General features: G+C 66.8%; 8 protein-coding genes and 1 long non-coding RNA gene across 30 annotated transcripts; 4 read left to right on the top strand and 5 right to left on the bottom strand.

Annotated features, from left to right (window-relative positions):
- Positions 1-352: 352 nt before the first annotated feature.
- Positions 353-15,748, bottom strand: LOC309450880 (tyrosine-protein kinase receptor UFO-like). The gene is given in 21 exon segments (XM_082074064.1): positions 353-1,317; positions 1,957-1,973; positions 1,976-2,093; positions 2,947-3,178; positions 3,862-3,971; positions 4,944-5,068; positions 5,562-5,651; positions 6,839-6,916; positions 6,999-7,094; positions 7,914-7,996; positions 8,387-8,510; positions 9,289-9,318; positions 9,650-9,806; positions 10,509-10,648; positions 11,002-11,194; positions 11,760-11,875; positions 11,972-12,052; positions 12,601-12,825; positions 13,599-13,699; positions 14,137-14,404; positions 15,544-15,748. Coding segments are annotated over 21 exon segments (3,075 nt in total). The 5' UTR covers positions 15,617-15,748; the 3' UTR covers positions 353-699.
- A 2,810-nt stretch (positions 15,749-18,558) lies between these two features.
- ERCC1 (ERCC excision repair 1, endonuclease non-catalytic subunit) lies at positions 18,559-24,151 on the top strand. The gene is made up of 8 exons (XM_082074062.1): positions 18,559-18,685; positions 19,589-19,692; positions 20,288-20,387; positions 21,650-21,726; positions 22,690-22,789; positions 23,661-23,732; positions 23,821-23,889; positions 23,956-24,151. The coding sequence occupies exons 1-8, from the start codon at positions 18,584-18,586 to the stop codon at positions 24,055-24,057; spliced, it is 726 nt and encodes a 241-aa protein (XP_081930188.1). The 5' UTR covers positions 18,559-18,583; the 3' UTR covers positions 24,058-24,151.
- A 43-nt stretch (positions 24,152-24,194) lies between these two features.
- On the bottom strand, positions 24,195-26,728 carry POLR1G (RNA polymerase I subunit G; the record flags this gene model as incomplete). The annotated part of the gene is made up of 3 exons (XM_082074063.1): positions 26,589-26,728; positions 25,914-26,037; positions 24,195-24,498 (listed from the first exon to the last, which is right to left on the bottom strand). The coding sequence occupies exons 1-3, from the start codon at positions 26,593-26,595 to the stop codon at positions 24,195-24,197; spliced, it is 435 nt and encodes a 144-aa protein (XP_081930189.1). The 5' UTR covers positions 26,596-26,728.
- Positions 26,729-26,757: 29 nt separating this feature from the next.
- On the top strand, positions 26,758-39,438 carry PPP1R13L (protein phosphatase 1 regulatory subunit 13 like). Of its 6 annotated transcripts, none has more exons than XM_082074056.1 (13): positions 26,762-26,901; positions 28,853-28,908; positions 29,000-29,118; positions 29,523-30,195; positions 30,500-30,598; positions 30,815-30,903; positions 31,397-31,715; positions 32,366-32,772; positions 33,582-33,719; positions 34,959-35,092; positions 37,343-37,579; positions 38,643-38,845; positions 39,014-39,438. In XM_082074056.1, exons 2-13 carry the CDS (start codon positions 28,854-28,856, stop codon positions 39,127-39,129), a joined length of 2,589 nt encoding a protein of 862 aa, XP_081930182.1. In that variant the 5' UTR covers positions 26,762-26,901; position 28,853; the 3' UTR covers positions 39,130-39,438. The 6 variants fall into 6 exon arrangements, with proteins under 6 accessions (XP_081930186.1, XP_081930187.1, XP_081930182.1 ...); XM_082074059.1 differs by having other exon boundaries at positions 26,763-26,901; positions 37,413-37,579; XM_082074057.1 differs by lacking the exon at positions 26,762-26,901 and adding an exon at positions 27,043-27,267.
- A 4,663-nt stretch (positions 39,439-44,101) lies between these two features.
- Positions 44,102-57,622, bottom strand: EXOC3L2 (exocyst complex component 3 like 2). The gene is made up of 12 exons (XM_082074052.1): positions 57,528-57,622; positions 56,082-56,505; positions 53,999-54,581; positions 50,977-51,091; positions 49,568-49,678; positions 49,023-49,123; positions 48,093-48,200; positions 47,883-48,018; positions 46,569-46,691; positions 46,342-46,497; positions 46,145-46,266; positions 44,102-44,521 (listed from the first exon to the last, which is right to left on the bottom strand). Exons 2-12 carry the CDS (start codon positions 56,500-56,502, stop codon positions 44,218-44,220), a joined length of 2,280 nt encoding a protein of 759 aa, XP_081930178.1. The 5' UTR covers positions 56,503-56,505; positions 57,528-57,622; the 3' UTR covers positions 44,102-44,217.
- Positions 57,623-59,253: 1,631 nt separating this feature from the next.
- Positions 59,254-77,481, top strand: MARK4 (microtubule affinity regulating kinase 4). Its single transcript, XM_082074053.1, is given in 19 exon segments — positions 59,254-59,473; positions 63,917-64,105; positions 65,211-65,264; positions 65,371-65,419; positions 65,503-65,568; positions 66,145-66,215; positions 66,915-66,971; positions 68,828-69,064; positions 69,637-69,756; positions 70,147-70,246; positions 70,334-70,443; positions 70,759-70,909; positions 71,518-71,738; positions 72,283-72,380; positions 73,589-73,831; positions 74,735-74,790; positions 74,793-74,813; positions 76,226-76,270; positions 77,270-77,481. Coding segments are annotated over 19 exon segments (2,004 nt in total). The 5' UTR covers positions 59,254-59,422; the 3' UTR covers positions 77,335-77,481.
- A 1,771-nt stretch (positions 77,482-79,252) lies between these two features.
- Positions 79,253-91,032, bottom strand: CKM (creatine kinase, M-type). 2 transcript variants are annotated; one of them, XM_082074054.1, is made up of 8 exons: positions 90,872-91,032; positions 88,182-88,381; positions 86,521-86,675; positions 85,686-85,818; positions 84,522-84,693; positions 82,710-82,833; positions 81,700-81,889; positions 79,253-79,596 (listed from the first exon to the last, which is right to left on the bottom strand). In XM_082074054.1, exons 2-8 carry the CDS (start codon positions 88,372-88,374, stop codon positions 79,418-79,420), a joined length of 1,146 nt encoding a protein of 381 aa, XP_081930180.1. In that variant the 5' UTR covers positions 88,375-88,381; positions 90,872-91,032; the 3' UTR covers positions 79,253-79,417. The 2 variants fall into 2 exon arrangements, with proteins under 2 accessions (XP_081930180.1, XP_081930181.1); XM_082074055.1 differs by lacking the exon at positions 79,253-79,596 and adding an exon at positions 80,178-80,314.
- A 1,658-nt stretch (positions 91,033-92,690) lies between these two features.
- On the bottom strand, positions 92,691-110,994 carry ERCC2 (ERCC excision repair 2, TFIIH core complex helicase subunit). 14 transcript variants are annotated; one of them, XM_082074048.1, is made up of 23 exons: positions 110,948-110,994; positions 110,018-110,117; positions 109,873-109,950; positions 109,746-109,808; positions 108,054-108,167; positions 107,865-107,981; positions 106,732-106,848; positions 106,525-106,648; positions 106,346-106,442; positions 105,002-105,135; positions 103,932-104,100; positions 102,535-102,653; positions 102,388-102,457; positions 101,556-101,625; positions 100,706-100,807; positions 100,555-100,618; positions 99,125-99,246; positions 98,949-99,041; positions 97,758-97,830; positions 96,888-96,958; positions 95,422-95,565; positions 93,252-93,395; positions 92,691-93,166 (listed from the first exon to the last, which is right to left on the bottom strand). In XM_082074048.1, exons 1-23 carry the CDS (start codon positions 110,950-110,952, stop codon positions 93,074-93,076), a joined length of 2,283 nt encoding a protein of 760 aa, XP_081930174.1. In that variant the 5' UTR covers positions 110,953-110,994; the 3' UTR covers positions 92,691-93,073. The 14 variants fall into 14 exon arrangements, 6 of the variants coding, with proteins under 6 accessions (XP_081930174.1, XP_081930173.1, XP_081930172.1 ...); XM_082074047.1 differs by having other exon boundaries at positions 100,555-100,807; XM_082074046.1 differs by lacking the exons at positions 92,691-93,166; positions 93,252-93,395 and adding exons at positions 94,217-94,431; positions 94,582-95,262 and having other exon boundaries at positions 100,555-100,807.
- Positions 106,468-109,909, top strand: LOC309450876. Of its 3 annotated transcripts, none has more exons than XR_014186132.1 (4): positions 106,468-106,609; positions 107,968-108,356; positions 108,724-108,769; positions 109,777-109,909. It is a non-coding gene; the product is annotated as an uncharacterized lncRNA (long non-coding RNA). The 3 variants fall into 3 exon arrangements; XR_014186133.1 differs by having other exon boundaries at positions 108,721-108,769; XR_014186134.1 differs by having other exon boundaries at positions 107,968-108,552; positions 108,721-108,769.
- Positions 110,995-111,754: the final 760 nt, after the last annotated feature.

Genomic DNA, 111,754 nt, shown 5'->3' with positions numbered 1-111,754 from the left:
GGGAGAGGGCGGGCGCAGACGGCCTTCTAGCCAATAGCGACGAGAGCCGTGCCGCGCCCTTCCTGGCCTCCCATTGGCTGCTTCCCTGCCTGTCAGGGCGAGGGCGGGCCCTCGGGGAAGGGACTCACTTCCCACTGGCTGCTTTCTCAGGAGGGCGGGGCGAGCCTAGCGCGGCTCTCATTGGCCACCCGGCGGCGTCTGCGCGTGCTACCGCCCCCCGCGTCGCCTAGCAACAAGAGCCGGCCCCCGATTGGTTGGCCGGCGGGCAGCGCCGCGCTCCCATTGGCCGAACCCCAAACCCTCGAGCGCCCCCCAAAAAAAACCCGCGAAGTCTCGTGCGGGACAAGGCGCTTTATGGCGGTTTTTTGGGGGGGGGCGGGTCATGGGGTCACACACCCCCCCCGGGGGGTCCCAAAGCGGCGTAAAGTGCGGGCGGGGGAGGGGAATGGGGGGGGTCCGGGTGGGGGGGCGTCTGGCCTTTGGGGGGTCCCAGTCTTTGGGGGGGGGGTCTGCACGATGCTCCAGTACCTGGGGGGGGGTCCCCACCTTGGGGGGGTCCCCACTATGCCCTTATACCTGGGGGGGGGTCCCCAACCTCGTGGAGGTCCCCAAGATGCTCCAGTACCTGGGGGGGGGTCCCACCTTCGGGGGGGGGTCCCGTGTACCTGGGGGGGGTCCCAACCTTTGGGGGGGTCCCCACTATGCCCTTATAACTGGGGGGGAGTCCCAACCTTTGGAGGGGTCCCCAAAATGCTCCAGTACCTGGGGGGGGGTCCCAACCTTTGGGGGGGTCCCCACTATGCCCTTATAACTGGGGGGGGTCCCCAACTTTCGAGGGGGGGGTCCCTGCCCTTGGGGGGGGGCCCCGGGATACCCCAATACCCGTGGGGGGTCCCAACTGTTGGGGGGGGTCCCCGGGTTACCCCAGTACCTGGGGGGGGGTCCCGCCCCCGGGGGGGTGACCCCGCCTCCATGGAGCTGGGGGGGGTCCCTGGCAGTGGTGCGGCTGGGGGGGGGGTCCCCACTCAAGCCCCCTCCTCGGAGGGCGCGGGGGGGTCCCCGGGGGGGTCCCCGGGGGGGGGCGGGCAGAGCACGTAGCGCCCGGGCCCCCCCTCGGGAGGGGGCGGGGCCGGGGGGGGCGGTTTGTGGGCGGGGGGGCCCCCGGCCGCCCCCCCCCGCTCCATGTTGACGTAGAGGGGGTCGGGGGGCGCGGGGGGGGGCAGCCCCCGCAGCGCCGCCCCTAGGGCCCCCCCCAGCTCCTCGAACGTGGGGCGCTCCCGGGGGTCCTCGGCCCAGCAGCGCCGCATCAGCTCGTACCTGGGGGGGCCAAAATGGGGGGGGTCCCAAAATGGGGGGGGTCCCCAAAATGGGGGGGGCCCGGTAATGGGGGGTCAGGAACAGGGGGGTTTGGGCATCCCGGGGGTCCTGGGCTCAGCAGCATCGGCTTGTAGCTGGGGGGGGGCCCAAAATGGGAGGGGCCAAAATGGGGGGGTTCCCAAAAATGGGGGTGTCAGGAACAGGGGGGTTTAGGGGTTTGGGGGGTCCGGGGTCCTGGTCCCAGCAGCAGCGTGTAGCAGGGGGGGGCCCCAAATGGGGGGGGTCCCCAAATTGGGGGGGTCAGGAACTGGGGGGGTTGGGGTTCAGGGGGGGTCGGGGGGGTCAGGTGACTCACAGTGCGGGGGGGCAGCCTGGGGAGGGTCAGGGGGGTTTGGGGGTTCGGGGGGGCAGCCGGGGGGGGGTTTTGGGGTTCGGGGGGGTCATGTGACTCACAGCGCGGGGGGCAGCCCGGGGGGGGGTTCGGGGGTGGGGTCCAGCCACCCGGGGCACCCGGGGGGGGTTCGGGGGGTCACGTGACTCACAGCGCGGGGGGGCAGCCCGGGGGGGGTTCAGGGGGTCAGGTGACTCACAGCGCGGGGGGGCAGCCCGGGGGGGGGTTCAGGGGGTCAGGTGACTCACAGCGCGGGGGGGCAGCCCGGGGGGGCGCGCAGGCGGTGCCCCCCCCGCAGGAACGGCAGCACCTCGCTGTTCTCCAGCCCGGGATACGGGGTCTGGCCCCGCGTCGCGATCTCCCACATGGTCACCCCGAAAGACCACTGGGGGGGCAGGGGGGTCACCGCACGGACGGGACCCCCAGGACCCCCCAGGACCCCAATAACCTCCCAGGACCCCCAATAACCCACTGACCCCCAACAACCCCCCATAAGCCCCAATAACCCACTGACCCCCCTAATAACCCCCCAGGACCCCAATAACCCACTGACCCCCCCAATAACCCACTGCGGGGGGGTTTGGGGGTTCAGTTTTGGGGGGTCCCTCACCATGTCACTCTTGCTGCTGTACAGGTTGGGGTTCAGGGGTTCAGTTTTGGAGTTCGGGGGGTCAGTTTTGGGGGGTTGCCAAATAGTGAGCCTTGGGGGGCTATGGGGCTGCCAAATAGTGAGCCTTAGGGGGACTATGGGGCTGCCAAATAGTGAGCCTTGGGGGGCTATGGGGCTGCCAAATAGTGAGCCTTGGGGGGTATAGGGCTGCCAAATAGTGAGCCTTGGGGGGCTATGGGGCTGCCAAATAGTGAGCCTTGGGGGGGTATGGTGCTGCCAAATAGTGAGCCTTGGGGTCTATGGGGCTGCCCCTCACCACGTCACTCTTGCTGCTGTACAGGTTGGGGTTCAGGGGTTCAGTTTTGCGGTTCAGGGGTTCAGTTTTGGGGTTCGGGGGGTTCATTTTTGGGGGGTCCCTCACCACGTCGCTCTTGCTGCTGTACAGGTTGGGGTTCAGGGTTCAGTTTTGGGGTTCAGGGGTTCAGTTTTGGGTTCGGGGGGTTCATTTTTGGGGGTCCCTCACCACGTCGCTCTTGCTGCTGTACAGGTTGGGGTTCAGGGGTTCAGTTTTGGGGTTCAGGGGTTCAGTTTTGGGGTTCGGGGGGTTCATTTTTGGGGGGTCCCTCACCACGTCACTCTTGCTGCTGTAGACCCTCCGCGCCAGGGACTCCAGCGCCGCCCACTTGACGGGGACGGGGGCGGGGCCGCCCTGCTGGTACCAGGGCCCGCCCCCCGCCCCGCTGACGTCACCGGCGTCCCCCGTGACGTCACCGGCGCCCCCCGTGACGTCACCGGCCCCCGGCGCCAGCTGCCGGGACAGCCCGAAGTCGGACACCAGCACCCGCAGGGACTCATCCAGCCTGGGACAGGGACGTGTCACCATTGTCACCCAGTGTCCCCTGTCCCTGTGTCCCCCCATGTCCCCCGTCCCTGTGTCCCCCTGTCCCTGTGTCCCCCATGTTCTCCCATCCCACTTATCCCCATGTGTCCCCATATCCACGTCCCCATGTGTCCCCACGCTGTCCCCATGTCCCATGTCCCACATGCAGTTCCGCACCACCAGGTCCCTGTCCCATGTCCCCATGTTGTCCCCATGTCCCCCCATGTCCCCATGTCCCCGCATTGTCCCCCTGTCCCCCCATGTCCCCGCATGTCCCCATGTCCCCCCATGTCCCCCCATGTCCCCATGTCCCCCCATGTCCCCACATTGTCCCCATGTCCCCCCATGTCCCCCCATGTCCCCCTGTCCCCCCATGTCCCCCCATGTCCCCATGTCCCCCCATGTCCCCCCACGTCCCCCTGTCCCCCCATGTCCCCCCATGTCCCCATGTCCCCCCTGCCCCCCATGTCCCCCCATTGTCCCCATGTCCCCCCATGTCCCCATGTCCCCCCATTGTCCCCATGTCCCCCCATGTCCCCCCATTGTCCCCATGTCCCCCCATGTCCCCATGTCCCCCCATTGTCCCCATGTCCCCCCATGTCCCCCCATTGTCCCCATGTCCCCCCATTGTCCCCATGTCCCCCCATTGTCCCCATGTCCCACATGCAGTTCCGTGCCGCCAGGTCCCTGTGCACGAAGTTCCTGCGGCTCAGGTAGCACATCCCGGCGGCGATGTCGGCCATGAACCCCACCAGCTGCCGGGGGGGCAGGACCTGGGGACCCCCCATCAGAACCCCAATGAACCCCCATGGACCCCCATGAACCCCCATGAACCCCACCAGCTGCCGGGGGGGCAGGACCTGGGGACCCCCATGGACCCCAATGAACCCCCATGGACCCCATGGACCCCCCATGAACCCCACCAGCTGCCGGGGGGGCAGGACCTGGGGACCCCCATGGACCCCAATGAACCCCCATGGACCCCATGGACCCCCCATGAACCCCACCAGCTGCCGGGGGGGCAGGACCTGGGGACCCCCATGGACCCCCATGGACCCCAATGAACCCCCATGGACCCCCATGGACCCCCATGAACCCCACCAGCTGCCGGGGGGGCAGGACCTGGGGACCCCCCATCAGAACCCCCATGGACCCCCATGGACCCCCCATGGACCCCACCAGCTGCCGGGGGGGCAGGACCTGGGGACCCCCATGGACCCCAATGAACCCCCATGGACCCCACGGACCCCCATGAACCCCACCAGCTGCCGGGGGGGCAGGACCTGGGGACCCCCATGGACCCCATGGACCCCCATGAACCCCACCAGCTGCCGGGGGGGCAGGACCTGGGGACCCCCATGGACCCCAATGAACCCCCATGGACCCCATGGACCCCCATGAACCCCACCAGCTGCCGGGGGGGCAGGACCTGGGGACCCCCCATCAGAACCCCCATGGACCCCCATGGACCCCATGGACCCCCCATGAACCCCACGAGCTGCCGGGGGGGCAGGACCTGGGGACCCCCCATCAGAACCCCCATGGACCCCACCAGCTGCCGGGGGGGCAGGACCTGGGGACCCCCCATGGACCCCCCCATCAGAACCCCCATATACCCCATGGACCCCCCATACCTCCTCAGCCCCCCCCAAACCCCCCAGCCCCCCCACCCCCCCCGACCCCCAAACCCCCCAAAACCCCCAGACCCCCCTGGACCCCCAGCCCCCCCCAGCCCCCCCACTGACCGTGGGCCGCTCCCCCCGGCGCGAGTGCAGCAGGAAGCCGTGCAGGTCCCCGTGCGCCATGAACGGCAGCAGCACCACGGGGGCGGGGAGCCCCCCCGGGGGACCCCAACCCTGCAGGCACACCCCTGACCCCCCCGTGAGCACCGTGACCCCCCCGGGGGACCCCAACCCTGCAGGACACCCCTGACCCCCCCGTGAGCACCGTGACCCCCCCCGGGGGACCCCAACCCTGCAGGACACCCCTGACCCCCCCGGACCCCCATTGAGCACCCCCAGGCACCCCCTGACCCCCCTGTCCCATGTCCCCATTGCCCCGGGGGTGTCCCCCTGTCCCCCCCGTCCCCATGTCCCCTCCCCTGTCCCATGTCCCCTTTCCCATGTCTCCCTGTCCCCTCCCCGTGTCCCCGTGTCCCCACGTCCCCCCTGTGTCCCCACGTCCCCCCGGTGTCCCCATGTCCCCCTGTCCCCAGGGTGTCCCCATGTCCCCCCGGTGTCCCCGTGTCCCCCAGTGTCCCCATGTCCCCATGTCCCCCCGGTGTCCCCGTGTCCCCCAGTGTCCCCATGTCCCCCCGGTGTCCCCGTGTCCCCCAGTGTCCCCATGTCCCCGTGTCCCCTGACCGATGAGCCGCATGACGTTGGGGTGGTCGAACTCCTTCATGCAAACGGCCTCGCTCAGGAAGTTCTCCAGGGCCGCCTGGGACGCGGGCACTGACGGACACACGGACGTGGGACAGACGGACATGGGGCAGACGGACATCAGACACGGGCACTGACGGACACACGGACGTGGGACAGACGGACATGGGGCAGACGGACATCAGACACGGGCACTGACGGACACACGGACGTGGGACAGACGGACGAACGGACGGACAGACGGACAGACAGACAGACATGGGCACTGACGGACACACGGACGTGGGACAGACGGACGTGGGACAGACGGACAGACATGGGACAGACAGACGGACATCAGACATGGGACAGACGGACATCAGACACGGGCACTGACCGACGGACAGACAGACATGGGACAGACGGACAGACATGGGACAGACAGACGGACATCAGACATGGGACAGACGGACATCAGACACGGGCACTGACCGACGGACAGACAGACATGGGACAGACGGACAGACATGGGACAGACAGACGGACATCAGACATGGGAGAGACGGACATCAGACATGGGACAGATGGACATCAGACATGGGCACTGACGGACAGACAGACATGGGACAGACGGACGGATGGACAGATGGACAGACAGACAGACATCAGACATGGGCACTGACGGACGGACAGATGGACAGACAGACATCAGACATGGGCACTGATGGACGGACAGACAGACAGACATGGGGACGGACAGACAGACAGACATGGGGACAGACAGACATCAGACATGGGACAGACGGACAGACAGACAGACATCAGACATGGGCACTGACGGACGGACGGACAGACATGGGACAGACATGGGGACAGAGGGAAGATGGGGGACACAGGGGACATGGGGGGACATGGGGGGCACTCATGGGTGAGGTGGGTGACATGGGGACACTCACGGGGGACACAGGTGACACAGGGGACATGGGGGACACTCACAGGTGACACGGGGGCACTCACAGGTGACACTCACGGGTGACACAGGGGACCCGGGGGACACTCACAGGGGACACAAGGGACACAAGGGACATGGGGAACACTCGTGGGTGACACAGGGGCACTCACAGGTGACACTCATGGGTGACACAGGGGACCCGGGGGACACTCACAGGGGACACAAGGGACATGGGGGACACAGGTGACACAGGGGACATGGGGGACACTCACAGGTGACAGGGGTGACACAGGTGACACAGGTGACACAGGTGACACGGGCCACTCACCCTTCATGGTCTTGACGGCCACGCGCAGCGCCCCCCGCGCCTGGCTCAGCTGCCCCTCCAGCACCGAGCCGAACTCCCCTGGGCACAGGGACGGGGTCACCCCACGGGGACACCCCACGGGGACACGGGGTCACGGGGCCACCCCGAGCTGGGGACGCACCCTCTCCCAGCGCCTTTCCCAGCGCCAGGCGCTGCGGCTCCAGCAGCACGTCCCGCAGCTTCTCCCGCAGCTCCGCGCTCACCCCCAGACGCATCACTGCGCATGGGGTCACCGGGGGCACCGGGGTCAGCCCAGGTCAGCCGGGTCATCCCGGGTCACCCCAGGTCACCCAAGGTCACAGAGATACCACGGGTCACCCGAGGTCACCCCAGGTCACAGGGATACCACAGGTCACCCCAGGTCACCCAGACACCCATGAGTCACCCAGGTCACCCAAGGTCACCCAAGGTCACCCAAGGTCACAGGGATACCACAGGTCACCCAGGTCACCCAGACACCCACAGGTCACCCCAGGTCACCCGAGGTCACCCCAGGTCACAGGGATACCACAGGTCACCCAGGTCACCCCAGGTCACTCCAGGTCACCCAGACACCCATGGGTCACCCGAGGTCACCCAAGGTCACAGGGATACCACAGGTCACCCCAGGTCACCCAGACACCCATGAGTCACCCGAGGTCACCCAAGGTCACAGGGATACCACAGGTCACCCAGGTCACCCAGACACCCACAGGTCACCCCAGGTCACAGGGATACCACAGGTCACCCAGGTCACCCCAGGTCACCCAGACACCCACGGGTCACCCAAGGTCACCTGAGGACCATGACACTGGGGTGGGTGCAGGGGACAAGGGGACACTGGTTGGGGACAGAGGGATGGGGGACATAGGGACAGGGGGACACAGGGACATTGGGGACATGGGGACATGGGGACACAGGGACACGGGGACATGGGGACATGGGGACACGGGGACGTGGGGACACAGGGACATTGGGACATTGGGGACACAGGATATGGGGACACAGGGCCATGGGGACACGGGGACAGGGGACATGGGGACACGGGGACACTCACGCGTGGCCTGTGCGCTGCGGCGGCTGTAGGAGCTGCGGACGTGGTACCGGACCAGCGGCTCCCCCCGCGGGGCAAACGCCTCCCTGGGGACACGGGGACGTGGGGACACCGTGGGGACACCGTGGGGACACCGTGGGGACACCACTGGGACAGGGGCACCATTGGGACAGGGACAGGGCCACCTCCCTGGGGATGGGGACAGTGACATAGGGACAGGGACAGTGTGGGGACATGGACACCTTGGGGACATCATGGGGACACCATGGGGACAGGGCCACCCCCCTGGGGACAGGGACACCCTGGGGACATCATGGGGACACCATGGGGACAGGGCCACTTCCCTGGGGACAGGGACATGGGGAGGGGACAGGGACACTCTGGGGACACCATGGGAAACACAGGGGTGACGGGGCTGACCCGGGGTGACATGGGGTGACAGGGGTGACAGGGGGTGACAGGGACCCGCCGCTCACCCGAACCGCGTCTCCTTGCGCCGCCGCCGCGCGGCCGCCACCCCCAGAGCCAGCGCCAGCGCGGCCACCGTGGCCACGGCCACCAGGGCCACCGACCAGCCGGGGGACAGCGCCGGGGCCACCACTGCGGGACGGGGACATGGGGACACCGTCAGGGACATGGGGACATGGGGACATGGGGACATGGGGACACCGACCAGCCGGGGGACAGCGCCGGGGCCACCACTGCGGGACGGGGACATGGGGACATGATCAGAGACATGGGGACATGGGGACATGGGGACATGGGGACACCGACCAGCTGGGGGACAGCGCCGGGGCCACCACTGCGGGATGGGGACATGGGGACATGATCAGAGACATGGGGACATGGGGACATGGGGACATGGGGACACCGACCAGCTGGGGGACAGCGCCGGGGCCACCACTGCGGGATGGGGACATGGGGACACCGTCAGGGACATGGGGACATGGGGACATGGGGACACCGACCAGCTGGGGGACAGCGCCGGGGCCACCACTGCGGGATGGGGACACCGTCAGGGACAGGGGGACATGGGGACACCAGGGCCACCCACCACCCCAGGGACAGCGCCGGGGCCACCACTGCGGGATGGGGACATGGGGACACCGTCAGGGACAGGTGGACATGGGGACACCCCTGGGGACACCATCAGGGACATGGGGACACCGGGGACACCCCTGGGGAAACCCCATGACCCCTCTGTCCCCCCCGTCCCCACTGTCCCCCCTGACCCTACTGTCCCCCCTGTCCCCACTGTCCCCAATGTCCCCAATGTCCCCCCATCCCCCCCGTCCCTACTGGCCCCCCCGTCCCCCCTGTCCCCACTGTCCCCAATGTCCCCCCTGTCCCCCCATCCCCCCCGTCCCCTCAGTCTCACCGGGCTGTGTCTCCAGGGGGGTCTCTCCAGCTGTGGGGACATTGGGGACATCAGGACATGGGGTGATGGGGACAGTAGAGACACAGGGGTGCTGGGGACATGGGGGACATGGGGGCCTATGGGGACACTGGAGTGACAGGGACATTGGGGTGATGGGATATGGGGTGATGGGGACATTGGGGACATTGGGGCCATTGGGGTGCTGGGGCCACTGGGGACATTGGGGCCATTGGGGTGATGGGGCCATTGGGGACATTGGGGTGCTGGGGACATTGGGGACACAGTGTGATGGGGACATTGGGGACATGGGGTGATGGGGCCATTGGGGACATGGGGACACTGGGGCCACGGGGTGACTCACGGGGGGGCAGCAGCACCGGGGGGCTCCAGGGCCCGTCCCCTCCCCCGCTGTACGGGGCCACGCGCACCCAGAGCCCCCCGGGGGACGTTGGGGACGTTGGGGACATTGGGGACAGGTCCAGGGTGGCCTCCAGCGCCAGCCCCACGTCCAGCAGCACCTGTGGACAGACGGACAGGGGACATGGGGACAGACGGACAGGGGCATGGGACAGGGGACGGGGGGATAGGGGGACATGGGGACAGACGGACAGGGGCATGGGACAGGGGGACAGACGGACAGGGGACATGGGGACAGACGGACAGGGGCATGGGACAGGGGACGGGGGGACAGGGGCATGGGACAGGGGGACAGACGGACAGGGACATGGGGACAGGGGGACAGACGGACAGGGACATGGGGACAGGGGACATGGGGACAAACAGGACACTGGGGACATGGGGACAGTGGGATGAGAAATGGGGTGCAATGGGGAGTAATGGGGTGCAGTGGGTACAATGGGGTGCAATGGGGGTACAATGGGGTGCAGGGGGTGCAATGGGGGTGCAGGGGGCACAGTGGGTGCAATGGGGTGCAATGGGGGTGCAGGGGGGTGCAGGAGGTACAATGGGATACAATGGGGTGCAATGGGTGCAATGGGGTACAATGGGGTGCAATGGGAGTAATGGGGTGCAATGGGGTACAATGGAGTGCAATGGGGTACAATGGGGTGCAATGGGGTGCAATGGAGTGCAATGGAGTGCAATGGGGTGCAGTGGGGTGCAATGGGTGCAATGGGGTGCAATGGGTGCAATGGGGTACAATGGAGTGCAATGGGGTTCAATGGGGTGCAGTGGGTGCAGTGGGGTGCGGGGGGTCCCACCTCGGGGCTGTGCCCCCCCCGGTAGCCCAGCCGGTAGCCGCGGATCAGCCCGTTTTGGGGTCCCCGGGGCGCCCCCCAGCGCACGTGGGCCCGATCCCCCTCCCGCTGCACCGTCACGTTCTCGGGGGGCGACGCCGGTGCTGGGGGGGGCGGGGGGTCAGGGGGACCCAGGCGTCCGGGGGCCCGGATCCCCCTCCCGCAGGGATCCCAGCCCCACGGGGACCCCACACCCCCCCCCCACGAGCCCCATATTCCCATGGGGACCCCCATATCCAGGCCCCTCCCCCCTGCCCCATGACCCCCCCTCAGCCCAATGGGGACCCCCCCAGCCCCATAACCCCCCCAGCCCCATAACCCCCCCAGCCACCCATTCACCCCCCTCGGCAGTGGCCACGGGGACCCATGGGGACCAGGGGGAGGTGACACATGGGGACGCCCCCACCCCATAGCCCCCCCCAGCCCCGTAACCCCCCAGCCCCCCCGCCCCACTCACGGCGCTCGGCGGCGGCCACGGGGACCCACGCGGACCAGGGGGAGGCGCCGCGGGCGGTCGCGCAGGACACGCGCACGCGCCGGGGGCCGGGCGGCCGCAGCCCCTCCACGCGGAGCGCGTGGGGGGGCACGGGCAGCACGCGCGTGTACAGCCCCCCCGCCTCGGGGGCGCCGCCCGTGTCCGCGGCCGCCGCCTGGGGACACGGACACGGACACGGGTGGGACACCGAGACCCCTGGGGACACCGCGAGTCCCCTTGGGGACATCCTGACCCCCCCTTGGGGACACCCCGACCCCCCCGGGGACATCCTGACCCCCCTTGGGGACATCCCGAGTCCCCTTGGGGACACCCCAAACCCCTTGGGGACACCCCGACCCCCCCGGGGACATCCTGACCCCCCTTGGGGACATCCCGAGTCCCCTTGGGGACACCCCAAACCCCTTGGGGACACCCCGACCCCCCTGGGGACATCCTGACCCCCCTTGGGGACATCCCGAGTCCCCTTGGGGACACCTTGACCTTGGGGACACCCCGACCTTGGGGACACCCCGACCTTGGGGACATGGCCTTGGGGACACCTTGACCTTGGGGACACCCCGACCTTGGGGACATGGCCCTGGGGACACAGCCTTGGGGACACTCTGACCCCCTCCATGGGGACATGTCCCCCTGTACCCCCCATGTTCCCCCACGTCCCACATACCCCGATGTCCCCATGTCCCCTGTCCCATGTCCCCATGTCCCATGTCCCCACGTACCTGCACGGTGCAGTGGCTCAGGGGACTGTCCCCGCTGTCCCCAGGGTCCCATGTCACCTCCAGCCAGGTCTGTCCCCTCGCCACCATCCGCAGGTTCCGGGGGGGCTGCGGCACCACTGGGGGGCACGGGGGCGGGGTGAGGGCGTCCCGTGTGTCCCCGTGTCCCCCGCGTGTCCCCCGTGTGTCCCCCCGTGTGTCCCCGTGTCCCTCACCGGTGACAATGGCGGCGCGGGAGGTGGTGACACCGCGGGCGTTCTGGGCCTCGCAGGAGAACGAGCTGCTGTGGGTCAGGCCTGGGGGGCGGGGGGGGTCAGGGGGTCCCCCATTGTCCCCATCACCCCCCATTGTCCCCATTGCCCCCCATCACCCCCATTGTCCCCATCGCCCCCCATCACCCCCCATTGTCCCCATCGCCCCCCCTTGCCCCCATCGCCCCCCATTGTCCCCATTGTCCCCATCACCCCCCATCACCCCCATTGTCCCCAATACCCCAATGTCCCCAACACTCCCCAATGTCCCCATTGCCCCCAATGTCCCCAATACCCCCCAGTGTCCCCAATGTCCCCATTGCCCCAATAACCCCCATCGCCCCCAATACCCCACAATGTCCCCAATACCCCCAATGTCCCCAATACCCCCATTGTCCCCATCGCCCCTATCGCCCCCAATGCCCCCATTGCCCCCAATACCCCCCAATATACCCATTGCCCCCAATGTCTCCAATACCCCCAATGTCCCCATTGCCCCCACTGTCCCCATGTCCCCCATTGCCCCCATTGCCCCCAATGTCCCCAATACCCCCCATTGCCCCCACTGTCCCCATTGTCCCCGTGTCCCATACCCGGCACGCTGAGCGTGGAGCGGGCGCCGGGGGGGCGCTGTGTCCCGGGGGGGGTCTCTGTCCCGGGGGGGGTCTCTGTCCCGGGGGGGGGCTGCAGGGGGGTCCCATCCCGCAGCCAGCGCAGCCGCACGGGCTCGGGGGGGCCCCGCGCCCCACAGCTCAGCTGGAACGGGGCGCCCACCCCCACCCGCACGTCCCCCGGCTCCTCCACGAACTGCGGCAGCCCTGGGGACAGCACAGGGGACAGGGGACAATGGGGACAGGGGGGGGACATGGGGACATGGGGGGACATGGGGACATGGGGGGACATGGGGGACATGGGGGACATGGGGACATGGGGACATGGGGACATGGGGACATGGCGGGGGCATGGGGACTTGGGGACATGGGGGGGCATGGGAGACATGGGGACATGGGGGGGCATGGGGACTTGGGGACATGGGGACATGGGGGGGACATGGGGACATGGGGGACACAGGGACATAGGGACATGGGGGGACATGGGGACATGGGGGGACAGTGGGGACATGGGGGGACCCCAACCCTGGGAGCACAGATAGGTCATTGGGGACCCCAGCATGCCCCCCACCCGTGCCATGGGGGTCCCCTGGGTGCCCCCACCCATGCCATGGGGGGGTCCCCTGGGTGCCCCCACCCGTGTCATGGGGGTCCCCTGGGTGCCCCCACCCGTGGGTGCTGTGTTATGGGGAGGGACCCCAGCATGCCCCCACCCGTGCCATGGGGGTCCCCTGGGCGCCCCCACCCGTGCCATGGGGGCCCCCTGGGTGTACCCACCCGTGGGTGCTGTGTTATGGGGAGGGACCCCAGCATGCCCCCACCCGTGCCATGGGGGTCCCCTGGGCGCCCCCACCCGTGCCATGGGGGTCCCCTGGGTGTCCCCACCCGTGGGTGCTGTGTCATGGGGGGGTCCCCTGGGTGCCCCCACCCGTGCCATGGGGGTCCCCTGGGCGCCCCCACCCGTGGGTGCTGCCGCTCACCCGCCAGCTCCAGCAGCGCCTCGGTGGAGAGAACACGAGTGGAGCCCACGCGCGCCCAGCACTGGTACCGACCCTCGTCCTCCCGGCCGGCCGACGGGATGCTGGGGACATGGGACAATGGGGACAATGGGGACATGGGGACATGGGGACAATGGGGGACATGGGGGACATGGGGGACATGGGGACATGGGGACATGGGGACATGGGGACAATGGGGGACATGGGGGACATGGGGGACATGGGGACAATGGGGGACAATGGGGGACAATGGGGGACAATGGGGACATGGGGACAGTGGGGACAGTGGGGACAGTGGGGACATGGGGACACTGGTACCGACCCACATGGACACGGGACACGACGTGACACAGACACGGGGACACGACGTGACACGGACAGGAGGACACAATGTGACACAGACACGGGGACACGGGACACAATGTAACACGGACACGGGACACGATGTGACACGGACAGGGGACACGATGTGACACGGACACGGGACACGACGTGACGGGGCCGGGCCCTCGGTCGCCACCTGAGCTCGCTGGTCGCCACCCACGTGTGGTCGCCGAGCGGCACCTGCGCTTGGTCACTGTCCGCGTCCTCCAGGGGGCGCCCGTCCCGCCGCCAGCCCAGCTCGGGGGGGTCCCCGGCGGGGGGGTCCCCGGGGGGCGGGGGATTCCCCCCGGGGGAGGGGGGGGGATTCCCGGGGGGGTCCCCGCGGCCCCGCACGCGGCAGCGCAGCCGCACGCGCTCGCCGGGCGACGCGGTGACGTTGGACGGGTGTTCCAGGAACGACAGCGCTGGGGGGGCACGGGGGGTCAGGGGGCGGGGCTGGGACCCCCGCGACCCCCCCGGACACACACTGACCCCCGGGACCCCCCGGGATCCCCTGGGACCCCCCTGGATACACAGTGACCCCCGGGACCCCTGGGACCCCCAGGACCCCCCCTGGACCCCCCGGACACACAGTGAGCCCCGGGACCCCCGCTGGACCCTCCCGGATACACAGTGACCCCCGGAACCCCCCCGGGATCCCCTGGGACCCCCCCCGACACACACTGACCCCCGGGACCCCCCCTGGACCCCTCCGGACACACACTGACCCCCGGGACCCCCCCAGGCCCTGGGACCCCCCCGGGACCACCCCCCCGACCCCCACTCCCCATCTCACCCCCCCCCCGCTCCCCCCCGCGGCTGCCCCCACACAAACGCCCCCCCCGCAAAGTGCCCGGGGAGGGGGAATCATGTCCCCCCGCAACAGCGGGGGCGGTGGGGGGGGGAGACTGTCCCGGACACCTGGGTCCCCCGGGGGCGTGGGAAGGGAAGTGGGGGGGGTCACACCCCCCCCCCCACCGCTCCCCCGGGAGCCTTCAGGCATCCCCGGCATCTGCCCCACGGCAACGGGGCCGGGGGGGGCCCGGGGGGGAACCGCCCGTGTCACCGCCGCCCCCGCCGTAACCAGCCCCAGATGTCTGGCGGGGACAGCGGGGACGGGCGGCGGCTCCGGGGCGGGGGGGGGACAGCGATTTCCCACCCCCGCCCCGGTCCCTGCTGAGGGGGGTCAAGCCCCGTTATGGGGCAGCGGGGGTAGACGGGGCCGCCCCCGTTATGGGGCAGTGAGGGTAGACGGGGCCGCCCCCGTTATGGGGCAGTGAGGGTAGACGGGGCCGCCCTGGAGCAACTTTGGGGTAAACCGGGGCATAACGGAGACTGCCCCCCTAAAAAGGGTCTCCCCACAGGACCCTCGTTGGAACCCCCCAAAAGGGTCGGAAAGGGGTCCCCCCCAAACCATCCACTCCCACCCCCCAAAACCCCCTTTTCTCCCGCCCCCCTCTCCACTCCCGCAGCCCTTGGGGTGCCCCCATCCCTCCCCCCCCAACAAAGGGTCCCTCGCACAGGGGGTGACCCCCAAAACACCCCCCCCCTTCCCGGGACTCACCGGGCGGGGCCGGTCCGGACCCCAGCGCAGCGGCCGCCAGCAGCACCAGCAGCAGCGGAGCGGGCCCCCCCATCGCCCGCAGCGGCAACGGGACCCCCGGGCACCCCCGGGCACCCCCGGGACCCCCCGGTCCGGGAGCGGCGCCGGAGCCGCCGGGCGGGGGTTAACGGGGGAGCAGGAGGAGGAGGAGGAGGGGGACGAAGGCCCCGGGATGGCGGAGGAGGAGGAAAGTTCTGCCGGGACGCACCGACCGCGCCCGAGGGGGATGGGGGGGGGACGGGGGGGTGGGATGGGATGGGGGGGCGGGGATGGGGCGGGGGGTGGAGGGGGTGGGGGGGGCGGGAGCGGCGGGGGCTCGAACCGGGAGCGGAGGGAGAGGAGTGGGAACGGGGGGACCGGAGTGGGAACGGGGGACCCGGACTGGAACCGCGGGGACCGGAGTGGGAACGGGGGGACCCGGACTGGAACCGGGGGGACCGGACTGGGACCGGGGGACCTGAACTGGGACCGGGGGGACCGGAGTGGGACCCGGACTGGAACCGGGGGGACCGGACTGGGACCGGGGGACCTGAACTGGGACCGGGGGGACCGGACTGGGACCCGGGAGACGGGACTGGGACGGGGGGGGACAGAACTGGGACCGGGGGGACCCCAAATTGGGACCGTGGGACCCGGACTGGAACCGGGGGGACCGGACTGGGACCCGGGGACCCCAAACTGGAACTGGGGGGGACCCCAAATTGAGACCGGGGGGACCCCAAACTGGGACAAGGGGACCTCAAACTGGGACGAGGGGAATCAGACTGGGACCGGGGGGACCCCAAATTGAGACCAGCGGGGACCCCAAACTGGGACCAGGGGGACCCCAAACTGGGACCGGGGGGGATGCCAAATTGAGACCGGGGGGACCCCAAACTGGGACAGGGGGGACTCGAACTGGGACCAGGGGGACGGGACTGGGACCGGGAGGACCCCAAATTGAGATGGGGGGACCCCAAACTGGGACAAGGGGACCCCAGATTGGGACAAGTGTGCTCGTGCAAGGCTTGTGTGCTTGTGCAAGGCTCATGTGCTCGTGCAAGGCCAGTGTGCTTGTGCAAGGCTCGTGTGCTTGTGCAGGGCTCGTGTGCCCCGTGCGACACCAACACACCCCGTGCAACACCAGGATGCTCGTGCAAGGCTTGCACAGCCCGTGCAACACCAACACGCCATGTGCAACACCAGGATGCTCGTGTAAGGCTTGCACAGCCCGTGCAACACCAACACGCCACGTGCAACACCAATGTGCTCGTGCAAGGCTCATGTGCCCCGTGCAAGGCTTGCACAGCCCGTGCAACACCAACACACCCCGTGCAACACCAGGATGCTCGTGCAAGGCTTGCACAGCCCGTGCAACACCAACACGCCACGTGCAACACCAGGATGCTCGTGCAAGGCTTGCACAGCCCGTGCAACACCAACACACCCCGTGCAACACCAGGGTGCTCGTGCAAGGCTCATGTGCCCTGTGCAAGGCTTGCACAGCCCGTGCAACACCAACACACCACGTGCAACACCAATGTGCTCGTGCAAGGCTCATGTGCCCCGTGCAAGGCTTGCACACCCTGTGCAACACCAGTGTGCTTGTGCAAGGCTGGCACACCCTGTGCAACACCAGTGTGCTTGTGCAAGGCTTGCACAGCCTGTGCAACACCAACACAGCCCGTGCAACCCCAGGGTGCTCGTGCAACACCAACACAGCCCATGCAACACCAGGGTGCTCGTGCAACACCAACACAGCCCGTGCAACACCAGGGTGCTCGTGCAAGGCTCGTGTGCCCCGTGCAAGGCTTGCACAGCCTGTGCAACACCAACACAGCCCGTGCAACACCAGGGTGCTTGTGCAACACCAATGTGTCCCGTGTGAGACTAATGCACCTCATGTCCATGAGGTCCCCATAGGGTGTCTATGGGGTGCTATAGGGTGCTGTGGGGTACCACGGGGTGTCCATAGGGTGCTATAGGGTACTGTGGGGTGTCCATAGGGTCTCTATGGGGTGTCTATGGGTGCTATAGGGTGCTGTGAGGTGTCCATAGGGTCTCTATGGGGTGTCTATGGGTGCTATAGGGTGCTGTGAGGTGTCCATAGGGTCTCTATGGGGTGTCTATGGGCTGTTATAGGGTGCTGTGGGGTGTCCATGGGGTGCTATAGGGTGCTGTGGGGTGTCCATAGGGTCTCTATGGGGTGTCTATGGGCTGTTATAGGGTGCTGTGGGGTGTCCATAGGGTCCCCATGGGGTGTCTATGGGTGCTATAGGGTGCTGTGAGGTGTCCATAGGGTCCCCATGGGGTGTCTATGGGGTGTCTATGGGTCCCCGGGCGGGCCGGCAGCCGTTAGTGGGTGCGGTGCCGGTGACGTCAGGACATCGGCACCCGGTGACGTCAGCGCCCGGTGACGTCACCCCAGCTGCGGCCACACGTCACCGCCGGGGTCACCGGGGTCACCGGGGGGGCTGCGACCCCACACCCCCCCGGGACCCCTCCCGGTGCCACGCGGGCTGGGGACACGGGTGGGGACACGGGTGGGGACTTAGGGACACGGGTGGGGAATTGGGGACGGGGGGGGGACACGGGTGGGGACATGAGGACATGGGTGGGGACTTGGGGACACGGGTGGGGACACGGACCAGCGTTTGAGGACACCCACCGGGGAATGGGGACACGCTTGGGGGTATTCAAGTATGATTGACACGGCGGCGCCCAATCGCCGCGCGGGGGGGGGGGGGCGTGGCCACACCTCGGAACCCCGCCCACACCGCCCCAGAGTCACCGGGGGGGAGGCGGTGCCGCGGGAGTGATTGACACGGCGGCGGCGCCCAATCGCCGCGCGGGGGGGGGCGTGGCCACACCTCGGAACCCCGCCCACACCGCCCCAGAGTCACTGGGGGGGAGGCGGTGCCGCGGGAGTGATTGACACGGCGGCGCCCAATCTCCGCGCGGAGGGGGCGGGGTTCCGCGGCGGGAACCAATCGCCGCGCGGGGGGGCGTGGCCGCGGCCGCGATGGCGGCGGGCGGAGCGGAGCGGGAGCGGGGACCGGCGGAGCCGCTGCCCGCGCTCAAACCGGGCGCCAAGAGCAGCGCCGTCGTGGTCAGCCCGCGGCAGGTGGGGGCGGCGCGGGGGGCGCGGGGACACGCGGGGACCGGCCCCCGGTGTCGTGGGGACACGGGGGGACACGCGGGGGGACACGGGGACCGGACCCCGGTGTCGTGGGAACACGGGGGGACACGCGGGGACACGCGGGGACCGGACCCCGGTGTCGGGGGGACACGGGGGGACACACGGGGACTGTCCCTCGGTGTCGTGGGGACGCGGGGTGACACGGGGACACGCGGGAACGCACGGGGACACGCGGGGGGCACACAGGGAGACACACAGGGACCGGACCCTGGTGTCGTGGGGACACGGGGACACACGGGGTGACACGGGGACACTCGGGAACACACGGGGACACGCAGAGGGACACACAGGGGGACACGGGGACACGCGGGGACCGACCCTCGGTGTCGTGGGGACACGGGGACACACGCGGGGGGACACAGGGACATTCGGGAACACACGGGGACACGCGGGGACACACGCAGGGGGACACACAGGGGGACACGGGGACACACGGGGACCGGACCCTGGTGTCGTGGGGACACGCAGGGACACACGGGGACTGTCCCTCGGTGTCGTGGGGACACGGGGGGACACGCGGGGGGACGTGGGGACACTCGGGAACACACGGGACACGCGGGGGCGCACGCAGGGGGACACTCGGGAACACACGGGGGGCACGGGGACACGCGGGAACACACGGGGACGCGCGGGGGGACACGCAGGGGGACACGGGGACCGGCCCCCGGTGTCATGGGACACATGGGGGGACACGGGGACTGTCCCCCAGTGTCGTGGGTTAACATGGGGACGCATGGGGACTGTCGGGACACGACACACGGGGACCGTCCCCCGGTGTCGGGGACACGCGGGGACACGCGGGGTCACCCGTGCCCGCCCCGTCCCCAGCGCGGGAACCCGGTGCTGCGGTTCATCCGCAACGTCCCCTGGGAGTTCGGTGACATCGTCCCCGACTACGTGCTGGGGCAGAGCAGCTGCGCCCTGTTCCTCAGGTGGGGGGACACCTGGGGGTGTCACCCGGGGGTGTCCCTGGGGTCATGGGGGTGTCCCTGGGGGTGTCCTGGGGGTGTCCCTGGGGTCCCCATGGTGTCACCTGGGGGTGTCCCTGGGGTCCCCGTGGTGTCACTACGTGCTGGGGCAGAGCAGCTGCGCCCTGTTCCTCAGGTGGGGGGACACCTGGGGGTGTCACCTGGGGGTGTCCTGGGGGTGTCCCCTGGGGTCATGGGGGTGTCCCTGGGGTCCCCATGGTGTCACCTGGGGGTGTCCCCTGGGGTCATGGGGGTGTCCCTGGGGTCCCCATGGTGTCACCTGGGGGTGTCCCCTGGGGGTGTTGGTGTGTTGGGGTGTCCCCAGGGGTTGTGGGGGTGTTGGGGTGTCCCCGGGGTGTTGGGGTCCCCCCCATGTCCCGGTGCCCCCCCCAGCGTGCGGTACCACCAGCTGCACCCCGGGTACGTGCACGAGCCCCTGTCCCCCCTGTCCCCGGTGTCCCCGGGGGTGTTGGTGTGTTGGGGTGTCCTGGGGGTGTTGGGGTGTCCTATGGATGTTGGGGTGTCCCGGGGGTGTCCCCATGTCCCGGTGCCCCCCCAGCGTGCGGTACCACCAGCTGCACCCCGGGTACGTGCACGAGCGCCTGCGGCAGCTGGGCCGGAGCTTCGCGCTGCAGCTGCTGCTGCTGCAGGTGGACGTGGTGAGACCTGGACCGTGTCCCCCCGGCCCCATGTCCCCCCGGCCCCATGTCCCCATGTCCCCATGTCCCCCCTGTCCCCATGTCCCCCCCGTCCCCATGTCCCCCTGGCCCCATGTCCCCCTGTCTCCCCGTCCCCATGTCCCCCTGGCCCCATGTCCCCACATCCCCATGTCCCCCCTGTCCCCATGTCCCCCACGTCCCCATGTCCCCCATGTCCCCATGTCCCCACATCCCCATGTCCCCCCTGTCCCCATGTCCCCATGTCCCCCCGTCCCCATGTCCCCCCGTCCCCATGTCCCCATGTACCCCTGGCCCCATGTCCCCACATCCCCATGTCCCCCCTGTCCCCCCGTCCCCCTGTCCCCATGTCCCCCCTGTCCCCATGTCCCCCACGTCCCCATGTCCCCCCATCCCCATGTCCCCACGTCCCCGTGTCCCCCCCATCCCCATGTCCCCATGTCCCCACATCCCCATGTCCCCCCTGTCCCCATGTCCCTCTGTCCCCATGTCCCTCTGTCCCCATGTCCCCTCTGTCCCCATGTCCCCCCGTCCCCATGTCCCCCCGTCCCCATGTCCCCATGTCCCCCCGTCCCCATGTCCCCCTGGCCCCATGTCCCCATGTCCCCCTGTCCCCATGTCCCCCTGGCCCCATGTCCCCACATCCCCATGTCCCCCCGTCCCCATGTCCCTCTGTCCCCATGTCCCTCTGTCCCCATGTCCCTCTGTCCCCATGTCCCCACATCCCCATGTCCCCCCGTCCCCACATCCCCACGTCCCCCTGTCCCCATGTCCCCATGTCCCCCCGGCCCCATGTCCCCATGTCCCCACGTCCCCATGTCCCCCTGGCCCCATGTCCCCACGTCCCCATGTCCCCCTGGCCCCATGTCCCCCTGTCCCCATGTCCCCATGTCCCCCCGTCCCCACGTCCCCACGTTCCCCCTGTCCCCATGTCCCCCTGGCCCCATGTCCCCCTGTCCCCGTGTCCCCCCCATCCCCATGTCCCCTCTGTCCCCCCGTCCCCACATCCCCATGTCCCTCTGTCCCCATGTCCCCCTGTCCCCACATCCCCCCGTCCCCACATCCCCCCGTCCCCATGTCCCTCTGTCCCCATGTCCCCATGTCCCCATATCCCCGCATGTCCTCATGTCCCCATGTCCCCCCTGTCCCCTCCATCCCCCCCATCACTGTCCCCTCTCTCCCATGTCCCTGTGTCCCCCTGTCCGTCTGTCCGTGTCCCATGTCCGTCTGTCCGTGTCCCGCAGAGGGACCCTCAGCAGGCGCTGAAGGAGCTGGGCAAGGTTTGCATCCTGAGCGACTGCACGCTGCTGCTGGCATGGAGGTACCGCGGGAATGTGGGGACCCCCCGGGACCCCCCCGGACCCCCTGTACCCCCCATGGCCCCCCATGACCCCCTGAACCCCCCTGTGCCCCCCCCACCCCTGCACGCTGCTGCTGGCATGGAGGTACCGCGGGAATGTGGGGACCCCCCCGGGACCCCCCCGGACCCCCTGTACCCCCCATGACCCCCTGAACCCCCCTGTACCCCCCTGTGCCCCCCTGTGCCCCCCCCACCCCTGCACGCTGCTGCTGGCATGGAGGTACCGCGGGAATGTGGGGACCCCCCCGGGACCCCCTGTACCCCCCATGACCCCCTGAACCCCCCTGTACCCCCCTGTGCCCCCCCACCCCTGCACGCTGCTGCTGGCATGGAGGTACTGTGGGAATGTGGGGACCCCCCCGGGACCCCCCCGGACCCCCTGTACCCCCCATGACCCCTGAACCCCCCTGTACCCCCCTGTGCCCCCCCCACCCCTGCACGCTGCTGCTGGCATGGAGGTACCGCGGGAATGTGGGGACCCCCCCGGGACCCCCTGTACCCCCCATGACCCCCTGGGACCCCCCGTACCCCCTGTACCCCCCGGGACCCCCCTGTGCCACCCACCCACCCACCCACCCTGCGCCCCCTGCTGGCCTGGAGGTACCATGGCAATGTGGGGACCTCCCCCGTGGATTCGGGGTCCCCCATGCAGGGGTGGGGTGATTTGGAGTCCCCCCGCAGTTTGGGGGTTCACTGGATTTTGGAGTCCCCCCAGCCCCGAGGAGGCTGGGGGTGGGGTGGATTTGGGGTCCCCCATGCGGGGGTGGGGTGGATTTGGGGTCCCCCGATGTGGGGGTGCAGCAGTTTTGGGGTCCCCCAGCCCCGAGGAGGCGGGGGGTGGGGTGGATTTGGGGTCCCCCATGCGGGGGTGGGGTGGATTTGGGGTCCCCCATGTGGGGGTGCAGCAGTTTTGGGGTCCCCCAGCCCCGAGGAGGCCGCGCGGTACCTGGAGACGTTCAAGGCGTTTGAGCAGAAGCCGCCGGATCTGCTGCGGGAGCGGCTGCAGCCGCAGTTCCTGCCCCGGGTGAGATGGGGGGGGACCCCAAAACCCTGAACCCCTGCACCCCCAAACCCTGAACCCCAATACCGGGGTCCCTGCTGCACCGCCCGACCTGCTGTGGGAGCGGCTGCAGCCGCAGTTCCTGCCCCGGGTGAGACCCCAAAACCCTGAACCCCCAAACCCTGAAGCCCTGAACCCCAATTCCGGGCTCTGGGGGTCCCTGCTGCACCGCCCAACCTGCCCCGAACCCCTGAACCCCCAAACCCCTGAAACCCCAATGCCCGAACCCCAATACCAGACACTGAACTCCCGAATCCCTGAACCCCAAAACCCCTGAACCCCAATACTGGACACTGAACCCCCAAACCCCTGAACCCCAATACTGGGACACTGAACCCCCAAAGCCCTGAACCCCCGAACCGCCAAACTCCTGAACCCCTGAACCCCCAATGCCCGAACCCCAGTACCAGACACTGAACTCCCGAATCCCTGAACCCCAAAACCCCTGAACCCCAATACTGGACACTGAACCCCCAAACCCCTGACGCCCCGAACCCCTGAATCCCTGAATCCCCAATCCCCAAACCCCTGAACCCCAATACTGGGACACTGAACCCCCAAAGCCCTGAACCCCCGAACCGCCAAACTCCCGAACCCCTGAACCCCCAAACCCTGAACCCCCAAACCCCTGAACCCCCAAACCCCTGAACCCTGAACCCCCGAACCCCTCAACCCCTGAACCCCAATACCAGGACACTGAACCCCCAATACCCGAACCCCCAAACCCCTCAACCCCCGAACCCCTCAGCCCCTGAACCCCAATACCGGGACACTGAACCCCCAATCCCCGAACCCCCCAAACCCTGAACCCCCAAACCTGCCCCTGCCCCCCCAGGTGAGCGAGTGCCTGAGCAGCGTGCGCTCGGTGAACAAGCCGGACGCCCTGAGCCTCCTCACGGCTTTTGGGGTGAGTCCCCCCACCCTGGGGGGGGCACCGGGTGTGGGGACCCCCCCCACCCCCCCTCACCCCCCAAACCCCCTGTGACCCCCCCCAGTCGCTGGCCAATGTCGTCCGTGCGTCCCGCCAGGATCTGTCCCTCTGTCCCGGGATCGGGCCCCAGAAGGTGAGTGGGGACATGGGGGGGGGACATGGGGGGGACACCCCTGACACCCCCTTTGCCCCCCCCCAGGCCAAGCGTCTCTTCGACATCCTGCACGAGCCCTTCCTGAAGCCCCCCAAGAACGAGCCGCTGACCCCCAAGAATGAGGCGCTGACCCCCCCACAAAAATGAGGCACTGACCCCCCAAAAATGAGGCACTGACCCCCCCAGAATGTGCCACTGACCCCCCCCCAGTGTGGTTTTATAATAAAGGGCGTTTATTGTATTGGTGTCAATGGGTGGGAGGGGGACACGGGGCCCCCCCGGGGTCACCGCAGCTTCTCCCTCTTGTGCTTCTTCCTCTTGGGGGTCCCCCCGGTGCCGGGGGGGGGTCCCGGCGCCGCCCCCCCCGGGGGTGCCCCCCCCGTCCCGCCGCGGGGGGGGGCCCCGAAGCTGCGGGTGATGCTGATGCAGCCGCGCGGGGGGGGGGTGCAGCGGGGGGGGGTCACGAGGAGGGGGGCGCCCGCCCCCCCCGGGCCCCCCCGCACCGTGTAGAGCTGGGGGGGGGCGTCTCCGTCCTGGGGGAGCTGCAGCTGCCCCCCCCCGGCCAGCGGCACCGCGCAGCCGTCCAGGCTGGGGGGGGACAGGGACGGTGTCACCCCCCCGGTGTCACCCCCCCAGTGTCACCACTGTCACCCCCCATATCACCAGTGTCACCCCCAGTGTCACCAGTATGATCCCCCCCCCCCAGTGTCACCCCCCAGTGTCACCCCCCTCAGTGTCACCACTGTCACCCCCCATATCACCAGTGTCACCCCCAGTGTCACCAGTATGATCCCCCCCCCCCCAGTGTCACCATTGTGACCCCCCCATTGGCACCAGTGCCACCCCCATGTCCCCATGTCCCATGTCCCTGTCCCCCTGTCCCATGTCCCCCTGTCCCCATGTCCCATGTCCCCATGTCCCCCATCCCCATGTCCCCATGATGTCCCCATGTCCCCCTGTCCCCATGTCCCCCTGTCCCCATGTCCCCCTGTCCCCCATCCCCATGTCCCATGTCCCTGTCCCCCTGTCCCCATATCCCCCTCTCCCCATGTCCCCATGATGTCCCCATGTCCCCATTATGTCCCCATGTCCCCATGTCCCATGTCCCATGTCCCTGTCCCCCTGTCCCCATGTCCCCATGTCCCCCTGTCCCCATGTCCCCATGTCCCATGTCCCATGTCCCATGTCCCGAGTCCCATGTCCCCCTGTCCCCATGTCCCATGTCCCCCTGTCCCCTGTCCCCATTTCCCTGTCCCATGTCCCCCTGTCCCCATGTCCCATGTCCCCCTGTCCCCCATCCCCATGTCCCCATGTCCCCCTGTCCCCATGTCCCATGTCCCCCTGTCCCCCATCCCCATGTCCCATGTCCCCCTGTCCCCATGTCCCATGTCCCCCTGTCCCCCATCCCCATGTCCCCATGTCCCCCTGTCCCCATGTCCCATGTCCCCCTGTCCCCCATCCCCATGTCCCATGTCCCTGTCCCCTGTCCTGTCCCCATGTCCCCATGATGTCCCCATGTCCCTGTCCCCCTGTCCCCATGTCCCCCATCCCCATGTCCCCATGATGTCCCCATGTCCCTGTCCCCCTCTCCCCCTGTCCCCTGTCCCTGTCCCCATGTCCCCATGATGTCCCCATGTCCCATGTCCCATGTCCCTGTCCTCCTGTCCCCATGTCCCCCTGTCCCCATGTCCCCCTGTCCCCATGTCCCATGTCCCTGTCCCCCTGTCCCCATGTCCCATGTCCCATGTCCCATGTCCCCCTGTCCCCATGATGTCCCCCTGTCCCCATGTCCCCATGATGTCCCCATGTCCCTGTCCCCCTGTCCCCCATCCCCATGTCCCATGTCCCTGTCCCTGCCCTGTCCCCATGTCCCTGTCCCCCTGTCCCCCGTTCCCCTGTCCCCCTGTCCCCATGATGTCCCCATGTCCCCACGATGTCCCCATGTCCCATGTCCCCCTGTCCCCACGATGTCCCCATGATGTCCCCCTGTCCCCATGTCCCACCTGTGCGGGCAGAGGTCGGCGGGCGCCCGGATGATCCAGATCTCGGTGTTGGGCCCCCCCAGGGCCCCCCCCGGGGGCGCCGCCTCGAACTCGGGGGGGCAGCGGAACCGCGGGCCTGGGGGAGCTGGGCGGCCCCGGGTCCCCTTAACGTCCCCGTGTCCCCATAATGTCCCCACGTGTCCCCCATGTCCCCATAATGTCCCCACGTGTCCCCCCATGTCCCCATAACGTCCCCCTGTGTCCCCATAATGTCCCCCCGTGTCCCCCCATATCTTCATAATGTCCCCCCATGTCCCCATAATGTCCCCACGTGTCCCCCCATGTCCCGATAATGTCCCCACGTGTCCCCCCATGTCCCCATAACGTCCCCCTGTGTCCCCAGAATGTCCCCCCGTGTCCCCCATGTCCCCATAATGTCCCCCCATATCCTCATAATGTTCCCCCATGTCCCCGTAATGTCCCCCCGTGTCCCCATAATGTCCCCCCGTGTCCCCCCATGTCCCCATAATGTCCCCCCGTGTCCCCATAATGTCCCCCCGTGTCCCCCCATATCCCCCGTGTCCCCCCATGTACCCCCGTGTCCCCCCATATCCTCATAATGTACCCCCGTGTCCCCCCATATCCTCATAATGTCCCCCCGTGTCCCCCCATGTCCCCCCGTGTCCCCCCACTCACCCTCCATGTGTCGCCGCGTGCCCCGCGTGGCCCCGCCCCCCGCGGTCGCGCCCACCCCTCCGCTCAGCGCGGGAGCGTTTCCCGCCCCCCCCCCCCCCCCACCCCGCGGGGCACTTGGTTCGCTCCGGCGGCCGGGGGTGGGCGGTGCCCGCCTCTTGGCTCCGCCCACCAGTGGGCGTGTCCGGAACGCGGCGCGGCGGCATTTAAAGGGGCATAGACCTCCCGGGAGCGCCCGGTCACCCGTGGGGCCGCGACACCGGGCGTGGGGGCGTCACGAACGAGTGAACCACGCTGGGAAGCGCCGCCGCTGCAGGTACCGGGGTGGGGGGATTCAACCCCGTGGGACCCAACCCCCCCAAACCCCGCGGGACCCACGTGGCGCCCCAGTGGCCCCGCCCACTCGGGACCACCCCCCCCTTTTGTGGGACTAACACCCCCCCCCCACCCTCCCCGCGGGACCCCCCTCTGTGGGTTCCCCCCTCCCGCGGGACCCGCCCCCCCACTCCGTGGGACCTCGCTCTGTGGGTTCCCCCCCCCGCCACCCGTGGGTCCCGCCCCCCCGTGGGACCTGCCCCCCCCACCTCCCCAGCCCGGGGCGCAGGGCGCGGCCCCCCCGCGTGACCCAGCGCTCTGGAATTGGGCGGAGGGGCCGCGGGAACGCGCCGCCCGCACCCACCAGGTACCGGACACGCGTGGGGCAGGTTCGGGGGTCGGAGAAGGGGGGGGGCGGGTTCCGGGCACCTATGGGTCCGCTTTGGGGTGCTGGTTGCGGGGGGGGGGGAAGCACCCTTGGGTGCCCCGGACGCCTGGGTCCATTTCGCGGAGCGCCCCAAACACGGGGGTGCTGGGTGGGTGGGGGGGGCGCACCCGTGGATGCCTCGGTCCGATTCGGGCTGGGGGGGGGATGTTGGGGTGCTGAGGGTTGGGGGGAGCACCCATGGGCGCCCCGAACGCCTGGGTCCTTTTCCCAGCACCCATGGGCGCCCCGGACGCCTGGGTCCTTTTCCCGGCGCCCGGACGCCTGGGTTCTTTTTCCCAGCACCCATGGGCGCCCCGGACGCCTGGGTCCTTTTCCCAGCACCCATGGGCGCCCCGGACGCCTGGGTCCTTTTTCCGGGGCCCGGACGCCTGGGTTCTTTTTCCCAGCACCCATGGGTGCCCCGGACGCCTGGGTCCTTTTTCCCGGGGCCCGGACGCCTGGGTTCTTTTTCCCAGCACCCATGGGCGCCCCGGACGCCTGGGTCCTTTTCCCGGCGCCCGGACGCCTGGGTCCTTTTCCCAGCACCCATGGGTGCCCCGGACGCCTGGGTCCTTTTCCCGGCGCCCGGACGCCTGGGTTCTTTTTCCCAGCACCCATGGGTGCCCCGGACGCCTGGGTCCTTTTCCCGGCGCCCGGACGCCTGGGTCCTTTCCCAGCGTCTCGCCGCCCCCCCCGGGGCGAGTTTGGGCTCGTCCCGTCTCCCCGGGTGGGGCCGCGTGGGTGGGGCCGGGGAGGGGGAGACACCCCTAAATCCCCCCCGTGGGGCACCCACGATGGGGGGGTCCCCCCTCCACCCCGCCCCCCACTCTGGGGGGTCCCTTTAACATGGGGCGCCCCCCCCCAGGTGCTGAGCCTCGGGGGGGGAAGGGGGGGCGGGCCCCGCCCCTCGCGATGGATTAATTAGTGGTAATTAGGCTGATGAGCCGAGCGGGTCGGGACACGTTCCCGCTCCCGCGTTCCCAGGGGAGTGGGGTGGCCCCCCCACCCGGAAATGGGCGTGGCCCCCCGAAATGGGCGTGGCCCCCTCCTGAATGGGGGTGTCCCAACTCCCAAAATTGGGCGTGTCCCCAAAATTGGGGGTGTCCCCATCCCATAATGGGGGTGTCCCCCCCAAAATCGGGGGTGTCCCCTTCTTAGAAGGGGTGTCCCCCCGACAAATGGGGTTGTCCCCCTGACAAATGGGGGTGTGCCCCCAAAATTGGGGGTGTCCCCTTCTCAAGTGGGGGCATCCATACAATTGCGGGTGTTCCCATCCCAAAATGGGGGTGTCCCCCCAAAATTGGGGGTGTCCCCTTCTTAAACAGGGGTGTCCCTGTCCCGAATGGGGGTGCCCCCCCAAAACGGGGGCATCCCCATCCCAAAATGGGGGTGTCCCCCCAAATGGGCTATCCCCATCTCAAAACGGGGGTGTCCCCCCCCAATATCGGGGTTGCCCCCCCAATATCGGGGGTGCCCCCCCAAATGGGGGGGTACCCCCACCAACCCCCCGCCCGTGCCCCCCCAGCATGGCGAGCGAGCGGCTGCGCAGCGCCCAGGACCTGCTGGACCTCACCTTCCAGTGTGAGTCTGGGGGGGCGCCGGGACGCGTTTGGGGGTCCCCCCCATAACCTACCCCCCCCATTAATGCCCCCCCCCCCGTTTTGCCCCCCAGCGCTGGCCATGCGGCACATGGACCTGAAGCAGGTGGAGCTGGACTCGGCCGTGGCCAAAGTGGACGAGCTGTCCCGGCAGCTCGAGTCGCTCTGGACCGACGGCCCCGGCCCCCCCAAGGTAAAAACGGGGGGCGGGGGGACCCCCAGAGCACCCCCGTACCCGATAACCCCCCGCAGCCCTGTTATACCCCCCCCACCCCATTATACCCCCCTTCCCAAGTTATACCCCATACCCGATAACCCCCCCCACCCCATTATACCCCCCCCCACCACGTTATACCCGCCCCCCCCCACTGCGTTAAACCCCCCCCGCCCCATTATAACCCCCCCACGTTATAACCCCCCCCCCGTTATACCCCCCCCGTTATATCCCCCCACCCCATTATACCCCCCCGCCCCATTATACCCCCCACCACCACATTATACCCCCCCCCACCCACCGCATTATAACCCCCCCCACCTGTTATAACCCCCCCCACCCATTATACCCCCCCCCCCCACTATAACCCCCCCCCCCCATAGGAGCCATTTGGTAGCGACCGGAGCCGCTCGCCCCTGGGCCGGAGGAGCGTGGAGACCCCCGAGGTTTTGGGGGAGCTGGGGGGGCACCCCAGTTCTCCATGGGCCCCCCAATACCCACCAATGGAGGATCGGGCCCCCCATTACATCCCAGGGGAGGATCGGGCCCCCCAATACCTGTCAATGGAGGATCGAGCTCCCCATTACCTGTCAATAGAGGATCGGGCCCCCAGCTCCCCCCGGACCCCCCAATACCTACCAATGGAGGATCGGGCCCCCCATTACCTGTCAATAGAGGATCGGGCCCCCAGCTCCCCCCGCCCCCCCCATTACCCCCCCATGGAGGATCGGGCCCCCAGCTCCCCCCGCCCCCCCCATTACCCCCCCATGGAGGATCGGGCCCCCCAATACCTACCAATGGAGGATCGGGCCCCCAGCTCCCCCCGCCCCCCCCACTACCCGCCCCTGGAGGATCGGGCCCCCTCCCCGCGCCCCAAAGTCCTGGCCGTCCCCTATGAGGGGCTGGGGGGCCGAGCCCCCTCCCCTCGCCCCCATCGCCCCTATGAGTTCCTGGGGTTCGGGGGGTCCCCCCCGTTCCTCCCGGCCCCCCCCCCATACGAGGCGCACGGGCTGTGCCCCCCCCTCGGCGGCCCCCCCGGGCCCTTCCGTGCTCAGGGTAAGTTTGGGGGGGGGGGATCTCTGGGGTTTTGGGGGTGCGGGGTGGGGTCCCCATGGGGGGTGTCACTGTCCTGGGGGGCTGCTGGGCCCCCCCAACCCACCGGGGGTGTCCCTGTCCCCGTGTGACCCCATTTTGGGGTGTCCCTGTCCCCATGTGACCCCATTTTGGGGTGTCCCCCCCCCGGGGTGTCCCCATGTGACCCCATTTTGGGGTGTCCCTGTCCCCATGTGACCCCATTTTGGGGTGTCCCCCCCCCGGGGTGTCCCCATGTGACCCCATTTTGGGGTGTCCCCCCCCCCAGATGACCTGGTGCTGAAGCGGCGGCCGCACCGGAGCTGGAACGAGTCGGACCTGGACGTGGCCTATGAGAGGAAACCCCCGAGCTCGGGGGGCTACGAGCGTGAGGGGGGGCACCGGGGTGGGGGGCACCGGGGGGGGGTTTGGGTAGGGGGGGTCTGGGGTTTGGGGGGCACTATGGGGGGGTTTGGGTGGGTTTGGGTGGGGGGGGTCTGGGGTTTGGGGGGCACTATGGGGGGCTTTGGGGGCTGTGGGGGGCACCGTGGGGTGGTCTGGGGGGCACTGTCCCCCCCCCACTCTGAGCTCTGTCCCCCCCCAGGCCCCATGGAGGGGCAGCCGAACCTGCGCCCGTCACTGGGACTCGCGCCCTGGAGGGAATCCAGCCTGGACGGCGCCGGGGGGGGCAAGGTGGGTGCTGGGGGGCAAGGGCAAGGTCAAGTTGGGTGCTGGGGGGGTCAAGTTGGGTGCTGGGGGGGTCAAGGTGGGCACTGGGGTCAAGGTGGGCACTGGGGTCAAGGTGGGTGCTAGTGGTCAAGGTCATGGTAGGCGCAGGGGGTCAAGGTCAAGGTGGGCACGGGGGGGGTCAAGGTCAAGGTGGATGCTGGGGGGTCAAAGTTCAAGGTAGGAGCTGGGGGTCAAGGTCAAGGTGGGCACTGGGGGGGTCAAGGTGGCACTGAAGGTCAAGGTGTGCGCTGGGGGGGTCAAGGTCAAGGTGTGCACGGGGGGTGTCAAGGTGACACTGGGGTCAAGGTGGCACTGGAGGTCAAGGTCAAGGTGTGCACTGGAGGTCAATGTCAAGGTGGTGCTGGAGGTCAAGGTGTCCATTTGGGGGGGGGGTCCAGCCGCCATCCCCACATCAGACGTGCCGTGCCCCCCCCCCGACGCCCCGTTTCCCCCCCAGGAGGGTCCGTCCGGGGGTCACAGCGCCACGTTACCCCGCAACTACAAAGTGTCCCCGCTGCGGCGCTCGGGCGCCCCGCTGCCCCCCCGCGGGGGGCCGCCGCCCCCCCAGCCCGCGTCGCGCGTCCCCGTGCCCCCCCCCGGCCGCCCCCCCCGCCACAAGCCGCTGCCGCTCTCCATGATCTTCAAGCTGCAAAACGCCTTTTGGGAGCAGGGGGGGGCGCCCCGGGGGGGGCTCCCCCCACCCCCCCGCGCCCCCCAGAAGCAGCCGCAGCCGCCGGTGCTGCCGCAGGCCCCCCCGGGGCTGCCGGGGGGTGACGGTGAGGAGTGGGGGGGTGGCTGGGGGGCTCCCATGTGCTGAGCCCCCCGGGTGGGGAGTCTGTGGGGTCCCTGGGGTGGGGGTCCCTGGGGTATCCAGCTGGGGGGTCCCTGGGGTATCCAGCTGGGGGTCCCTGAGTCTCCCATGTCCTGACCCCCATGGTAGGGGGTCCATGGGGTACTGGGACAGGGGGGTCCATGGGGTACCCAGCTGGGGGGTCCCTGGGGTACTGGGACAGGGGGTCCCTGGGGTACCCAGGTTGGGGGTCCCTGGGGCTCCCATGTTCCGACCCCCATGACAGGGGGTCTCTGGGGTACCCGTGTCCCATGGGGCTCCCATGTTTTGACCCCCATAGCAGGGGGTCCCTGGGGTACCCGGGGTAGGGGCTCCATGGGGTATCCAGCTGGGGGGTCCCTGGGGTACGTGGGCAAGGGGTCCCTGGTGTACCAGGACAGGGGGGTCCATGGGGTACCCAGGTGGGGGGTCCCTGGGGCTCCCATGTCCTGATTCCCATGGCAGGGGGTCCCTGGGGTACCCGGGGTAGGGGCTCCCTGGGGTGCCCAGGTGGGGGCTCCCTGGGGTCCCCGGGCAGGGTGTCCCTGGGGTCCCCCGTGGCTCCCGTGTGCTGACCCCCCCCCTCCTCCCCCGCAGCCCCGTCCCGCCCCGCCGCCCCGTCGCCGTCCCCGTCGCCGTCCCCCGCGGACGCGGAGGCGGATGCGGAGGCGCTTCCCGCGGACGCCGAGCCCGTGGAGCGGCCGCTGAGCCCCACGCGGCTGCAGCCGGTGCTGCCCCCCGAGGCGCGGAGCGTCCCCGCGCTGCGGGAGCTCGCCCGCGTCCTGGCCGAGATGCCGCGGCCGCTCAAGCGCCGCGGCTCCCTGGAGCTCAGCCCGGGCCCCGCGCCGCCGCCCGCCCGCGCCCGGCGCTACCGGCAGCTCATCCCGCGCCTGCTGCACCGCGCCGAGCCCGCCCCGCCCGCGGCCACGCCCCCCGAGCCCGCCGCGGCCACGCCCCCCGCCGCGGCCACGCCCACCGGCGCCGCGGGGACCGCCCCCACCACGGTGAGTCCTGGGGTGTCCTGAGGTCCCCTGGGGGTGTCCCGGGGGGTGTCCCTGGGGTGTCCCCAAGGACCCCGGGGGGTGTCCTGGGGATGTCCCCATGGTCCCCCGGGGGTGTCCCAGGGGTGTCCCTTGGGTGTCCTGGGGGGTGTCCAGGGGTGTCCCGGGGGTGTCCCCAGGGGTGTCCCCAAGGTCTCCTGGGGGTGTCCCGGGTGTGTCCCAGGGGTGTCCCCATGGTCCCCCAGGGGCGTCCCTTGGGCATCCCTTGGGTGTCCCAGGTGTGTCCCGGGGGTGTCCCCAAGGTCCCCGGGGGATGTCCTGGGGTATCCCGGGGGTGTCCTGGGGGTGTCCCCAAGGTCCCCTGGGGTATCCCGGGGGGTGTCCTGGGGGTGTCCCCAAGGTCCCCGGGGGATGTCCTGGGGTATCCCGGGGGTGTCCTGGGGGTGTCCCCAAGGTCCCCTGGGGTATCCCGGGGGGTGTCCTGGGGGTGTCCCCAAGGTCTCCTGGGAGTGTCCCACGGGTGTCCCGGGGGTGTCCCCAAGGTCTCCTGGGGGTGTCTCGGGTGTGTCCCAGGGGTGTCCCCAGTGTCCTGTGGGGGTGTCCCGAGGGTGTCCCAGGTGTGTCCCCAAGGTCCCCTGGGGGTGTCCTGGGGGGGTCCCCTGGGAGTGTCGCCATGGTCCCCCGGGGCTGTCCCGAGGGTGTCCCCTGGGTGTCCCCATGGTCCCCCGGGGCTGTCCTGAGGGTGTCACCCAGGTGTTCCCCGGGGGTGTCCCGGGGGTGTCCGGTGCCCCCCTGACCCCGCTGGTCCCCAGGAGCTGCGGCCGGCCCTGCGCGCCCCCTCCTCCCCCCGGCGGCGCCCGGGGGCGCGAGTGCGGCTGGACCCGCTGGTGCTGCTGCTGGACGCGGCGCTGAGCGGGGAGCTGGACGTGGTGCGGCAGGCGGTGGCCGAGGTGACAATGACAGTGACAATGACAATGGGGACATGGGGACAGGGACGGGGAGCTGGACGTGGTGCGGCAGGCGGTGGCCGAGGTGACAGTGACAGTGACAATGACAATGGGGACATGGGGACATGGGGACAGGGACGGGGAGCTGGACGTGGTGCGGCAGGCGGTGGCCGAGGTGACAGTGGCAGTGACAATGACAATGGGGACATGGGGACAGGGACGGGGAGCTGGACGTGGTGCGGCAGGCGGTGGCCGAGGTGACAGTGACAGTGACAATGGGGACATGGGGACAGGGACGGGGAGCTGGACGTGGTGCGGCAGGCGGTGGCCGAGGTGACAGTGACAGTGACAATGACAATGGGGACATGGGGACATGGGGACAGGGACGGGGAGCTGGACGTGGTGCGGCAGGCGGTGGCCGAGGTGACAGTGACAGTGACAATGGGGATGTGGGGACAGGGATGGGGAGCTGGACGTGGTGCGGCAGGCGGTGGCCGAGGTGACAATGGGGACATGGGGACAAGGTTGGATGGGGTGTCAGTGGGTGACAGTGGGGATGTCAGTGGGTGACATTGGGTGACAATGAGTGACATGGATTGGTGTCCCCAGCTGAACGACCCCAGCCAGCCCCATGCCGAGAGGATGGGGTGGCAGTGGGGGTGTCAACGGGGCCAATGGGGGTCAATGGGGGTCAATGGGGGTCAATGGGGGTCAATGGGGGTCAATGGCAGTCAATGGGGGTCAATGGGGGTCAATGGCAGTCAATGGGGGTCAATGGCGGTCAATGGGGGTCAATGGCAGTCAATGGGGGTCAATGGCGGTCAATGGGTGTCAATGGGGGTCAATGGGGGTCAATGGCGGTCAATGGGTGTTAATGGCCGTCAATGGCTGTCAATGGGTGACACTGGGTGACACCGGGTGACACCGGTGTCCCCAGCTGGAGGACCCCAGCCAGCCCAACACCAAGGGGATGGGGTGGCAGTGGGGGTGTCAATGGGTGTCAATGGGGGTCAATGGCCGTCAATGGCAGTCAATGGGTGACACTGGGTGACACTGGGTGACACTGGTGTCCCCAGCTGGAGGACCCCAGCCAGCCCAACGCTGAGGGGCTGGGGTGTCAATGGGGGTCAATGGGGGTCAATGGGGGTCAATGGCAGTCAATGGCTGTCGATGGCTGTCGATGGCTGTCAATGGCTGTCAATGGGTGACATGGGGTGACACGGGTGACGCCGCTGTCCCCAGCTGAACGACCCGAGCCAGCCCAACGCCGAGGGCATCACGGCGCTGCACAACGCCATCTGCGGCGCCAACTACGGCGTGGTGGAGTTCCTCATCGGCTGCGGCGCCGACGTCAACTCCCCCGACAGCCACGGCTGGTACGGGACCCCGAAACGGGGGGGACCCCAAAACGGGATGGGGGGGGCACGGGGATCCCACAGCCACGGCTGGTACGGGACCCCAAAACGGGGGGGGACCCCAAAACGGGGGACCCCAAAACGGGATGGGGGGGACACGGGGATCCCACAGCCATGGCTGGTACGGGACCCCGAAACGGGGGACCCCAAAACGGGATGGGGGGGGCACGGGGATCCCACAGCCACGGCTGGTACGGGACCCCGAAACGGGGGACCCCAAAACGGGATGGGGGGGACACGGGGATCCCACAGCCACGGCTGGTACGGGACCCCAAAACGGGGGACCCCAAAACGGGATGGGGGGGGCACGGGGATCCCACAGCCACGGCTGGTACGGGACCCCGAAACGGGGGGACCCCAAAACAGGATGGGGGGGACACGGGGATCCCACAGCCACGGCTGGTACGGGCACCCTGAAACGGGCGGACCCCAAAACGGGATGGGGGGGGCACGGGGATCCCACAGCCACGGCTGGTACGGGACCCCAAAACGGGGGACCCCGAAACGGGATGGGGGGGACACGGGGATCCCACAGCCACGGCTGGTACGGGACCCCGAAACGGGGGACCCCAAAACGGGATGGGGGGGGCACGGGATCCCACAGCCACGGCTGGTACGGGACCCCGAAACGGGGGACCCCAAAACGGGATGGGGGGGGCACGGGATCCCACAGCCACGGCTGGTACGGGACCCCGAAACGGGGGACCCCAAAACGGGATGGGGGGGGCACGGGATCCCACAGCCACGGCTGGTACGGGACCCCGAAACGGGGGACCCCAAAACGGGATGGGGGGGACACGGGGATCCCACAGCCACGGCTGGTATGGGACCCCGAAACGGGGGACCCCAAAATGGGATGGGGGGGACACGGGGATCCCACAGCCACGGCTGGTACGGGACCCCGAAACGGGGGACCCCAAAACGGGATGGGGGGGGCACGGGATCCCACAGCCACGGCTGGTACGGGACCCCGAAACGGGGGACCCCAAAACGGGATGGGGGGGGCACGGGATCCCACAGCCACGGCTGGTACGGGACCCCGAAACGGGGGACCCCAAAACGGGATGGGGGGGGCACGGGATCCCACAGCCACGGCTGGTACGGGACCCCGAAACCGGGGGGACCCCAAAACGGGATGGGGGGGGCACGGGGATCTCACAGCCATGGCTGGTACAGGGACCCCAAAACGGGGGGACCCCAAAACAGGATGGGGGGGGCACGGGCATCCCACAGCCACGGCTGGTACGGGACCCCGAAACGGGGACCCCGAAATGGGGGGACCCCAACATGGGATGGGGAGGATGGGGAGGATGGGGGACCCCCCAGCCACAGGTGGTGGGATGGGGATGGGGACCCCAATAGTCCCTGTGACTGCGACCCCATTAACCCTGTGACTGGGGATGGGGACCCCAGTAACTCTTGTGACTGGGGACCCCATTAACCCCTGTGACTGGGACCCCAATAGTCCCTGTGACTGGGAATGGGGACCCTGATAGTCCCTGTGACTGGGGACCCCAATAACCCTTGTGACTGGGGACCCCAATAGTCCCTGTGATTGGGACCCCAATAATCCTTATGATTGGGACCCCAAAAACCCCTGTGACTGGGACCTCGATAACCTTTGTGACTGGGACCCCAATAGTCCCAGTGACCGGGACCCCAATAACCCTGTGATTGGGGATGGGGACCCCAATAGTGACTGGGACCCCAATAACCCTGTGCCTGGGGATGGGGACCCCAATAGTGACTGGGACCTCAATAACCCTGTGACTGGGGATGGGGACCCCAATAGTCCCAGTGACCGGGACCCCAATAACCCTGTGATTGGGGATGGGGACCCCAATAGTGACTGGGACCCCAATAACCCTGTGACTGGGGATGGGGACCCCAATAGTCCCAGTGACTGGGACCCCAATAACCCTGTGACTGGGGATGGGGACCCCAATAGTCCCAGTGACCGGGACCCCAATAACCCTGTGCCTGGGGATGGGGACCCCAATAGTCCCAGTGACCGGGACCCCAATAACCCTGTGACTGGGGATGGGGACCCCAATAGTCCCAGTGACCGGGACCCCAATAACCCTGTGACTGGGGATGGGGACCCCAATAGTGACTGGGACCCCAATAACCCTGTGATTGGGGATGGGGACCCCAATAGTCCCAGTGACCGGGACCCCAATAACCCTGTGCCTGGGGATGGGACCCCAACAGTCGCGGCCCGGGCACCCCCCCCGGCACACGGGGGTCCCCAGCACCCCCAACGCCCCGCGGTTGTGCCCAGGACCCCCCTGCACTGCGCGGCCTCGTGCAACGACACGAGCGTGTGCGTGGCGCTGGTGCAGCACGGCGCCGCCGTGTTCGCCGCCACCAGCAGCGACGGCAGCCTGGCGGCCGACAAGTGCGACCCCTTCCGCGACGGCTACGCCGACTGCTACAGCTACCTCACCGGTGCGGGACACGGGGACACGGGGACAGTGGGGACAGTGGGGACAATGGGGACAGTGGGGGCGTTGGGGACAGTGGGGGCAATGGGGGCATTGGGGGCAATGGGGACAGTGGGGGCAGTGGGGACAATGGGGGCAATGGGGACAGTGGGGGCAATGGGGACAATGGGGACATTGGGTGCACTGGGGGCAATGGGGACATTGGGGGCAGTGGGGGCAATGGGGACAGTGGGGGCAATGGGGACAATGGGGACAGTGGGGAAGTGCGACCCCTTCCGCGACGGCTACGCCGACTGCTACAGCTACCTCACTGGTGCGGGACACGGGGACACGGGGACAGTGGGGGCAGTGGGGACATTGGGGACAGTGGGGGCGTTGGGGACAGTGGGGGCAATGGGGGCAATGGGGATGTTGGGGGCAATGGGGACAGTGGGGACAGTGGGGGTATTGGGGACAGTGGGGGCAATGGGGACAATGGGGACATTCGGGGCATTGGGGGCATTGGGGACATTGGGGGGGTGTGGGGGTGCAGTGGGTCCCATCCTGCCGCAGGTGTGGAGCAGGGCATGGGGGTGCTGAACGGCGGCGTGGTGTGGGGGTGCATTGGGGTGGTGTGTGGGTGCATTGGGGTGCATTGGGGGGGTGTGGGGGTGCATTGGGGCAGTGTGGGGGTGCATTGGGTCCCATCCTGCTCCCGTTACCCAGGCGTGGAGCAGGGCATGGGGGTGCTGAACGGCGGCGTGGTGTGGGGGTGCATTGGGGTGCATTGGGGGGGTGTGGGGGTGCATTGGGGTGCATTGGGGGGGTGTGGGGGTGCAGTGGGTCCCATCCTGCCGCAGGCGTGGAGCAGGGCATGGGGGTGCTGAACGGCGGCGTGTTGTGGGGGTGCATTGGGGTGCATTGGGGCGGTGTGGGGGTGCATTGGGGCGGTGTGGGGGTGCATTGGGGTGCATTGGGGGAGTGTGGGGGTGCATTGGGGGGGTGTGGGGGTGCATTGGGGTGCATTGGGGCGGTGTGGGGGTGCATTGGGGGGGTGTGGGGGTGCAGTGGGTCCCATCCTGCCGCAGGCGTGGAGCAGGGCATGGGGGTGCTGAACGGCGGCGTGGTGTACGCGCTCTGGGACCACCGCGCGGCGCTGGCGGACGAGCTGTCCTTCCGCGAGGGGGACGCGGTGACCGTGCTGCGCCGCCCGCCCCCCCCCGAGCTCGACTGGTGGTGGGGGGGGGGCCCGGACGGCCACCAGGGATACGTGCCCAGGAACTACTTCGGGGTGAGGCACGGGGGGGGCACCCCAAAATCCCGGAGGGGGGGCCCACAGACACCCCAAGACCCTGGGGGGGCCCCCACAACAATCACGACCTGGGGGGGGCTCCCATAACACCCATGACCCGGGGGGTCCCCCACCCATGCCCCCCCCTGACCCCCATTTCCCCCCCAGCTCTTCCCCCGGGTGCGGCCGCAGCGCAAGAAGGTCTGAGGGGGGGCAGAGGACACGGGGGGGCCCCGAGCCGGCCCAGCCCCCCTAGCCCCTCAGGACCCCCCAGGACCCCCTGACGTGTCCACGGCTGCCCCCCCATCCCAGCCCCCCCATTGGGGCTGAGGGTGACTTGGGGGTGTCTGACATGTTTGGGGTGGAGTTGGGGACACGTCGCATCAGCCGGGGGGGCTGACATGGGTGCTGAGCCCCCCCAGGGCCCCGTCACCCCAAATGCATCCTCATCCTCCTCATCCTCCCTCCCACGTCCCTCGGTCCCGGGCGCTTGTAGAACTGTAGGTGCAGCCCCAATAAAGCGGCGGTCGAGCCCTTGGTTGGTGGGTTCTCCATCAACCCAACTCAACCCAACCCAACTCAACAGAAGTCAACTCAACCCAACCCAACCCAGTCAACCCAACCCAACTCAATCCAACTCAACCCAACTCAACCCAAGTCAACTCAACCCAACCCAACACAAGTCAACTCAACCCAACCCAACCCAGTCAACCCAACCCAACTCAACCCAAGTCAACCCAACCCAACCCAACTCAACCCAACCCAACTCAACCCAACCCAACTCAACCCAACTCAACCCAACCCAACTCAACCCAACCCAACTCAACCCAACCCAACTCAACCCAACTCAACCCAACCCAACTCAACCCAACCCAACTCAACCCAACCCAACTCAACCCAACTCAACCCAACCCAACTCAACCCAACCCAACTCAACCCAACCCAACTCAACTCAACCCAACCCAACCCAACTCAACCCAACCCAACTCAACCCAACCCAACCCAACTCAACCCAACCCAACTCAGTTCAACACAATTCAACCCAACTCAACCCAACTCAACTCAATTCAACCCAACCCAACCCAACTCAACCCAACTCAACCCAACCCAACTCAGTTCAACTCAATTCAACCCAACTCAACCCAACCCAAGTCAATTCAACCCAACCCAACCCAACTCAATTCAACCCAACCCAACTCAGTTCAACTCAATTCAACCCAACTCAACCCAACCCAACTCAATTCAACCCAACTCAACCCAACCCAACTCAACCCAACCCAACTCAGTTCAACTCAATTCAACCCAACTCAACCCAACCTAACTCAATTCAACCCAACCCAACCCAACCCAACCCAACTCAACCCAACCCAACTCAACCCAACCCAACTCAACTCAACCCAACCCAACTCAACCCAACCCAACTCAACCCAACCCAACTCAACCCAACCCAACCCAACTCAACACAACCCAACTCAACCCAACTCAACCCAACCCAACTCAACCCAACCCAGCTCAACCCAACCCAACCCAACCCAACTCAACCCAACCCAACTCAAGCCAACCCAACCCAACTCAACCCAACCCAACCCAACTCAACCCAACCCAACCCAATCCAACGCAACCCAACCCAACCCAACTCAACCCAATCCAACTCTCAAGATGGGTGGCCCCACCCTCCCAAGCCACGCCCCCATCTCAAGCCACGGCCCCAGCTCCTGCAGCCCCGCTGGCGGCCGCCAGGGGGCGCCAGCACCAAGGGACTTTGGGGACATCGGGATGGCTGGGAGGGGGCGGGGCTTCTTGACCAGTTTGGGGGGGCCCCGCCCAGTTTGGGGGGGGTTCCTTCCTCCCCCCCCAAGGCTGTGATGTCATATGCTGGTGAGTCACACCGGGGGTGACACGTGTGACACACCAGGACATGCTGGGCACACCAGGGGGGTGTTGTGTTTGTGTCCCCCCCACGTCTGGGGACGACCATGGGGACAATGTCTGCCCATGTCCCTGCACGGTGACGTCCCTGTCCCCATGTGTCCCTGTCCCCATTCACCTGGCCGTGGTGACACCCCTGTCCCCACGTGTCCCTGTCCCCACTTACCTGGGCCTGGTGACATCCCTGTCCCCATGTGTCCCCGCACAGTAACATCCCTGTCCCCATTTACCTGGCCTTGGTGACATCCCTGTCCCCATATGTCCCCACAATGTCCCATCCCTGTCCCCACGTGTCCCTGTCCCCATTCACCTGGCTATGGTGACACCCCTGTCCCCATGTGTCCTTGTCCCCATTTACCTTGCTATGGTGACACCCCTGTCCCCATATGTCCCCGCAATGTCCCATCTCTGTCCCCACATGTCCCTGTCCCCATTCACCTGGCCGTGGTGACACCCCTGTCCCCATATGTCCCCGCAATGTCCCATCTCTGTCCCCACGTGTCCCTGTCCCCATTCACCTGGCCGTGGTGACACCCCTGTCCCCATATGTCCCCGCAATGTCCCATCTCTGTCCCCACGTGTCCCTGTCCCCATTCACCTGGCCGTGGTGACACCCCTGTCCCTGTCCCCGCACCCCAGCCCTCGCTGCCCCCCCCATCCCGTTCCCGGTGCCACCCCCGCCGTGTCCCCCCTGCCCGGTCCCCCCGGTCCCCTTGTCCCTTCCTGGCGCCCCCGTTTCCGTGCCCGTCCCCTTCCCACGCGGGGGGGTGACACGGTGACCCTGGCCCCGCCGGGGTCCCCTATTTATAGTCCTCGCTCCTTCCTGGCCGCATCCGGCCTATTTTTGTCACCAAGGGGGGGTGACAACGGACACGGCGGCCCCGTCCGTGTCCCCTGTGTCCCCCCAGGATGTGGCGGCACCCGGGGGGGGGTGACAATGGGGGGTGACAGTGGGGGGTGGCAAAGGGACATGGGGGGATGGAAAGGGACATGGGGGGTGACAATGGGGGTGGCAATGGGGGGTGACAATGGGGGTGGCAATGGGGGGTGGCAAAGGGACACGGGGGGTGACAATGGGGGTGGCAATGGGGGGTGGCAAAGGGACACGGGGGGTGATAATGGGGGTGGGAAAGGGACATGGGGGGGTGGCAAAGGGACACGGGGGTGACAATGGGGGGTGGCAAAGGGACACGGGGGGTGACAAAGGGACACGGGGGGTGACACGGGGGGGTGGCATAGGGACACGGGAGGGTGGCAAAGGCACACAGGGCGGGTGGCAAAGGGACACGGGGGTGACAATGGGGGGTGGCAAAGGGACACGGGAGGGTGGCAAAGGGACACGGGGGGTGACAATGGGGGGTGGCAAAGGGACACGGGGGGGTGGCAAAGGGACACAAGGGGGTGACAATGGGGGGTGGCAAAGGGACACGGGGGTGACAAAAGGGACACGGGGGTGGCCGTGCCCGGTGCCACCCCCCTCGTTTTGTCGCCGGGGGGGGGTCACACACACGCGAAGTGTCACATGCAGGCGCCGGGGGGGAGGGGCGGGTGGCGGGAAGGGCCGCGGTGTCCCCTCCTGTCCCCGCCCCCGCGGTGACTTCCCGGAGCGGCGCTGGTGGCGTTTTCCTTCCTCCCCCCCCCGGAGCGGCCGCCGCGGGGGGGACGCGGGGACACGGGGACACGCACGCGACAGCGGCTCCTGCGCGGGGACTGGGGTGTCCCCAACACTGCGAGTGGGGTGTCTCTGTGTCCCCAACCCTGTGTCCCCAACCCCTGTGTCCCCAACACTGCGAGTGGGGTGTCTCTGTGTCCCCAACCCTGTGTCCCCAACCCCTGTGTCCCCAACACTGCGAGTGGGGGGTCCCCGTGTCGCCACCCCCTGTCCCCAACCCCTGTGTCCCCAACCCCTGCGACTGGGGTGTCCCTGTGTCCCCAACCCTGTGTCCCCAACCCCTGTGACATCCCCATGTCCCCCACCCCTTGTCCCCAACCCCTGTGTCCCCCACCCTGCGACTGGGGTGTCCCTGTGTCCCCAACCCCAGTGTCCCCAACCCTGCGAGTGGGGGGTCACCATGTCCTTGCATGGGGTGTCCTCATGTCCCCAACCCCTATGACTGGGGTGCCCCTGTGTCCCCAACCCTGTGTCCCCAACCCCTGTGACATCCCCATGTCCCCCACCCCTTGTCCCCAACCCCTGTGTCCCCCACCCTGCGACTGGGGTGTCCCTGTGTCCCCAACCCCAGTGTCCCCAACCCCAGTGTCCCCAACCATGCGAGTGGGGGGTCACCATGTCCTTGCATGGGGTGTCCTCATGTCCCCAACCCCTATGACTGGGGTGCCCCTGTGTCCCCAACCCTGTGTCCCCAACACCTGTGACATCCCCATGTCCCTGTCCCCATGTCCCCAACCCCTGTGACTGGGATGTCCCCATGTCCCCATGTCCCCATGTCCCTGTCCCCATGTCCCCAACCCCTGTGACTGGGATGTCCCCATGTCCCCATGTCCCCGTGTCCCCGTCCCCGTGTCCCCAAGCGAAGGACGAGGCCGCGCTCCAGCGCTCCATTGACACCATTTATACACGGGCTGGGGGGGCCCCGAGCGCCCAGATTGGGGTGCAGGGGGGGCCCAGATTTGGGGGAGCCCAGCACCCAATTTTGGGGTACAATGGCACCCAGACTTGGGGGATCCCAGTATCAGGGTCCCCCCAGTATCAGGATCCCCCAGTTTTCAGGACGTCCCCATTTTCAGGGTCCCCCCATTTCGGGATGTCCCCAGTTATGGGTGTCCTCATTTTGGGGGTCCCCCCAGTTTCAGGGTCCCCCCAGTTTCTAGGTCCCCCCATTTCGAGGTCCACCCATTTTCAGGGTCCCCCCATTTCAGGGTCCCCCATTTCAAGGTCCCCCCATTTCAGGGTCCCCATTTGGGGGGTGTCCCCATTTCGGGATGTCCCCATTTCGGGACATCCCAATTTTGGGGGTGTCCCCACTTGGGGGTGTCCCCATTTCAGGATGTCCCAATTTTGGGGGTGTCCCCATTAGGGGGTGTCCCCATTGGGGGGTGTCCCCACTTGGGGAGTGTCCCTATTTGGGGGGTGTCCCCATTGGGGGGTGTCCCCATTTCAGGACGTCCCAATTTTAGGGGTGTCCCCATTGGGGGCTGTCCCCGTTTTGGGGGGTGTCCCCATTCGGGGTGTCCCCATGGGAGGTGTCCCCATTGGGGGGTGTCCCCATTTCGGGACATCCCAATTTTGGGGGTGTCCCCATTTGGGGGGTGTCCCCATTGGGGGCTGTCCCCGTTTTGGGGGGTGTCCCCATTCGGGGTGTCCCCATGGGAGGTGTCCCCATTGGGGGGTGTCCCCATTTCGGGACATCCCAATTTTGGGGGTGTCCCCATTTGGGGGGTGTCCCCTTTTGGGGGGTGTCCCCACTGGGGGGTCCCCGCTCTCAGTTCTGGGCCCTCCGGGGGCGCAGCCGCAGCCGGGTGAGCGTCCCCAATGTCCCCAGGGTCCCCAGCGCCCCCGGGCGGGGGAGGTGGCGCGGGAGGTGACACGGGAGGTGACCGGGGAGGTGACACGGGAGGCAGCGCGCGTCGCGCGCCACCGGCAGCTCGGAGAAGAAGGCGCGGGCGCGGGGGGGCGCGGGGGGGGCGTCGCTCTGCCCCACGTCCCCCAGCACCCCCAGGATCTCCTGGCGCGTCCCGTGGCCGCGCAGCCCCCGCACGTCCAGCAGCGCCGCCACGTGCTTGCGCCTGCGGGGACAGCGCGGGGACGTTGGGGACAACGGGGGCAATGGGGGCGTTGGGGGTAATGGGGGCATTGGGGACATTGGGGGCAATGGGGACATTGGGGACATTGGGGGCATTGGGGGCAATGGGGACATTGGGGGCAATGGGGACATTGGGGACATTGGGGGCAATGGGGGCAATGGGGACACTGGGGGCAATGGGGGACATGGGGGTAATGGGGGCATTGGGGCAATGGGGACATTGGGGGCATGGGGGCAATGGAGGCAATGGGGGCAATGGGGGACATGGGGATATTGTGGGACATTGGGGGATGTGGGGACATTGGGGGCAATGGGGGCAATGGGGGCAATGGGGACACTGGGGGCAATGGGGGACATGGGGGTAATGGGGGCATTGGGGACAATGGGGACATCGGGGGCAATGGTGACATGGGGACATTGGGGGGCAATGGGGGACATGGGGGCATTGGGGGCAATGGGGACAATGGGGATATGGGGGACATTGGGGGATGTGGGGACATTGGGGGCAATGGGGACATTGGGGGGCATGGGGGCAATGAGGGGTGTGGGGGCCATGGGGACATGGGGACAGTGGGGGATATGGGGGCAATGGGGGACATGGGGGCAATGGGGACATGGGGTATATGGAGGCAATGGGGCAATAGGGGGAATGGGGACAATGGGGGACATGGGGACAATGGGGGACATGGAGACAATGGAGGGACACGGGGACAATGAGGGGACCCCAGATTCGGGGCGCAGTGTCACCCCAGATTCGGGGCGGCTCCCGCGTGCCACCGGCCGCCCTGGGGACACGGGGACGAGGGGACACGGGGACGCGGGGCCGGGAGGGGACTTGGCCGCGGTCACTTCCCGCAGGGCGGGGCTGCCGGGAAGGACGGACGGACGGACACGGCGTCCTTGTCACCCGCGCGGTCCCCAGGGGACACCGCGTCCTGTCACCGGCCCCACGGCCGGGTGGCACCGCTGCCACCGCACCGCGGTGACAATGGGGACATCTGTTGCCCCACAGCTGTCCCTATGGGTCCCTGTGTCCCACCTGCTACGGTGACAATGGGGACGGGTGGCACCCCACAGCTGTCCCCATGGGTCCCTGTGTCCCACCTGCTATGGTGACAATGGGGACGGGTGGCACCCCACAGCTGTCCCCATGGGTCCCTGGTGTCCCATCCAACCATGTCACCTTGGGGTGGTGACCATGGGGACACGTGCCACCCCACGGCTGTCCCTATGGGTCCCTGGTGTCCCAAGCTGTCTCTATGGGTCCTGGGTGTCCCACCTCACCATGTCACCTTGGGGTGGTGACCATGGGGACACGTGCCACCCTACACCCGTCCCTATGGGTCCCTGGTGTCCCACCTCACCATGTCACCTTGTGGTGGTGACCATGGGGACATATGCCACCTCACACCTGTCCCTATGGGTCCCTGGTGTCCCATCCAACCACGTCACCTTGCGTTGGTGACCATGGTGACACGTCCCACCCCACCCTATGGGTCCCTGGTGTCCCACCTCACCATGTCACCCCACTGCGGTGACAATGGGGACATCTGCCACCACGTCCCCGTCCCCCCCCTTGTCACCTCATGTCACCCCCCCTTGTCACCTGACGTCCGGGAAGTCCCTGGCCAGCACGGCCACCTCCATCTGCAGCGCCGCCGTGTCCTCCAGCACCAGCAGCTCCCGCAGCCGCGGCACCACCGAGTCCAACCACGGCGACGCCGAATCCTGCGGGCGCACAGCGGCCTCAGCACCCCCCCAGCCCACCCGGGAGCACCCGTGGGTGCCCACCCGGGGCCTCACCAGGCGGTGGAAGAGCTCGCGGAGCTGCCGCGCCTCGTCGCCGAGCCGCGTGGCCACCCGGGCGCGCATCTTGGCCGACGTGCACACCAAGCGCGCCTGCAGCAGCGGCCGCACGTACTCGATCAGCACCCGCCGGTGCAGGTCGCCCACCAGCACCTATGGGAGACGGCGTCACCACGGTCCCCCCCGTAGGTCACCCCGTGTCCCCCCCACCGGGCGGCACCCACCTGGTAGGGCTCGGGGTGGAGGGGGCGGAGCTTCTGCGTGAAGCTGGTGATGAGCATGACGATGGCGTCGAAGGCGTCGGAGCTCGTCAGCCACTTGCGCTTCATTAGCTTGTTGAAGTAGGGCTGGGGGTGGGGGGCACACGTGGGTGGGGGGGATGTGGGGCAGCGGCCAGTCGCTGGGCAGCGGGGGGGTGCACAACTCAACGCACAACTCAACACCCAACTCAATGGCCAACTCAACACCCAACTCAACACCCAACTCAATGACCAAGTCAACGGCCAACTCAACGGCCAACTCAACACCCAACACCCAACTCAACACCCAACTCAACACCCAGCTCAACACCCAGCTCAACACCCAACTCAATGACCAACTCAACGGCCAACTCAACGGCCAACTCAACACCCAACACCCAACTCAACACCCAACTCAACACCCAACTCAATGACCAACTCAACGGCCAACTCAACACCCAACTCAACACCCAACACCCAACTCAACATCCAACTCAACACCCAACACCCAACTCAACATCCAACTCAACACCCAACTCAATGCTCAACTCAATGGCCAACTCAATGCTCAACTCAATGGCCAACTCAACACCCAACTCAACGGCCAACTCAACACCCAACTCAACATCCAACTCAACACCCAACTCAACATCCGACTCAATGGCCAACTCAACACCCAACTCAATGTCCAACTCAACACCCAACTCAACGCTCAACTCAATGTCCAACTCAACACCCAACTCAACGCTCAACTCAATGTCCAACTCAACACCCAGCTTGACACCCAACTCAATGACCAACTCAATGTCCAACTCAACACCCAACTCAACATCCAACTCAATGCCCAACTCCACACCCCAACTGATGGTCCCTATGACCATTGGGCGTCACCCAACTCAACCAATGGTCCCCATGACCATCGGGCGTCACCCAACTCAACCCAAAGTCCCCATGACCATTGGGCATCACCCAACTCAACCAATGGTCCCCATACCCATTGGGCATCACCCAACTCAACCCAAAGTCTCCATGACCATCGGGCGTCACCCGACTCAACCCAAAGTCTCCATACCCCTTGGGCATCACCCAACTCAACCAATGGTCCCCATACCCATTGGGCATCACCCAACTCAACCCAAAGTCCCCATGACCATTGGGTGTCACCCAACTCAACCAACGCTCCCCACGCCCATCGCACCCACGCCCCCCACCCAACTGACCCCCCACCCACCTCCCACCCTCCCCAGCACCCATGGGCGCCCCTCCCCTCCCCTCCCACCCCCCCCGCCGCGGCGCCACCTTGAGGTCCTCGAAGAGCCTGCGGGTGAGGACGTGGTTGCAGATCCGTGTCACCTTGTCCAGGGCCACCTGCGCCTGGCGCCGCGGCTCCTCGCTCTCGGGGTGCCCGGCGCGCGCCAGCCGCTCCGCCAGGCTCCTGCCGGGGACACCGGCGGTGACGCGCGGGGACGGCCCGGGGGGGGCGCCGCGGGGCCGCGGGGGGGCGCTCACCGGAACGGGGGGCAGCAGTTGGCCAGCGCGATGGCGCGCGCCGTGGGACCCTCCGGGGGGCTGGGCTCTGGGGGGGCTTCCAGGAAACGCTCCACCTTGCGCTGGAAACTGGGGGGACCCGCCGGGGTCACCTGGCACCCAGGGGACACCCCGGGGACACCCAGGGACAACCAGGGGACCTGGTGCCCAAGGGACCCACCACCCGTGGTCACTCGTGTCCCCGTGTCCCTTTGTGTCCCCACGTCCCTTTGTGTCCCCACGTCTCTTCGTGTCCCCGTGTCCCCGTTCCCAGCGCCCCCCAGCCAGCCCCTTTGTCCCCGTGTCCCCTCATGTCCCTGGTGTCTCTGGTGTCCCCGGTGTCCCCAATATCCCTGACATCCCTGATGTCCCCATTGTCCCCAATGTCCCCATGTCCCCTCATGTCCCCGGCGTCCCCAGTGTCCCCGGTGTCCCCATGTCCCCAGTATCCCCAATATCCCTGATGTCCCCAGTGTCCCCAATGTACCCAGTGTCCCTGATGTCCCCGATGTCCCCAACGTCCCCAATGTCCCCAATGTCCCAGTGTCCCCAATGTCCCCGGTGTCCCCAATATCCCCAATGTCCCCGATGTCCCCAATGTCCCCAATGTCCCCAACGTCCCAAATCTCCCCAACGTCCCCAATGTCCCCAACGTCCCCAACGTCCCCAATGTCCCCTACGTCCCCGATGTCCCCAATCTCCCCAACGTCCCAAATCTCCCCAACCTCCCCAATGTCCCCAATGTCCCCAATGTCCCCAACATCCCCGATGTCCCCAGTGTCCCCGATGTCCCCGATGTCCCCCATGTCCCCAATGTCCCCAATGTCCCCGATGTCCCCGATGTCCCCAATGTCCCCCATGTCCCCGATGTCCCCAATCTCCCCAACATCCCCGATGTCCCCGTGTCCCCACCTGTGCAGGAAGGCCACCAGCACTCCCAGCAGCCCGTGCGCCATGTCCAGCCCGAACTCGGGGCTGATCTGGGGCGCCCGCTCCACGTGCGCCCGCAGCAGCTGGTGGGGACAGTGACGTCACCGCGGGGGCGGGGACGGGGACGCGGCCGCCACCGTCCCCTCGGGACACCCTGGGGTCCCCACGGGGTGTCATGTCACCCTGGGGTCCCCATGGGATGCCATGTCGCCTTGGTGTCCCCATGGGGTGTCCATTGTCACCATGGGGTGCCCTGTCACCCTGGGGTCCCCATGGGGTGCCCTATCACCTTGGTGTCCCCATGGGGTGTCCTGTCACCTCATTGTCCCCATGGGCCACCCTGTCCCCTCTATAGGTTGCCCTGTCACTCTGATGTCCCCAAGGGGCACCCTGTCACCTTGGTGTCACTCTGATGTCCCCATGGGTTGCCCTGTCACCCTGGGGTCCCCCTGGGCCACCCATCTGACCTGTGTGTCACCCCGCAGAGCCCCAGGGGTGTCCCCAGGGTGTCCCCAGGGTGGCCGTACCCCAGTGACGCGGGTGGCCAGTCCCTCTGTCACCTCCTGGCTGGTGACGTCCTCGGGCCACGTGTCCTCGCTGAGCTGCAGCTCCTGGGCCACCGCCACCTCCAGCTTGGCCTGGGAACGGGGACATGGGGACAGGGACATGGGACATGGGACAGGGGACATGGGGACATGGGACAGGGGACAGGGGACATGGGACATGGGGACAGGGGACATGGGACATGGGACAGGGGACATGGGGATGGGGACATGGGGACAGGGGAACAGGGGATGTGGGATATGGGGACATGGGGACAGGGGAACAGGGGGACATGGGGATGGAGCCCATCCCAGTGCTTCCAGTGCTCCCAGCATCCATCCCAGTGCTTCCAGTCCATCCCAGTGCCCCCAGTGCTTCCAGTGCTCCCAGCATCCATCCCAGTGCTTCCAGTCCATCCCAGTGCCTCCCAGTGCTCCCAGTGCCCATCCCAGTCCATTCCAGTCCATCCCAGTGCTCCCAGTGCCCATCCCAGTCCATCCCTGCCCATCCCAGTCCATCCCAGTGCTCCCAGTGCCCATCCCAGCCCATCCCAGCCCATCCCAGTGCTCCCAGTGCCCATCCCAGCCCATCCCAGCCCATCCCAGTGCTCCCAGTGCCTCCCAGTGCTCCCAGTGCCCATCCCAGTCCATTCCAGTCCATCCCAGTGCTCCCAGTGCCCATCCCAGTCCATCCCTGCCCATCCCTGCCCATCCCAGTGCTCCCAGTGCCCATCCCAGCCCATCCCAGTGCTCCCAGTGCCCATCCCAGTCCATCCCAATCCATCCCAGCCCATCCCAGCCCATCCCAGTCCATCCCAGTGCTCCCAGTGCCCATCCCAGCCCATCCCAGTGCTCCCAGTGCCCATCCCAGTCCATCCCAGTCCATCCCAGTGCTCCCAGTGCCCATCCCAGTCCATCCCAGTGCATCCCAGTGCTCCCAGTGCCCATCCCAGCCCATCCCAGTGCATCCCAGTGCTCCCAGTGCCCATCCCAGCCCATCCCAGTGCTCCCAGTGCTCCCAGTGCCCATCCCAGTCCATCCCAGTCCATCCCAGTGCTCCCAGTGCCCATCCCAGTCCATCCCAGTCCATCCCAGTGCTCCCAGTGCCCATCCCAGTCCATCCCAGTCCATCCCAGTGCTCCCAGTGCCCATCCCAGTCCATCCCAGTCCATCCCAGTGCTCCCAGTGCCCATCCCAGTCCATCCCAGTCCATCCCAGTGCTCCCAGTGCCCATCCCAGTCCATCCCAGTCCATCCCAGTGCTCCCAGTGCCCATCCCAGCCCATCCCAGTGCTCCCAGTGCCCATCCCAGTCCATCCCAGTGCTCCCAGTGCTCCCAGTGCCCATCCCAGTGCTCCCAGTGCTCCCAGTGCTCCCAGTGCTCCCAGTGCCCACCTTGACGGCGGCGATGCAGCTGCTCTCCAGGCTGCGCTGGGTCTCGGGGGGCAGGGGGGGCCCCAGCGCCTGCGCCCGCAGCTGCGCCCCCACCTCGGGGTGCCCCAGCACCTCCCTGCAGGGGCGGCACCAGTGTCACCCCAGGGTGCCCCAGAACCACCCATGGGTGGCACCTGTGTCACCTCCAGCACCCAGCACAGCCCCAAGGGTGGCACCCGTGTCACCCCAGGGTGCCCCAGAACCCCCCCATGGGTGGCACCAGTGTCACCCCAGGGTGCCCCAGAACCACCCATGGGTGTCACCAGTGTCACCCCAGGGTGCCCCATGGGTGTCCCATGGGTGCTGTGGGTGTCATGTGGGTTCTGTTGTGTCCCATGGGTCCTGTGGGTTTTGTTTTGTCCCCATGGGTGCCAGGGTGTCCCATGGGTGCTGTTTTGTCCCTATGGGTGCCATGGGGGTCCCATGGGTACTGTGGGTGTCACATGGGTGCCATGAGTGTCCCATGAGTGCCAGGGTGTCCCATGGATTCTATGGGTGTCCCATGGGTGTTGTTGTGTCCCCATGGGTGCCATGGTGTACCATGGATTCTATGGGTGACCCATGGGTGCCATGGGGTCCCATGGATTCTATGGGTGTCCCATGGGTGTTGTTGTGTCCCATGGGTGCCATGGGTGTCCCATGGGTGCTGTTGCATCCCCATGTGTTCTGTTGTGTCCCATAGGTTCTGTTGGCGTCCCATGGGTTCTGTTTTGTCCCCATGGGTGCCATGGGATCCCATGGATTCTATGGGTGTCCCATGGGTGCTGTTGTGTCCCATGAATTCTGTGGGTGTCCCATGGGTTCTGTTTTGTCCCCACGGGTTCTGTGTTGTCCCTATGGGCGCCATGGGGTCCCACGGGTGCCGTGGGGTCCCACGGGTGCTGTTGTGTCCCCATGCGTTCTGTTGCGTCCCAGGTGTTCTGTTTTGTCCCCATGGGTTCTGTTTTGTCCCTATGGGTGCCATGGGGTCCCATGGGTGCTGTTGCGTCCCCTTGTGTTCTGTTGCATCCCATGTGTTCTGTTGCGTCCCATGGGTTCTGTTTTGTCCCCATGGGTTCTGTGTTGTCCCTATGGGTGCCATGGAGTCCCATGGGTGCATGGGTGTCCCATGGGTGCCATGGCTGTCCCATGGGTGCCAGGGGGTCCCATGGGTGCTGTTGCATCCCCATGTGTTCTGTTGCATCCCATGGGTTCTGTGGGTGTCCCATGGGTGCTGTTGCATCCCCATGTGTTCTGTTGCATCCCATGGGTTCTGTTTTGTCCCCACGGGTTCTGTTTTGTCCCTATGGGTGCCGTGGGGTCCCATGGGTGCTGTTGCATCTCCATGTGTTCTGTTGCATCCCCATGTGTTCTGTTGCGTCCCATGGGTGCTGTTGCATCCCCATGTGTTCTGTTGCATCCCCATGCGTTCTGTTGCATCCCACGTCTTCTGTTTTGTCCCCACGGGTTCTGTTTTGTCCCCACGTGTTCTGTGTTGTCCCCACGGGTTCTGTGTTGTCCCTATGGGTGCCATGGAGTCCCATGGGTGCATGGGTGTCCCATGGGTGCCATGGCTGTCCCATGAGTGCCAGGGTGTCCCATGGGTGCTGTTGCATCCCCATGTGTTCTGCTGCATCCCCATGCGTTCTGTTGCATCCCACGGGTTCTGTGTTGTCCCCACGTGTTCTGTGTTGTCCCTATGGGCGCCGTGGGGTCCCACGGGTGCCATGGGGTCCCACGGGTTCTGTGTTGTCCCCACGGGTTCTGTGTTGTCCCTATGGGCGCCGTGGGGTCCCGCGGGTGCCATGGGGTCCCACGGGTTCTGTGTTGTCCCCACGGGTTCTGTGTTGTCCCTATGGGCGCCGTGGGGTCCCGCGGGTGCCATGGGGTCCCACGGGTTCTGTGTTGTCCCCACGTGTTCTGTGTTGTCCCTATGGGCGCCGTGGGGTCCCGCGGGTGCCGTGGGGTCCCACGGGTTCTGTGTTGTCCCCACGGGTTCTGTGTTGTCCCTATGGGCGCCGTGGGGTCCCACGGGTGCCATGGGGTCCCACGTGTTCTGTGTTGTCCCCACGTGTTCTGTGTTGCCCCTATGGGCGCCGTGGGGTCCCGTGGGTGCCATGGGGTCCCACGGGTTCTGTGTTGTCCCCACGTGTTCTGTGTTGTCCCTATGGGCGCCGTGGGGTCCCACGGGTGCCATGGGGTCCCACGGGTTCTGTGTTGTCCCCATGTGTTCTGTGTTGTCCCTATGGGCGCCGTGGGGTCCCACGGGTGCCATGGGGTCCCACGGGTTCTGTGTTGTCCCCACGGGTTCTGTGTTGTCCCTATGGGCGCCGTGGGGTCCCACGGGTGCCATGGGGTCCCACGGGTTCTGTGTTGTCCCCACGTGTTCTGTGTTGTCCCTATGGGCGCCGTGGGGTCCCACGGGTGCCATGGGGTCCCACGGGTTCTGTGTTGTCCCCACGGGTTCTGTGTTGTCCCTATGGGCGCCGTGGGGTCCCACGGGTGCCATGGGGTCCCACGGGTTCTGTGTTGTCCCCACGGGTTCTGTGTTGTCCCTATGGGCGCCGTGGGGTCCCGCGGGTGCCATGGGGTCCCACGGGTTCTGTGTTGTCCCCACGTGTTCTGTGTTGTCCCTATGGGCGCCGTGGGGTCCCGCGGGTGCCGTGGGGTCCCACGGGTTCTGTGTTGTCCCCACGGGTTCTGTGTTGTCCCTATGGGCGCCGTGGGGTCCCACGGGTGCCATGGGGTCCCACGGGTTCTGTGTTGTCCCCACGGGTTCTGTGTTGTCCCTATGGGCGCCGTGGGGTCCCGCGGGTGCCGTGGGGTCCCACGGGTTCTGTGTTGTCCCCACGTGTTCTGTGTTGTCCCTATGGGCGCCATGGGGTCCCACGGGTGCCATGGGGTCCCACGGGTTCTGTGTTGTCCCCATGTGTTCTGTGTTGTCCCTATGGGCGCCGTGGGGTCCCGCGGGTGCCGTGGGGTCCCGCGGGCGCCGCGCTCTCACCTGGGGTAGGTGTTGCAGAGCCAGTCGAGCAGCAGGTAGAGCTCGGGCACGTCCAGCGGCCGCTGCGCCAGCGCCGCCAGCTGCAGCGCCAGCGCCCGCTGGTACCCGCGCGCGTACACCCCGAAGGCGCCGAACTCGGGCGGGTACATGGGCGCCAGGTGCCGCCGCACCGTGCCCAGGTCGCCCAGCAGCCGCCCGCTCAGCGCCGCCAGCCGCTCGCCCAGCCCCGGCCCCGCGGCCACCTGCGCCAGCCGCTCGCTGGCCGCCCGCGCCACCGCGTCCTGCCAGGCGCGCCGCAGCGCCCGCGGCCGCCCCGCGCCGCCGCCGCCGCTATCCGCCCGCTCCTCCTGCTGCAGCACCCGCACCACGGCGCGCAGCGGCGCGTACGGAGCCCCCGCCGGCACCGCCTCGGCCACCACGGCCCAGAGCTGCGCCTGCAGCGCCTCGTACAGCAGCGCCACGTCCCGCGCCTGCCGGCCCGGCGCCGCGGGGGCCGCGGGGGCGCATTCGGCCTCCAGCGCGATGATCTGCTCGTCGGCCGCCACCAGCTCGCGGCGCTGGATCAGCTCCAGGATCTCTAGGACTGGGGGACGGGGGGGGCGCCCGTGGGTGCGGGGGTGGCACCTTGGGGACCCCCCGGGGTCGCGGCCACCTGGGGGTTGTCCCCAAGGGCGGTGGCTCCTCCCGTTCTCGTGTCCCGTGGGCCCATGGCCACAGCCCCGGGTCACTGTCCCCGTGTCCCCAAGCCCCATTTCTCTGTGTCCCCATCAAGTCTCCATCCCCACATCCCCAGGTCCCCATGTCCCCAAGCCCCATGTCCCCCATGTCCCCCATGTCCCCATGTTCCCAAGTCTCCATCTCCACATCCCCATGTCCCCACGTCCCCAAGCCCATTGCCCCCACGTCCCCATGTCCCCATTCCCCACATCCCCATGTCCCCATGTTCCCAAGCCTCATGTCCCCAAGTCTTCATCCCCACATCCCCCATGTCCCCAAGCCCCACATCTGCATGTCCCCATGTCCCCAAGCCCCATGTCCCCCATGTCCCCACGTCCCCAAGCCACATACCCATGTCCCCAAGCCTCATGTCCCCATGTCCCCAAGTCTCCATGCCCCACATCCCCATGTCCCCATGTTCCCAAGCCTCATGTCCCCATGTCCCCAAGTCTTCATCCCCACATCCCCATGTCCCCACCTCCCCAAGCCCCACATCCCCACATCCCGATATCCCCAAGCCTCATGTCCCCAAGTCTCCATCCTCACATCCCCATGTCCCCATGTCCCCAAGTCTCCATCCCCATGTCCCCAAGTCTCCATCCTCACATCCCCACATCCCCATGTCCCCACATCCCCATGTCCCCAAGCCCCACATCCCGATATCCCCAAGCCTCATGTCCCCAGGTCTCCATTCCCACATCCCCATGTCCCCAAGCCCCACATCCTGATATCCCCAAGCCTCATGTCCTCAAGTCTCCATGCCCCACATCCCCATGTCCCCATGTTCCCAAGCCTCATGTCCCCATGTCCCCAAGTCTCCATCCCCACATCCCTATGTCCCCATGTCCCCAAGCCCCACATCCCGATATCCCCAAGCCTCATGTCCCCAAGTCTCCATTCCCACATCCCCATGTCCCCATGTCCCCAAGTCTCCACCCCCATGTCCCCAAGTCTCCATCCTCACATCCCCACATCCCCATGTCCCCACATCCCCATGTCCCCAAGCCCCACATCCTGATATCCCCAAGCCTCATGTCCCCAAGTCTCCATGCCCCACATCCCTATGTCCCCATGTCCCCAAGCCCCACATCCCCATGTCCCCATGTTCCCAAGCCTCATGTCCCCATGTCCCCAAGTCTCCATCCCCACATCCCTATGTCCCCATGTCCCCAAGCCCCACATCCCCATGTCCCCATGTCCCCAAGCCTCATGTCCCCATGTCCCCAAGTCTCCATTCCCACATCCCCACGTCCCCACGTCCCCATGTCCCCACATCCCCATGTCCCCAAGTCTCCATATCCCCACATCCCCATCTCCCCCATGTCCCCACGTCCCCCCGTCCCCACACCCCCGTGTCCCCCCTTACCCGAGAGGGGCTCCCCGCCCCGCCCCGCGCCGTCCCCCTGCGCCGCCTCGTCCCCGTCGGGGGTGGCGGAGCCGCGGCGGCCGCGCGGCCCCAGCGCCGCCCGCAGCAGCGCCCCGCGCTTGGCGCCGCTCCCGGGCCCCCCCGCGTCCTCGCCGGGCTTGCGCCGCCCCGGCAGCCGCCGCAGGAGCCCGGAGTCCTCGGAGCGGCGCCGCGCCTGGCGCCCCGTGGCCCCGTCGCCGTCGCGGTCGCCGTCGCGGTCGCCGTCGCGGGGGAGCCCGCGGCGGGCGCGGCCGAAGGGCGCCAGCCCCACCAGCCGCTCCAGGGTGGCCCGGCGGCGGTAGCGGCTCTCGGGGTTGGGGGCGAAGGGGTCGGCGTCCTCCTCCTCCTCCTCCTCCTTCGGGGGGCGCTTGGGAAGCGGCATCGCCTGCGGGACGGGGGGACGGGGGGGCGTGGGGACGGGGGACGGGGGACGGGGGACGGGGGACGTGGGGACGGGGGGACGGGGGACGGGGGGACAGGGGGACGGGGGGACGTGGGGATGTGGGGACAGGGGGACGGGGGACGGGGGGACGTGGGGACGGGGGGACGGGGGACGGGGGGACGGGGGACGGGGGGACGTGGGGACGGGGGGACGGGGGACGGGGGGACGGGGGACGGGGGGACCTGGGGACAGGGGGACGTGGGACATGGGGATGTGGGGACGGGAGGCGTGGGGACAGGGGGACAGGGGTGGCACCCAAAGGGACCCAGGTGGCATCTAAAGGGACATTGGGTGGCACCTAAAGGGACATGGGGTGGCACCTAAAGGGACATGGCGTGGCACTCAAAGGGATAGAGGGGACCCAGGTGGCACCCAACGGGACCCCGGTGGCACCTAAAGGGACCCAGGTGGCACCAAAGGGACCCCGGTGGCACCTAAAGGGACCTGGGGTGGCACCCAAAGGGATAGAGGGGACCCAGGTGGCACCTAAAGGGACCCAGGTGGCACCCAAAGGGACCTGGGGTGGCACCCAAAGGGATAGAGGGGACCCAGGTGGCACCCAAAGGGACCCGGGTGGCACCCAAAGGGATCCCGGTGGCACCAAAGGGACCCCGGTAGCACCCAAAGGGATAGAGGGGACCCCGCGATTACACCCAAAGGGACCCCAGTGGCACCTAAAGGACCCTGCGTGGCACCAAAGGGACCCACGACGTCACCCAAAGGGACCCAGGTGGCACCAAAGGGACCCACGACGGCACCCAAAGGGACCCACGATGGCACCCAAAGGGACCCAGGTGACATCTAAAGGGACCCGGGTGGCACCCAAAGGGACCCCGGTGGCACCCAAAGGGATAGAGGGGACCCAGGTGGCACCCAAAGGGACCCCGGTGGCACCTAAAGGGACCCAGGTGGCACCCAAAGGGACCCACGACGGCACCCAAAGGGACCCCGCACCCCACACGTACCCCTGGGTGGTGGCGCCGGGCGCGTGGCGGCAGCTGCGGTGACAGTGGTGGCGGTGACAGCGGTGACAGCGGGGGCGGTGGTGGCAGTGGGGACAGCGGTGGCAGTGGGGACAGTGGTGACAGCGGTGGCGGTGACAGCGGTGACAGCGGGTGCGGTGGCAGTGGGGGGGTTTCCTGAGGAAGCGCGTCCCCGGTGTCGCCTCCCCCGGCGGGGACGGGGTCAGCGCGGTGGCACCTCCCGGTTCCGCTGGGTCACCGGCCGGGGGGGACGCGGGGGACGCGGCGGGGGTGGGGACACGGGGGGACACGGGGGACATGGGACATGGGGGGACACGGGGGAACGCGGGGGGTGTGGGACACGGGGGACACAGGGGGGACATGGGGGTCGCGGGGGGTGTGGGGACACGGGGGACATGGGACACGAGGGACATGGGGGGACACGGGGGGTGTGGGGACACGGGGGGTGTGGGGACACTGGGGGACACGAGGGACATGGGACACGGGGGGACACGGGGGACGCGGAGGGGACGCGGGGGGGACGCGGGGGGAACGCGGGGGAACGCGGGGGGTGTGGGACACGGGGGACATGGGACATCGGGGGACACGGGGGGGACATGGGGGTCGCGGGGGGTGTGGGGACACGGGGGACATGGGACACGGGGGACATGGGACATCGGGGGACACAGGGGGGACATGGGGGTCGCGGGGGGTGTGGGGACACGGGGGACATGGGACACGAGGGACATGGGGGGACACGGGGGGTGTGGGGACACGGGACATGGGACACGGGGGGACACGGGGGGGGGATGCGGGGCGGGACACGGGGGGACACAGGGGAACGCGGGGGGTGTGGGGACACGGGGGGACACGGGGGGTGTGGGGACATGAGGGACATGGGACACGGGGGGACACGGGGGGACACGGGAGGTGTGGGGACACGGGGGGACACCGGGGGACACGGGAAGTGTGGGGACACGGGGGGACACGAGGGGCGCGGGGGACATGGGGGGACACGGGGAGTGCGGGGACAGAGGGAACAAGGGACCCCAAATGGCACAAGGGACCCCAAATGTCACAGGGATGGGACCCTGGGGACACAGGGGACCCCAAGTTACAGGGAGGGGACCCTATTGGGGACACGGGGGACCCCAAATGTCACAGGGACAGGACCCTGGGGATACAGGGACCCCATTGGGGACACAGGGGACCCCAAATATCACATGGAGGGGACCCTGGGGATACAGGGACCCCACTGGGGACACGGGGACCCCAAATGTCACAGCGACGGGACCCCGGTGACTCGGGGGTTAACACCCGCCCGCCGCCGATTGGCCAGCACAAGCAGCCAATCGCAGAGCAGCCCCCGCGCGGGGCCCCGCCCCCGCGGAGGGGGCGGGCCGTGCTGTCTCCATGCCAGGGCGCGGCCAATAGCAACGAGCGGCGGCCGCGCCCGGAGGCTCCTGATTGGCCAGCGCGGCGTTCGGGGGCGGGACCAGCCACGCCCTGTTTAAACCAAGCCGGGATGGGGCGGGGGGGGCGGTGCCCTTTTGTGCCCCACGCGTGTCCCCCCCACGGTGGTCGCCCCCGCAGATCCCCCCAACTCCCTTTGACCCCCCAAACTCCCCAATCCCCCCCCAAATTAACCCGTCATCCCCCTAAATCAACCCCAAATCAACCCCGACCCCCCCATTCCGGGGTGCGCCGCGCCTTTAAAGGGGCGTGGCCACGCCCGCTTCCGGTTCCGCTGTGGGCCCGGCCCGGCCCATGGCCGCCCGTCCCGGTCCCGCTCCCGGTTCGGCCTCCGAGCGCCCCGGCCCGGCCATGGGCTCCCGGTAGCGGCCCGGCCGGGCCCCCCCGCCCGCCCCGGGCCCCCCCGGCCCCCGGCCCCGGCCGCGATGTCTTCGCGCTCCGCCCTGGCGGCGGGGAACGAGCGGAACGCGGACGCGGTGAGCGGGGGGGGCGGGTTGTACCGGGTCAGTACCGGGGGGGGCGGGTTGGACCGGGTCAGTACCGGGAGGGGCGGGTTGGACCGGGTCAGTACCGGGGGGGGCGTTAGTACCGGGTTGGACCGGGTCAGTACCGGGGGGGGCGTTAGTACCGGGTTGTACCGGGTCAGTACCGGGGGGGGCGGGTTGTACCGGGTCAGTACCGGGGGGGGCGTTAGTACCGGGTTGGACCGGGTCAGTACCGGGGGGGGCGTTAGTACCGGGTTGGACCGGGTCAGTACCGGGGGGGCGTTAGTACCGGGTTGTACCGGGTTGTACCGGGGGGGCGTTAGTACCGGGTTGTACTGGGTTAGTACCGGGTTAGGATGGGGGGGGGGTCGCGTTAGTACCGGGTTGTACCGGGTTAGTACCGGGTTAGGATGGGGGGGGGGGTCGCGTTAGTGCCGGGTTAGTGCTGGGTTAGTACTGGGGGGGTCGCGTTAGTACTGGGTTGTACCGGGTTAGTACCGGGTTAGGATGGGGGGGGGTCGCGTTAGTACCGGGTTAGTGCTGGGTTAGTACTCGGGGGGGGGGTCGCGTTAGTACTGGGTTGTACCGGGTTAGTATTGGGTTAGGATGGGGGGGGGGTCGCGTTAGTGCCGGGTTAGTACTGGGTTAGTACTGGGGGGGTCGCGTTAATACCGGGTTGTACCGGGTTAGTACCGGGTTAGGATGGGGGGGGGGTTGCGTTAGTGCCGGGTTAGTGCTGGGTTAGTACTGGGGGGGGGTCGTGTTAGTACTGGGTTGTACCGGGTTAGTACTGGGGGGGTCGTGTTAGTACTGGGTTAGTACTGGGTTAGTACTGGGGGGGTCGCGTTAGTACCGGGTTGTACCGGGTTAGTACCGGGTTAGGATGGGGGGGGGTCGCGTTAGTACTGGGTTGTACCGGGTTAGTACTGGGGGGTCGCGTTAGTACCGGGTTGTACCGGGTTAGTACCGGGTTAGGATGGGGGGGGGGTCGCGTTAGTACTGGGTTGTACCGGGTTAGTACTGGGGGGGTCACGTTAGTACCGGGTTGTACCGGGTTAGTACCGGGTTAGGATGGGGGGGGGTCGCGTTAGTACTGGGTTGTACCGGGTTAGTACTGGGGGGGTCACGTTAGTACCGGGTTGTACCGGGTTAGTACCGGGTTAGGATGGGGGGGGGTCGCGTTAGTGCCGGGTTAGTGCTGGGTTAGTACTGGGGGGGGGTCGCGTTAGTACTGGGTTGTACCGGGTTAGTACTGGGGGGTCGCGTTAGTACTGGGTTAGTACTGGGTTAGTACCGGGTTGGTACTGGGGGGGGGGGTGTGTTGGAACCGGGTTAGTCCCGGGTTAGGACTGGGTTAGTACCGGGGGGGTCGTGTTAGTCCCGGGTTAGGACTGGGTTAGTACCGGGGGGCACTGGGTGGCACTGGGTTGTAGCGGGAGGTGGGTCGTGTTAGTCCCGGGTTAGTCCCGGGTTAGTCCCGGGTTAGTCCCGGGTTAGTCCCGGGTTAGTACTGGGTTAGTACTGGGTTAGTCCCGGGTTAGTCCCGGGTTAGTACTGGGTTAGTACTGGGTTAGTACCGGGGGGCACTGGGTGGCACCGGGTTGTACTGGGGGGGGTCGTGTTAGTCCCGGGTTAGTACTGGGTTAGTACCGGGGGGGTTGTGTTAGTCCCGGGTTAGTCCCGGGTTAGTCCCGGGTTAGTCCCGGGTTAGTACTGGGTTAGTCCCGGGGGGCACTGGGTGGCACCGGTTTGTACCGGGGGGGGTCGTGTTGGTAGCGGGTGGGTCCCGTTGGTACCGGGGGACCCGGGGGGGCCTGTTGGCCCTGGGGAGGGGTCTCAGCCCCGCTGGTCCCCCCATGATGGGCTGTGGGTCTGGGCCGTCCCCGTGTCCCCGGTGTCACCGCTGTCCCCCCGTGTCCCCGGTGTCACCGCTGTCCCCCCGTGTCCCCAGTGTCACCGCTGTCCCCCCGTGTCCCTGGTGTCACCGCTGTCCCCCCGTGTCCCCAGTGTCACCGCTGTCCCCCCCATGTCCCCGGTGTCACCGCTGTCCCCCCGTGTCCCCAGTGTCCCCGCTGTCCCCCCATGTCCCCGAGTGTCCCCGCTGTCCCTGGGGTGTCCCCATGTCCCCATGTCCCCAGCTGGGTGGCAGCTGCTCGGGCTGGTCCAGCCGCTCGCTGGGCTGTTCCCCTTGTCCCCATGTGTCACCACATGTGTCCCCCTGTGTCACCACATGTGTCCCCATGTGTCACCGTGTCCACATGTGTCACCAAGTCCCCATGTCTGGGGTGTCACCACTGTCCCTGTGTCCCTGGGTGTCACCGCTGTCGCTGTGTCCAGGCTGTCACCAGGTCTGGGGTGTCATTGCTGTCCCCATGTGTTACTGTTGTCCCTGGGTGTAGCCACTGTCCCCATGTGTGTCCCCATGTGTGTCCCCATGTGTGTCCCCATGTGTGTCCCCATGTGTGTCCCCATGTGTGTCCCCGTGTGTGTCCCCGTGTGTGTCCCCGTGTGTGTCCCCGTGTGTGTCCCCGTGTGTGTCCCCGTGTGTGTCCCCGTGTGTGTCCCCATGTGTGTCCCCATGTGTCCCCATGTGTGTCCCCATGTGTGTCCCCATGTGTGTCCCTATGTGTCTCAGTGTGTCCCCATGTGTCCCCATGTGTGTCTCAGTGTGTCTCAGTGTGTCTCAGTGTGTCTCAGTGTGTCCCCGTGTGTCCCCGTGTGTGTCCCCGTGTGTGTCCCCGTGTGTGTCCCCGTGTGTGTCCCCGTGTGTCCCCGTGTGTCTCAGTGTGTCCCCATGTGTGTCCCCATGTGTGTCCCATGTGTGTCCCCATGTGTGTCCCCATGTCTCACTGTGTGTGTCCCCATGTGTGTCCCCATGTGTCCCCATGTGTGTCCCCATGTGTGTCCCCATGTGTGTCCCCATGTGTGTCCCCGTGTGTGTCCCCGTGTGTGTCCCCATGTGTCCCCATGTGTGTCCCCATGTGTGTCCCCGTGTGTGTCCCCATGTCTCACTGTGTGTGTCCCCATGTGTGTCCCCATGTGTGTCCCCATGTGTCCCCATGTGTGTCCCCATGTGTGTCCCCATGTGTGTCCCCATGTGTGTCCCCATGTCTCACTGTGTGTGTCCCCATGTGTGTCCCCATGTGTGTCCCCATGTCTCACTGTGTGTGTCCCCATGTGTCCCCCCATGTGTCCCCCCATGTGTGCCCCCATGTGTCCCCCCATGTGTGTCCCCATGTGTGTCCCCATGTGTGTCCCCATGTGTGTCCCCATGTGTGTCCCCATGTGTCCCCATGTGTGTCCCCATGTGTGTCCCTGTGTGTCCCCGTGTGTCCCCATGTGTGTCCCCGTGTGTCCCCATGTGTCCCCATGTGTGTCCCCATGTGTCCCCATGTGTGTCCCTATGTGTCTCAGTGTGTCCCCATGTCTGTCCCCATGTGTCCCCATGTGTGTCCCTATGTGTCCCCATGTGTGTCCCTATGTGTGTCCCCATGTGTCCCCATGTGTGTCCCTATGTGTCTCAGTGTGTCCCCATGTGTGTCCCCATGTGCGTCCCCATGTGCGTCCCCATGTGCGTCCCCATGTGCGTCCCCATGTCTGTCCCTGTGTGTCTCAGTGTGTCCCCATGTGTCCCCATGTGTGTCCCCATGTGTGTCCCTGTGTGTCTCAGTGTGTCCCCATGTGTGTCCCCATGTGTGTCCCCATGTGTGTCCCTGTGTGTCTCAGTGTGTCCCCATGTGTCCCCATGTGTCCCCATGTGTGTCCCCATGTGTCTCAGTGTGTCCCCATGTGTCCCTATGTGTGTCCCTGTGTGTCCCCGTGTGTGTCCCTATGTGTCTCAGTGTGTCCCCATGTGTGTCCCCATGTGTGTCCCCATGTGTGTCCCCATGTGTGTCCCCATGTGTGTCCCCATGTGTCCCCATGTGTGTCCCCATGTGTGTCCCCATGTCTCACTGTGTGTGTCCCCATGTGTCACCGTGTCCCCATGTCTCACTGTGTGTGTCCCCATGTGTGTCCCCATGTGTGTCCCCATGTGTGTCCCCATGTGTCACGATGTGTGTCCCCATGTGTCCCCATGTGTCACTGTGTGTGTCCCCATGTGTCCCCATGTGTCACCGTGTCCCCTGTCCCCAGCTGGGCGGCAGCCGCTCGGACAAGGCCGCGGGCTGGTCGGGCCGCTCGCTGGGCTGTCCCCATGTGTCCCCATGTGTGTCCCCATGTGTGTCCCCATGTGTGTCCCCATGTGTCCCCATGTGTCACTGTGTTTGTCCCCTGTCCCCAGCTGGGCGGCAGCCGGTCTGACAAGGCCGCGGGCTGGTCGGGCCGCTCGCTGGGCTGTCCCCATGTGTGTCCCCATGTGTGTCCCCATGTGTCCCCATGTGTCCCCATGTGTCCCCATGTGTCCCCATGTGTCACTGTGTCCCCTGTCCCCAGCTGGGCGGCAGCCGCTCGGACAAGGTCCCCGGCTGGTCGGGCCGCTCGCTGGGCGCGCGCTGCCGCAACTCGGTGGCCTCGTGCCCCGAGGAGCAGCCGCACATCGGCAACTACCGGCTGCTGCGAACCATCGGCAAGGGCAACTTCGCCAAGGTCAAGCTGGCCCGCCACATCCTCACCGGCAGGGAGGTGGGACGGGGGGAAATGGGGTCCTGGGCGGGAAATGGGGGTCCCAGCGGGAACTGGGGGGAGAAATGGGGGTCCCAGGGGGAACTGGGAGTGATGGGAGGGGACTGGGAGGGACTGGGAGGAGAAATGGGGGTCCCGGGGGGGGCTGGGGGGAAATGGGGGGAGAAATGAGGGTCCCAGGGGGAACTGGGAGTGATGGGAGGGGACTGGGAGGGAAATGGGGGGAGAAATGGGGGTCCCGGGGGGAACTGGGAGGGACTGGGGGGGAAATGGGGGGAGAAATGGGGGTCCCAGGGGGAACTGGGAGTGATGGGAGGGGACTGGGAGGGACTGGGGGGAGAAATGGGGGGAGAAATGGGGGTCCCGGGGGGGGCTGGGGGGGGAATGGGGGTCCCGGGGGGAACTGGGAGGGACTGGGGGGGAAATGGGGGGAGAAATGGGGGTCCCAGGGGGAACTGGGAGGGACTGGGGGGGAAATGGGGGTCCCGGGGGGGGCTGGGGGGGAAATGGGGGGAGAAATGGGGGTCCCGGGGGGGGCTGGGGGGGAAATGGGGGTCCCGGGGGGAACTGGGAGGGACTGGGGGGGAAATTGGGGGAGAAATGGGGGTCCCGGGGGGAACTGGGAGTGATGGGAGGGGACTGGGAGGGACTGGGGGGAGAAATGGGGGTCCCGGGGGGAACTGGGAGGGGACTGGGGGGGAAATGGGGGGAGAAATGGGGGTCCCGGGGGGGGCTGGGGGGGAAATGGGGGTCCCAGGGGGAACTGGGAGGGACTGGGAGGGGACTGGGAGGGAACTGGGGGGAGAAATGGGGGTCCCGGGGGGGGGCTGGGGGGGAAATGGGGGTCCCAGCGGGAACTGGGGGGAGAAATGGGGGTCCCGGGGGGGGCTGGGGGGGAAATGGGGGGAGAAATGGGGGTCCCGGGGGGAACTGGGAGGGACTGGGGGGAGAAATGGGGGTCCCAGGAGTAACTGGGGATCATGGGGGGGAACTGGGAGGGACTGGGGGGTCGTGGGGGGGGAAATGGGGGTTCCGAGAGGAACTGGGAGCAACTGGGAGGAGAGGGTGACGCTGTGGGGGTGTCACCATCTGTCCCCCCCCCCAGGTGGCCATAAAAATCATCGACAAGACGCAGCTGAACCCCACCAGCCTGCAGAAGGTGGGGGCACCCATGGGTGGGGGGGCACCCGTGGGTGTTGGGGCACCCATTGGGTGTTGAAGGGGGGTCCCAACCCCCCCACTAACCCCCTGTCCCCCCCCTGCAGCTTTTCCGCGAGGTTCGAATCATGAAGGGGCTGAATCACCCCAACATCGGTGAGCGGGGGGGCACCCATGGGTGGGGGGGGTGGGGGGCACCCATGGGTGCTGACCCCCCCTCTCGGCCCCCCCCCCCGCAGTGAAGTTATTTGAGGTCATCGAGACGGAGAAGACGCTGTATCTGGTGATGGAGTACGCCAGCGCCGGTGAGCCCCCACCCGTGGGTGCTGACCCCCACCCGTGGGTGCTGACCCCCACCCGTGGGTGCTGACCCCCACCCGTGGGTGCTGAGACCCCCACCCATGGGTGCTGAGACCCCCACCCATGGGTGCTGACCCCCACCCATGGGTGCTCAGACCCCACCCACGGGTGCTGACCCCCACCCATGGGTGCTCATCCCCCCCCCCGGACACCCAGACCCCCACCCATGGGTGCTGAGCCCCACCCATGGGTGCTGAGCCCCACCCACGGGTGCTCAGACCCCCACCCACGGGTGCTGACCCCCACCCATGGGTGCTCAGACCCCCACCCATGGGTGCTCATTCCCCCCCACCCCGGGCACTCAGACCCCCACCCATGGGTGCTCATCCCCCCCCCCCGGGCACTCAGACCCCCACCCACGGGTGCTGAGCCCCACCCATAGGTGCTCAGACCCCACCCATGGCACCCTGACCCCCACCCATGGGTGCTGACCCTCCACATGGCACCCAGACCCCCACCCATGGGTGCTGACCCCCCCAGCACCCTGACCCCCACCCATGGGTGTCATTTTCCCCCCCCAGGTGAGGTGTTCGACTACCTGGTGTCCCACGGGAGGATGAAGGAGAAGGAGGCGCGGGCCAAGTTCCGGCAGGTGGGGACACTGGGGGGGACACTGGGGACATCGGGGGCTATGGGGACACTGGGGACACTGGGGGGCCAAGTTATGGCAGTTGGGGACACTGGGGACATTGGGGGGGACGCTGGGGGGGACACTGGGGACATTGGGGGCTTTGGGGACACTGGGGGGCCAAGTTATGGCAGTTGGGGACACTGGGGACATCGGGGGGGACATAGGGGACACTGGGGACAATGGGGGGGACATTGGGGGCTTTGGGGACACTGGGGGGCCAAGTTATGGCAATTGGGGACACTGGGGACATTGGGGGGGACATAGGGGACACTGGGGACATTGAGGGGGACACTGGGGGCTTTGGGGACACTGGGGGGCCAAGTTCTGGCAGGTGGGGACGCTGGGGACAATGCGGGGGCAAGTTTGGGCAGGTTGGGGGGACGCTGGGGACATTGGTGGCATTGGGGACACTGGGGAGCCAACAGATGGGGACACAGGGGAGACACTGGGGACACTGGGAGGACATGTGGGGGGACATTGGGGACAGCAGGGGGGACATTGGGGACACTGGGGGGGCCGTGGGGGGCGGGGCCGTTGGTGGCAGTTGGGGACAGGGAGGGCTGGCACGTGGCGGCCACACGTGGCCACCATCGATCCCCCCGCCCCGGGGCTGTGACATGGAGGGGGGGGGACACTCGGTGACACCCGCGCCGTCCCCAGATCGTCTCGGCCGTGCACTATTGTCACCAGAAGAACATCGTGCACCGCGACCTCAAGGTGGGACCCGGTGACACCCCCGGGGTCCCCTGGGGGGTGACACCCCGCGGGGTGACAATGGGGTGACACCCCATGGGGTGACAATGGGGTGGCGCGGTGTCCCTTGCTGTGGCTTTTCCGGTGTCCCTGTGCCACGTGGGGGGCCTGGGATGGTGTCCCCAATGTCGCGGTGTCCCCAATGTCCCTGATGTCCCCATCCCGGTGTCCCCAATGTCCCAGTGTCCCCATCCCGCTGTCCCCATCCCGCTGTCCCCATCCCACTGTCCCCATCCCTGTGCCCATTCTGCTGTCCCCATCCCGCTGTCCCCAGTGTCCCCACCTCACTGTCCCCATCCCCGTGCCCATCCTGCTGTCCCAGTCCCAGTGTCCCCAATGTCCCCAGTGTCCCCAGTGTCCCCAATGTCCCCGCAGGCCGAGAACCTGCTCCTGGACGCTGAGGCCAACCGGTGTCCCCGTCCCAGTGTCCCCAGTGTCCCCATCCCAGTGCCCATCTTAGTGCCCTTGTCCCGTTGTCCCCATCCCCGTCCCACTGTCCCCACTGTCCCCACTGTCCCCACTGTCCCCACTGTCCCCACTGTCCCCTAGGCCGAGAACCTGCTCCTGGACGCCAAGGCCAACCAGTGTCCCCAGTCTCCCCGATGTCCCCAATGTCCCCAATGTCCCCGCAGGCCGAGAACCTGCTCCTGGACGCTGAGGCCAACTGGTGTCTCCAGTGTCCCCACTGTCCCCATTGTCCCCAACGTCCCCATTGTCCCCAACGTCCCCATTGTCCCCAACGTCCCCATTGTCCCCGCTGTCCCCAGGCTGAGAACCTGCTCCTGGACGCCGAGGTCAACTGGTGTCTCCAGTGTCCCCGATGTCCCCAGTCTCCCTGTTGTCCCCACTGTCCCCAACGTCCCCAACGTCCCCATTGTCCCCGCTGTCCCCAGGCTGAGAACCTGCTCCTGGATGCCGAGGCCAACTGGTGTCTCCAGCGTCCCTAATGTCCCCACTATCCCCACTGTCCCCAACGTCCTCACTGTCCCCAACGTCCCCGTTGTCCCCCTTCTCCCCATTGTCCCCAGTGTCCCCAACGTCCCCATTGTCCCCACTGTCCCCAGCGTCCCCATTGACCCCGCTGTCCCCAGGCTGAGAACCTGCTCCTGGACGCCGAGGCCAACTGGTGTCCCCACTGTCCCCAATGTCCCCAACGTCCCCGTTGTCCTCGTCCTCCCCATTGCCCCCAACGTCCCCACTGTCCCCAACATCCCCATTGTCCCCACTGTCCCCAACATCCCCATTGTCCCCAGTGTCCCCAACGTCCCCATTGTCCCCGCTGTCCCCAACATCCCCATTGTCCCCACTGTCCCCAACATCCCCATTGTCCCCACTGTCCCCAACGTCCCCAGGCTGAGAACCTGCTCCTGGATGCTGAGGCCAACTGGTATATCCAGTGTCCCCAATGTCCCCACTGTCCCCAACATCCCCGTTGTCCCCGTTGTCCCTATCGTCCCCACTGTCCCCAACATCGCCGTTGTCCCCAACATCCCCGTTGTCCCCATTGTCCCCGTTGTCCCCAACGTTGCTGTTGTCCCCGCTGTCCCCAGGCCGAGAACCTGCTCCTGGACGCCAAGGCCAACTGGTGTCCCCACTGTCCCCGACGTCCCCACTGTCCCCGACGTCCCCACTGTCCCCAACGTCCCCATTGTCCCCAACGTCCCCACTGTCCCCAGGCTGAGAACCTGCTCCTGGACGCCGAGGCCAACTGGTGTCTCCAGTGTCCCCGATGTCCCCAGTCTCCCTGTTGTCCCCACTGTCCCCAACGTCCCCGTTGTCCCCATTGTCCCCATTGTCCCCACTGTCCCCGCTGTCCCCAGGCCGAGAACCTGCTCCTGGACGCCGAGGCCAACATCAAGATCGCCGACTTCGGCTTCAGCAACGAGTTCTCGCCGGGCTCCAAGCTGGACACGTTCTGCGGGTCCCCCCCGTACGCCGCCCCCGAGCTCTTCCAGGGCAAGAAGTACGACGGCCCCGAGGTCGACATCTGGAGCCTGGGGGTCATCCTGTACACGCTGGTCAGCGGCTCCCTGCCCTTCGACGGCCACAACCTCAAGGTGTCACCCTTTGTCACCTCCTGTCACCCCCTGGCACCCCCTGGTGCCCCCTGTCCCACCTGGTGTGTGTGTCAGTGATGGGCACCCAAATGGGGACAGCACCCGTCCCTTGGGTGTCCTGTACATGCTGGTCAGCGGCTCCCTGCCCTTCGACGGCCACAAGCTCAAGGTGTCACCTTTTGTCACCTCCTGTCACCCCTTGGCACCTCCTGGTACCCTCTAGTACCCCCTGGCACCCCCTGTCCCACCTGGTGTATCAGTGGTGGGCACCCCAAACCCACTGGGGACAGCGCTGTCCCCTCCCTGTGCCTCTCCCATGGGTGTCCCCACCTTCCCATGGGTGTCCCCACCTTCCCATGGGTGTCCCCACCCTGATTGGTGTCCCCAACCCCAGCTCGATGTCCCCTCCTGTCCCCACCACCTTGTGCACATCCCAGCGCCCCAAACCCACTGGGGACAGCGCTGTCCCCTCCCTGTGCCACGGATGGGGACGTTGGCCGTGCCCGGTGTCCCCCGCCCCCCCCGGTGTCCCCCGCCCCCCCCGGTGTCCCCATTGTCCCCGTTGTCCCCAGGAGCTGCGGGAGCGGGTGCTGCGCGGGAAGTACCGGGTGCCCTTCTACATGTCGACCGACTGCGAGAACATCCTGCGGCGCTTCCTGGTGCTCAACCCGGCCAAGCGCTGCACGCTGGAGGTGACACGGGGACATCGGGGACGCTGGGGACATCGGGGGACATGGGGACATCGGGGGACACTGGGGACATGGGGACATCGGGGAGAGGGGGGACACTGGGGACATGGGGCTGGCACTGTCCCCCCTGGTGCTCAACCCGGCCAAGTGCTGCACGCTGGAGGTGACATGGGGACGCTGGGGACATTGGGGACACTGGGGACATCGGGGACACTGGGGACATCGGGGGACATAGGGACATGGGGACATCGGGGAGAGGGGGGACATCAGAGGGCTCAGGGAGGGGACACCAAAGGACACGGGCTCAGGGGGGTCCCCAGGGCTGGGGCTCATGTACCCCTAGTGACACGTTGTCACCCGTTGTCACCTATTGTCACCCGTTGTCACCCGCAGCAAATCATGAAGGACAAGTGGATCAACATCGGCTACGAGGGGGACGAGCTCAAGCCCTACAAGGAGCCCGAGGAGGACTTTGGGGACACCAAACGCATCGGTGAGGTGACAAAGCCACCCGGGGGGGGACGGTGGCACCGCGGGGACGTCCCCTGAGTGTCCCCGCGGTGTCCCCGTGTCCCCGCAGAGGTGATGGTGGGCATGGGCTACACCCGCGACGAGATCAAGGAGTCGCTGAGCACCCAGAAGTACAACGAGGTGACGGCCACCTACCTCCTGCTGGGCAGGAAGAGCGAGGTGCGGGGACACCGGTGACAGCGGGTGACACTGGGTGACAGTAGGTGATACCAGGTGACACTGGGTGACACCGGGTGACACAGGTGGAGGCCGGGGAGTCCCGTACAGGCAGCAGCCTGTCCCTGGCACGGCTGACTCTGGGTGACTCTGGGTGACTCTGGGTGACTCCGGGTGACACCGGGTGACACGGGTGACACAGGTGGAGGCCGGGGAGTCCCGTACAGGCAGCAGCCTGTCCCTGGCGCGGGTGACTCTGGGTGACTCTGGGTGACTCTGGGTGACTCCGGGTGACACCGGGTGACACGGGTGACACAGGTGGAGGCCGGGGAGTCCCGTACAGGCAGCAGCCTGTCCCTGGCGCGGGTGCGGGCGCCCGGCGAGGTGACAAACGGCAAAGCCACCGCGCACGCCAAGGGCCAGCGCGGGGCCGGCGGCTACCACCGGCAGCGGCGCCACAGCGACTTCTGTGAGTGCCCGTGGCAACGGGTCCCCCGTGTCCCCTGGGGTGGCCCCGTGTCCCCTGGGGTGGCCCCATGTCCCCTGGGGTAGCCCCGTGTCCCCTGGGGTGGCCCCGTGTCCCCTGGGGTGGCCCCATGTCCCCTGGGGTGGCCCCGTGTCCCCTGGGGTGGCCCCGTGTCCCCTGGGGTGGCCCCATGTCCCCCGTGTCCCCTGGGGTGGCCCCATGTCCCTCGTGTCCCGTGGGGTGGCCCCATGTCCCCCTGTCCCCGGGTGGCACCTGGGGTGCCCCTGGGGTGGCCCCGTGTCCCTTGGGGTGTCCCCAGGGTGTCCCCATGTCCTTCGGGGTGGGCCTGGGGTGTCCCAGTGTTCTTGTGTCCCCTGGGGTGGCACCATGTCCCCCTGTCCCCTGGGTGGCCATGGGGTGGCACTATGTCCCCTTGTCCCCTGGGGAGGCACCATGTGCCCCTGTCCCCTGGGGTGTCCCTGTGTCCCTTGTCACCTGGGGGGGGTCACAGCGTCCCCTGGGCTGTCCCTGTGTCCCTTGTCCCCTGGGGGGGGGTCACAGTGTCCCTTCACTGTCCCCGACCCCCCCATGTCCATGTCCCCCCCCTCCAGGCGGCCCCTCTCCCCTCCCCGCCCCCCCCAAGCGCAGCCCCACGAGCGGGGGGGGGGACGCGGAGCTGAAGGACGAGCGGCTGCCCCCCCCCCGCAAGGGCAGCTGCAGCCTCGGGGGGGGGACGCGGGGGGGCGCCCCCCCCTCCAGCCCCATGGTCAGCAGCGCCCACAACCCCAACAAGGCCGAGATCCCCGACAGGCACAAGGACGGGGGCAGCACGGTGGGGGGGGCACCCTGGGTGGGGGGGGGCACATTGGGATTGGGGGGCACCCTGGGGGGCGGGGCCCTGGGGATTGGGGTGCACCCTTTGTTGGGGGGGGCCCTGGGGTGGGGGGGCACATTGGGATTGGGGGGGGGTGCTGTGGGGTGGGGGGCACCGTGGGGTTGGGGGGGGGGGGCATGGGATAGGGGGGCACCTTAGGGTGGGGGGCACCCTGGGGTTGGGGGGATTTTGGGGGGAACCCTGGGGTGGGGGGGGCATGTTGGGATTGGGGGGGACACTGGGGTGGGGGGGCACCTGGGGGTGGGGGGGGCACATTGGGATGGGGGGGGGGGGTGCTGTGGGGTGGGGGGCACCCTGGGGTTGGGGGGATTTTGGGGGGGACCCTGGGGTGGGGGGGACATGGGCGGGGAGGGGGGGATCTGGGGGGTGCACCCTGGGGTGGGGGGGGGGTATCTTGGGGTGGGGGGGGCATGTTGGGGTGGGGGTCAGGGCTCCCCCCATCCCAATGCTGATCTGTATGGGTGTGTGTGTCCCCCCCCAGCCCAACCCCCCCCCCAGCGCCATGGGCCGCAGGAACACGTACGTGTGCGCCGAGCGCCCCGAGCGGCCCCCCCTGCTGCACAACGGCAAGGAGAACAGGTACGGCACCCCAAAACCCCCCCACAGCCCCCCCAGGACCCCCAAACCCCCCCACAGCCCCCCAGACCCCCATAACCCCCCCAAACCCCCCCAGTCCACACAGTCCTCAGGTGCCCCCCCAGCACTGTCTCAGGTCGGGGTCCCCCATGTCCCCAGCTCAGTCCTGGTTTGGGGGTCCCCCCTGTCCCCTCTGACCCATGTCCCCTGTCCCCAGCTCGGTCCCAGTTCAGGGTCCCCCTATGTCCCCCCATGTCCCCCTGACCTGTGTCCCCCCCATGTCCCCAGCTCTGTCCTGGGTTGGGCTCCCCCCTGTCCCCCCATGTCCCCTGACCTGTGTCCCCTGTCCCCAGCTCAGTCCTGGGTTGGGGTCCCCCATGTCCCCCCATGTCCCCCATGTCCCCTGAGCCGTGTCCCCTGTCCCCAGCTCAGTCCTGGGTTGGGGTCCCCCATGTCCCCCACGTCCCCCATGTCCCCCCATGTCCCCTGAGCCGTGTCCCATGTCCCCAGCTCAGTCCTGGGTTGGGGTCCCCCATGTCCCCCCATGTCCCCCATGTCCCCTGAGCCGTGTCCCATGTCCCCAGCTCAGTCCTGGGTTGGGGTCCCCCATGTCCCCCACGTCCCCCATGTCCCCCCATGTCCCCTGAGCCGTGTCCCATGTCCCCAGCTCAGTCCTGGGTTGGGGTCCCCCATGTCCCCCCATGTCCCCCCATGTCCCCTGACCGGTGTCCCATGTCCCCAGCTCAGTCCTGGGTTGGGGTCCCCCATGTCCCCCACGTCCCCATGTCCCCCCACGTCCCCTGACGTGTCCCATGTCCCCAGCTCAGTCCTGGGTTGGGGTCCCCCATGTCCCCATGTCCCCCATGTCCCCCCATGTCCCCTGACCTGTGTCCCATGTCCCCAGCGCAGTCCTGGGTTGGGGTCCCCCATGTCCCCCCATGTCCCCTGAGCCGTGTCCCATGTCCCCAGCTCAGTCCTGGGTTGGGGTCCCCCATGTCCCCCCATGTCCCCTGACCTGTGTCCCCTGTCCCCAGCTCAGTCCTGGGTTGGGGTCCCCCATGTCCCCCCACGTCCCCCATGTCCCCCATGTCCCCTGTCCCCTGACGTGTCCCATGTCCCCAGCTCAGTCCTGGGTTGGGGTCCCCCATGTCCCCCCATGTCCCCCCATGTCCCCCATGTCCCCTGTCCCCTGACGTGTCCCCTGTCCCCAGCGCGGCGGCGGCGCGGGGCGCCCCCCCGTCCCCCCGGCTGGCTCGCGGCTCGGGCGCCCGCAGCACGTTCCACGGGGGGCAGGTGCGGGAGCGGCGGGGGGGGGACAGGGGCGGCGGCCCCCCCGGGGGTCCCCCCGCGTCCCCTCCCCCGGCGCTGCCCCCCGAGGCCGCGCCCCTCCCCCACAGCCGCGCCCGCGCCACCTCCAACCTCTTCAGCAAACTGACCAGCAAGCTCAGCCGCAGGTGAGCCTTCCTCATCTTCATCATCCTCAGCATCATCCTCTTCCTCCTCCTCATCATCTTCATCCTCATCTGCATCCTTATCATCATCATCCTCCTCCTCCTCATTATCATCCTCATCTTCCTCCTCATTATCATCACCCTCATCCTCATCTTCTTCCTCTTTGTCCTCATCTTCATTCTCCTCCTCCTCATCCTCCTCATCATCACCCTCATCTTCATCCTCCTCCTCCTCCTCCTCCTCCTCCTCCTCCTCCTCCTCCTCATCCTCCTCCTCCTCATCCTCCTCCTCATTATCATCACCCTCATCTTCATCCTCATCTTCCTCCTCCTCATCTTCCTTCTCATTGTCCTCATCATCCTCCCTACCCTTCTCATCATCTTCCTCATTATCATCACCCTCATCCTCCTTCTCCTTATCTTTCTCCTCTTCCTCATCATCCTCATTATCATCACCCTCATCTTCATCCTTCTCCTCCTCCATCATTCTCACTACCCTCATCTTCTTCTTCCTCCTCCTCATCCTCCTCATCTTCCTCCTCCTCATCACCTTTCTCCTCCTCATCCTCATCTTCCTTCTCACTATCCTCCTCTTCCTCCTCCTCCTCTTCCTCCTTCTCCTTTTCCTCCTCCTCTTCTTCCTCCTCCTCATCTTCTTCCTCGTCCTCCTCATCCTCCTTCTCGTCACCCTCATCTTCTTCCTCCCCTTCATCATCCCCATCCACTTCATCCTCATCCTCCTCTTCCTCACCTTCTGTTCATCTTCCTCACCACCTTTCTCTTACTCTCTTTCCTCCTCCTCCTCCTTCTCTCCTTCCTCCTCCTGTCCTTCCTCTTCTTCCTCCTGTCCTTCTTCCTCCTCTTCCTCCTCCTGTCCTTCCTCCTCCTCCTCCTCTTGTGTTCCAGGGTCACTCTTGACCCGTCCAAGCGCCAGAGCTCCAACCGCTGCGTCTCGGGCGCCCCCCGCCCCCCGGAGCCAAGATCCGTAAGTGACCATCCCGGTGCCACCAGTGACCATCCCGGTGCCACCAGTGACCATCCCAGTGTCCATAGTGACCATCCCGGTGCCACCAGTGACCATCCCAGTGCCACCAGTGACCATCCCGGTGCCACCAGTGACCATCCCAGTGTCCATAGTGACCATCCCGGTGTCCATAGTGACCATCCCAGTGTCCATAGTGACCATCCCGGTGCCACCAGTGACCATCCCAGTGCCACCAGTGACCATCCCGGTGCCACCAGTGACCATCCCAGTGTCCATAGTGACCATCCCAGTGTCCATAGTGACCATCCCAGTGTCCATAGTGACCATCCCGGTGCCACCAGTGACCATCCCAGTGTCCATAGTGACCATCCCAGTGTCCATAGTGACCATCCCGGTGCCACCAGTGACCATCCCGGTGCCACCAGTGACCATCCCAGTGTCCATAGTGACCATCCCAGTGCCACCAGTGACCATCCCGGTGCCACCAGTGACCATCCCGGTGCCACCAGTGACCATCCCAGTGTCCATAGTGACCATCCCAGTGCCACCAGTGACCATCCCGGTGCCACCAGTGACCATCCCGGTGCCACCAGTGACCATCCCAGTGTCACCAGTGACCATCCCAGTGTCCATAGTGACCATCCCGGTGCCACCAGTGACCATCCCAGTGTCCATAGTGACCATCCCAGTGCCACCAGTGACCATCCCAGTGTCCATAGTGACCATCCCAGTGCCACCAGTGACCATCCCGGTGCCACCAGTGACCATCCCGGTGCCACCAGTGACCATCCCAGTGTCCATAGTGACCATCCCAGTGCCACCAGTGACCATCCCAGTGTCCATAGTGACCATCCCAGTGTCCATAGTGACCATCCCAGTGCCACCAGTGACCATCCCAGTGTCCATAGTGACCATCCCGGTGTCCATAGTGACCATCCCGGTGTCCATAGTGACCATCCCGGTGCCCCCAGTGACCATCCCGGTGCCACCAGTGACCATCCCAGTGTCCATAGTGACCATCCCAGTGTCCATAGTGACCATCCCAGTGTCCATAGTGACCATCCCGGTGCCACCAGTGACCATCCCGGTGCCACCAGTGACCATCCCAGTGTCCATAGTGACCATCCCGGTGCCACCAGTGACCATCCCGGTGCCACCAGTGACCATCCCAGTGCCACCAGTGACCATCCCAGTGCCACCAGTGACCATCCCAGTGCCACCAGTGCCCCCAGTGGCCTCTGCCTTTGCTCCTGTCCCTTCTCTCTCTCTCCTCTTGGCCTTTACTGTCGCTGGGGGGGGGTTGGGGGGTGTCCCCCAAATTTGGGGGGTGGGGGGGGTCCTGGTGCTCAGTGCGTGTCCCCCCACCCCCCCATTGTGTTGTGCTCCCCCCAACATGTTGTGTCCCCCCCCAGGGTCACAGACGAACCTGAGAGAATCGGGGGACCTGCGATCGCAAGGTGGGTCCTGCCCCCCAAATCCCCCCCCCCCACTGCCCTATAGGCCCCATACCCACCCTTTAGGTCCCCCCATACCCCCCTATGCCCCCTATACCACCCCTATGCCCCCTATACCACCCCATAGCCCCCATACTCCCTGTAGACCCCCCCTATAGCCCCCATACCCCCCCATAGCCCCCATACTCCCCGTATATTCCCCCGTATAGCCCCATACCCCCCTGTAGCCCCATACTCCCCATATAGCCCCTATAGCCCACGTACCCCCCCCTATAGCCCCCATACTCCCCGTATACCCCCGTATAGCCCCCATACCCCCCTGTAGCCCCCATACTCCCCATATAGCCCCTATAGCCCACGTACCCCCCCTATAGCCCCCATACTCCCTGTATACCCCCCATGGCCCACATACCGCCCCCATAGCCCCTATACCCCTGCTATGTCCCCCCTATAGTCCCCATACCCCCTCTATGGCCCCCATACTCCCTGTATGTCCCCCCTATAGCCCCATACTCCCTGTAGACCCCACTATGGCCCCTATACCACCCCATACCCACCCGTATACCCCCCTATACCCCCCCTATAGCCCCCATACTCCCTGTAGACCCCGCTATGGCCCCTATACCACCCCATACCCCCCATATACCCCCCTATACCCCCCCTATAGCCACCATACTCCCAGTAGACCCCGCTATGGCCCCTATACCACCCCATACCCCCCATATATCCCCCTATACCCCCCCTATAGCCCCCATACTCCCTGTAGACCCCGCTATGGCCCCTATACCACCCCATACCCACCCCATATACCCCCCTATACCCCCTCTATAGCCCCCATACTCCCTGTAGACCCCGCTATGGCCCCTATACCACCCCATACCCCCCATATATCCCCCTATAACCCCCCTATAGCCCCCATACTCCCTGTAGACCCACCTATGGCCCCTATACCACCCCATACCCCCCCATATATCCCCCTATAACCCCCATACCCCCCCGCAGTCGCCATCTACCTGGGGATCAAGCGCAAGCCGCCCCCCGGCTGCTCCGAGGCGCCGGGCGTGTGACGGTGACAACGCCGGTGACAGTGACGGTGACGAGACCCCCGGCCGGGGGGGGGCCCCGCCGGACCCCGCCCCCGGCCCCCGGCCCCCCCTCCTGCCCCCGCACCCCCGCCCCACGCCGGGGGGGGACCCCCAGTTCTGCCGCTTCCAGCCCCGCGTCTGCCGGCTCCAGCGCCCGGGGGGCCCGGGGGGGGCGGGCCGGGGGCTGCCGGGGGGGGGCAGCGGCTTTGGGGACGCGGTGACGAACTTTGGGGACACGGTGATGAACTTTGGGGACACGGCAGCGCGGGTGGCGGGGCGCGTCCAGCTCTAGGGAACCCCCCGGAAATGGGGACCCCCCCCCGGGGATGGGGAACACCCCCGGAAATGGGGAAACCCCCCTGGGGATGGGGAACACCCCCGGAAATGGGGAAACCCCCCTGGGGATGGGGAACACCCCCGGAAATGGGGAAACGCCCCCCGGAGATGGGAAACCCCCCTGGGGATGGGGAAACCCCCTTGGGGGTTGGGGAATCCCCCCCTGGGGATGGGGAAACCCCCCCGGAAATGGGGAGCCCCCCCCACCTCGTTCTGGGGTGCATCCAGCTCTAGGGAACCCCCCAACATGGGGAACCCCCCCTGGAGATGGGAAGCCACCCTGGAAATGGGGAATCACCCCAGAAATGGGGGGACCCCCCCGGAGATGGGAATCCCCCTGGAGCTGGGGATTTTCCCCCCCCGGGATGGGGAACCCCCCCGGAAATGGGGGATCCCCCCCTGGGGGATGGGAACCCCCAGGACGCACCAGATCCAGCGCTGGGACCCCCCCGGGGCCACCGGAGCTGGGCCCCCCCAGGACGCACCAGGACCCCCCCCGGGGGGCCACCGGAGCTGGGGACCCCCCAGGACATACCAGGACCCCCTGGGGGGCCACCGGAGCTGGGACCCCCCCAGGACGCACCAGGACCCCCCCGGGGGTGTCACCGGAGCTGGGACCCCCAGGACGCACCAGGACCCCCCCGGGGGGCCACCGGAGCCTGGGACCCCCCCAGGACACACCAGGACCCCCCCAGGACACACTGGATCCGGCATCGGGTCCCCCCACGGTGACCTTGACCCCGGCGTCCCCTTGGGGACATCAGCACCTTTGGGGTTCCCCCCCACATGTCACCAGCCCCACAACCTTGGGGACATCGCTGCCAAGACCTTGGGGACCCTGAGCTCCAGGACCTTGGGGACATCGCTGCCAAGACCTTGGGGACCAACCAGCCTTGGGGACATCAGCTCTGGGACTTGAGGGACCACCAGCCTTGGGGACCTTGGGGACATCAGCTCGGGGCCCCCCGGCTCTAGCGCCTTGGGGACATGGGCTCTGGGACCTCGGTGTCCCCCAGCTTGGGGACCTTGGGGACATCATTGGGGTCCCCCAGCTCCAAGATTCGGGGCTCAATGTCACCTCCAGCCCCCCCCCAAGGTCCCCCAGCCCCCCCATGGGGACTGTCCCCATGTCCCCAAGCCCTGGGACTGACGACTCCGGTGTCACCCCCCCCATCCCCCCACCCCCCCAGCACATTTTTAAGTTATTCCTGCCCTGGGCTGTACCCCGACCCCCCCAATAAACATAGGAAACCTGGTGGTGTCACCGAGACCCCCCCCAGTGTCACGGGACCCCCCGGTGTCACCAGAACCCCCCTGGCACTGGGACCAGCAGCATTGAGACCGATCTTGGCGGGGGGGGTCCCAAGGTGGGGGTGCCTGTGCCCCCCCAAATGCACCCCGGACGCCTGGGTCCACGGCAGGGACCAGCAGCATTGAGACCGATCTGGGGGGGGGTCCCCAATTGAAGTGGGGGGGGGGTCCCAGTTGAAAGGGGGTGCCCAAGTGGGGGGGTCCCAAGCTGGGGGGTGCCTGTGCCCCCCCAGATCCACCCCGGACGCCTGGGTTCACAGCAGGGACCAGCAGCGTTTATTGAGGCTGGTCCTGGGTGGGGGGTCCCCAGGTTTTGGGGGACAATTCCCCAAGTGGGGGGGGGTGTCCCCAAGGTGGGGGGTGTCCCCAGGAGGGGGGTGTCCCCAGGGTGGGGGGTGTCCCCAAGGGAGGGTCCCCCCTATTTCTGGGCGGGCATCATGTCGTCGATGGGCTGGTTCTGCTCCAGCTTCTTCTCCATCTCCACCATGAGCTTCACCCCATCGACGACCATCTGCACCTGCTCCACCTCCGAGAAGCCCAGCCGGTCGGCGTTGGAGATGTCGAACACGGCCCCCACGGCCGCCGTGTCCACCCCCCCTGCAAACGGGGCGTCATCAGCACCCCGGGGTGCCCCACGGCACCCAACAGCACCCTAGAGCATCCTATGGCATCCTATGGCACCCTAGAGCATCCCATGGCATCCCATAGCATCCCATAGCACCCACTGGCCGGTCGGCGCTGGAGATGTCGAACACGGCCCCCACGGCCGCCGTGTCCACCCCCCCTGCAAACGGGGCGTCATCAGCACCCCGGGGTGCCCCACGGCACCCAACAGCACCCTAGAGCATCCTATGGCACCCTAGAGCATCCCATGGCATCCCATAGCATCCCATAGCACCCACTGGCCGGTCGGCGTTGGAGATGTCGAACACGGCCCCCACGGCCGCCGTGTCCACCCCCCCTGCAAACGGGGCGTCATCAGCACCCCGGGGTGCCCCACGGCACCCAACAGCACCCTAGAGCATCCTATGGCATCCTAGAGCATCCCATGGCATCCCATAGCATCCCATAGCACCCACTGGCCGGTCGGCGTTGGAGATGTCGAACACGGCCCCCACGGCCGCCGTGTCCACCCCCCCTGCAAACGGGGCGTCATCAGCACCCCGGGGTGCCCCACGGCACCCAACAGCACCCTAGAGCATCCTATGGCACCCTAGAGCATCCCATGGCATCCCATAGCATCCCATAGCACCCAGTGGCCGGTCGGCGTTGGAGATGTCGAACACGGCCCCCACGGCCGCCGTGTCCACCCCCCCTGCAAACGGGGCGTCATCAGCACCCCGGGGTGCCCCACGGCACCCACAGAGCACCCAACAGCACCCACAGAGCACCCAACAGCACCCTAGAGCATCCTATGGCATCCTAGAGCATCCTATGGCACCCTAGAGCATCCCATGGCATCCTAGAGCATCCCATAGCACCCACTGGCCGGTCGGCGCTGGAGATGTCGAACACGGCCCCCACGGCCGCCGTGTCCACCCCCCCTGCGACAGGGACCCCATCAGCACCCCGGGGTGCCCCACGGCACCCACAGAGCACCCAACAGCACCCACAGAGCACCCAACAGCACCCTAGAGCATCCCATGGCATCCCATGGCATCCCATAGCACCCAGTGGCCGGTCGGCGTTGGAGATGTCGAACACGGCCCCCTCGGCCGCCGTGTCCACCCCCCCTGCGACAGGGACCCCATCAGCACCCCTGGGTGCCCCACGGCACCCAACAGCACCCTAGAGCATCCTATGGCATCCTAGAGCATCCTATGGCACCCTAGAGCATCCCATGGCATCCCATAGCATCCCATAGCACCCACTGGCCGGTCGGCGCTGGAGATGTCGAACACGGCCCCCACGGCCGCCGTGTCCACCCCCCCTGTGACAGGGACACCCTCAGCACCCCTGGGTGCCCCACAGCACCCACAGAGCACCCAATGGCATCCTAGAGCATCCCATAGCATCCCATAGCACCCACTGGCTGGTCGGCGCTGGAGATGTCGAACACGGCCCCCATGGCCGCCCTTGGGGACAGGGACACCATGAGCACCCCGGGGTGCCCCACGGCACCCACAGAGCACCCACAGCACCCACAGAGCACCCCACGGTGTCTTATAGCACCCACAGAGCACCCTATAGCATCCTACAGCTTCTGGAGGCGCAGGCGGGTCAGGGTGTCCTTGAACTTGGGGTGCTGGCTGAGCCCAAATCCCTGTCCCCATGTCCCCCTGTGTCCCATTTCCTCCCAATGTCCCCAATGTCCTAATGTCCCCCTGATGTCCCCATGTCCCCCAATGTCCCCGATGTCCCCGCACCCACCAGTGCCGCGTTTCTGGAGGTGCAGACACCCTTGAACTTGGGGTGCTGGCTGAGCCCAAATCCCTGTCCCCATGTCCCCCTGTGTCCCATTTCCTCCCAATGTCCCCATGTCCCCCGATGTCCCTGATGTCCCCATGTCCCCCAGTGTCCCCGATGTCCCCGCACCCACCGGTGCCGCGTTTCTGGAGGTGCAGACACCCTTGAACTTGGGGTGCTGGCTGAGCCCAAATCCCTGTCCCCATGTCCCCCTGTGTCCCATTTCCTCCCAATGTCCCCATGTCCCCCTGATGTCCCCATGTCCCCCAGTGTCCCCGATGTCCCCGCACCCACCGGTGCCGCGTTTCTGGAGGCGCAGGCGCTTGAGGATCTCCTCGAACTTGGGGTGCTGGCTGAGCTTGGGCAGGCGCACGTGGACGCCCCCGCGCAGCCCCGTGCCCAGGTTGGACGGGCAGGTCAGGATGTAGCCCAGGTGCTCGGTCCACATGAACGGGTGGCCCGCCTTCTTGAAGATCTCCTCGATCTGCGGGGACACGGGACGGCGGTGGGGACATCGGGGGACATGGGGGCAATGGGGACAATGGGGGGAATGGGGACATTTGGGGCAATGGGCGCGATGGGGACAATGGGGGCGTGGGGGGCATTGAGGACAATGGAGCGGTCCCCAACATCCCCAATGTCCCCAACATCCCCAATGTCCCCAGTGTCCCCAATGTCCCCAACGTCCCCAACATCCCCAACGTCCCCAATGTCCCCAACATCCCCCATGTCCCCAACATCCCCCATGTCCCCAACGTCCCCCATGTCCCCAACGTCCCCAATGTCCCCACCATCCCCAATGTCCCCAACATCCCCAATGTCCCCAACATCCCCAACGTCCCCCATGTCCCCAACATCCCCAATGTCCCCAACAACCCCAATGTCCCCAACATCCCCAATGTCCCCAACAACCCCAACATCCCCAACGTCCCCCATGTCCCCAACATCCCCAATGTCCCCAACAACCCCAATGTCCCCAACGTCCCCCATGTCCCCAACATCCCCAACGTCCCCAACATCCCCACCATCCCCAATGTCCCCACCATCCCCAATGTCCCCAACATCCCCACCATCCCCAATGTCCCCAACATCCCCAACGTCCCCCATGTCCCCAACATCCCCAACGTCCCCAACATCCCCCATGTCCCCAACGTCCCCCATGTCCCCAACGTCCCCAATGTCCCCAACATCCCCAACATCCCCAACATCCCCCATGTCCCCAACGTCCCCAATGTCCCTAACATCCCCAACGTCCCCAATGTCCCTAATGTCCCCAACATCCCCAACGTCCCCGATGTCCCCACCTTCTTGAGGCCGACGCAGAAGCGCCGGAACACCTCCTTCATGTTGCCGCCCTTCTCCATGGAGATGACGCGCAGGTGATCCTCCTCGTTCACCCACACCAGGAACGTCTTGTTGTCGTTGTGCCTGGGGGGACAGTGTCACCCACCCCGCTGGGACCCCCACAGGCCCCCTCGATCCCACCAGGACACCCCTTCGCATTGGGACTCATTCTTGAGGTGTCCCCAACTCTTGGGTGTCCCCAATACCCTTTCCATTGGGCCCATGTTCTTGGGGTGTCCTCCACATCCTTCCCATTGGGCCCCTGTTCTTGGGGTGTCCCCAACACTTGGGTGTCCCCAATATCCCCACAAGTGGCTCCCCTACACTTGGGTGTCCCCAACATCTTGACGATTGGGACCCTGTTCTTGGGGTGTCCCCAACATCCTCCCAGGTGCGGCCCCAACACCCTTCCCATTGGGACCCCTTCTTGGGATGTCCCCAACACTTGGGTGTCCCCAATACCCTTCCCATTGGGCCCCTGTTCTTGGGGTGTCCCCAACATCCTTCCCATTGGGACCCATTCTTGGGGTGTCCCCAATACCCCCTGCCCAGGTGCATCCCCAACACTTGGGTGTCCCCAGCACCCTTCCCATTGGGACCCATGCTTGAGGTGTCCCCAATATCCTTCCCATTGGGCCCCTGTTCTTGGGGTGTCCCCAACACGTCAGTGTCCCCAATAACCCCCCAGGTGCATCCCCAACACTTGGGTGTCCCGAACACTCATCCCACTGAGCCCCGTTCTTGAGGTGTCCCCAACTCTTGGGTGTCCCCCAACATCCTTCTCATTGAGCCCCGTTCTTGGGGTGTCCCCAACACCCACCCCATTGAGCCCCATTCTTGTGGTGCCCCCAACTCTTGGGTGTCCCCAACACCCTTCCCATTGGGCCCCCGTTCTTGGGGTGTCCCCAACACCCATCCCATTGAGCCCCATTCTTGAGGTGCCCCCAACACTTGGGTGTCCCCAACATTCATCCCATTGAGCCCCATTCTTGAGGTGTCCCCAACTCTTGGGTGTCCCCCAACATCCTTCTCATTGAGCCCCGTTCTTGGGGTGTCCCCAACACCCATCCCATTGAGCCCCATTCTTGAGGTGCCCCCAACTCTTGGGTGTCCCCCAACATCCTTCTCATTGGGCCCCATTCTTGGGGTGTCCCCAACACCCTTCCCATTGGGCCCCTGTTCTTGAGGTGTCCCCAACACCCATCCCATTGAGCCCCATTCTTGAGGTGCCCCCAACACTTGGGATGTCCCCAACATCCTTCTCATTGGGCCCCATTCTTGAGGTGTCCCCAACATCCTTCCCATTGAGCCCCATTCTTGGGGTGTCCCCAACATCCTTCCCATTGGGCCCCTGTTCTTGGGGTGTCCCCAATATCCCCACAAGTGGCTCCCCTACACTTGGGTGTCCCCAACATCCTGACGATTGGGACACTGTTCTTGGGGTGTCCCCAACATCCTTCCTATTGGGACCCATCCTTGAGGTGTCCCCAATATCCTTCTCATTGGGCCCCTGTTCTTGGGGTGTCCCCAACATCCTCCCAGGTGCGTCCCCAACACTTGGGTTTCCCCAACACTCATCCCATTGCGCCCCATTCTTGAGGTGTCCCCAACACCCTTCCCATTGGGTCCCTGTTCTTGGGGTGTCCCCAACACCTGGGTGTCCCGAACACCCATCCCATTGAGCCCCATTCTTGAGGTGCCCCCAACACCTGGGTGTCCCCACCCCCTCCCCATCGCCCCCCCGCCCCGTTCCTGGCCCCCCCATTGCGCACCAGATGCCGCGGGCGTCGGGCCAGTCGCGGGCCATGCCGGACGCCAGCAGCAGGGGGGACACGGGCTTGTCGAACAGGAAGTGGTCGTCGATGAGCTGCTGCTGCTCCTGCTCCGTCATGTTCTTCAGCGGGTAGTACTTGCCCTTGAACTCGCCCTCCAGGCTGTTCAGGGCTGCGGGAGGGGCGTGGTCAGCGCGGGGACACGCCCACACCTGCACAGGCCCCGCCCACAGCCACACAGGCCACACCCACAACCATCAGACCACGCCCGCAGCCGCCAAGGCCCTGCCCGCATCCATCAGACCACACCCACAGATGCGCAGGCCCCGCCCACAGCCTTCCAGGCCACACCCAAAACCATCAGACCACGCCCGCAGCTGTGAGACCCCGCCCAGCAATAGCGAGGCCACGCCCCCATCCAAACCACATCCCCACAACCACACCCATCCCATCCAAACCACACCCATCCCATCCAAACCACGCCCCCCACAACCACACCCATCCCATCCAAACCACACCCATCCCATCCAAACCACGCCCCCCACAACCACACCCATCTCATCCAAACCACACCCCCCACAACCACACCCATCCCATCCAAACCACGCCCCCACAACCACACCCATCCCATCCAAACCACACCCCCACAACCACACCCATCCCATCCAAACCACGCCCCCCACAACCACACCCATCCAATCCAATCCACGCCCCCCACAACCACACCCATCTCATCCAAACCACGCCCCCCACAACCACACCCATCCCATCCAAACCACGCCCCCACAACCACACCCATCCCACCCAAACCACGCCCCCCACAACCACACCCATCTCATCTAAACCACACCCCCCACAACCACACCCATCCCACCCAAACCACACCCCCCACAACCACACCCATCCCATCCAAACCACGCCCCCACAACCACACCCATCCCATCCAAACCACGCCCCCCACAACCACACCCATCCCACCCAAACCACACCCCTCCAAACCACACCCATCCCACCCAAACCACGCCCCTCCAAACCACACCCATCCCATCCACACCACTCCCCCCACAACCACACCCATCCCATCCAAACCACCCCGCCCCGCGAAGCCCCGCCCTATGAAGCCCCACCCCGCGAAGCCCCGCCCCGCGAAGCCCCGCCCCTCACCGTTGACAGACAGCTTCTCGATGGCGCGGCGCTCCCCCCGGCTGCAGTGGGGGGGGAGGGAATAGCCCTTGATGCTCCGGCCCGTGCGCACGCGGCTGCTCAGCACGTACTTGGGGTCCAGGTCCTCACCCCCCTGAACCCCCGGAAACGTCAGAGGGGACCCAGGCGTCCGGGAGACAGGGACAACCCACCCAAAGCCCCGCCCAACCAGCTCAAAAGGGACCCAGGCGTCCCCAAAGACCAGGAGGGACCCAGGCGTCCGGGGGACCCAATTCCCCCCATCATCCCACCGCTATGTCCCCATGGCCCAGGAGGGACCCAGGCGTCCGGGAGACAGAGACAACCCACCCAAAGCCCCGCCCAACCAGCTCAAAAGGGACCCAGGAGTCCCCAAAGACCAAAAGGGACCCAGGCGTCCGGGGGACCCAATTCCCCCCATCATCCCACCAACCCAGTTGAGACCTGGGTCCCCTTGTCCCCATGGTCCAGGAGGGACCCAGGCGTCCGGGTACCCCTCTGGCTGCCCCCTCCCCACCCCAGGAGGGACCCAGGGGTCCGGCCGCCCCCTCCCCTTGCCCGGAGGGACCCAGGCGTCCAGCCGCCCCCTCCCCTTGCCCGGCGGGACCCCGGCGTCCGGCCGCCCCCTCCCCTTGCCCGGAGGGACCCAGGCGTCCGGCCGCCCCCTCCCCTTGCCCGGAGGGACCCAGGCGTCCGGCCGCCCCCTCCCCTTGCCCGGAGGGACCCCGGCGTCCGGCCGCCCCCTCCCCTTGCCCGGAGGGACCCAGGCGTCCGGCCGCCCCCTCCCCTTGCCCGGAGGGACCCTGGTGTGCGGGACCTTGAGGTTCTCGTGGTTGAGGTCGGTCTTGTGCTTGTCGCTGGGTTTGTAGCCGCCGTGCCGGTCCTGGATGACGGGGTCGAACAGCTCCTTGAACACCTCGTACGACTCCTCGTCCCCGGCCACGCAGCCCACGGTCATGATGAACGGGTGACCTGCGGGACGCCAGGGGGCGCTGCTGCGGCGCTGGGATGCACTGGGATGGACTGGGATAGGCTGGGAATGGGATGGACTGGGAATGGGAAGGGGAATGGGAAGGGGAATGGGAAGGGGATGGACTAGGGATGGGACTGGAAATGGGAATGGGATGGACTGGGAACGGGAATGGGACTGGGAATTGGAAGGGAATGGGAATGGGACTGGGAATAGGATGGACTGGGAATGGGATGGACTAGGGATGGGACTGGGAATGGGAAGGGAAATGGGAATGGGACTGCGAATGGGATGGACTGGGAATGGGAATGGGACTGGGAATGGGAAGGGAATGGGAATGGGACTGGGAATGGGAATAGGAATGGGAATGGGATGGACTGGGAATGGGAATGGAACAGGAGTGGGACTGGGAATGGGACTGGGAATGGGATGGACTGGGAACGGGAATGGGAATGGGACTGGGAATAGGAATGGGAATAGGAATGGGAATGGGAACAGGAATGAGACTGGGATTGGGAATAGGAATGGGAATGGGATGGACTGGGAATGGGATTGGGAATGGGACTGGGCACTGGGAATGGGAGGAACTGGGAACATGGTTTTAGGGTCACCCTGGCGACCCTGTGTGGGTTCTGGGGACCCCGGGGGGGTTTGGGGACCCCGTGTGGGTTTTGGGGACCCCGTGTGGGTTCTGGGGACCCCGGGGTGGGATTTGGGGAGCCTGTGTGGGTTCTGGGCACCCCCGGGGGGGTTCGGGCCCCGTGTGGGTTCTGGGGACCCTGATGGGTTCGGGCTCTGTGTGGGTTCTGGGGACCCCAGGGTGGGATTTGGGGGCCCCGTGTGGGTTCTGGGGCCCCCGGGGGGGATTTGGGGAGCCCGTGTGGGTTCTGGGGACCCCGGGGTGGGATTTGGGGAGCCTGTGTGGGTTCTGGGGACCCTGATGGGTTCGGGCTCTGTGTGGGTTCTGGGGACCCCAGGGTGGGATTTGGGGGCCCCGTGTGGGTTCTGGGGACCCCGGGGGGGTTTGGGGAGCCCGTGTGGGTTCTGGGGCCCCCGGGGGTTGGGGCCCCGTGTGGGTTCTGGGACCCCCCCAGGGTGGGATTTGGGGGCCCCGTGTGGGTTCTGGGGACCCCAGGGTGGGATTTGGGGGCCCCGTGTGGGTTCTGGGGACCCCAGGGTGGGATTTGGGGGCCCCGTGTGGGTTCTGGGGACCCCAGGGTGGGATTTGGGGATCCCGTGTGGGTTCTGGGGACCCCGGGGGGGATTTGGGGGCCCCGTGTGGGTTCTGGGGACCCCGGGGGGTTTGGGCCCCGTGTGGGTTCTGGGGCCCCCGGGGGGGTTTGGGGAGCCCGTGTGGGTTCTGGGGACCCCGGGGGGGGGTTTGGGGATCCCGTGTGGGTTCTGGGGCCCCCGGGGGTTGGGGCCCCGTGTGGGTTCTGGGACCCCCCGGGGGTTGGGGCCCCGTGTGGGTTCTGGGGCCCCCGGGGGTTGGGGCCCCGTGGCCGCACCGGGGTTGTCGACGCCGGTCTGGATGACGTCGTCCAGGGTGAAGCCGCTGGGCGTCTCCTTGTCGCGCAGGCGCTTGTAGAGCTCGGGGGTCAGCACCTTGGCCATGTGGTTGTTGTGCTTGGACAGGTCGGGGAACTCCTCCTCGGCCGAGAACTTGAGCTTGTACTTGTTGTGGGTGTTGCTGAACGGCATCGTGGGGCTGCGGGGACATGGGGGACAATGGGGACATCGTGGGGACATGGGGACATCAGGGGGACATGGGGAGAGGGGGATATGGTGGGGGACAGGGGGACATGGGGACATCGTGGGGACATGGGGACAGGGGGATATGGTGGGGGACAGGGGGACATGGGGACATCGTGGGGACATGGGGACATCAGGGGGACATGGGGACAGGGGGATATGGTGGGGGACAGGGGGACATGGGGACAGAACAGCAGACATGGGGACATGGTGTGGGACATGGGGACATGGGGATATGGTGGGGGACAGGGGGACATGGGGACATCGTGGGGACATGGGGACATCAGGGGGACATGGGGACAGGGGGACATGGGGACATCGTGGGGACATGGGGACATCAGGGGGACATGGGGAGAGGGGGATATGGTGGGGGACAGGGGGACATGGGGACAGAACAGCAGACATGGGGACATGGTGTGGGACATGGGGACATGGGGATATGGTGGGGGACAGGGGGACATGGGGACATCAGGGGGACATGGGGACATCGGGGGACATGGGGAGAGGGGGATATGGTGGGGGACAGGGGGACATGGGGACAGAACAGCAGACATGGGGACATGGTGTGGGACATGGGGACATGGGGATATGGTGGGGGACAGGGGGACATGGGGACATTGTGGGGACATGGGGACATCGGGGGACATGGGGAGAGGGGGATATGGTGGGGGACAGGGGGACATGGGGACATCGTGGGGACATGGGGACATCAGGGGGACATGGGGACAGGGGGACATGGGGACATCGTGGGGACATGGGGACATCAGGGGGACATGGGGACAGGGGGACATGGGGACATCGTGGGGACATGGGGACATCGGGGGACATGGGGAGAGGGGGATATGGTGGGGGACAGGGGGACATGGGGACAGAACAGCAGACATGGGGACATGGTGTGGGACATGGGGACATGGGGATATGGTGGGGGACAGGGGGACATGGGGACATCGTGGGGACATGGGGACATCAGGGGGACATGGGGACAGGGGGATATGGTGGGGGACAGGGGGACATGGGGACAGAACAGCAGACATGGGGACATGGTGTGGGACATGGGGACATGGGGATATGGTGGGGGACAGGGGGACATGGGGACATCAGGGGGACATGGGGACATGGGGATATGGTGGGGGACAGGGGGACATGGGGACATCAGGGGGACATGGGGACATCAGGGGGACATGGGGAGAGGGGGATATGGTGGGGGACAGGGGGACATGGGGACAGGACAGCAGACATGGGGACATGGGGACATGGTGTGGGACATGGGGACATCAGGGGGACATGGGGACAGGGTCCAGACATGGGGACATGGTGTGGGACATGGGGACACAGCGTGGGGACAGGGGACAGGGCTTGGGGACGTGGCACCGGGGACACAGCAGAGGTGACACGGCCCCTGGCACGGCCGTGGGGACAGAGGGACACAGGGGACACGGAGTGGAGGACACAGGGACACAGGGACACGGCCCTGGCACGGCCGTGGGGACAGAGGGACACAGGGGACACGGAGCGGAGGACACAGGGACACAGGGACACGGCCCTGGCACGGCCGTGGGGTCGCAGGGAACGCGGGGCGGGGCGGCACTAGGACCCGGGCGGGGCGCGGCTGAGAGGGCGTGTCCTGTGGGCGGGGCCGCACGGGGAGCGACGGGCGGGGCCAGGGCGACGGGCGGGATCAGGCGGTGGGCGGGGCCAGGCGGTGGGCGGGGCCAGCCCGGGCCGGTCCATGTTTGGCCGGGATGGGACCGGGACTATTAATAGAGCGGGGGCGACCGGACCGACTCCCCCCATCCCCCCCCCAACCCGGTTCGACCGGGGGGTCCCAGTTTGTGCCCGGGAGGGTCGGGTCCCCGTTCCGGGTGCTCCCGGGGGGTCCGGCCCGGCTGCGGCGGGTCCCGGGGGGAGGGTCCCCGGAGACCTCGGTGGGTCCCGGGATGTCCCGGTGGTTCCGAGGGGCTCCCGGTGGCTCCGGGGTGGGGGGTGCCGGTCGCTCCCGGGGGGGGTCCCGGTGGCCGCGGGGGGCGGTCCCGGTGGCTCCCGGTGGCTCCGGGGCGGGGGGTCCCGGGGGGAGGTCCCGGTGGCCCCGGGTGGGGGTCCCGGTGTGTCCGATGGTTCCCGGGCGGGGGGGTCCCGGTAGATCCCGGTTGCTCCCAGGGGGGGTCCCAGTGGCTTCCAGGGGGATCCCGGTTAGTCCGCTGGTTCCCGGGGGGGTCCCGGTGGCTCCCGGGGGGGTCCCGCTGGTTCCCGGGGGGTCCCGCTGGCTCCCGGGGGTCCCAATGGCTCGGGGTGGAGGGTCCCAGGGGGTCCCGGTGGCTCGGGGCGGGGGTCCCGGGGGGGTCCCGGGGGGGTCCCAATGGCTCGGGGTGGGGGGTCCGGTGGCTCCCGGGGGTCCCAATGGCTCGGGGCGGGGGTCCCGGGTGGTCCCGGGGGGGTCCCGCGTTACCTTGCTCGGGTCGGGTCGGGTCGGGTCGGTTCTGGCCGGTACCGGCGGGACAGGCGGGCGGGGAGCGGGGTCGCTCAGCCGCTTTTATCCGCCCCCCCAAGGGGGTCCCGGGGGGGGGCTCCGAACCGGGCGGCTCCTCCCGCAGCCTCCCCGGGCCCCGGGGGGACCCTCGGCCCCCCCCCCAGCCCCAGAGCCGCCCCCTCGGTGTCGGGTGGCCGGTGGGCGCCCGGCCCAGCACCTGCGGCGCCCCCGGGGCACCGGGACCCCCCCGGGCTCCAACCGGCCCCCCCGGGCCACCGGGACCCCCCCGGGCTCCAACCGGCCCCCCCGGGGCACCGGGACCCCCCCGGGCTCCAACCGCCCCCCCCGGGGCACCGGGCACCCCCATAGTGCACTGGGGGGGGTGCAAATAGGGCGCGAATGGTGCCCCCCCCGCCGCTTCCCGCCCTGGGGGTTCGCTGCACGTGGCCCTTGCACGTTGCACGAGTTGCACGCGGCGTTTTGCACACGGCCCTTGCACGGTTGCACGTTGCACACTGCTCCTTGCACGGTGCACGTTTGCACGTTGCACACGGCCCTTGCACATTTGCACGCTGCTCCTTGCACGCTGCACATTTGCACGCTGCCCCTTGCACACGGCCCTTGCACGTTGCACGCTGCTCCTTGCACGCTGCACATTTGCACACTGCCCCTTGCACGCTGCACGTTTGCACACCGCTCCTTGCACGTTGCACATTTGCACGTTGCACGTGGCCCTTGCACGATGCCCATTTGCACGCCGCTCCTTGCATGCTGCACACACCCCTTGCGCGTTGCACACGGCCCTTGCACGTTGCATGTTTGCACGCTGCCCTTGCACGCTGCTCATTGCACGTTTGCATGTTTGCACACTGCTCATTGCATGTTGCACTTGGCCCTTGCACATTGCACACTTGCACACTACCCTTGCACACTTGCACGTTTGCACGCTGCCCTTGCACACTTGCACGTTGCATGCTGCCCTTGCACACTGCTCCTTGCACACTTGCACGTTGCACGCTGCCCTTGCACACTTGCACACTACCCTTGCACACTTGCACGTTTGCACGCTGCCCTTGCACACTTGCACACTGCTCCTTGCACACTTGCACGTTGCACGCTGCCCTTGCACACTTGCACGTTGCACGCTGCCCTTGCACACTTGCACACTGCTCCTTGCACACTTGCACGCTGCCCTTGCACGTGGCCTTGACCGACCTTGACCCCCAGCCCCCCCAGTTCCACGCCCCCCCCCCCCCAAACTGGGAGCAACTGGGACGGAAAGGGGCACAGCAGCAAAGTGGGGGACGGGGGGGGCGCCCAGCACCCCAAATCACTGCTGGGGGGCGGACACCCCCCCCCGGGCCCCCCCAGGGCGGGGGTCAGGGTGGGGGGGTGACCCCGGGCGGATCCGCTGGATCAGGGCAATTCAAGCCGGGTTCCCCCCCCCCCCGTGTCCCCCCCCACAACCAGGTGCCCCCCCCCCCCCCGTGTCCTGTTGTCCCCGCCCCCCCCCCCCCCGGTATTTTTAGGCCGGATCCGGTTTCCTGGGGGATCCGGTTTCGGCGCCGGGGGGGGGGGGACCCCAAGAGGGGGGGCGGGACGGGCGACAGGGACACGGGGGGGGCACCCATGGGTGGGGGGGCACCCTTCACCCCCCCCATAGCTCTGGGGGTGCCCCATAGGTGGGGGTGACCTTGGCCATGGGGGGGTCGCCAAATTCTGGGGACACTTTGGGGGGTTAAGTTTGGGGGTCCCCATATGGAGAATAAGGGGGGGGGCAGCAACACAGAACAAGGGGTGAACTGAGGGGGCTCATATTTTATTATGGGGGGGGGGTATAAAACAAAGGGGAATTGGGGGGGGGGGCAGCACGCGGGGGTCCTGATTTGAATGGGGGGGCTCCAGCTCAACCCCCCCAAGAACATGGGGGGGTCCAGGGTGCCCCATGAAGCACTTGGGGGGCTCTAGGACCCCCCCAAAAGGAATATGGGGGGGTCCAGTTCCCCCAGCACACGGATCCAGGTCCCACTTGAGCACAGATTGGGGGGTCTGGGGTCCCTTTTGCCCCCATTGCGTGGATCCAGGTGGCACTTTGAGCAAACACGGGGGGGCCTGGGGCCTTTTTGGGGTGCGGGGGGGTCCCCCTGATCCCCTGGGGGGGGTCAGATGATGTGGGGGGGGTCAAAGCTGCTGCGCGATCCCCTCGATCCGCTGCAAAACCTCCTGCGACTGCAGCTGCTCCAGGGTCAGCAGCGACAGCCCCAACTGATCCTCCTGCGGTTTGGGGGGGTCAGCGAGGGGTGTGACCCCCAGAGAGTGATATGGGGGTGCCCGGGGGGGCCGGGGGGGTCCCCGTTACCTGTTGGAAGGGCTGAGCCATTTGGCGGAGGAAGAATTTGGCCACTTGAACGGCCTCGTCCACCGTCAGGTTGAGGTTGGAGTCGCTCAGGTGCTCCTGGATCCAGCGCGGCAGTTTCCCCCGTTTGTCGGCGCGGGCGAAACGCTGGGGGGGGGGGCACGAAATGGGGGGGTTAGAGGGGTTGGGGGGGTCCCAGGGTCCCCCCCCATAATGGCACAATTGGCCCCAAAGGGGTGGAATTGGCCCCAAAGCGGCAGCTTCACCTGCTTGTCCCCCCATGGAAAATGTTGGGGGGACAAAGGGTGGGGGGGACACGGGGGGGACCCGGGGAGGTGGTGGCAGCCCAGGGGGCCCCCCCAAGAATTTTGGGGGCCCCCCCTTATTGGCAAAGCCCACATCCCCATCCTTGACCCCGTGTCCCCATCCCCATTGATGTCCCCACTGATGTCCCCATGTGTCCCCAACCCAGAGCCCCATGAACCTCTGGCTGACACCAGGACCCAGGGGGTGACGCGGGGGGGTGACAGCAGCCCGGGGGGGTCCCCCCATTTTTTGGGGTCCCACCTTGTCGGCGAACACCATGAGGCCGTAGTCGCTCTTGTCCCTGTGTCCCCATCCCCACTGATGTCCCCACGTGTCCCCAACCCAGAGCCCCATGAACCTCTGGCTGGCACCAGGACCCAGGGGGTGACTTGGGGGCCCCCCCCGTTTTGGGGTCCCCCGTTTCGGGGTCCCACCTTGTCGGCAAACACCATGAGGCCGTAGTCGCTCTTGTCCCTGCGTCCCCATGTCCCCATCCCCATTGATGTCCCCAACCCAGAGCCCCAGGCTGACACCAGGACCCAGGGGGTGACCTGGGGGCCCCCCCCATTTTGGGGTCCCCCGTTTCGGGGTCCCACCTTGTCGGCGAACACCATGAGGCCGTAGTCGCTCTTGTCCCTGTGTCCCCATGTCCCCATCCCCATTGATGTCCCCAACCCAGAGCCCCAGGCTGACACCAGGACCCAGGGGGTGACCTGGGGGGACCCCCGGTTTTGGGGTCCCCCTGTTTCGGGGTCCCACCTTGTCGGCGAACACCATGAGGCCGTAGTCACTCTTGTCCCTGTGTCCCCATCCCCACTGATGTCCCCAACCCAGAGCCCCATGAACCTGTGGCTGGCACCAGGACCCAGGGGGTGACCTGGGGGGGTCCCCCCATTTTTCGGGGTCCCACCTTGTCAGCAAACACCATGAGGCCGTAGTCGCTCTTGTCCCTGCGTCCCCATGTCCCCATCCCCATTGATGTCCCCAACCCAGAGCCCCAGGCTGACACCAGGACCCAGGGGGTGACCTGGGGGCCCCCCCCATTTTGGGGTCCCCCCGTTTCGGGGTCCCACCTTGTCGGCGAACACCATGAGGCCGTAGTCGCTCTTGTCCCTGTGTCCCCATGTCCCCATCCCCACTGATGTCCCCAGCCCAGAGCCCCATGAACCTGTGGCTGACACCAGGACCCGGGGGGGATCTGGGGGGGTCCCCCCATTTTTCGGGGTCCCACCTTGTCGGCGAACACCATCAGGCCGTAGTCGCTCTTGTCCCTGTGTCCCCATCCCCACTGATGTCCCCAAGCCAGAGCCCCATGAACCTGTGGCTGACACCAGGACCCAGGGGGTGACCTGGGGGGCCCCCCCGGTTTTGGGGTCCCCCGTTTCGGGGTCCCACCTTGTCGGCGAACACCATGAGGCCGTAGTCGCTCTTGTCCCTGCGTCCCCATGTCCCCATCCCCATTGATGTCCCCAACCCAGAGCCCCAGGCTGACACCAGGACCCAGGGGGTGACCTGGGGGGGTCCCCCCATTTTTTGGGGTCCCACCTTGTCGGCGAACACCATGAGGCCGTAGTCGCTCTTGTCCCTGTGTCCCCATGTCCCCATCCCCATTGATGTCCCCAACCCAGAGCCCCAGGCTGACACCAGGACCCAGGGGGTGACCTGGGGGGCCCCCCCGGTTTTGGGGTCCCCCATTTCGGGGTCCCACCTTGTCGGCGAACACCATGAGGCCGTAGTCGCTCTTGTCCCTGCGTCCCCATGTCCCCATCCCCATTGATGTCCCCAGCCCAGAGCCCCATGAACCTGTGGCTGACACCAGGACCCGGGGGGTGACCTGGGGGGGTCCCCCCGTTTTTCGGGGTCCCACCTTGTCGGCGAACACCATGAGGCCGTAGTCGCTCTTGCCGCGCAGGGCCCGGCCCACGCACTGGGCCGCGTGGCGCATGGCGTCGAACGTCAGGAAGTCGTTCTCCCGCACCTGGAACTGGTCCCGCAGGTACTCGAGCCGGGCCTGGGGACACGGGGACAGCGTGGGGACATGGGGACAGTGGGGGACACGGGGACAGTGTGGGGACATGGGGACATGGGGACATGGGGACAGTGTGGGGACACGGGGACAGTGTGGGGACACGGGGACATGGGGACAGTGTGGGGACAGCCTGGGGACACGGGGACAGCCTGGGGACACGGGGACATGGGGACAGTGTGGGGACACGGGGACAGTGTGGGGACACGGGGACATGGGGACAGTGTGGGGACATGGGGACACGGGGACAGTGTGGGGACATGGGGACAGCGTGGGGACACGGGGACATGGGGACAGCCTGGGGACACGGGGACATGGGGACAGTGTGGGGACATGGGGACACGGGGACAGTGTGGGGACATGGGGACAGTGTGGGGACAGCCTGGGGACATGGGGACACGGGGACAGCCTGGGGACACGGGGACATGGGGACAGTGTGGGGACACGTGGACATGGGGACAGTGTGGGGACATGGGGACAGTGTGGGGACAGCCTGGGGACATGGGGACACGGGGACAGCCTGGGGACACGGGGACATGGGGACAGTGTGGGGACATGGGGACAGCCTGAGGACACGGGGACAGCCTGGGGACATGGGGACAGCGTGGGGACAGCCTGGGGACACGGGGACATGGGGACAGCCTGGGGACACGGGGACATGGGGACAGTGTGGGGACATGGGGACAGCCTGGGGACACGGGGACAGCCTGGGGACATGGGGACACGGGGACAGCCTGGGGACACGGGGACATGGGGACAGCCTGGGGACACGGGGACAGCGTGGGGACACGGGGACAGCGTGGGGACAGCGTGGGGACATGGTGGGGACAGCGTGGGGACATGGTGGGGACAGTGTGGGGACAGCCCATGGGGTATAAGGACAGGTTGGGGACACCGCAGGTGGCACCGCAGGAGGGGCAGGGACACCCCGTGGGTGACGGGGACACAATGGGGACATGGGGACACAATGGGGACACAATGGGGACATGGTGGGGACAGCCCATGGGGTATAGGGACAGGCTGGGGACACCGCAGGTGGCACCGCAGGAGGGGCAGGGACACAATGGGGACAATGGGAGCATCATGGGGACAGCATGGGGACAGTATGGGGACAGCCTGGGGACATGGGGACAGCCTGGGGACAGTGTGGGCACAGCCTGGGGACATGGCGGGTATATGGGGACAGGTTGGGGACACCGCAGGTGGCACTGCAGGAGGGGCAGGGACACCCCGTGGGGGACAGGGACACAATGGGGACATGGGGACACGGTGGGGACATGGTGGTGTCCCCAAGTGTCCCCACTCACCTTCAGGATGCGGCTCTGGGTGTAGACGTAGGGGACACCGAACATGACGACGGCTCTGCCGTAGTGATGAACTGGGGACACGGGGGACAGCGGGTCACGTGGGGACACAGGGGACACGGGGGACATGGAGGGACACGGGGGACAGCGGGTCACGTGGGGACACAGGGGACATGGGGGACATGGAGGGACACGGGGGGACATGGGGGACATGGGGACACAGGGGACATGGGGGACATGGAGGGACACAGGGGGACATGGGGGACATGGGGACACAGGGGACATGGGGGACATGGAGGGACACGGGGGACATGGGGGCTATGGGGGGACATGGGTTACGTGGGGGACACAGGGGACATGGAGGAAAATGGGGACACAGGGGACATGGGGAGACACAGGGACATGGGGGACACGGGGGGACACAGGGTGACATGGGGAATATGGGGGGACATGGGGGACAAAGGGGACTTGGGGGGGACACAGGGGACATCGGTTGCATGGAGGACAGAGGGGACAAGGGGGACACGGAGGACATGGAGGGGACAAGGGGGACACAGGGGACACGGGTTACATGGGGGACAAAGGGGACATGGGGGGACAAGGGGGACACGGAACATGGAGGGGACATGGAGGGACATGGGGGATATGGGGGGACACAGGGGACACGGGTTACATGGGGGACAAAGGGGACACGGGGGGACAAGGGGGACACAGGGAACACGGAGGGGACACGGAGGGACATGGGGGGGATACGTGTGGACATGGGGGATACAGGGGACACAAGGGGGACATGGGGGGACACAAGGGGGACATGGGGGGACACGGGGGTCCCCAAGCCGCCGTGTCCCCAGGGGGCGCCGTGCCGTCCCTCACCGAAATCGATGCCCTCGGACACTTTGCCGCGCGCCACCGAGAGCAGGATGGCGCCGCGGCCGTTCTCGCACGCCTGCGGGGAGACGCCGCGGTTTCGGGGTGCACGGAGCCCTTTTGGGGTGCCCCATGGGTTTTGGGGTCCCCTGGGTGCCCTTGGGGTGTCCTTGGGATGCACATGGTTGCCCTTGTGATTGTTGGGTGCCCCTGGGACCCTTGGGGTCTTTGGGGTGTCCTTGGGGTGCCAAGGTAGGTTTTGGGGTGCCCCATGGGTTCTGGGGTCCCCTGGCTGCTCTTGGGGTGCACACAGAGTGGGAGTTTTGGGGGTGCAAGTGGGTGCCCTCTCCTGCCCCTGGGTGCTTTTGGGGTGCCCATGGGTGCCCTTAGGGTTTTTGGGGTGCCCCATGGGTTTTGGGGTCCCTTGGGATGCACATGGTTGCCGTTGTGATTGTTGGGTGCCCCTGGGACCCTTGGGGTCTTTGGGGTGTCCTTGGGATGCCCAGGTAGGTTTTGGGGTGCCCCATGAGTTTTGGGGCCCCCTGGGTGCCCTTGGGGTGCCCAGGTATGTTTTGGGGTGCCCATAGGTGCCATTAGGGTGCACAGAGGGGGTTTTGGGGTGCACATGGGACCCTTGGTGTGCCAAGGTAGGTTTTGGGGTGCCCCATGGGTTCTGGGGTCCCTTGGGTGCTCTTGGGGTGCCCGTGGGTGCCCTTAGGGTTTTTGGGGTGCCCCATTGGTTTTGGGGTCCCCTGGCTGCTCTTGGGGTGCCCACAGAGTGGGAGTGTTGGGGGTGCAAGTGGGTGCCCTCCCCTGCCCCTGGGTGCTTTTGGGGTGCCCATGGGTGCCCTTAGGGTTTTTGGGGTGCCCATGGGTTCTGGGGTCCCCTGGGTGCCCTTGGCATGCACATGGTTGCCCTTGGGACCCTTGGGGTCTTTGGGGTGTCCTTGGGGTGCCCAGGTAGGTTTTGGGGTGCCCATGGGTGGCCCTTAGGGTTGCCCCATGGGTTCTGGGGTCCCCTGGGTGCTCTTGGGGTGCACACGGGGACTTTTGGCATGTGAGTGGGTGCCCGGTGCTTTTGGGGTGCAAAGAAAGGCTTTTGGGTGCCCTGGGACCCTCAGGGTGCCCGGGCAGGTTTGGGGGTGCCCGTGGGTGCTGTTGGGGTGCCCCGGGGCCCCCAAACGGGGGTGCCCCCACCTCCTGGTACTTCTCCAGCGCCACGCTGGTCTCGGCGCCGTCCTGCGTCTCGATGAAGATGAGCTTGTTGCGCTGGATGTTCTCCAGGATGCCCTGGGGACAAAGGGACAGAGTTTGGGGACACCGGGTGACACTCGGGGACACCGGGTGGCACCGGGGGACACCGGGGGACGTACCTGCTCGTACCAGGAGGCCACGATGTTCTCCATGTACTGGTAGCTGGTGAAAAAGGCCACCAGCCCGTCGGGGACGATGGCCGAGAGCTCCAGCAGCAGGTTCCCGTAGTTGCGGATGACGGCTTGTTGGGGACGGTGTCACCGCGGGTGTCACCACCGGGTGTCACCAGGTCCCCAAGGGGCCCCACAGCCCCCCCAGAGTCACCTCGGGAGCCCCAGTGGCCCCGTCAGCCCTTGGGCTGTCACCCTGTCCCTGTCACCTTGTCCCTGTCACCCTGTCCCTGTCACCCTGTCCCTGTCACCCCTTGTACCCCCCAGCCCCATAACCCCATCCCTGTCCCCATAACCCTGTCCCTGTCACCTTGGCCCTGTCACCCTGTCCCTGTCACCCCTTGTACCCCCCAGCCCCATAACCCCATCCCTGTCCCCAAAACCCTGTCCCTGTCACCTTGGCCCTGTCACCCTGTCCCTGTCACCCTGTCCCTGTCACCTTGTCCCTGTCACCCTGTCCCTGTCACCCCCTGTACCCCCCAGCCCCATAACCCCATCCCTGTCCCCAAAACCCTGTCCCTGTCACCTTGGCCCTGTCACCCCTTGTACCCCCCAGCCCCATAACCCCATCCCTGTCCCCAAAACCCTGTCCCTGTCACCCTGTCCCTGTCACCCTGTCCCTGTCACCTTGTCCCTGTCACCCCTTGTACCCCCCAGCCCCATAACCCCATCCCTGTCCCCAAAACCCTGTCCCTGTCACCTTGGCCCTGTCACCCCCCTGTCCCCTCCAACCCCATAACCCCATCCCTGTCACCCCCCTGTCCCCATAACCTTGTCCCTGTCACCCCATCCCTGTCACCCCGCTGTCCCCATAACCCTGTCCCTGTCACCCCGATGTCCCCATAACCCCATCACTGTCACCCTGTCCCTGTCACCCCGCTGTCCCCATAACCCTGTCCCTGTCACCCCATCCCTGTCACCCTGTCCATGTCACCCCCCTGTCCCCTCCAACCCCATAACCCCATCCCTGTCACCCCCCTGTCCCCATAACCTTGTCCCTGTCACCCCATCCCTGTCACCCCGCTGTCCCCATAACCCTGTCCCTGTCACCCCGATGTCCCCATAACCCCATCACTGTCACCCTGTCCCTGTCACCCCAATGTCCCCATAACCCTGTCCCTGTCACCCCATCACTGTCACCCTGTCCATGTCACCCCCCTGTCCCCATAACCCCATCACTGTCACCCTGTCCCTGTCACCCCGCTGTCCCCATAACCCTGTCCCTGTCACCCCATCACTGTCACCCTGTCCATGTCACCCCCCTGTCCCCATAACCCCATCACTGTCACCCTGTCCCTGTCACCCCGCTGTCCCCATAACCCTGTCCTTGTCACTCCATCCCTGTCCCCATAACCCCACCCCTGTCCCCGTGTCCCCACCGATGTCCTCGCGCGTCTCGAACTTGGAGCTCATGGCCACCTGGTCGTTGCCGCGTCCCACGACCTGGGGGGGACACGCGGGGGACACGGCGGTGACACCGGTGTCCCCGACCCCCCCGCCCCCCCGTTTCCGCGCCCCCCACTCGCTCACCATGGGGCACAGGCAGGTCCGGGCCAGCGTCATGGTGAACGTCGCCATGGTAACGGGGCGGAAATCCAGGAGTTTGGGGTAGATGTCCAGCGGGGACAGAGTCTGGGGGGGACACGGGGACAGAGGGGACGGGGTCACCCCCACGGGGCCTGGGGGGCACAGGGGACATCGGGGACATGGGGGGACACAGGGGACATGGGGGGAACACAAGACAGGGGGGACACGGGGGGTCACAGGGGACATGGGGGGACACAGGAGGACACAAGACGGGGGGACACAGGACATGGGGGGCACAGGGGATATGGGGGGACACAGGGGACACGGGGGGACATGGGGGGACAGGGCAGGGGGGACACAGGGGACATGGGGGGGCACAGGGGACATGGGGGGAACACAAGACAGGGGGGACACGGGGGGGCACAGGGGACATGGGGGGACATGGAATGGGGGGACACAAGGGACATGGGGGACACAAGGGGTCACAGGGGACATGGGGGGGACACAGGAGGACACAAGACGGGGGGACACAGGACACGGGGGGCACAGGGGATATGGGGGGACACAGGGGACACGGGGGGACATGGGGGGACAGGGCAGGGGGGACACAGGGGACATGGGGGGGCACAGGGGACATGGAGGGACACGGGGGACATGGGGGGACTAGGGGGACATGAGGAGGCACAGGGGACATGGGATGGGGGGACACAGGACATGGGTGGCACAGGAGACATGGGGGGACACGGGGGACACGGGGGACACGGGGGGACACGGGGGACACGGGGGACACGGGGACACGGGGGACACGGGGGACACGGGGGACACGGGGGACACGGGGGACACGGGGACTCACCCCCGAGGTGATGATGACGGACTGGAAGCGCTCGAACACGGGTTTGATGGCGATGGAGGCGTCCATGCAGCTGGGGGGGGGACACGCGCCCTCGGGTGACACCGCCACCCCCGGTGTCCCCACAGTGTCCCCACAGTGTCCCCCCAGGACTGTGCCACCTTCCCTGGGGTGACACTCCCCCTCTTGTGTCCCCCCCATGTCCCCTGTGACCCCCCATCCCATGTCCCCTCTGTCCCCCCATGTCCCCTGTGACCCCCCATATCCCGTGTCCCCCCATGTCCCCCCTGTCCTGTGTCCCCTCTGTACCCCCATGTCCCCTGTGTCCCCCCATATCCCCTGTGTCCCCCACATCCCCTGTGTCCCCCCATGTCCCCTGTGACCCCCATATCCCCTGTGTCCCCCCATCCCATGTCCCCACATGTCCCCTGTGACCCCCATGTCCCCTGTGTCCCCCCTGTCCTGTGTCCCCCCATCCCATGTCCCCCCATGTCCCCTGTGTCCCCCCGTCCTATGTCCTCCCATCCTGTGTCCCCTGTGCCCTCCTGTGTCCCCCCATCCCGTGTCCCCCCCATGTCCCCTGTGACCCCCATGTCCCCCCATATCCCCTGTGTCCCCCCCGTCCTGTGTCCCCCCATGTCCCCTGTGCCCCCCTATGTCCCCCCATGACCCCCATGTCCCCCACTTGTCACCCTGGGGGGCTACACGGAAGCCCAAGGCAGTGGTGGCATCGCCAAGGGGGGCAGTGTCACCCAGTGAAGGTGACACAGAGTCCTGGGGGGGTCACGGGACCCTGGGGTGTCCCTTGTCACCCCGGGGGGGCCGCTGTCCCCACCTGAAGTGCAGCACGGGGTTGGCGATGGTGGGGGTCCGGTCGTCAAAGGGCTCGATGATGATGGTGAAACCTGGGGGGGGGAAAGAGGGGGATGAAGGTTTTGGGGGGGCACCCGTGGGTGGCGGGGGGGGGCGGGGGTGCCCCCACCCTTGGAGTAGGTGCTGACGAGGGTGGCGAAGTTGGCGACGAGGGTGATGGGGGAGAAATCGGCCACGTCCGTCACCTCCAGCGTGCGCAGCAGCGAGTGCAGCCGCTCCGAGCAGAACCTGGGGGGGACACGTCACCGGGGGGGACACGGGGACATGGGGGGGCACCTGTGGCACTGGGGGAAGTGTCACCCCAGGGAACGGGACACAGTCCTAGGGGGACATGGGAACTGGGGGGGACATGGGAACTGGGGGGGACATGGGAACTGGGGGGGACACATGGGAACTGGGGGGGACATGGGAACTGGGGGGGACATGGGAACTGGGGGGGGGACATGGGACCTGGGGGGGACATGGGAACTGGGGGGGCACGGGGGGGACATGTCACCTGGGGGGGGGGCACTTGTGACACTGGGGCGGGTCCCAGGTCACATGGGGGGTGTCCCAGGTCACAGGGGGGGTCCCACATCCCCAGGGGGGGGTCCCATGTCCCCAAGGCGGGGGTCACATGGGGGGGTCCCGTGTCACATGGGGGGGTCCCGTGTCCCCAGGGGAGGGTCCCACATCCGCGGGGGGGGGTCCCATGTCACATGGGGGGTCCCACGTCCCTGGGGGGGGCCCCATGTCCCCTGGGGGAGTCCCATGTCCCCTGGGGGGGGTCCCATGTCCCTAGTGGGGGATCCCATGTCCCCGGGGGGGGGTCCCAGGTCACATGGAGGGGGTCCCACATCCCCAGTTGGGGGTCCCATGTCCCCTGGGGGGGATCCCAGGTCCCCGGTGGGGGTCCCATGTCCCCAGTGGGGGATCCCACGTCCCTGGGGGGGGTCCCACGTCCCCGGTGGGGGGGTCCCATGTCACCCAGGGGGTGTCAGCACCATGGGGGGTCCCACGTCCCCAGGGGGGGTCCCAGGTCACAGGGTGGGGGGTCCCATATCCCCCGGGGGGGTCCCAGATCACCTGTGGGGTGTCACCACCATGGGGGGTCCCATGTCCCCAGGGGGGTCCCAGGTCACATAGGGGTGTCCCACGTCCCCGGGGGGGGTCCCATGTCCCCGGGGGAGAGGTCCCATGTCCCCAGGGCAGGTCCCATGTCACATGGGGGGGGTCCCATGTCCCTAGTGGGGGATCCCATGTCCCCGGGGGGGGTCCCAGGTCACATGGGGGGGTCCCACGTCCCCAGGGGGGAGTCCCATGTCCCCTGGGGGGGGTCCCATGTCCCCTGGGGGGGTCCCATGTCCCCGGGGGGGGGTCCCAGGTCACATGGGGGGGCCCCATGTCCCTGGGGGGGTCCCATGTCCCCTGGGGGGGGTCCCAGGTCACATGGGGGGGTCCCACGTCCCTGGGGGGGGCCCCATGTCCCCTGGGGGGGTCCCATGTCCCCGGGGGGGGGTCACCCACCGCAGGGGCTTGCGCTCGATGCAGACGCGCTCGTGCAGGTCCTTGAGGAAGGCGGGGGGGCTCTCGCGCACCCCCCGCGGCCCCCGCACCCGCGCCCGCAGGTACGAGACCAGGCGCCGCAGGAACCCCACAAAGTGCTCGGCCGTGCGGATGCTGCCGGGAACCGCTTCTGGGGGGGGGAACACGCGGGGGGGTCAGCGGGGACACCCCAAAACCCCATAGACACCCCTGAACCCCACAGACCCCCCCAAAATGCCCTAAAACCCAGGGGGGGCTCAGGGACCCCCAAAGTGCTTGGCCATGCGGATGCTGCCGGGAACCGCTTCTGGGGGGGGAACACACGGGGGGGTCAGCGGGGACACCCCAAAACCCTATAGACCCCCCTGAACCCCAAAGACCCCCCCAAAATGCCCTAAAACCCAGGGGGGGCTCAGGGACCCCCAAAGTGCTCGGCCGTGCGGATGCTGCCGGGAACCGCTTCTGGGGGGGGGAACACACGGGGGGGTCAGCGGGGACACCCCAAAACCCCATAGACCCCCCTGAACCACACAGACCCCCCCAAACCTCCCCAGACCCCCCAAACCTTCCCGGACCCCCCCAAACCCGAAGCAGCTCAGGGAGCACCAGGGGCCGGTGTGGAGCTGGGGACCCCCCCAAAGCGTTTTGGGGGGTCCCCAGAGCAACAGGGAGCTCCACCCCCCTCCAGCAGAGAAAAGGGGGTTCGGGGTCCCCCCCAAAAGTCCTCAGAGCCCCCCCAAAAGACTCAAGGGCCCCCAAAGTCCTCAGGGTCCCCCCAGCTCAGCTGGGAGCACCAGGGGCTGTGGACACCCCAAAGCATTTTGGGGGGTCCCCAGAGCAACAGGGACCTCCGCCCCCCCCCAGCAGAGAAAAGGGGGTTCGGGGGCCCCCCCAAAGTGCTCAGAGACCCCCAGCTCAGCTGGAAGGAGCTCAGGGAGCACCAGGGGCTGGGGACCCCCCCAAAGCGTTTTGGGGGGTCCCCAGAGCAACAGGGAGCTCCGCCCCCCCCCCAGCAGAGAAAAGGGGGTTGGGGGCCCCCCCAGCGCCCCCACCTCGCAGGATCTGGTCGGGCAGGACGGGGTTGGCCAGGTAGAGGTCGGCGTCGCGCGCCGCCCCCGCCTCGCGCAGCCCCTCCAGCAGCCGGCGGTACTCGTCAGCGAGGCGCCGGCTGTCCGTGTCCTTCACCCTGCGGGTGACAACGGGGGACAATGGGGGACAACCGGGTGACAACGGGGACAGTGGGTGACAACAGGGGACAACCAGGTGACAACAACGGGGGAAAACTGGGGGACAACAACAGGGGACACCGGGTGACAGCAATGGGGGACAACCGGGTGACAACCGGGGATGCCGGGTGACAATGGGTGACGACAACCAGGGACGCCGGGTGACAATGGGGGACACTGAGGGACAACAATGGGGGACACCAAGTGCCAATGGGGGACAACAACGGAGGACAACACCGGGGGACACTGGGGGACAACAATGGGGGACAATCAGGTGACAACCAGGGACACCAGGTGACAATGGGGGACAACAATGGGGGACACAGGGTGACACCGGCTGACAACCAGGGACACCGGGTGATTAACAGGTGACAACAATGGCGGACACCAGGTGACACCGGGTGACAACCAGGGAGAACAGGTGACAACAACGGGGGACAACCGGGTGACAACAACGGGGATGCCAGGTGACAACAATGGGGGACAACCAGGTGACAACCAGGGACACCGGGGGACAACAGGTGACAACAACAGGGAACATCGGGTGACAACCAGGGACAACAGGTGACAACAACGGGGGACAACTGGGTGACAACAACAGGGGACAACCAGGTGACAACAATGGGGGACACCGGGTGACAACCAGGGACACCAGGTGACAACAACGGGGGACACCGGGTGACAACCAGGGACAGCAGGTGACACCGGGGGACAACAATGGGGAACACCGGGTGACAACCAGGGACAACAGGTGACAACAACAGGGGACAACCAGGGACAACAGGGGACACAGGGGACAACCGGGGACAACCAGGTGACAACAATGGGGGACACCGGGTGACAACCAGGGACACCAGGTGACAATGGGGGACAACAATGGGGGACACCAGGTGACAACTGGGTGACAATGGGGGACAACCGGGTGACACCGGAGGACAACTGGGTGACACCGGGGGACAACGGGGTGACACCAGGGGACACCAGGGGACAACTGGGTGACAATGGGGGACAACCGGGTGACACCGGAGGACAACTGGGTGACACCGGAGGACAACTGGGTGACATCGGGGGACACCAGGAGACAACGGGGTGACACCGGGGGACAACGGGGGACAACGGGGTGACACCAGGTGACACCGGGTGACACCGCGGGGGGGGGGACGCCCTCACTTCTGGATGGCGGCCTGGAGCGCGCTGACGTTGGCCTGGCAGCGGTCGAGCGTGCGCCGCGTGATGGTCACCCCCATGGAGTCGATGCAGACGTTGTCTGCGGCGGGTGACAACGGGCTGTTGCGGCCGCCGCGGCGTCACCGCGCCGTCCCCCGGTGTCACCGCGCCGGCGTCCTCACCGATGTTGTGCGCCTCGTCGAAAACCACCACCGACTTCCTGGCCAGCTCGCGCGACACCAGCTCGGCGATCTTGGGGTCCAGCAGGTAGTGGTAGCTGTAAACGACCACGTTGGCGTGGAGGATCTTTTTGGGGGGGGACATATAGAAAATTAGGGGTGTCTGGGGACATCTGGGGACAGGGACACCCCCGGGTCCCCCCCCCGTACCGAGTAGCGGGCGAGGAAATAGGGGCACCAGCCCTTCTGGCGGCCGTGGGCCTTGAGGTCGTCCAGGTTGTAGACGCCGTAGGGGAGCGGGACGTCGCGCCCGTGGGTGTCGAAATCCTGGGGGGGGGGGTGTGGGGGGGTTGGGGGCACCCCGGGGTGCTGGGGGGAAATTGGGGCACCCCGGGGTGCTGGGAGGGGACCCTGGGGTGCTGGGGATCCTGTTGGGGAGCTGGGGGGGATCCCTGAGTCTCAGGGCCACCCCAGGGCAGCCAGGACCCAGCAGGAGCCTGTGGGTCCCTGTTGGGGGATCGAGGGGTCGGGGGGATCAAGGGGTGGGGGGGAATCAAGGGGTCGGGGGGATCCATAGATTGGGGGGATTGAGGGGTCAGGGGGATCAATGGGTTGGGGGGGATTGAGGGGGATCAATGGGTTGCAGGGGATCGAGGGGTCAAGGAGATCAATGGGTCAGGGGGATCCATGGGTTGGGGGGATCAATGGGTCAGGGGGATCCATGGGTCGGGGGGATCCATGGGTTGGAGGATCCATGGGTTGGGGGATCCATGGGTCGGGGGGATCCATGGGTCGGGGGGATCGAGGGGTCGGGGGGATCAATGGGTCGGGGGGATCAATGGGTTGGGGGATCAATGGGTCGGGGGGATCCATGGGTCGGGGGATCCATGGGTCAGGGGGATCCATGGGTCGGGGGATCCATGGGTCAGGGGGATCCATGGGTCAGGGGGATCCATGGGTCGGAGGATCCATGGGTTGGGGAGATCAATGGGTTGGGGGATCGAGGGGTCAGGGGGATCCATGGGTCGGGGGGATCGAGGGGTCGGGGGGATCCATGGGTCGGGGGGATCCATGGGTCGGGGGGATCAATGGGTCGGAGGATCCATGGGTTGGGAAGATCAATGGGTTGGGAAGATCAATGGGTCGGGGGGATCCATGGGTCGGGGGGATCCATGGGTCGGGGGGATCCATGGGTCGGGGGGATCCATGGGTCAGGGGGATCCATGGGTCGGGAAGATCAATGGGTTGGGGGATCAATGGGTCGGGGGGATCGAGGGGTCAGGGGGATCCATGGGTCGGGGGGATCCATGGATCAGGGGGATCCATGGGTCGGGGTCCCTCACCTCGAAGAAGCGGCAGGCGGGGACGGAGCCGTCGCGCTGCCGCTGCGCCCGCACGTACGAGGCCGTGAGGCCCAGGCAGCGGCTGTCCACCTCCTTCCCGAAGCGCAGCGCCGACACCTGGGCAACAACGGCACCCCACGTCACCCCGACGTCACCCCAACGTCACCCGGCGGCTCCCGTCCCCCTCACCTCGGGGTGGATGCAGAGGTTCTTGCGGGAGCTCAGCGCCAGCCCCAGGAACGGCACCTTCTCCCCCAGCTCCCGCTCGTAGAAATCCAGCAGCTTCCGCAGCTCCTCGACCACCTGCGGCGGGTCACGGGACGGTCACGGGACGATCACGGAATGGTCACAGAACGGACCCCAAAAGATCATCTATTCTGGAGCCTTCCTGCCCACAGCACCCGCTGTTCCCAGCTGGTCTCCCATCCAAGCACTGACCGGGCCCGACCCTGCTTAGCTTCCCAGATTGGCCATTCTAAGGATGCTATGGCTGTGTGTATATATATATATATATAAGGTCTCCCATCCAAGCACTGACCGGGCCCGACCCTGCTTAGCTTCCCAGATTGGCCATTCTAAGGGTGCTATGGCTGTGTACATATATATATATAAGGTCTCCCATCCAAGCACTGACCGGGCCCGACCCTGCTTAGCTTCCCAGATTGGCCATTCTAAGGATGCTATGGCTGTGTGTATATATATAAAGTCTCCCATCCAAGCACTGACCGGGCCCGACCCTGCTTAGCTTCCCAGATTGGCCATTCTCAGGGTGCTATAGCTGTATATATTATATATATGTTATATATATGTTCCTCAAGTATATCCTGACAGTATCTGAACTAAACCTTTTTTCAAGAAGAGAACCTCTCTGGACCTATTGACCACCCCCTTCTAATCCACCCCAGGTACCATTGGCCTTTGTGGTCTCCCATCCAAGCGCTGAACGGGGCCGACCCTGCTTAGCTTCCCAGAGCAGGGTGCTATGACTGTATATACAGGGTCTCCCATCCAAGTGCTGAACGGGGCCGACCCTGCTTAGCTTCCCAGAGCAGGGTGCTATGGCTGTATATATTGGGTCTCCCATCCAAGTGCTGAACGGGGCCGACCCTGCTTAGCTTCCCAGACCAGGGTGCTATGACTGTATATACAGGGTCTCCCATCCAAGTGCTGAACGGGCCCGACCCTGCTTAGCTTCCCAGACCAGGGTGCTATGACTGTATATACAGGGTCTCCCATCCAAGTGCTGAACGGGCCCGACCCTGCTTAGCTTCCCAGAGCAGGGTGCTATGACTGTATATACAGGGTCTCCCATCCAAGCACTGAGCGGGCCCGACCCTGCTTAGCTTCCCAGAGCAGGGTGCTATGACTGTATATATTGGGTCTCCCATCCAAGTGCTGAACGGGGCCGACCCTGCTTAGCTTCCCAGAGCAGGCATTCTCAGGGTGCTATGGCTGTGTATACATATACATATACATATATATATATATATATATATATATATATATAAGGTCTCCCATCCAAGCACTGACCGGGCCCGACCCTGCTTAGCTTCCCAGAGCAGGCTGCTATGGCTGTATATATTGGGTCTCCCATCCAAGTGCTGAACGGGGCCGACCCTGCTTAGCTCCCCAGATCAGGCATTCTCAGGGTGCTATGGCTGTGTATACATATACATATATATATATATATATATATATATATAAGGTCTCCCATCCAAGCACTGACCGGGCCCGACCCTGCTTAGCTTCCCAGATCAGATGAGATGCAGCATTCTCAGGGCGATATAGCTGTATATATTATATACATATCTATATGTTCCCCATGTACGTCCTGATAGTATCTAAACCGAACCTCTTTTCCCTTTAAAAATCCCTCCTCACCTTCTCGATCTCCGGCACCGTGCGGGAGCAGTAGATGAGTTTGGTGACGTCGAGCGGCCGCGCCTGGGGACACAAAGCGGTGCTGGGATCCGCCGGGATCCGCCGGGATCCGCCGGGATCCACTCACCCGCTGATAGGCCACGATGAGCGAGAGCAGCGACACCGTCTTCCCGGTCCCCGAGGGCATCTCCAGGACGCCGTGACCCTGCGACGGCAGCGCTGTCAGCGCACGGGGATCCCCGGGATCCCGGATCGCCGGATCCCGCCCGTACCTTGGCGTCCAGCGTGCGCTTGAGCTCCAGCATGTAGGAGAACTGCTCGGGGTAGATGTAGTCGTAGGGGAAATAAACCAGCAGCCCGTCGATGTTGAGCCTGAGGGGGAGAGCGGGAGATCCCACCCGATCCCGCTGAGATCGGCGGAGCCATCGCGGCCCGGGGGGGGCCCGGGGTGACATGGGGGGATAATGGGGGGTCCTGGGGTGACACGGGGGGTCCTGGGGTGACAATGAGGGGATAATGGGGGGTCCTGGGGTGACAATGGGGGGATAATGGGGGTCCTGGGTGACATGGGGGGATAATGGGGGGTCCTGGGGTGACAATGGGGGGATAATGGGGGGTCCTGGGGTGACACGGGGGGTCCTGGGTGACAATGGGGGGATAATGGGGGGATAATGGGCAGATAATGGGGGTCCCTGGGGTGACAATGGGGGGATAATGGGGGTCCTGGGTGACAATGGGGGGATAATGGGGGGTCCTGGGGTGACACGGGGGGGTCCTGGGGTGACAATGAGGGGATAATGGGGGGATAATGGGCAGATAATGGGGGTCCCTGGGGTGACAATGGGGGGATAATGGGGGGATAATGGGGGGATAATGGGGGTCTCTGGGGTAACAATGGGGGGATAATGGGGGGTTTGGGGGTGACAATGGGGTGACAATGGGGGTCCCGGGGTGACAATGGGGGTCCCTGGGGTGACAATGGGGGGATAATGGGGGTCCCGGGGTGACAATGGGGGGATAATGGGGGGATAATGGGCGGATAATGGGGGTCCTGGGTGACATGGGGGGGCCTGGGGTGATAACGAGAGGATAATGGGGGGATAATGGGGGTCCCTGGAGTGACAATGGGGGGATAATGGGGGGTTTGGGGGTGACAATGGGGGGATAATGGGGGTCCCGGGGGTCCCCGCTCCCCCGCTCACTTCATCGCTCCCGCCGCTTCCCCGCCGCCGCCGCCGAAACTCCGCCCCTTCCGATCCCCCACCTTTTCAACCCGCTCCGCCTTCGGATTGGCCAGCGCGCTGCCCTCCCTCCCCACATCTCCCTTCCGATTGGTCGAGAGAGCTGCTTATTACGGCGCGGGGGGCGTTGCAACGCGAGGGAGGGCGGGAAGGGTGTGGCGGAGAAAGCAATCGAGCGCCGAGCTCCGAGGGAGGGCGAGTTGAGCGCCGAGTCACGGAGCGGGCGGATCCAACGCGACGCTTTTTGGGGGGGGGACGGGGGGGCGGTCCCGTGTGTCCCCCCCACGGTGGGTTCCGGGTGACGCAGTGACACGGACAAACGTCTCAAAGAGCTTTTATGGCACAGCCCCCCACCATCCTCATTGCGCCTTGTGGGGGGGGGTCCCCAAATCACTGAGGGGACCCCAAACTTGGGGAGTTGGGCTGGTCCTGGGCGGGTCCATCAGCGCCGGGTCAAACCACTTGTGGGGGTGGGGGGGTGCTGGGCGGGTCCATCAGCGCCGGGTCACACCTGGGGGGGATAAACGGGGGTTAAGGGGGGGGGGAGCAATGGGGTGCCCGGGGGATTTTGGGGGGGGGAACACTCACCCGTGTCGCTGACGCGCGTGGCGGCCGCCGCTCCCTCTCGGGGGGGCTCATTGCGGGGTCCCCCCCCGGCTCTGCCGCGTGGTTGCTGCCGAAGTAACACCCTGTGAGCCCCCCCCCAAATTCACTTGGTACAACCCACAACCCCCAAAGCCCTTCAGGGGGTCCCTCCATGTCCCCCCC

Source organism: Streptopelia decaocto, assembly GCF_964273445.1.
Source record: "Streptopelia decaocto genome assembly, chromosome: 32".
Classification (NCBI taxonomy): Eukaryota; Metazoa; Chordata; class Aves; order Columbiformes; family Columbidae; genus Streptopelia; species Streptopelia decaocto.
This window is presented reverse-complemented; position numbering and strand designations above follow the sequence as displayed.

What these genes read in the sequence shown, in the direction of transcription:
- ERCC1 (XM_082074062.1), top strand. Translation starts at nt 18,584, where the DNA reads ATGGCGGCGGGCGGAGCGGAGCGGGAGCGGGGACCGGCGGAGCCGCTG. An exon ending in TGCTGCTGCAGGTGGACGTG is followed by an intron (nt 20,388 to 21,649) that starts GTGAGACCTGGA and finishes CGTGTCCCGCAG; the next exon opens with AGGGACCCTCAGCAGGCGCT. An exon ending in AGCCGCAGTTCCTGCCCCGG is followed by an intron (nt 22,790 to 23,660) that starts GTGAGATGGGGG and finishes CTGCCCCCCCAG; the next exon opens with GTGAGCGAGTGCCTGAGCAG.
- PPP1R13L (XM_082074056.1), top strand. Translation starts at nt 28,854, where the DNA reads ATGGCGAGCGAGCGGCTGCGCAGCGCCCAGGACCTGCTGGACCTCACC. An exon ending in GGGGCTGCCGGGGGGTGACG is followed by an intron (nt 31,716 to 32,365) that starts GTGAGGAGTGGG and finishes CCTCCCCCGCAG; the next exon opens with CCCCGTCCCGCCCCGCCGCC. An exon ending in TGCGGCAGGCGGTGGCCGAG is followed by an intron (nt 33,720 to 34,958) that starts GTGACAATGACA and finishes CGCTGTCCCCAG; the next exon opens with CTGAACGACCCGAGCCAGCC.
- EXOC3L2 (XM_082074052.1), bottom strand. Translation starts at nt 56,502, where the DNA reads ATGCCGCTTCCCAAGCGCCCCCCGAAGGAGGAGGAGGAGGAGGAGGAC. An exon ending in CTCTGCAACACCTACCCCAG is followed by an intron (nt 51,092 to 53,998) that starts GTGAGAGCGCGG and finishes CCGCCCCTGCAG; the next exon opens with GGAGGTGCTGGGGCACCCCG. An exon ending in AGGGACTTCCCGGACGTCAG is followed by an intron (nt 44,522 to 46,144) that starts GTGACAAGGGGG and finishes CTGTCCCCGCAG; the next exon opens with GCGCAAGCACGTGGCGGCGC.
- CKM (XM_082074054.1), bottom strand. Translation starts at nt 88,374, where the DNA reads ATGCCGTTCAGCAACACCCACAACAAGTACAAGCTCAAGTTCTCGGCC. An exon ending in CCCGACGCCCGCGGCATCTG is followed by an intron (nt 82,834 to 84,521) that starts GTGCGCAATGGG and finishes CTGTCCCCCCAG; the next exon opens with GCACAACGACAACAAGACGT. An exon ending in CCTCCAGAAACGCGGCACCG is followed by an intron (nt 79,597 to 81,699) that starts GTGGGTGCGGGG and finishes CCCCGTTTGCAG; the next exon opens with GGGGGGTGGACACGGCGGCC.
- ERCC2 (XM_082074044.1), bottom strand. An exon ending in CGGTGCCGGAGATCGAGAAG is followed by an intron (nt 108,168 to 109,745) that starts GTGAGGAGGGAT and finishes GACCCGCCGCAG; the next exon opens with GTGGTCGAGGAGCTGCGGAA. An exon ending in CGAGACGCGCGAGGACATCG is followed by an intron (nt 99,247 to 100,554) that starts GTGGGGACACGG and finishes GTCCCCAACAAG; the next exon opens with CCGTCATCCGCAACTACGGG.